The sequence below is a fragment of the Cucurbita pepo genome, chromosome 4, assembly GCF_057944985.1.
Source record: "Cucurbita pepo subsp. pepo isolate OVF chromosome 4, ASM5794498v1, whole genome shotgun sequence".
NCBI lineage: Eukaryota > Viridiplantae > Streptophyta > Magnoliopsida > Cucurbitales > Cucurbitaceae > Cucurbita > Cucurbita pepo.
In genome coordinates, this window is record NC_141801.1 from 13,838,812 (window position 1) to 13,948,648 (window position 109,837).

Here is a 109,837-nt window from a genome sequence, read left to right on the forward strand (position 1 = left end):
TTTTAACGTCTACCTCATTTTATGACGTTGAAAATAACCTATAACATGATTTATATAACAATTTATATAATCATCCATTCCATGCAATAATATAACAATTTATATCTATCACTCATGGAACCCTAAGACATGCATACTATACATTATAACACTTATAACATACTTGGAATGCATGAAACATGCTTAGCCTATGGTGGGATTTTAAATCTATATGACATACTTTATGCATATACATTTTCTATTTAATTAAAACATACATTCATAATGCATAATTAATTAAACACACTAAAGTGGGTTGGTTTTGGCATTTTAAAGCAAGCAATTAACTAAATTATTACATTAATAATTAAAAATAACTTGAGCCGCTCCCGAGGATCACGAACTGGACAAACCAACCCTTAAAAATGTTCAATCGGTCCCCAACGACAGAAAAAACACCCGAACCGCCTCTTCCATCTTCTTCGGTTCAGCTTGCTTATCTCTTCCATTTTCGATCAATTACAACCTAAAATGGACTCTAATGACTCCATAAAAATTACAGACCTTTCTTCATTCATTAAAGCCCATACACCTTAGGCTTATTACAATAATTGTATCAAATGGAAGCATAAAAAAAATGCCAAAACCAAAACCATCCACTTTAGCAACCACAAATTTCATGCATGAAATGGTACCCACCATGATCAAATTAATGTAAATAAAGTGCCTAAAACTTGCTCTGATACCAATTGTTGGTGTTAATATAACACATGCGGAAGCAATTTGGATCTTAGGCACTTTTAGAACATCAATTATTGTAAATAACTAGCATGTTCATAAGTATTAAAACTTAATGGGTTTAAATACTAACCTTTTGTAGTTCAAACTCCTTTTGCCTCACGAACCGGTTTCGAACCACCACTAGTGTCTTCTCCACTATCCTCCGGCCTTAGAACGGGATTGTGGAATCCGGTGAGTGACTAAACTTGGGAGGGATTTTGTATATGTGAAAGAGAGTGTTTGTTTCAAGGTTTTTTCATCAAGATGAAGAAGAATCCCTTCCAAGTATCATGATCACTCTATTTAAAGAGTCAAGTTTGCATGTTCATGCAAACTTGAGATCACCAAATTTTGACACTTAAAATTCCACTCAAATGTTTGGGATTATGTGGCAAGCATGCATGTTTGAGTTAACCAAATTTTGACACTCAAAATTCCACTCAAACTTGTGGGGTTTATTTGGCAAACATGCAAGTTTGGTTAAACCAAATTTTGACACCTCAAAATTCCACTAACATGGATTTTTCCATTAGATGAAAGTCAACATTTTGACTTTCTTCATTTTAATTCAACAATTAATTTGAATAATGAATTTCAAATTAAAGTAACATTAAATGATTAATTAAACTATTTAATTAATATTTAATATTAATTCAAATGTCAATCCCAATCAATTCCGACACATAATTGATTTAAGATATTTAAATCTTATTTAAATATCTCAGATTCTCTCTTTTCGTTTAATTCGTAAATAAAACAAAATTGCGGTTAAATATATAGTATATATGTAACGCATATTCCCTAATTTGAATTCGAACACTTCGAACTCACTCGTCACACTGTTCTATGGTTTAGTCCGATATGAGCTAGCAGAGGGACCTAATGGACCTATAGATCATGGGCTCCAACGATCCAAGATTAACCGATTAAACTCATTAACCTGGTTAACCAACATTCGTTAACTACTAGGACACTCCACTATAGCCTAGTAGTTGCACTCCCCTCACTATAGATATATTTCTGTCCATCTGATATAACCATGATTAGTAAGTCGATCCTTCACAGGTTGTTCGTAACTAGAGCTGGGTCAATTTACCGTTTTACCCCTGAAGTTATTTCTTGTTCCTTATGTCTCACTGATCCTCTAATGAACAATTGGTTTGTGGTCCAACCAGTAAACCGAATCCCTCTCAGGCCAATGAGAGGGTGGGGCCCCTTGTTCAAGACATGGAGTCAGTGCTTAAGGGAACTACCTTTCTTCTATCCCTAAAAGTGGGTAGGAGTGAATTCCGTCTTGCACCCCATGTCCCCAGCCATTCACCCAGTCTTACCCCTGAAATGGGAGGCCTGTTGAGTCGGCGAACTAGAGCCACTCTCACCCATGCAAATCTAAGGATAATTCCGAATAAACAGGAGTTCATGGTTAGCTCAGGATTAAAACCGAGTTACCTAGGTTATCGAATGAAAAGAAAATCAGTCTCAACAGTAAACGACTTTATAAAGTGAGAGTGGTTTTCTTCATGGTCCGATCTTATGCAATACTCATTGCATAGGACGCCCCCACTCACATGTCTCCACATGCACAATTTAGTGATCACATTGTTTATATCATATACAAAAGTGGGCCGCATCCATAGTGTCCCCAGAATAAGGTACTCAGCCTTATCCTTATACTATAGATCATTTTGACTATATACTTGAACTTGATCCACTCTTATGTCTCTACATATAGTTCAAGTAATCATACTATAGCCAGAGTGTTCTTAGTTTATTGGATTTAGATTAATGATCGTAAAGTTCACTTTATTCAATAACAATTTATTACTGAATAAACATCAATAATAACTTTATTGAAAATAGAATATATCTTTGTTTACAAACTATGAGTTTTAGGACATAATAAAACCCAACAGTGAGCCGATCATATCAATGGGACATCCCGAACATTCATCCAAATGGGTTACGTTGAGGCATGAACCCTTCCATGTCCATGTTGAGTCGTTTATGGATACAGTATTAGATATCGAGTGCATACATCAACCTTCGACACATACGCTGGAGTACAATGTTGATGTACTTGTGTCGTCCGACACTGTTTTTTAAAAACTCGTTTCAAAAGAAGATGTACACAAGATAGCTCGCTTAGGCCATGGAGCCTAGGGGCGGTGGAGAGCTGACTTCATACCTCCCCCTACAGTAGATTCATGAGGCACATTTGGTAGATGAGTTATTGACATGATATTGGCGAAGGGTCATATGATCCCGTGGAGTGTCCATTGAGGGTATGATCAACACAAAATTTGGCTAGCAATTATATTTCATATAGACCGGCTTAATTCATACCAAAACTCCAACTTTCGAGTTTAAGATTTTGGGCCTTATTCGACCTTTATCAAGGTTGTCTTTGATATTAACATCATTATCTCTATCTTATTTATTCCTCAATTTAGCTTCAAGGCACACTTTCTATGGGGTGTTGGATAATTTATCGTCCTCCTCAGTCGCGTCACGATACTTGTCTTGTCTCGAGCCTCGCGTGGCCAGTTGGGCGCGACTTTCGTGTCACCACTTTGTATTGTCTGCATGTGAAGTCATAACCTCCTATCTTCACAATACGATTGTGACATTCTCCTCCACTTAAATTAGTTATCGTTTTCAGTAACATTTTTTAGGGTACAATTGCATTGTAGATCGTGACACATTGCTATCCTAGTTTCACAATCTATCATTAGTGGTGGTAATTTAAAAAAAAAAAAAAGGAAAAAAAATGATGTGTTAGTTAAGTTTTAGTGTATGTAATATTCATAATTACACTTGGAATGACATGCATTTAAGTTAAAATTTATTAAACAAGATACATGTGTGAGTGTGTGTACAACCAAAATTATAAATTATTGTAAGCGCGAGCGATTGACGTTAAAGAATAGAAGAACACTGATTGTGATGCAGTGACATTAAAGAGAGCGCTAAAATTTTGAGTTTTGGGTTGTAAATTTCTAAAACCCCGCTTCTTCTCCCCGCCCTACTCACATTTCATTTGCCACTCCGAACAACTAACTCAATTCCCCCGACCCGATCCCATCTCCGTCTCTCTCTTTCTTTCTACGCCTTCTCACTCCAAAATCCCTCTCTCTCCTTCTAGGGTTTCTCCCCAGTTCCCAATCCCAACTCTTTCCCCACTTTCTGCTTCTCTACTTCTCTACTTCTCTCTTCCACTAATTCTCAGGTTTTCTCTTCTTTCCAACTTCCATGGCGTCTCAACACCTACAACATAACAAACCAGAGGATGAAGCTCCTCCTGTCCAGGGGAAACAGCATCACACTAACCAACCCGAAGACCCGGAAAAAGAAGACACTGACGTGGCTGTCATAGAAGAAGCTTCTACTGTGGAGGGCCCTCCTGAAGAGCTAAATGGTGATGCTAAGCCCGAGGAGATTAACGAGCAGAAGGGCGACCCCGAAATTCTTGAATCAGCTGTGGAACAGGGCACTGCTGCTAATGACAATTCCGAAGATAAGACTGTCGACAAGAAAGGCGAAGTCAGCGCAGAGGAGGAAGGAAGTGAGGAACCCAAGACCGATACGAAGAAGGATAAAAGAACGTCTGCCAAATCCAGGAAGAAATCTGCCGAGAAGATAGAGTTAAAAGACCCGGTCACGCCGACAATTGAGAGGCCAACCAGGGAGAGAAAGACAGTAGTGCGGTATTCCGCGCCATCCCCAGGCAGACTGGGGAGGTCTTCTGCAAGCAAAGTTCTCTCAATTGAGAAGGTATGTTGGTGTTCGTTGTATGTTTTCTTGACGTCTGGGGAGCCTTTTTTTTTTCTTCCTTAAATTGCGCTTCTTGTGTCTCAGGGCCGCGGCTCTACCCTCAAGGATATTCCAAATGGTATGTCTTGATTGTCATGTAATACTTTCCATCTCAATTCAGATAAATGCTTGCTGTTCTTTAGTAGTTGACGTGGGCTAGTCTTGTCTCCTGCCACTCTTATATTTATCATTGTTTCAACTATGGCGTCTTCTTCTAGTCCTTGTCGTGGCCGTTGTTTTTACAGAATTCTTATTTTTTTACCTTTAACTCACGTGATCTGTTAATCTGCTCGATCAGTCGAGTGCAGACTGTTCTATTATATTTAACACCATCTCTTACTTTTACTTTATTTTTGGTACTGATATATTTCTTCTTCATCTCACCACTGGATTGTCGTTCTATCTGTTGTTTAACTTTTCCAGTGCAGCTTCTTTTAACGGTCTTCACTGCATTATTGCCCTATGTCTCCATTTTTTTTTATCTGACATCGCTTGTGTTTGGTTTTCAAGTGCAATACAACTCAATCTGGGCAGTTATATCATAGACTCTAGGAATCCTTGAATGATTATGCTTGTTAAGGGGGAAATTGTCTGTAGATGTGAAAGGACTTAGAAATTTGAAACTGTTACGATAAGCCACCCTAGGTTGGTCAAATGTTCTAATTCAATTGGTTTGGAGACCATTAGTAAACGTCTTAGAAGTATTCATGCATGTGTTGACTGAGTGTTTGCGTGTTTTTATATAGTTCAAAAATTTTTTTTAGCTTGTATGCTTAAGTCGTGTAGTGGTTCATCAGTCTTATCGTGTCCGAGTCTGATCTTGTGAGAATCTGCCTTACCTCGAGCAAATTGCATAGTTCTGGACTTCAAAACTAATGCTGTCTGGAATTTCTCTTGTAAACCTACTGTGGTCTTTTGAATGTACTTATCCTTTGTAGCTAACAATGAAAACTATTTTAGTGGCTTTCAAACTGTCAAAGAGGAAAGCTGATGACAATCTGCAGCTACTACATACAATTCTGTTTGGAAAGAAAGCAAAGGTGATGAAAATATATATCTTTTTTTCTTTGCAGCTATTTTGTTGTTGTAATGTTTCATTTTTAATTATCCATTCTATCTTTACTTTGTTAGTGTTTTGTAGTAAATTTTTTATGCATATTGGAATGCCTATTTTATGCAGGCTCAAACCTTGAAGAGGAATATAAGCCAGTTTTCAGGTTATGTTTGGATTGATAATGAGGTATTTCATTATCTACCTTTTACTGTCTTTCTTATAAGGAGACTTGAATGATTGCATAATGTGTTTCAACTATGTGTTGTAATATGACCTCAATTGAAAATGTAGTATTAATTTCTCATTTTGCAGCTGTATACGTATGTTTGGTTCATGTGTTCATGTGTTGTTGACAGGAAAAACATAGGTCAAGGGTAAAGGAGAAGCTTGAGAAGTGCGTCAAAGAAAAATTGGTGGATTTTTGTGATGTGCTAAATATCCCAATAAACAAAACCACTGTAAAGAAGGCAAGAATTAGAGCCAATATCTTTACTATAGCATGTGTTGAAACTTTTTGTTCTGTCTCAAATTTTTCTGGTCTTATGTCTTCAGGAGGAACTCTCAGCAAAGTTATTAGAATTTTTGGAGTCCCCACATGCTACAACTGATGTTTTGCTGGCTGACAAGGAGCAGGTTCTATTTAATCATTGTTTTTTGTGCAACGTCAATTGTTAGACTGTTAAAAGCTTGATGTCTGTCTGTATTTCAGAAAGGCAGAAAGCGACGGAGGGCCAGTTCAGGAAATGTCGTTGGTTCTGGAGATTCTGCAGAAGTACCTGCTAAGGTATTCATTCTTTAGTATTTAATGGTTTTATTTGTACTCTTTTATGGCATTAAAATTTTCCATTTCTTTGGGTTTGATGCCTTGAAATTTCCAAATCGTTCAATTGTTACATTGAACTTTTGAATACCTGGCATGTGTTGGGGGTTCAGCATACAAATGTCCAAAAGTGATTAGTTGGTTCTGTAATGTTCTGATTCAAATTCCCAACTTTGTTGACATTGTTTTCTTTTGTGAGATCTGCTATTGAACATGCGATTATATATTACTACATGTAAGAGAAGAAGAAACTCTAGCAGATTTGCAATTAGTTAACGGGCAACGGCTGGTAACCCATTTGTGAATAAAAAGATGTAAAATTTTCCAGAGGAACATGTAAATTGTACAATGAAATGAAGGTAAAACTTCGCTGGTATAGAACATTGAAATATCAACTGCACACGTACGGGAATAATGGGATTAACATCAATTAACTCTCCAATGGGATTGTTTGCTAAAATAGATGTCTGCATTATTTAGTATAGAGGGTTAAGGCTCTTTACCATTTTTATGTTTTTGGGAATTTACCAGTTTGTGTCTAACCTTTGTCTTGCTGTTAGTTGACAAATTATTACTTATTTTCCCACTAGAAACAAAAATCACAGCCTGCAAAGAAGAGAAAACAGTCGCCTGTTGCTGAGGAGGAAGAGGATGATAGAGTTGAAACTTCAAATGAGAAGGATGATTCTCACGATAAGGATGGCAATAATGATGACGATGTGACTGCATGGAAAGAAGAGAATATTGAACAAGATAGATCAGACGAGGATGACAAGACACCAGAGCCAATGCCTAGTCCGAAGAATTTATCCAAGAAGGCTGGCAAAGATGATTCTGGGTCTAAACTTGTCGAAAAATCTTCTACAAAGAAAACTGCTGCAAAATCTGCCAAAGGTGCTGCAAAATCCACAAAAAAGTCATCTAATTCAGCTTCAAACAAAATTGATGCTGGAAAATCTGCTGGCTCACCATCAAAACCAAAGGGCACGTCAAGAAAGCAAAAAGTTGAGGAAAAGAAGCCTGTAAAGGAAAAATCTTCGGGCAAGAAACGAACAAGCAAAGCCCCTGCAAAGGTTTTGGTTGAAGAACAAGGTAAAATGCTTAGCTCCTAATCATTTCTCTTTTAACTATTGTGATCATTCAGTTTCTAATCTCTTCTTTTTTATTTCCCGGGGGGAGGGGGTAACGTCATAATTTTTTAGTTTCTTATTTGAAGTTTGTGGTTTAAGATCAGGGGTATTAGCATTTTTCAATGATTTTGAAAGTATAAGCACTTGAACTTTATTGGGTATCCTTGTTTTTTTGGGAAGAAAACTCATGGCTATCCTTCTCTCTGATATCAGGCAAGGGAAGAAACAGCAAGAAAGTTAAGAAAGAACCCAGCAGAGAGGAGATGCATGATGTTGTAGTTAATATTCTGAAGCAAGTGGATTTCAATACTGTAAGTTCAAATTTCGGTTAGGTTGGTTTGTTGTATGGATAGTTATAAATTATGCGATTGTCAGTTCTTACTTTCTTATATTTTTCATGTGCAGGCAACTTTGTCAGACATTCTGAGTCAACTTGGTAAGTTTTGTGTTGTTACAACATATTGATGAAAGAGATTGGGTGTTGATTTTGCTGACATAGCAAGTGTTGTATTAGGTACCCACTTTGGTGTGGATTTGATGCATAGGAAAGCAGAGGTGAAGGATATTATCACAGATGTGATAAATAACATGAGTGATGAGGATGAGGAAGAGGAAGAGGAAGAGGAAGAGGAAGAGGAAGCCGATGATGATGGTGATGGTGATGGTGATGGTGATGATGAGACAGACAAAGACAAAGACAAAGACAAAGACGAGGATAAGGATGCTTAGAGATTGTTTAATGGAATATGCTTACTTTTCAGTTGAGAAAGCATCATAGAACGGATTCCTGAACGATGATCATCCAGCCCCGTTTGTTTGTATGATTGTTACAGTTAATGTCTACATATCTCTGCCACCGTCTGTATAATGTATAATGTATCATGCATCATGTATCATTATCATGTAGATTATTTAGCATTTTTGTATGTTACCTTAGCTTAGCTTAGTCTAGTCCCATTTTTTTCCCCTTCCCCCACAAACTAATTGTATTTTAGCCCTCTCCATAGATTACTAATTTACATTATTATAATGCAAAGCTGTTCACGGTGAGTTCCTATAGCGAAGTTGATGTATATGTTTCTCATAACAAGGCTTGAAGGAGATGGGATTTTATCCTAAATTATCTTTAGTTTTGCGTCTAATGGGATTTTATCCTAAATTATCTTTAGTTTTGCGTCTATGGAATAAATTAATGATATATTAAGCATATAATTACACAGCCCATGTCTAGAATAAGCTGATTTAGCGCGGGAAAGTGGGTGAACAGCCCACGCTGAATAGTCAATACAATGAGCTGATTTGGCAGGGGAAAGTGGGTGATCAACAAGTTTTCTTTTTCTGTTTTCTCTTGAAGAAAAAAGAAAAAAAAAAGGCGGCGATGGGCTTGGGACCTTGGGGGCATGTGGAGAGAGTTGGGCCGCCAACCCTCACCAACCAAACCAAGTCCGGCTCAACCCGACCCGGCTCGCTCCACTCTCAGAACAGGACAAACACAAAACAGAGTGGTGGACTGAAATTAGGCACAACCTCCACCCATCTCGCTTCCTACTTCTGCTTTATATATAATAATATCAACTCCACTCTTTCCTACTAACCCCCACCTCCTACAATCTTCCTCTTTGAATTTTGGGTCAGATGGCGGACTCCGGCACAAAGGCTTCTCAACTCAACGTCAAGCAGCAGCAGCCCACTCTGATCACTCCTGCAGAGGAGACCCCAAATGGTCTCTACTTCCTCTCCAACCTCGACCAGAACATTGCCGTCATCGTCCGCACCATTTACTGCTTTACCTCACAGTCCAGAGGCAACCAAGATGCTGCCCAAGTCATTCAAGATGCTCTTTCCAAGGTGCTTGTTCATTACTATCCCCTCGCTGGGCGGCTCACCATCAGCCCCGACAGGAAGCTTATTGTGGACTGTTCGGCGGAGGGCGCTGTGTTTGTGGAGGCTGAAGCGGACTGTTCCATTGAAGACATTGGAGATACAACCAAGCCTGATCCCCACACTCTTGGCAAGCTTGTTTATGACATCCCTGGCGCTACCAACATACTTCAGATGCCTCCTCTTGTTGCACAGGTTTCACAACTACCTCTTTATTTATTGCCTCCTTATATACAAACTTTGGTGACTAAGTTCAAATGGTTTCGTCAATGTTACAATGTGGCAGGTGACTAAGTTCAAATGTGGAGGATTCGTTGTGGGGTTGTGTCTGAATCATTGTATGTTTGATGGGATTGCGGCAATGGAATTTGTGAATTCGTGGGGTGAAACTGCGAGGGGTTTGCCTTTAGCCGTCCCACCGTTTGTAGATAGAAGCATTCTCAAAGCACGAGAGCCTCCTCTGGTCCAATTTCCCCACCACGAATTCGCTGAGATAGAAGACATATCAAACACCTCCGAGCTTTATGGAGATCAAGAGATGCATTATAGGTCCTTCTGTTTTGAGCCGGAGAAGCTGAATAAGCTCAAACAGAAAGCGTTGGAAGATGGGGTTTTGAAGAGGTGCACCACATTTGAAGCGCTGTCGGGGTTTGTGTGGAGGGCAAGAACAGAGGCTCTCAGAATGCAGCCCCATCAACAAACAAAGCTCCTCTTCGCCGTCGACGGAAGGTCTAAATTTCAGCCCCCAATACCAAAAGGGTACGCTGGAAACGCCATCGTTTTAACCAACTCACTATGCAGCGCCGGCGAGCTTCTGGAAAACCCACTGTCGTTTGGGGTGGGGGTGGTTCAGAAGGCGGTGGAGATGATCACAGATAGCTACATGAGATCGGCCATCGACTACTTCGAAACCACGAGAGCGAGGCCATCTCTGGCGGCGACTTTGTTGATCACAACTTGGTCAAGGCTGGGTTTTCAAACGACGGACTTCGGGTGGGGGGAGCCGGTGTTTTCAGGGCCGGTGGCGTTGCCGGAAAAAGAGGTAATTCTGTTCCTGTCACATGGGAAAGAAAGAAAGAGTATAAATATTCTTTTGGGGCTTCCGGCTTCCGCCATGGAAATCTTCCAAAAGGCGATGCAAATTTGAATGGAGAAATTATGTGGAAGGATGATTTTATTTTTATTTTTATTTTATATTTATATTTATAATTCTTGTGATTAGCCACATTTTTCCATGAATGTTCCTGTGTTTGGTTTATTAATCTTCTATCCAATAAAGTTGCTCCTTTAAAAAAAAAAGTTTTGAGTTTATTTACCCCTCTCTATTCATAATCATACTCAAATAAATAAATTTAATAAAACCAATTTTAAATAATTAATTATACGTGTTATATTTACAAAAATTAAATGCAATCCTATCATACAAAAATTAATAATTATATTATGCCAATATTTTTTTTCATAATTTCAAGTTCGGGATAGATATACCCATACAAATATGAAAAAATGAAAAAAATCTAAAGCTAGTGAATTAAATGAATATATAATATTTCATTTACTACAATAAAACATATCGTTTTAATTAAATATAGTTAAGTTTTAGTAATTATAAATTTAATTTTTACTAAACAATACAAAGAAATGTATGCTAGTAGGAAATATTGATGAAACAATGGTTAAGAGCCAAATCACATTTTACTTATATATATATATATATATATATATATATATATATATATATAATATAAAACATGCAAAAAAAAAAAAAAAAAAGAAAGTATTACAAGGAAATTCCACGTGTTCGCTGACGTGGGCTACGCGACTAAATGAGAATCCGAAGCCAATGCGGTTTTGGGCTTTGGCTCCAATTATTCTTATTGATTCGGAAAATTAACTAACCCGTCCTCCGAATTCTCCTTTTCCTTTTTTCCTCTTCTCCTTTTGGCAACAGTTCCTCGCCACCGTCGTTTTCCTCCGTCGTAACCTCTGTTTAGAACTGGTACCTCCGATTCTGCGAAGGCATTGCCTTTTTGTCTTATTCTGAACGCTCATATGGAAGACTGTGTTAAGCAGGAACTCGCTGAACCTTTACGTGCGCAAGAAACAAGCAACAATCACGAGGTATCAAATGTGTTTCCCGCGTTTATTGAGCTTAGCAGTGACAGCGAGTCGGATTCCGAAGATTCCGAGCAGGAAGTAGTTGACGGGATTTTAGGAGGAGTTACGAGAAGCATCGGACTCCCGAACGGCGTAGATGGAGGATTTTTGAAGAAGAGGAGGCTGAACGAGTTGGGAGTTATTTTGCCTCTAGGTTTTCTTCCGCCCGCGGCTCTCGCTGGAACAGATGTCGTGGCGGTTCCTTTGCCCCCGTCAGAAGAGGCGGCTACGGGACAAGTGGCGAGGACTTCGAACGCTAATGCTTCTGCTTGTAAACAGTTTTGGAAGGCAGGAGATTTTGAAGGAGCTCCTTGTAGTAACTGGGAGTCATCGTCGGGTATGTCTTATTACCATGCGTTCCCATATTGAGTCCCATCATTCCGAAAGATAAGTTTAAAATTTAGCCAAGTTTAATGAATTCGGAATGCTATTTCCAATATCTGGAATTGAGAGTTCATCTTTTATGGAATCATCTTCGTTCTCATATGTCAATACTTAGGATGAAGGTTCTCGTATACATAGCAATTTTATTTTTCTTATTTTCCAAAGAGGGGGAAAAGCATAAAAAAGAGTGACAGCGCGATAATGAAGCCAAAGATGAGAGAAACTTCCATTGAAAGAGAACTCAAATATTCATATTGGTATGAGTTACCTGGAAAGCCATCCCAAAAAACTGAAGTTTCTGTTGTTATCTTTCTAGATTGATGGATGTTGTCCTTTTGGATTGATGACTTGGCGGTGTTATCTTCCTGAATTGATACACAATGATATTGTTATCACTTTGTAGCTTATCGAAGCATCTAGATTATCTTTTGTGGGGCTACCAATGCTTATTCCCCCGATGGAGTTGATGCTTTGGATTGTTTGGGTTGCACTGATGTGTGTCATAGATTGTCTCTCTAGCTCAAATTTCATTGCACAGCTTCGTGGCAAGTTGCCTTGGAGTGTGCTACTGATTTGCTGATAAATCTTTGAATTTAAGCTTAACTCTTTCAAGGATTTTATTTATAGGAATCTAGTCTTTCATGTGTTTCTCCTAAATTTAAGTTCCATCTCAGATTTTGTTGGTCACGTATCTCCTTCACGTTGATGCTTGGATTCTCAAATCCATAAAGGCTCGAAAACCAGTTTTGAAAATTAAGCTTACTCACCAAACAATCATCCCAAAATTTTATAATGTTTCCTTCCCCCAACTTTTTTTTTATAAAAAAACTACACATTTCAAACCATTATTTCTGCTAAGCTTCAATCCTAGAGAATAAGAGATAATGGAAGGGATAATCACTTACTCTTTGGTTACAGAATCTAAAAAGAATTATTGAATCTGCCAAGGTCTGCACCTCCATCTTTTTAAGTATTCGCCCTTCTATTATTTCTATCAAATAGATTTGCTTAAACTTCTGCAAATCTGATTTTTTTTTTTTTTTCACATTCTTTATTGTTAATCCTGCCTTAAGTTTTATGGCCCCTCACCATTATATTTATAGAATTTACTGATAAAGATATCAATTAAAAAGAAAATAAAATTCCTTCCTTTATCCAAATAGAATAAAAGGATGTTAATTTAATTTGGCACTGGGAATTTGCTGTTGCAAATGTTCTTTGAAAACTTAATCGATCTTCTTCCCATTCTTCTGTTGGTATTTAACTTTGATTGTATTTATGTCTCACGCTTAACTCTAATTCTGCTGTAGGTGGCATGGACCACGTTAGGGTTCACCCCAAGTTTCTGCATTCTAATGCGACCAGTCATAAGTGGGCCCTCGGAGGTAAGAATGCTTGACACAAAAATGGTTTCTGAAAGTCTCATGAAGTTATATTTTGATCGAGCAATGATTTACATTGGATGTTATACATGGATTTTAAGATATTTGATTCATGCATGCAGCTTTTGCTGAGTTATTAGACAACTCATTAGATGAGGTACCTCACTTTTCCTTCTCATTGTTTTTGACAAAAATCATTTCCACTAATATTTTTCCCATCCCTTAACTGAAGGTTTGCAATGGAGCTACTCATGTTAATATAGACGTGCTTGTGAATAAGAAAGATACAACCAGAATGTTACTGATTGAAGGTATTAAGTTTGATTGGTAGATTTTAGTTTTATTTGAATTTTTAATCAGAAACAGAACTAAAATGCTTTTCCATAGAGAGTAACGATTCCTCACTAAAAATATATAAAGTAATGATTCCATAGTCTCAACCTCGTGGGTGGTATCCTCCTCCCTCCTCTCTGTACTTTTTCCCCTCCATTTGTTTGGCAGAGTGGGAGATAAGCACTTGAAATGTGTGTATGGGTGGGTGATAAAAAATCAACACTCCTAGCAAGATAGGTAGAAAAGTGGGAGAAAAGGTGTCTCCTGGTGTTTGTTTCATCCCCCCTTTCTTGATTGGGATTATTTTGGCATTAAATATTTCTACCTTGACTTTCTCGTTGGTGGGATCAACAATCAATTTCTCATTTGGAACCTATTGTTGATAAGTAAATCCGAGTTGGATATATAGAGAAGTCTTTTTTAGACAAAAGGAGTCTTTTGTAGACCTGCTCTTGCTCTATCAATCAAACCTTGATATCCTAGCAAGGGTGCTAATTCCTTGAAAAAGTTGGTAAGGGAGTTCATTAGATGAAGGCAACTATTGTCATGGTACCATTTAGTTAAATGGAGTTAGACCTCCCTTCTAACATCTCAAAGAGGGCTGGGACTAAGGCGTTTGAGTTAAAGAAATGGACAAGGCTTCTCAAATGAAAAGTTGATGTGGACTCCTTCATCAACTTGAACAATTCTTCTGACTTTCTTTGAGGCTATGTCAGAGCTGAAGATTAATGGACGAACTTGCCAACTTTTGGGTCTAAAATGTGATATTGATAAGTTGAATAGATGGGCTTCTTTGGTTGGGTGTGATGTTGGGTCGATTCCTTCATCTTATTTTGACTTCCTTTGGTTCATAGCCTTAGAAACAGTTTGTTATGGGTTCTTATTGTAAGATTCAAGGGTTTCATCTTGGAAGAAAAGATTCTTTTTGAAAGGGGCCAGACTCACTCTCATTCCGTCTATGTGGAGTGATATCTCGAGCAAGTTACCTATTTCTTTTTAGTATTCTTGTGTTTGTGAGTACGCCCCTAGAGAAGCTTATGCGGGATTTCCTTTGGGGAGGGATTGGATAAGGGAAAGGGTTGCATTTAGTTAGGTGGAGGGTGGTGACATAACTTGTTCATGAAGGGGGTTGGATATAGGAAATTTAAGGGCCTTAATAGTGCGTTCCTAGCTAAATGGCTTTGGTGTTTGTATCTCTAGTCTAATTCCCTATGACAAAAAGTTATTGTGAGCAAATATGAGTTGAGGGGCTTCCTTTTTTTCTTAGTTTGTTTCGTGGGTGATGGGGGAGATATTTATTTCCAGGAGGGGGGATAACCCCTTAGCTCCATCACTTGTCCCTTTAGATCCTTCTTCTGTATCATTTATCCTCGATGAACTTTTCGATGGTGAATGTGTATCCAGGCTCTATGATCTTTCTTTCTCTCATTTAGGGGTCCCATCATTCTTGTTTGATGGAGACACGTTGGTTGTTGTTGCCCTCCTCACATTGACAGGGGCGTTCAGGGGAAGGGATATTTGTGTTTGGAGTCCTTATCCTTCCAAAGGCTTTTCTTGTAAATCCTTATTTCCTTGCTTGGTTAATCACTCTCCCTTGAGTGTTTTTGGAAGGTGAAAATTTTGAAGAAATTGGATGCCTGCACTATTGCAGACTTTCATCCCATAAGTCTCACGGCTGGCCTATATAAAATCATAGCAAGGGTATTATTAAAAAGGTTCTCCCCTTCACAATAACTGGGCAACAAACAACTTTTGTAGAGGGGCGAAAAATTCTCGATGCATCCCTCATGGCAAACGAACTCATAGATGAGAATGGGAAAGAAAAATTAAAAAGGTGGTCATCAAACTTGATATGGAAAAGACCTTCGACAAGGTTGATTGGACTTTCCTCAAAAACATTCTTGTGGCAAAAGGCTTTGGCTCAAAATGGCGAAGGTGGATAAAAAGGATGCATCTCATCCACAAACTTCTCCATCATCATCAATGGAAGACCGAGAGGGAAGCTTTATGCCACATGAGGTCTCCGACAAGGAGATCCACTATCCCCTTTCATCATAGTAATGGATTGCCTCAGTCGCGTACTGAAAAAAAGCAGAATACGAAGGGAAGATAAAAGGTTTTCAGATTGGTAATGAAGGCTTAAGCATCAACCACCTTCAGCCTGCGGATGACATACTCCTCTTTTTTGACTTGGCAGATGCCTCTTCCATAAAAAAAAACATGATCGAGACGGTAAAAACCTTCGAAGGATTCTCTGGACAAAATATCAATCTCTAAAAAACAGAGAGCAAGGGCATTAATATTAGCACGGAGATTATTGAAGAATTTGCTAGCATACATAGTTATAAAAAGGGAGAATGATCGAATATGTACCAAGGACTACCTCTAAAAGGAAACCATAAATGAAGATTATTATTGATAAAATAGAAAGAAGGTAGAAGACTCACCCTAATACAAGCCATGTTATCCAACCTACCCACCTACTACATGTCTCTATTTGAAATGCCACAAAAAGTGGCCGTGGATATAGCAAGATTATTCAGAAACTACTTGTGGAAAGATGGCTTACACCTTGATCGATGGAATATTATAAACCTCCCAACAGAAAAGGGAGGCCTTAGTCTTTTCTCGATAAAGAAGAAGAACAAAGCCTTCCTCGCCAAATGGATATGGAGATATAATCACGAAGAAAAGACCTTGTGGAGAAATCTTAAAAAGGCCAAATGTACACCTACATGAAACAAAAATCAACCCATGCCATCTTCTACAAAAGGGCCTTGGAAGTACATAAAGAAACAACAAAACCTCATCACAAACTGAACTTTCCATAGGGTGGGTGTGGAGGAAGCACATCATTTTGGGCCGACCCATGGATTGAAAATACCATGCTAGCCATGAGGTCCACTTTTGACAGGCTCTCTCATAGCAAAAAAGTCACGATCAAAGAAACGTGGAAGTTTTCGACAAATTCTAGGACCTGAAGCTTCGTAGGAATTTAAAGGAAAATGAAGCAATGAAATGGGCCGAATCAAGCCTCGATCTTGTCCTTGTGGTATTGTCAAACGAAACTACAAAATCCTTGATGATGGACATGGGGAAAAAGTAGAAGCAATAAATCACACACTAACAAAGGCGATGGAAAGGATATCATCCTATGAATGCGAAGTTATTCCTCTGGGAAATAGCGCATAAAGCCATTAGCACAAGTGAAAATCTAAAAAAAAAAAAAGAAAAAAGAAAAAAGGAAAAAAGGTCTTACATCACTCTTTCTCCAAATTGGTGTCCATTTTGCAAGAAAAAAATGAATCACAAAGCCACTTATTTATGCAATGTACATATGCTCAGAATTTCTGGACAACGATTCTCAATATATTCAAATGACATCTCACATTTCCTAGGACAACGATTCTCAATATATTCAAATGACATCTCACATTTCCTAGGGAGGGAAAGGATCTATTGGACATGGCTTTAACGTACCACCCTTTCAAAAGCCCTACTATGAAAAAATCTCATCATGGCTTTCTTTTGGAATTTGTGGAAAGAAAGAATTAGAGAATATTAGCAGAAAAGACACAGACTTATACAATACTTTTTGTCAGTGTTGTTTACCACTGTCTAATATTTTTACTATATATACCACTGTCTAATTTTTACTATATAGGAAAATTAGAAATTGGATATACGCCTTTGAAAAAGATAGACTGATTAACTTGGGTGAAGGGCAAGACAGGATGTTGCGGTCACTTGATTCTGCTGCTATGTTCTCTTCCAATCTGCTATCCTCCATCTAACCAAATCTAAGAACAAGTGAAACCCCCCCTTGCCGAAAATTATTTGGAAGTTCAAGGTCCCTAAAGAAGTAAAAATCTTTTTTGGTTACTTTGCTATGGAAGCCTGCCGATAAACTCCAAAAGAAGTTCTCTAAATGTCCCTCAGTATTGCATCTGTAATAAGAAAGGCGAATCCTTAAATTATATATTTTTTTATCACGGCCCCACTTGCTCTCAAGAGGTGGGTGACTTTTGCTGAAGGAGTTTGGTCTATTTTTTTTTTGTCCCCTTAGCATATAAATGATTGGGTTTTGGAATGTCTTGTGGGTTTTTGTGACAAAGCTAGCTTTCATCACCAATGTGCAATAAAAAAGCGAGAGCCCATCATAAGGGAAGCTTATAGAAGCCTATAAAAGGGGAACTGATTACAAAAAAATAGGAATTATGAAAATGTTGTCCATCTTTGAAGAATAACTGAAATGATTATAATAGAATTCCTTGGTCTCATACATCCAAAGAGAGACGTTGATCCTCGTTGTTGACCACATTTCTCTCAAGGACTCCCAACTTATATTTCTCTCAAGCCAAAGTTCCAAAATGTGCCATACTTTTAGGGCTTCCCTGTCTTGACGGCAGGTGGAACCTTCATCGTCAGACAATAACAACAAATTTTGTTCCCAGCCAAAAGACAACAAGTTGGTGTTATTCTTCTCGTATCTACATAATATATAAAGACAACAAGTTGCAGTGTGCTTTCAGACCTGTCTTCTATAGAGGTGTAGACCCCTGAAGATGTTGTTCTTTCTCAAAAAAGAGGAAAAAAGAAAGAATGATGAAAAGAAACAAAGGAAAGAATGTTTCAAGGGGATGAAACTAATAGTAAATAGGATTTTTTTGGGACCCAGTTAGAGTTTTCTTCTTCTTGGTCTTATGCAAATCTTTTCCATGGGGAGTCTTATACTTCGGATGTGTATGAATATCACATCTCCCCTTCTTGTACTTTCTTCGGTAATGAAATTTTCATTTTTGTCGTGTTGGAAAGTTGTGGATTGCTTGTAGAAAAATGTCAATTTTTCTGTAAATTTTTATTGCTACATCACTTGTATTTGACTGTGTTGCAGATAATGGTGGTGGGATGAGCCCCGACAAAATGCGTCACTGCATGTCATTGGGCTATTCAGAAAAAAGCAAATTAGCAAACACTATTGGACAGTGTAATTTGCCACCATAAATCAAAAGTTTCATCTTGTAGTTTTTAATCTCTTTTGAAAGCATTTTTATTTCATATCTTCACAGATGGTAATGGTTTTAAGACTAGTACTATGAGACTTGGAGCAGATGTAATTGTGTTCTCGCGTTGTGGAAAAAATGGAAAAAGGTCTGTTTTGTTTGTTTGTTTATTATTTTATAATTTTTTACTCTCCATTTTCTACAACTTTATCCTTAGGGCAGATAGTTATGGTAAAACATAATCAGAGTTAGAAAACAAATCGACAATTTAATTTTTTTTTGCTTTAATTTCTGTTTTCATTCACTCCCTCGAGGGGTTTGTATTTTTATGCATTAGTTTCTTTTCATTTGAAGCCTTCAATGTAAAGTTTTGTCTTTTGTTCAATTATTTTCCTTTAGTTTATCTTCTACAGTGTACTGATTGAACTCTCTTGGCAGTGGCACACAGAGCATTGGATTACTGTCCTATACATTTTTGAGAAGCACTGGAAAGGAAGATATCATAGTTCCAATGGTAATGACATTTACTTGTTTATTTAATCCTATTTACTAACCTTCATTTCAATTAATTATTTCATATATGTATATAAATATATATAGGTATGTCTGAATGTGTGTATTTATATTTTTATAAATTATGAGGGAGAAAAGGATGGAGAATCCACTATTTCTGTTTCAAGTGATCTTGGATCAATAGGATGCTATGGATTATTTGTCTATGCATCTAATATGTGCTGTACAACTTGATATGCAAATGCCTCAAGTTTTTCCATGGTTGGCTTTTTATGTTCATAGCCTACCTTCTTATTTCTCTGAAGTTAAATGAGTAGTTAAGAACTTAAAACTTAATAGTTATTGTTGTTGTTGTTGTCATAATTATTTTTATTGTAATTTTTTTATATCTATGGATTGGTTATATGTTTAAGATGTATGTTATAGAATTAGCCGAAGAAATAATTGCGTTTCATTGATTTTGGGTAATGGTTGCAGGAAACTAGACCTTTTGATTCGAAAGACTCTTTCTTTCTTCTCTCCTACACCACGTTACTAATTTCTTTTCTAATAAGCTAGCAGAATACTAATTTGTTTACTCTAATAATATTTTTAAATTTTTTTTTCTAGAGGTGTCCTGCTCTATTGAAATGATCACTGTTTCTCCATCTCTTGCTTATCATGAAGTCGTTGCTTCATATTGTGCACTGTGCTTTTAAGCACTAGGTCTGTGTGGCTTGAATTATAGTTTTGGATTATTGGGCACCGTCTGTTTAGTCGTTAAATTACCTCTGTTATATTTTGATCATGTAAGATAGAAGTAATGTATTTCGAAACTTGTACTCCCACTGATAGTTGATGTACTTGAATTGTAATAAAAGCTTGACTATGAAAGGAAGGGAGGTGAATGGACCAAGATAGTGCGATCTTCTCTTAGTGATTGGAACAAGAATGTAGAAACAATTGTTCAGTGGTCTCCATTTGCCAGTGAAACTGAACTTCTTCGTCAGGTGATGCTTTATTGTTCATTTGGGATACGTTCGTCATATTCATTTTTATATTTTTTTAACTTCTTACAAATTTCTTCATTAGGTTTAGGGTTCCTTTTTGTAGGTTTGGTTTTTTGGATGCCCTTGTATTCTTTCATTCTTTTTCTCTCAATGAAATCTCGATTTTTTATTAAAAAACAATTCTTCATTAGGTGAACTGAGTTCTTGCATGGAGTGGTATTGGTTTGAAGATTTTTCCTGTTCACTGTGGTCATTTTCTTTCATTAGAAAACTAAGCTTTCTTCAGGAAGAATAAAAGATATTTACAGTTTTTCTTTGGATGGTATGAGAAGTTGCAGAATCTTAGAGGATTTTTTTTGTGTTGATGGATTTAAAAGGTTTCCCCACAAACGAAGGGATTACACAAAAATCTTCTAATGGGAGATAATTAGAGAAATAGTAGCTTGGCTTAGACGGCTATAATGGAAATTAGTAAGTATTTATCTTCGCATTGTTCTTCTTGGTTAACTGATTATGTTGCTTGGCATGTTTTTCAGTTCTATTTGATGAAAGATCATGGAACTCGCATTATTATATATAACCTCTGGGAAGACGACCAAGGACAGTTGGAACTGGATTTTGATACTGACCAACATGTATACTACATATATATTTTACTTTTTTTTTACCGCATACTAATTTTGTCAGTATCTTTAAATTAATAGTTAACCAATATTTTGTTAGTATCTTTAAATTTAATACTTAACCAATATTTTGTTAGGACATCCAAATAAGAGGCGTCAACAGAGATGAGAAGAATATACAAATGGCAAAAAAATTTCCCAACTCCCGGCACTTCTTGACTTATCGACATTCTTTGAGGGTAATGCTTCATGTGACTAATGAGCAGATGTTCCGTTAATTTGGCTTGAATAATTGCCTACGTGGTTTTAACTTCTATTTTTCTGCAACTGCTTGGAATAGTCTTCACTAATTTGAAATTTGGAAACTCAAAATAATGCATTTGGAGTTCATCTTTTAAAGGCGACCAGAAGATGCTGACGATGCTCTGTGAATGGAAGAAAGCAATTATTTTTTTCATTCACTGAGATTAATTAATTCTGTTTATATACAATATAGGTTTTTTTAGAGAGGTTAGAGGTGTTATGATGAGGTTTGGGAGATGGTGAGGTTCTATGCGTCTTTGTGGACCTCGGTATCTAGTCCCTTTTGTAATTATGATCTTGGTTTGATTTTGCTGGATTGAGGTCTATTTATATAGTTAGCTCTTGGACTCCTTTTTGTTTTTTAGCTTGTTTTTTTCATGTACCCTTATTTTCTTTTATTTTTCTCAATGAAAGCTTGGTTCCTTACGAAAAAAGTATTAAATCTCTAGGGTTATGCTTCAATTCTTTATTTGAGGCTTCCTCCTGGTTTTCGTATTATTCTTCGTGGGAGAGATGTCGAACACCATAACATAGTGAATGATATGATGATGTCCCAAGAGGTCACGTACAGACCTCAGCCAGTTGCTGATGGGGTTGTCAAAGATACAAACGTAATGCTCTTGATTTTCTTTTCTTTCTTGAATGTTCATATTTGCTATGCTCTGCGGTGCTAACTGCTTGCAGATGTTGTTCTCAGATGGTTGCAGTTGTAACCATTGGGTTTGTGAAGGATGCAAAGCATCACATAGATGTTCAAGGATTCAATGTTTATCACAAGAATCGACTGATTAAGGTATGCATCTCTTCTATGAGAGCTTGATGATTATGGATATATATATATATATATATATATATATATATATTATTTTTTTTTTTTTTTACCAGAAATGAGCCTTTTCATTGAAGAAATGATAAGAGACTAATGTTAAAAAAATACAAAAATTAGAATAGAGAAAGGAAAAATTGAATACATAACAAGACAACATAAAATAAAGATTTAGAGAATAAAAAAGCTTCCCAATTAAGGTAAAAGTCCTGCAAAGAAAATGGAATGATTTGGAAAGTGAGCACCAAAAGCTATAGTTGTATTTCTTTGGAAGTGCTTAGTTCAAGTTTTTCTTCTCATACGTGGTCTCTTTTTTTTTTCTTTTTGAGTTCAACATTTGGACGTGATTACCATGGCCATTCCTTTCATGTGTTTTTATTATAACTATGATAATTTTTATGATTAATGTGAACTAGAGAAACTGTTGATGTTGTTAAGGTTTTCTTTTCTTCCTCATTTTTAGTTTTAAAATATTTTGACAATGAACTTGAAGTTTTCGCTGACATTTGAAACAACCTTTAGGGACAACGAACTAATTAACCTCCAGAGACAAAACAAGGCAACCTAACTTGCCAGAAAGCTTTCCATTTAGATCTCATCTCATTAGTTGAATTATTTTGCAACGATATGGAAAGAACAAGAATATGCCATGAAGCCACATAAGATCCTTTTGTCTCTTTCGTGCCAAATTTCAGAACCTAATAGTTTCGACAATGTTGACCCAAAGGATTCTAGATCTTCCTTTAAAGCTATGGCTGGAAAGGAGCATAAAAATTATAATATGCTTGTTGAAGATTTCAGGCGCAACATGTAAACCATTAGTTTTTTCATATTTTTTGCTTTTTTAATTGATTTTCAGGGCTTTCTGAGAAGTACACTTTTGATTATGCAATTATGCTTTTCCCCACATGTTAAATATGAATTGAGTCATTAATGTTTCTGATTAAATTTTTTTATTTGCCAGCCATTTTGGAGGCTTTGGAATGCTTCGGGAAGTGATGGTCGTGGAGTTATAGGTACTGTTTTGGCATATTTATTTACTGATTAATTCACTTATCAATAGAAGATCAATAAAAAAATGGAAAAAATGGAAATCTGATGTGGTCCATGTTCTGATAGCTCAATTATGCTGCAGGTGTTCTAGAAGCAAATTTTGTTGAACCTGCCCACGACAAGCAGGGTTTTGAGCGAACAACTGTACTTGCAAGACTTGAGGCACGGTTGATACAGATGCAGAAGACTTACTGGTTTGTTACTATGGTTAATCACTAGGTGGCATAATTTCAGCTGTTATCCATTCCTGAACCTATTATTTTGTCCTTTAGGGCTTCCTATTGTCATAAGATCGGCTATGCTCCAAGAAGAATTAATAAATTTACCAATCAGTCTCCGGATAGAGGTACATTGGTGTTTTTCGTTAGCTTTTCTTCTAAAACAGTCACAAACTTTTCTTTGGTTAGGGATCAATTTGTTGCAAAACCAATTGTTTATCCATTTCTTTTTCAGTGATGTGAGTGATGATGTGTGCTAAATGTTATCATGGAGTGTCATCTGTCACCAAGTCAATTCCATTGGCCCTCTGACATGTTTACCTTACTTTTGTAGAAAGTTCCCCCGATGATTATTCTTTGCAATCTTCACCTCAATCAAGAAAGAAAAGTGGAAAGACACCTGATAAAGTCTATTCAGGAAAAGATTCAGAAAAGTTTCAGAAAACAAAAGACTGTAGATATGTGAATGGGGATTCAAGTAAAGACAACAACAGCAGTATGGCCCCTGAGCAATCCAGGACACGACCATCTTCTAAGCCACCTTCACCTTCTCCACGAGAAGTTTGGGTGGATAGCCTGCATGGAGGACAGGCAAACAGTATTGGCAATGGGACGTTTCATGAGAAGGAACCTCATGGAAATGATGTTTCAGTGACGATGGAAGTTTCTTCAAATGGAGGAGTCAATCAAGCTCAGGAAGTTGGATCGGGCTCAAGAGGACCCCAACTGAAGGTATATTATATTTTTATTTTTGTTTCTCATATCCAAGTGGAAGCAAAACCTTAATTGGCTGGCATAAAATAGATGGAACAGTAGATACTTCTTCCAAATTCTATGCATTCTCCATGGCCCCAAGGTTTAGGTACCTTAAATTTACATTTTTATTTCACACTTTTTTCAATTCCTTGAACTAAATAACTCGTCAAATTGGATTTATGAAAATACACCACATTCAATCTTCATGTTTTTATGCTTGCTGCTTGTGCCCATGCTTTCAGTAATGTGAATGGTAATCAAATGCACCTGGAGATATTATTTATGTTTTTCTATATAAACTTGGAACAGTATTGATTTAAGTTTGCATTCCACTCTGGCAGGGAGGAGATGTAAACACTAATGAGCGTTCCCTTTCAAGTTCTGAGTTCCACATGCTACAGCAGGTGAAGGAAGAAAATGCAGAATTGAAGGAGAGGTCTGCGTTCTTTCTTCTGCTTATATAGTAATTGGCATTGTCTGGATGCCACTAAATGTTGGCGCTTCATGTCTATCCCCTTCGCAGATTACAGAGAAAGGAAGCCGATCTCAACGAATTGCAGCATGCAAGAGATAGGTGTAAATCACTTGAGGCTCAGGTGCGCATTCTATTTATGTTCTTCTATCTAGTATGTACTGCTGAATCAAATGGTGAATGCTTCTGTGATGGATCTATCAATTAAATTGCATTCCTCTCGTCGTGGGTAGGATGAATTTATTGTGAGAACTCAATTTGATAGTGCTAGCATTACATGGTGTTTGCCCCATTTGGTCATTTGTTGGGGAAAACGCGTTGGTGGATTGCCAGATTATACGCCAGTAGAGATTTTGAACTTGGGGAATAAGAAACTGAGGGTCTTCTGTTTTCGCTGTCGTAGAATGATGCAAACTTATCTTAGTTTCCAATAGGATTTTCACGAATTATAAGGCTTAAACGATGTAACATTCTTGAAATTTAATTTGTTCCCTAATGTGATCCAGCTTAAAGCAGCAGAGCTTAAAATTGAGGAATTGAATAAAGAACAAGAAAGCCTAATAGATATTTTCTCAGAGGAGAGAGATCGAAGAGAAACTGAGGAGAGAAATCTGCGAAAGAAGCTCCAGGTGAGGTTACCACCGATCTAGTTGTCTCTCTCTGCTTGCTTTTGTCTTGCAATAAAATTGTTCTTGCTCTGGGCGTCTACAGGAAGCATCCAACACCATTCAAGAGCTGCTAGATAAGATAAGAATACTGGAAAAACGTTAGCTCCTTGTAGAAACTTGGAGCTCTGGAGTTACCATTAACATTCTTTTGGCGGCACCTTCCTCATCACCGAATTCTCTCACGCCTATCGTGGCAATTGCCAAGCTAGGCCCTTGTAAACGAATACCGTCGATGCTGTTCCTGCAAAATTACTGTAAATTCCGTGTAGAGGAGAGGTATCAAACTGAAGAAAGTCTTGTAAATTGAAACCGAATGCAATCAATCGAATCATTATTCCTGCAAGAAGTTTCCAGTGGACACATTTACTGACCAATTTTGTAGATATATCTTTATATTACAATGTGGTTTGGTTTCTTCTATGTATCATTCAAATCCACACCCTTAGGTGTGATGGTAGTAACAGACGAATTGAGAAATGGTAGAAAGAACGCAATGATTGTATAACAATGAAGGTCTTCCATTGCATCTACAGCATCCAGAGCAAGAGCCTAAAGAAACAATTCTTTACCCAATTCCATTTATACACGAGAATGAGGCTGAATCGCAGAGATTGTGTTTCAAAGTATGGAACAGGAGCAGACAACCTTCTGGGGTGATGTATCATCGATCTTTTTCTCTGTTCAGAGGGATCATCATTCACATATTTAAGTAATGAGGATTTAGTACATAAGTGCACCCATCAAGAAATTTAATAGATGACAGAATTAGGACTCGATTGATTTTAAATTGAAATATTGTGATGAGTTCCGTTCATGTTTTTATTTTATAGCGCATTTGTTCAAGGCTAGAAATTAGGTACATTTTGAGCAATATGATTTTTTAAAATCACCAACAAACAAATTCTAGAAAGCAGCCTACAAGACGATTAAGTAATATGATTTAATGGCATTGAATTTACAAATATAATAAGCAAATCCTAATTGCTTAACTTAACAAACAAATAATTTACAGTAAAATGATTTAGGATAGATGAATATGTTTCTAAGAAAAGTAATTTTAAAGATGGCCTTCTAGTAAAACTGTGTTCCAGCTCCAAAAGGCAACTTCTAGCCTCCACACATTGGCTTAATGGTAAAAAAGGTCAATGAATGCAAGTTAGCCACCAAGTTGAAATTTCGTATTCTACAATTTAAATTGACAACTGAATGTTGGTTAAATAGATGGCCTGTTAGTCGCAAATTAGCTCTAAAAAAACGCAAAATTTTGCATTGTTCCATCTTATCCATTATTCCTCTATTTTACGTAACTGTTTTGAATACGAAAAAAAAGTCTACAGCGAAACTGAAAGATAACTTCTGAAAGCACATGCGAGTGTTTGATCAGAAAAGTAGTGGGATAAAAACAGTCTGAGGGTGGAGCTGTGTATGGGCAACTTAAAAAATGATAAATTGAGGCTCTCTGAGCTAAATGGGCCTAAATGGTGTTGGAGGTTTACAGTAGCCTGGAAGATGTGAAATCAATTGGTTTCTAGCACTTATGTGAAGGGGGGGATTGAACTGGTATGCAAAACCAAAACAAAGGGGAATTATAGAAGTCCTAGGTGTTATGTCTCCAGATGGATTTCAACAATCAGTAACGAGAATGGAACAAATTTTCAGTAAAGGCAAACTTCCCAAGAAAAAAATCAAGAATCAAGGGTGGAAAAAGGCAGTGAGGAAACCAAGAGGACCAGGAAAAGTTAATGTTGAGTGGAAAAAGGCGTTCTTTTCTAAGGGTGATAGTAGTTTGGAAAAGTTTGGACCAGTCACTGTTGAGTGGCTTCTTATTTGTGTTTTGGGGTCCCAGTGGCTATTAGTAAAAGTTTGTGCGAAGTTTATAAGAGATTATCTTCGAGGGGTTATTAAGTTGGATGAGTGTTGACATTTGATTGGGTATCTTCGAGGGGTTATTAAGTTGGATGAGTGTTGACATTTGATTGGGTATCTTCGAGGGGTTATTAAGTTGGATGAGTATTGACATTTGATTGGGTGGGAGGTGGTTTCTAAGCTGACCCGGACTTGGGTATGGAAACCTCTCCCTAGCTGATACGTTTTAAAACCGTGAGGCTGACGACGATATGTAACGTGCTAAACCATACAATATTTGCTAGCGGTGGGCTTAGGCTGTTACAAATGGTATTAGAAGCAGACACCCGGCGGTGTGCCAACGAGGATACTAGCCCCTAAGGGGGTGGATTGCGAGATCCCATATCAGTTGGAGAAGGGAACGAAACATTCCTTATAAAGGTATGGAAACCTCTCCTTAGTAAACGCGTTTTAAAATAATGAGGCTGACGGCGATTTGTAACGGGCTAAAGCGGACAATATCTGCTAGTGGTGGGCTTGGGATGTTATATGGGCATTTAGAATGAAGCTTTGCAACGAGGCTTTGAAGGCCAAACACTTATGGTGTCTCCCTTTGGAATTGATGGCTAGAATTATTGAGAGCAAGTAGTCTCCATTCTAAAAATGGGCCCCGAGTGATTCCGTGTAGAGATTTGTAGAAGGAGTCAGAGGGCTTGGATCACATTCTCAGAGATAATGGTTGCTATTGCAATTTGGAACAAGTTTTTGGAGTCTTAGGGTTGTACTCTTTAGAGATCTTTGTTTTTTTTCTACCTTATGAGGGGGTTTGGCTTGAGGAGAGACATAGGATAATTTTTAGTGGGTAGAGAGGTCTTGGAAAAAAGTCCGGTACTCTGTAAGATTTGTTACTTTCCTCCAATGCCTATTTCTAAGATTTTTTGTAATTATCCTTTGGATCTGATTTTCTTGGATTGGAGCCCTTTGTTATTCAACCAGTTAGTTTTTTGACAGCTCCTTCTGATGAGCTTTATAGTAATGATTTTTAATGCCTTTTTAACATCAATGGAATGTTTATGTTTCCTATAAAAAGAAAAGAAAAAAAAGATCCCCTAATTTACTCTTTAATTTTTTTCAATCAAAGTTCGTTTTTCATTATAAAAAAAGAGGTGAATTTAGCTGAAAGCCATTCTCCTTTCCAGAGTTTGATCTCAAATTGATTTAGTAATTACTCCTTTAATGAAGTTTCTTCTAAGGCTTCCTTGGGCTTCTTCATGTACTTACATAACATGAAGCAGTTTTCTTATGTCCCACAGGAATTTCTTAGTTGGGAGGCTTTCTTTCTTTATTTTCCAATGATCAATGGAAAGTTCTTTATCTGGTTGAGCATATGTGTGTTTGTAGCTGGAGGCATACAGGATCCTAAGGAAAGCTTCGTTTGTATGTCACCTAAATAAATGTTGGTAAAACATAGACAAAGAATTACCGGAATCAAGATGGCAATTCCAACTCTCAAGACCACGACCATACAAGTTGGCAAACTATAGAATAATGCAGAAAAGGTAAACGAAAACATATAAAAGTAAAATGTAAAGAGGAACGATCTATGGACAAGAAATTATATATATAACTAAAATCACAACGAAAATCACCTGTCTTGGCTTTTGCTAGGGATGGTTGTACAACAACATGCATTATAATAACTCCTCCCGTGAACTCACCAAAAGGTAATTTACACTGACCAACAGTCTTATTATTTTCCAAAATTTTGCCCGAACTGATCAGTTTTACTTCACTGGCTGCCTTTGGAGTGACTGTTTTGCCTAACAAAAATAATAATAATAATAATAATAATAAGTAATAAATAAATAAACCGAAAGGTAAAAAGAAAGAAGGAATTAATATATTGACCAATTCATAGAGCGTGTTCGGGAGAAATCTAGAGAATGAAGTATGTTAATAAGAGACTCCAAACGTGTAAGAGTTGGATTTCAACAGCTTCTAATAGAACCGATAGATATTAACAATTCCACATACGTCCAGAAGCACACAAGTAAAGGAAGGGACTTAAAAGAAAAAAGATCAAGAGATCTGCTACATAGAATAGAGAACACCCTAATCACATATGCATTTTTGTGAAAGAATGATGAAAGATATCCAAATGTCAGAAATCACGCTAATAAAGTAACTACAAGGGAGAATAATGAAGAGTAAGGTCCCAACCTTTGGGCCAATCAGACACTATTCTCTGCTTAAGCACATCAACCGTCGAGGCGGAGGAGTATCGAAATGGTCCAACATCAGAACCATCGTACAGCCTGAACTTGATGTCAATCAAATCGTCCTCCGGCATCTGATTAGAGTATTCCTCGGAAATTGTTCGAGTGTGTGATCCCGACGTCGGATTGATAAGGAAACGCGCTCAAGTAATCCGGTGCCCTAGGAGGCGCACAGCAATTCCAATAGCAAAGAAGCTAAAAGGATTATGGATGTGAATACCAAAAACGATCCGGAAAGGAAATAAACTCTTTAGAAAGTCAAAAGAGGAGACTACCAGAGGGAAGAGGTTGGGAGGCGGTTCTTTCAAAACCAGCCAGAAGATTATTATTATTATTATCATTATTTTTAAATTGATGTATCTATTAATATTATTGAGGTGGAGAAAGGACGCGGTCTTCAGCACTCTCTCTGGCATTTGGTCCGACGTCGCTGCGCTTTGGAACCATACGATGTCGTTTTAAGTGTTTGCGGTTGAATTTCTTCTGAATCAGCAGGTCGAGCATCAATGGGCGTGGAATCGGGAATACCTTGCGACGCTTATTGTCCTGTTTTGTTTTTATGATGTGAATTATGAGTTGGTTCTCAAACCTCTAATTCCATTTAAAATTTAATTGGCACTCATAATATTGCGACTCTTCAATGGCTATAAGCCTCCTTTGGGTATTTCAATGCAGCAGCTTGGTCGCAATGGCATGCCAAATTAAATATATTTAAGGTCCGCTGTGCTGTTTAGATGTGATAATTTGACGGTAACATACCAGAACACAAACACCTCTCCAAAAGCATGTTTCAAATTGAAAAAAGAAAAGAAATTACATCAAATTTTCAAGCAATGAGGCCTCGCAGAATTTTTGTATAAGATAGAAAATTTCCCTTTTTTCAAATTGGAAGAAGTATATATATTCTTTTGATGGGGAAAAAAGTATAGGGATAGAAATACTCTTGCAACTTTCCAAAATTACCCTAATTGCCTTAGTACTCGAGCAGTATCCCTAAGGAGTATTCTAGACCTTTGAACTCATCTCAAAATCTATAAACAGCCCTCTTCTTCTATCTGCAAACCCTCTAAGAGAGATGACCTAGCTTCTCCTGTACCAAAAGAGAAACGCACATGGGAAAAACAGAATACAGCATGACCTTAGTAACCAAAGAATTTGAAATATCATATGAAAACTTCACAATCACATAAAAGAGAAACATGTCCTTCATGTCAATGTTCCTAAACACATCATTACCAATTTACCAGAAACCATTTATACACAAGAATATGGCCGATAGCAACCACGTTTTGAAAGATGATTTACCAAACGAATCATATCATTCGTGTTGTGTTTCAAAGTATGGAACAGGAGCACACGATCTTCTGTTGCGAATTGTCAGTCTTTTTCTCTGTATCATCAACATATCTCAGTAAATATTTGATATCACAGCAAAGAATTACCAAACTCATCGGAAAAAACAAATTTGGATAGTGACCACATGATTTAATCTAGTTTTACAATGATCATTTTCAAGAATTGACTAGAAACCCATAGCAGTCACATAAACTTATTTATACAGGTAACTTTCTATTTTTCATTCTTCTTGCTCGTCAAGGGGTACATACGTAGCTGTGGATATTGTTTGGATATGCATTCAATGGAATCAAGAAAGAAGAATTGATAATCAAACAGAAGAAAACAAATCCACAGATGAGATCCTAGACTGCCACATAGGCAAACTTAGTTTAAATTTGATTGACTATACCCTCTTTATTTTGGAATCAGAAGTATGTTTTAGCTTTCATAACAACTTTGTCAACCTTCATGGAAATAAACGATGTTTTCATAGAATCCCAAGTAATCATATGTGAAGGTGAAACATAAAGAAATTCTAAGCAATTATAGAAACTTATAGTCATGTTTCATGGAAATAAGAGAGGTTCTTATAGAATCAAAAGCAAGCATATGTAATCGTGAGATATTAGTTAATGTATTAATCAAAATTAAATATTTGCAATATGGAAATTAGAGCAAGTCAATTACATAAGGCTAGTTAATACATAATTTGTATATTGTATAATAAAAATAATATAACAGATTTTAATAGTAATTAACAGTTAATTAACTGTAGACTTAACAAAATAAAATAAATAAATCTGGAAGATTTTTTTGATTTTCCTCGGCCCTCACAACAATCCAAGTTCTTTCTTCTCTAGTTTATTCTAGTTTTTCCAATGATAAAAGAATATGAAAAGGAGAAAAAAGATAAAAAGGAAAAAATATTGAAGAGAGAAGAAGCAAGAGTAGAGAAAAGGGCCAAATCAGGAAAAGAATAAGAATGGGTAGGAGTGGATATTTTGAATCTTTAGTTAAATCTGCAAGGCTGACAAGAATTTTTATCATTACTAGTATATCCGAATAATAAACCAGCCTAAGCCCTTAGAAAATATCTATCTTAAATAACAAGTTTAGTCTCTCAACTTGTGTTTATTTGGTCCTTCAGCTTTCAAAAGTATCTAATAAGTCTTTAAATTTTCAACTTTGTGTTTAGGTCACCGAAAAATTTGAAAATTTTTAAAACTAATTGATCTAATAGGTATAAATTGAAATTTGTAATTCTAAAAGTTTATGAACCAAATGGACACAAAATTTAAGGACCATACACACACTTCAACTCTTCTCATTTGGCCTTCTTAACCACTAGGCCAACCCATGGACTACTTTCACTTTTCGCTGCATACTTTGTAGAGGAGTAATAGTCAATGAGATGATCCTATGACTTTGGGTTAAATGAAATGGTTTAGCTACAACCTGAAACAGTTATTGTCTTAACCATTCAAAGAAAGCACTCAAAAACACTTCTTCATTTAAAAGCCACAGGCAGTAGTTCAGGACAAGCTTAGAAAAAAGGGATAACATCTGCGGCAGAATAAATGAAGAAAGAAGGTTCTCTGAAAGGCTCATGATAGCTAACTCATGGGACCACTTGCTAAGATTCGGCATTCTAGTTAGCAAAGTCAGACTTCTAACTCAAAAGCACTAGTCAAAGCTGATTGAATGCTCTAAGAATGATTTTGAAATTGTTATATCTCATTAACTTCAGAAAGAGCAACAAAAACAGTTGTTAGTGATTAGCATCAGAAGAGTATTGACCTAAGTTCAAGCCAAAAAAGACCAACAAATGGAGAACTGTATCAGTTCAGAATAAGGTTCCAACTCCTAAGACCTCATTTATATAGACTTGTCGAACTACATCCAGAGTATTTGAAAAACCATCGGGTATAGGACAAAATGGAAAATATACCGTATTACTGTAAAATTTTAAAAGGAACAATCTATGAACAAGAAATTTATATTTATAGCTAAAATCTCAAATGTAATCACCTGTTTTAGCTTTTGCTAGGGATGGCTGTACAACAACGTGCATTATAGTAACTCCTCCAGTGAACTCACCAAAAGGTAATTTACACTGACCAACAGTCTTGTTATTTTCCAAAATTTTTCCAGAACTTATCAGTTTTACTTCACTTGCTGCCTTTGGAGTGATTGTTTTGCCTAAAAGGTAAAGAAAAATCGTCCCAAAAGGGAAAAGGAGAATCAATATGAAAACAAATGCAGAGGAAAAAAGAAGAAGATTAGAAGCCCAGTGAAAGGAAGACACTTCTTCAGAGAAACCTCAAACACAGGCATGAGTTCCTAATGGTAAACGACACACATCAAAGAATTGAACATGCGTCCTCTGAACGAGCGCGTAAATCAAGAATAAAATATCGACGCAGAGCTGTCTGCCAAGAATAAAATATTAGTCCTAAAAATAGATTTCTTAAGCTAGCAGCCTATAGTACTAAAAAAAGGAGGATCAACAGACTCTAGAACATGCAATTAGGAAAGCCGGAAGTCTACTTAGCGTTTGCATTCAAAGGACATACAGAAACCTAAATGTGAGAAATGATTACAAATTGAGTACTTATAATTGAAAAGAATAAGGAGAAGATGAAGAGCTAAGCTGGAACCTTTGGGCCAATCGGACACTATTCTCTGCTTAAGCACATCTATTGTCGATGCGGACGAGTATCGAAATGGTCCAATATCAGAACCATCGTAGAGCCTGAACTTAATGTCAATCAAATCGTCCTCCGGCATCTGAGTTGAGTATTTCACAATCAGGTATAAGTGTTGGATCCCGACCTTGAATTGATCAGAGACGCGGCCCAATATCCGGTGCCCTAGAACAAATTCACAGGAATTCCAACAGCAACGAAGCTGAAGCAATTGCAGGAGTGAACACCATGAAAGATCCGAAAAGGGAAGTAATTTTGAATAAAGTGAAAAGAAAACGACAATCAAGAGAAGAGAGAAGAGACCTTGTGAAGCCGTCGATCAGGCAAGGCCAAGGCAGAGTTTCCTCTCAGCTGCAGGCTTCTCAGAAAGAAGAATATTATTCAATAAGAAATTCGATATATATTTCTTTTTTCCCAAATTATGAATCTATAAATATTATTTTAAGTTGTTGAACTGAGGAAGAAGACAAAGTAAGCGCTCGCTAAGGCAGACCGATTCGAAATCGATGCGGTCTTCTTGACTTTATGTCACGTCACGACGCCACACCACACCGCACCACTGGCGCTTTCTCCGGTTCGGTTCGGTTCGGTTGGCTTATGGAATTAAACGGTGACGTTTTAGTCGGTCATCCACACTGTTGACTATTTGGCGGGCTCATCCAAAAGCCAATACCGTCATACCGTCGATATGACCTCCGTAAAGCCGCCTAAAGCAGCAAAATGACGAGCAAAAGGAAAAGGGGAGAAGAGGGCATGGGAGAAGGAGAGATCGTATGGCAAACCCCAGCCAATGCCCCTCAACGATGCGATTACATATTTCACAATGGTACAAACTAAAAGCCCTCTTTTGGGGATTTTCTTTTCGTTTTAGTTTCCAGATTGGATTAAACAGAGTTCTTTGCTTAGGGAGGCGGCACGTTAGACCTTACTACTTCGAGTTCATTGCCCATGTAAGTGCCTTATGGGTTTCCTTTCTTGTTTTTCAGTTTAAACTGTCACAAATGTGCGACTATTCAATCTAATTTCAAACTCGTAATTGGAACTTTATATCTACAATTTGCAGGTTAAGAATCGATGGGCCGGCAAATCCATTGTCGACTTGTTTACTGAAGAGTTTAAAGGCCGACCATACGAGTACTATGTATGGTCTTTTTCTTGTTTAATGTGATCATTTGGTCTCAGCTTTTGTCAGTTATTGTATTGTTTGAATCAAAATATAGATTTTTCCTTGTTTTCATGCCTTACTGTGTGGAACTTTGTTTCTCAGATTGATGCAGTCAAATGTGGTCGCATACAAGTCGATGGGGAGATGGTGCCTACATCATATATAGTTAAAACATCTCAAAAGATAAGCCATTTCCTGCACAGGTATATGTTCTCCACGTTGTAGTTTCTGGTAGTATTTTAAAGGCTTATGGTTCACGGTTGGTATAAACTACGTGGCTATGATTCTCTTTAATTTACATTTTTCTGTCTTAATTTTCTTTACTCAAAGCTGCATTATAGAGTTTTCAAGCTTGTAATTGATTTCACAAGGGCTATAGGCATGAACCGCCTGTAATGGCTTTGGAGGTGAAAATTCTCAAAGAAGAAGCAGATGTGCTGACGGTTTACAAGCCTGCGTCTGTTCCAGTGAGTCAGATTGGTAGTATGAATTTCATATGATGTCATTAGTATTGCAAGCTCTGCAATACATGCCCTGTAAACTTTTGAGTTTTAGTGTACACATTCCTCTTGTCTGCCACTGTTTGTTTTTCTTTTAAGTAGATTTCCCGTCACTTATGTTTATATTTAATTAGCAATATCTAATGTAATATAGGTTCATCCATGTGGTCAATATAGGAAGAACACCGTTGTTGGCATACTTCAGGCAGAGCATGGTTTGGCACCTCTATTTCGTATCCAACTTCCATTTCCTTCTTGTAGCTATTATGCTCTTGGCTTAGTTCTGTTAAATTGATAACGAATAAACTCGGTTAGCATACTTTATCCACCGGTTTGAAGGGTAACCCTCTTCTTCCCTTGACATAATCATGTCAGCTATACATCGACTAGACCGTCTTGTCTCAGGACTTCTTATCATTGCTAGAAATGCATCGAAAGCTGATCTTTTCAGACAACAGGTATACCTTATTCTTAAGAATTTCTTCTTTAACAATATGTAGTTAATGAAAAGGGAATTCATTTTCATGGAATTTTTATGTCGTGCAGTCTTCTAAAATTTTTTAATCAAACTTGTACAGTGGCTTTTCTTCGGTAGACAACTTCTAACTGTCACATAATGGTTTTCAATGTGTGGACATGTGTCCAGAGCATGTTCCGACTACCATGTCCAACACAGATATTCTGCCTAAGACAAAGTTCTTGAGATTTCTAGATTATGACTTACAAGATATACAAATAATTAATGTTTAGTTTATAAAAAATATTTAAAATATGAATAATTAGGGGATAATTTGGTATTTTAATAAGACAAATGTAAGGAAAACAAAAAAAGTGTAACTCATAAAAATTTGGAAACTGAAGACAATATAAACTGAAGAAGCAATTTTGAAGGGAAAAAAAAAAAAAATCCACTTGCACTGCGAGTGTTTCTCGTTAATAGTCTTGTCCTGTACACTGTAAATAGTTAAATTCAAATTTTCATTGATTTCTCGTTCTTTTCTGCACATGTACAAACTAGGAACTGATGAAACTCACTTAATAGGAATGCTTGCTTTCTGCAGATTGAGTCTGGGCTGGTGAAGAAACAGTATATTGCAAGGGTAGTGGGTATGTTTCCAGAAGAAGAGGTATTTCTTCTTTATTTTAGTCAAGTCATGTTTTTCTCTTCTGTCTTCAATTATTTATCAAACTGTTCCTTCAATTATGACTAGATTAAAGGGTTATTTTTAGATTCTTCTTGTAACAATCTAGAAGAAATCCTTTTGATAAAGGGCAATTCATATACTCCCTCCGAAATGGAGCTCTGATTGTCTTGTCCTGGTTTGCTGTGGACATGTGCGTGAGTTTTGGCTTGTCGTCTGTGCTCATTATAGGCATGTGGTGTTGTTAGAAGAGTATGAGATCGAACACTCAGTTCTTTTGACACTAAAGGAGTATAAATGTGTATCAAATTCTTTGTTCAGTCTCAAGCATAATACCCAGTTATCTGGAGAACTGTGGTGTGTTTTTATATTTGGTGAAATCACCTCATAATATTGATATTCTATTTCTATTAGGCATCTATCTGATTATCTGCTTCACTTTATCCTGGATTTGATTTCAGCAAGTGGTCGATGTTCACATAAACTACAATGCTCGAGAGGGAAGGAGCACAGCGGAGGTGAGGCTTCATTTTCTACACTTGTCCATATGGACTACAGTTACTTAAAAAGAGGAAGTGGATCATAAGGGAATGTACCTTGTTGACAGTCAAATGTGGTAGGGTCAAACGGTTGTCCTATAAGAACAGTCAAAATGCACACAAGTTAACGGTTGTCTTATAGTTGAATTGGTTTGAACTCCCTACGTATAATAAAGAAATTAAAAAGATGGAGTTTAATTAGCATTGTATTGTTCTGTTTTCCTAAAACAGAACAGTACGGCTATTGTTATAGGTCTAAAACAGGTTTATTCCATAACCATTATATTATCATTGATAAAGTTTGTGAGAGATCTGTTACTCCTTTGGCTCCTAGTGTCGTCCTCTTGAGTGGAAGCGTATTTGTCTGACTTTAGTATTGACACAACAGATGGTTGATTCTTGCAAGGATACTATGGCAAAGGGGAAGGCCGCTCAAACAAAGTTTACTTGCATCAGTTCCGATGGAGTCCATAGCATTGTTTTATGTGAACCGGTCACTGGACGAACTCATCAAGTAAGTGTAATGTTTGGAATATTGTCCACCCTCTTTTGCATGAGACCTCCCCTTAATGATATTTCGTACGTTTGAATGATCCATGTATGTTTGCTTCCTCTCCTTTCTTATGTTAAATCGGTGTGTTGTGGTATACCTGCAATGCAGATCCGTGTGCATTTGCAGTACACAGGGTATCCTATTGCCAACGATGCACTGTACCTTACAAAAGTAGCTTCTGGTCGCTCCGTGGAAAAAACAACTGCAGATAGAGCTGCTGCGATATCTGCGTGTTCTACAGCACATGATATTGAAGAAGATTGTGTTAGTGCACGCAAAGAAAACTCAAGTGAAGATTTTAGCATTGACCCCATGTGCACAAACTGTCCAAATTTGGCTCCAAAAGGGTGAGAAACTTTTATTCCACGGGAAGATTTTCTGGTTTGATTCCACTGAAAATGCAACGATGTCCATGAGTGTCGCTTTGAACGTGCTTCGTTATGTGCAGATATGACGGAGAAGAAGAGGGATTGTGGCTGCATTGCGTTCGGTACTCCGGACCAGGATGGATCTACGAATGCCCATATCCAGAATGGGCTTCACTTAAATAGACTTCGTATGAAAAGTGTATTTTTGGATTCAAGTTTGAGAAGGCTGGATGTGGGTATGAATATTATTCTTCGTAGAGGACCCAGTTTTTGGGATATTTGTGTTTATTATGAAAATGATGAAAATGAAGTGGGAGAAATTATGTGGAATTTGGAGGGATAAGTGAGTGTGAGCTGCTACAACTGGGCATGCCACGCCATGCGATTCCAAAAATGATTCCAAGTACACCGACGCATGTACGTTTACAGTACCACCAACCCCTTGTAACATAATAACTTCAACAAGCTCTCCTACCACTTGCCCCACATTGCCTCCATCCGAGTCACCCCACTACTTTTGTATTATTATACGCAATGCTCCATTGGCCATGTTTGTTGCATCTTTTCGAAGTGGGTGTTATATTTTGGAATGAAAGAATTAATTATGGTGAAAGATTCGGAGGAGTGCGTGGTCAAAGAGAAATATATATAAGTTAGAGATATGATTACAAACAACATCATCGGGCTTAATCAAAGCTCGCTCTTGTGGCTTACTGCCACCGACGCGACGATATTGTTTACTACACTAATTATACTGATTAAGCAAAAACTAACTCACTACTTAGCCTTCCAAAACCACAAACAATTCAGAGTACACACTAGTAGCTAGTTATTTAATTAGCTGTTGCTTGTTTTGGATATTGTCGATGACGGCTTCCACCACCACCTCCATGTTTGGCTGAAGAACGGCGACGGGGCTTCTTAGTTCAGTGCAAACCATAGTCCCAAGTTTTACGACGTCCATTACTTGTTCTGACAGTTGGTGAAGCTGTGGCTTTGGCTCTTCTTTTATTGGGATGCTTTTCTTCGCATTCTTGAATATCATGAACAGGATCATCTGAATTATACCGAACACGAACCCGACCACGTTCGGTAGCTGCTTCATCCAAATCAATATTATTATTACTAACCTTCTTTAATTTTTTGTGTTCCATAAAATTGTGATTCTTACCGCTATGTAATAGTCTTTGAGAAGAAGGCCATAAAAGAACCACATCACTGCATTCAGAGTGAGAAAGAATGATAGCGCGAACGGCATGTACTCCACGCTCTTGGTCTTTATCACTTTCCCCTGCATGCATACTCATTTTAATCAATGCATCAACTTTGTATAATATATGTATATATATACAAATTTATGTGTATTAATTACCATGATGAAAAGGGGTGCAGCAAAGACGGTGAGATTAAACACCAAACATATCCACCCAAGAACTTTAAGACGCCTCTCTCCTTTGGCTAACACAAGAGTCAAAGCCAGCATCACCCCGAACCCCAACACATTCAACAGCACTAGCAGCCTCGCCGTTTGGAACTGAACGCAAGAATTCATATCTGATAACTCCAATTATAAATGAAAATGTGTTTTATATATATATATATATATATATATATATATATACACACTTACCCTTAACTTTGTTGGAGCGTAAAATATAAAGAGGAAGATGTAAAGGGTCTCAATGAGACAGCCAAAGGAGTTGATGGTAATAAGAAAGGTGGCGTTGGTTTTGAGAAGAGCATAGTAAATCCAAAGCATGGCACTGACCAGTGCAACCACGTAAGGCAAGGACTGGTACCCTTCCGCCGACTTCTTCTTGTATATCTTGTAAAATGTTGGCCTGCAAAGTGCATAATATTATTATAATTGAACAATTGTAAACCCTCCACTCCGGCGGAGCAATAATGAACTCAGTAAGTGGTGTGCTTACAGTGGAGCTAGGAAGACCATAAAGGAGATGACATTGCCTGAAACACACAAGAATATGAAGAATGAGCGTATGATAAGAACATAAAATGAATGTAAATAGGGATTGTACCTAAAAGGCCAAAGACAAAAACCAGAGCTTGGGAACTAATGGGCATTGCTGTGTTGGTGCGCTGAAGGGTATGAGAGTGCACTGAGAATAATGGGCGGAAGAGAGGGCTTTATTTATAGTGCAAAAAAGGTTATTTGTTTCTGATGTGTCACCCACGAAGTGGTTTTAAGGCCTCCAACTCATACTTGGTTTGGGGAACTAAGTCCATATCATAATATCCCACACGGCAGTGTGTTGTGTTTCTAAACTCGCCACTCTTTCCTTTTAGTCCAAAGGATATAAGAACAAGTTGGGCGGGATCGAATCTTTGGTTCCACACAGAATCTTGTCCCACGCACATTCTGATGTGTAATACCACATAATGCCTAACCCCATCATACACACCATGATCTCTACCATCGTCGTCGTCTTTCACTTTCACTTTCACTTTCCCTTCTACTAATTTATGTTTTTTTTTTTTTTTTTTAATTTTATTTAGCTTCATGAAAGCGAGGATTACCGGACATTAGGTGCCCAAATAATGGGTGTTTGCAGTAACCATTCCAGAACAAAGATTATTGCCAAATTCTTTACACACGATGTTTGGAAGATCATTTAACCCCAAATGCGTCTTCTTTATTAATTGGTTCAAGGAATACGGCCATTTCTTTCAATTAAAACAACAAAAATTAATTAAATGTATGTTTGATACTAAATTTCCCTTTTTTCGCTAATTATTTTGGAAAAAGGATTGCTTCGGTACCCCATTCTATATGTCGCCTCAGTCCATTATTAATTAGAGTATTTGTGATTATTAATTATAGTATTTGTGATGTCCCACTTTGGTATGTTGGGGAGTAGAACAAAACAATATAAGGAAACCTTCTCCTAACTCCCTCCTATAGAAAGTTCAAAGAGGACAACAATATCTACTAGCTAGTGGTGTGGGCCGTTATGATTATATATTTATAATATACCCACAAAATTGTATCACGTACAACATTAGTGTAACCTTTAATTATGAAATGGATTTGATTACATCACGTACAACATTAGTGCAACATTTAATTCTGAAATGGATTTGATTACATTACATATAGAAGGAGAGAAAGATTAGGGAAAAGCAATTAAGCATAAGAGAAAAGGTTTGGACGAAATTTGTGAATTAAAATAAGATAGTGTCAAGCCGCAGAATTGAGCATGGGTGCCGCTGGGGCTGCTTGTGTCTCCAAGTCCATGCAATATTTCTCATGATGGCGCTGTTCAGGAGTATCCAAACTAGCTTCCGCTTCCACTTCCACCGTGGTGGCTTTGTGCTGTGGGAGTTCGAGCTCAGCAGCTGGCTTTGCGTTCCTGTAGATGGCGTACAGAATCATCTGAGCCATCCCGAACGTGAATCCCAGTGTGTTTGGAAGCTGCATCATCACCGTTCATTAATTACTTCAACCACAACATAATATCAATATCAATTATTATTATTACCGCAACAAACAGATCCTTGAGGAGTAACCCATAGAAGAGCCACATAACGGCGCTGAGTGTGAGGAAAAGTGATAGCGAAAACGGCATGAACTCCACGCTCTTTGTACGTATCACCGTCCGCTACAGACAAACAAACATATCATCATTAACGTAATATTATTTATTTAAAGACGATGACGATGCAGCAGAGCATAGGCATACCATGATGCTGAGAGGAGCTGCAAAAACACTGACAGAGAGGCCTCCACAAACGAACCCAATCACGCGGGCTCTGTAAGGCCGCTTCACCACAAATTGGGTCACCAACAGAATCAAGCAAAACCCAACCACGTCCAACAGAAGAAAGAACCTCACAGTGAATATCTGCCATTATTTGATTGGAATCAATACAAATCAAAATTGAATGAATTAATTAAGCACACACATACCCGAGCCTTCTTGGGAGCATACGCAATGTACAAAGCGATGTAAATGGTCTCAATGAAACAGCCCACGGAATTGATAGTCATCAGAAACAACTCGTCCGCATTCAGCGTGGAGTAATAGATAAGTAGCATTGCGCTGAACAAAGCAACCACGTACGGAACTGACTGAAATCCTTCCGTTGATTTCTTTCTACACACCCTTATGAATGTAGGCCTGTAACACCACCACAGTACTCTTCTCAATACGCAAAAATATTCATATACATATGCAGATATAGGCTGCTACTTACACTGGGGCCAGAAACACGATGAACGAGAAAATGTTACCCAGAAGACCAAACGCAAAGATCCAAGGGTTGTGGTTGATAAAATTAAGAGCCATTATGCTATTTCTATTGCTTTAAATTGGTGCAGATGAAGATGGGGGGGGGGGGGGGGGGGGAGGGCTCATATTTATAGTGCTAATTAACTACAATGGATTACTTTATTAACTTGAGAAATGGGAATCAAAGGCTACATTTTTATGATATCCTTGGCGTTAAAGCCTTCCAACCCAAACCCCACTTCGGGCTTCGGCTTCCCCAACCTTTTATGTGTGTGTATAATTCCACAACTACAAAAGAAGAAGGTCCCTTGACCTGAAAGACACACAAGAGGGGTGAAGAGCCGTACGATATTGTTATTAATAAATGCAGTTATTGCGCTTTAGGAACTCATATGCGTGACACAGGGAATTCAAAGGCTGCTGTGTGTGCAAGGTGTCGCCATGTACACTGATGAGAGCTTATATGTATTGAACCCGCACCAAGCTTATATGTATTGCCCCAAAATATTTCTTTAAGAGATATTATAAAGTTGTGGAGGTTTTGATTAGTCTGCTCTGGCAGGTGTATGGTTCAGGAACCATTACGCTCAACAGATAAGGTTTACTATTTCTTTTGTCTCCGGATTCGAATCTATAAAGATGAACTTCATTCACTTGACACCAATCAAATAATCACTTCCTCTTTCACTTAACACCAATCAAATAATCACTTGGTTGAAATCTAACTTTTAAGGTTAGGTTGGACTTGACCCGAATTTACAATCCAACACAACCCAACTTTCCATTTTCGTCTATTTTCGAATTGAATTGTGTGGAATCAATGAATAGGATATTCATTTTTTTTAGTTATTTAAAAAAAATCATATTTACCAACCATACATGTTAAAGTAATAGCTAAAATATCATAAAATTTAAATATTAAATATACACAAGTCTAACATCTATTACAACAAATATTCTTAATATGAGTTGGTTTGGAGTGTGAACCCTATATTTAGGGTCGGTCAGTTCAACCAAAAAAGTTCCTACTTACCAATCGAATTAAATTTTTCGAGTTTTAAAATATTCAACCCAACTCATCTCTTATAATTTGGGTTGGGTAGTATAGTCTAGGATGTTCGGATCATTAAGTTCCATACCACTAACCTTTATGTATATATACTGATAATAAAAGGTTATTAATTGTTGGTGTATGAACACAAAAATGGATATAATCGAGTTGCGTGTGTGATTAGATAAAAGACGAACCATTTAGCATGTTAGACACAAGAGCCTCAAAATGGCAGATATTCTCTTGCAAGGAACTCCACCATTCGCAATTCCTTTAAGCTCTGCAAATCTAAGCGCTATCTCTTTATTACTTGATATTCACCGCTGCCCTTTTCTAGCCCTTTCCCCTTTTTATTGTTAAGCCCCCGTCGTGGTTGGTCTCCTACTAATCAAAATCCAGTCTGTTATCATCAGATCAATTGGAAGCTGATATAGTGGGGCATTGGGTAAATAGGAAACAAAGTGAAAGGCCTACAAGGATGACCTTTAAGGCAAAGAAAATTAACGACGTAATGTTCTAAATACATAAATAACTACACTGATAGAATTTGCATAAAAACGTGCATTAATTAAAACATGCTCCACCGACGGACCTTCCTTCAATAAGCATAAGTCAACATTTACGAGAGCTAAAGATGGTTGAAACTTAAAAGAGGATAGAGCCAGGCTGGAAGCAGAAGCAGAAGCAGAATCTAGGTGTTAAAATGATTCACATTGTGCAACTATGACATTACATCCAATTATTCAAAGTTCGGTACTTGCAACCAATTACATGGAATGCCTACCTTTTCGTTTCATCCAAACTTAGAGGCAGTGCTCCACATCGAGCACTTCCTCTTGGAATTTCAGGGACGCAGCTAGTTGACATCGAAAGCATAAACTCAACAACACCTACATATCAAAAACTACAATGGGCTACACAATTTTTAATTCGGTAATTTTCTTATCAAGATGTAAGATAATCTGATTTGGGCAATGCATCAACTCTAAAAAAGGAACAATATTTCCACAAGTCTAGACCCTTTTTCTTTTGGTTTAAATTGAACAATAGATCCAAGAAAATATGTTTGTCTTGTAACCGGAACATCTTCCTCCCGTTGAGATCCATTAACTGTTTTGGAATCGTTTCATAATGATGATGCTCATATCCATATAGCGTTGTGCACAGTTAGATAGACAGTTAGATTCACTGGAGCTGAACTTACTCCCAGGCGTACCAGTGATACACTTGTCCCAACACACATTGGTAAGCTTAGCCACCATCTCCGCAACCATGGCTCTTTGCTTCTCTTCCTGTTAATCAAAATGACCAAATACTTTACCAATAGCATTAAATTTTGACAAATAGAAGTCAACAACAAAGCATCCTGCTATCTACACTCTCGAAGGGAGGGGTCAAATCCAGAAATGAAAACGCTGGAGGTTGTGCAGTTTAAGGGCAGGCAACACAGATTTCGGAGTCAACAAATTGCCCCCATGGAATGTTAAACCAATAAAAACACAATGTCAATGGCATTCAATTATGAAAATTATCAAATTGAAGATATTATGCAAACTTAAATCATACTTTAAAAAGAAACATGACTGTAACCTCAAATTCAGACAAACTCAGATCTTTTAAGTGATATGAACCCAAGGAACTCTATAGCCTATTATAACTTGCATGGTGGTTGTACATATTGAATATATTTGTACGGAAAATGTTTCTTTCTGTTTCCTAGAAAACCCATATTAACAACTCAGCGCCATGTATCGTTCCAAGATTAGGATACATTCATATTCCACAAAGTAGTACAATCATCAAGTGGGCATCTCTGAAGTCTTCAGACCAAATTACACCCCCAAAGCTCGTCTTGAAGGAAATTAAGAAGTTGCTTCTACAACCTAGAGAGTTCAAACTCTTTGATATAAAATATAATCAAAATATGTTTCTCCTAGGCTCAGTGAATCTAACTAAAATCTGAAAATATAACAGGCTACTTTCAAGAGGTTAATGCTTGTCATTTAACCGGGTCAATATGAACCTCTGTTTCAAGCACTCTGTTCATTGCAGTTACGTAACAGTTTCTTGCAAAAGTATTACAATCAATTTGACACTAAATGGATCATGAATACATATCAGAGCTGTCACTCCCCTATAAATTAGAAAGCAAAGAAACAGTCTTAACTGATATCATTTTCACCACCCTCGCACATTCTACAAAGTAAACAGGGGATGTATATAGAGACAATAAAAAAAGCAACCAAATAGCATATTCATGTCAAAAGAAAATCAGAAATTCTCTATGCTCGGATTTCATATCATAGATATGTATATGATATTGAGTTCAAAGACGAGAAACAATTAGAGATCAAGAGTTGCAGTCTTTTTTATGGTTCGATCCCACACGAATCAGAACGTAGAAGTGACAATTAAAAGAAGGCGATAAGGAACTCACATTGATAAAATTCATCAACTCTGGGGAGTTAAGAGACGAGGAATCCATGGCAACTTAGGAAGGTTGAAGGCCGCCAAACGATTCAGTCTGTGAAGCCCGCGAATGCTCCCAGCCGTGCTGACTGCAAAACCCTAACGCCCAGGAAAGGAGAAAGTGGGAGGAAAACGGCGAGTCTGCCTTCGTGATGGGCGACAAAAGCCAGGCCTAACAAACCTCAATTGGGCTGTAGTCCGTTTCAAAGACAGGCCTAATGGGCCTACGTCGGCTTTCTTGATTGGTTTCAGTCAGCCTTGATTGAGCTCCTAAATTGTTAAAAATATGATACTTTTTTTGTTACCTTTGACTGAGTTCATTGTTACCTTTGACTGAGTTCATACTTTTCCTGTTGAAGATTTCATATTTTCGTTCTCCTTAATAAAAGTTTATAAATAACAGAATGTCAACTCATTATTTGCCCCCTTCCATCTCATAAAAAATCATGAAAATAGTGTTAGAAGATTGTTGAGATGAAGTCCCGCATTGACTAATTAAAAGAATGACACATTAGACTAGTTAAGAACTTATGCTCAAAGTGAATAACATCATACCATTGTGGAGGATGGTGATTCTTAACGTGGTATCAAAACCATGTCGAGGGGAGAATCATGGGTTTATAAGTATAAGGGAGTACACACATTAGCCATGAGAACTTATGCTCAAAGTAGACAATAACATGATTAGTTCAAGTACTCGGAAGTCCTCTAACAAAAATGAAACATTTGTCTTTGAGCAGTTCGTATAAAATGAATGTAGGGCAACAAGATCAATAAATTACATGTATCCCACTAAGCTACCTGAGTCGCAACCAGCAACTTGTTCAGGTCTTCAAGGTTTGTCTTCAGATTTTAATGTCATCACAACCAGATGACTATGCACTGCATGCCTGCAGACAACTAACTCATGTACATTTTCTTGCTTCTGTCCTTAGTTGACTGCATCCAAGATTCCAAATTAGCTCTTAATAAGTTGTTTTGAGAACGTGCAAAAGATGTCCAGCGACCTAGAGATGGGCTCTTACGGCAGACAGCATGTAGCATTAGTAACTTGGACATGGAATATCTAGGCCAGTTTGTGCAGTCCAATGTTCAGGTCAGATGAAATGGAAATAAGAAGTGGAAGAGAATGGGGCCAAACAGCTTTGAAGACACGTTTCTGATGAGCTTTAATTGATCGAGATGGCATGTGAGAATTATATCTGATATCAAAAACATGAATTACAGGATCTGCCGAACCAGATGTTAGGTGTAAACCATCAGGAGACCATGCCTGACTTATCAGAGCTGATTGAGATTCACTGCTTTCTTGTTTCCACCCAAAACCGTGGACTTCTTTCTTTTCCAATCTAATGTCAAATAACCGAAGTTGCTTCTCTGGACTCCTGCATAATAAAACCACCATTGAACATATTTATTAATTTAGGATTGAGTCCCATTCAGGAGAAGTATTTCACTATGGCATCTAATAAAAGTGTTTTTTTTTTTTTTTAAAGGAAAAAAATTCAATTGGTAACATATTTACATTTTAATAAGCAAGAAAAAACCATTGAGAAAGAAGCTATGCGTGTGTTCATAAACATTGAAGATAGTTGCAAAGAATGATAACTAAGAATTTTAGCAATAAATAGGCACTTCTCACCCTGTTTGGACCATGAACAAGTTAAAGTCACATGGATTTGGCAAGACACTCATACATTTAGTCTCTAGTTGATGCTTGAAGAGTACACTTCCTGCTTGAACATCAAAACCAAGGATTCTCTTGTCTGCACCAGCAGATAGTACGATCTGCTTCATCTGCATCCCAGAGACACCCATGACAGCTGAAGAGTGCATGTTTCGGTGCAAAAGCTCTGGTTTCCATGTGTTCTCTTTATCTTTCATATTCCATAGAGTGACAGCATGGTCACTGCCACCAGTAATGAACGGGACAGATTCCCAAGGCAAGAAACTAATGCTGTTGATAGTGCCTTTAACATGAGGCTTGTCCTCTAAGAAAGTCACACAGCCACTCTGTCAATAGATGTAAACACAGAAAAAACTGCCTCAAACTCTAATGTTATAAAATAATATTCTTTTGAGGAAACAGCATAGTTTTCAGCACCAATATATTGTATCACATGGAACCAAGGATGCTTAAAATAGAATGAGAAGCAACTTACCTCTTTAGTCCTATTGAAATTCAAGATTGATATTTGAGAGTCTCCACCATCAGCATTGTACACGGAAAATAGGCTGTTTCCCTCTGGATGCCATGCCATATCTTCCGGCCATCTCCTCTGCTTTTGAGACATACAATCAGTAGTACAAAGAAGAGAGGCAAATGACCTGGAAAAGGAAATGAGTGATGTGGGATGCAATAAACGAACTTTAGAATCCAATGTAGGACTTCATATCTAAGACCACTAAAAGGAGCACCACGGTACTAATATGCTTAGGTAATCAAAATAATATTTTCATTGACATCTAAGAGAAGTTGTCGGCTAGAGAAACTTTCTTTCAGGACAAAATAGACCAAAGAATGTTTTTGACAATAACCACAGTAAACTGTAAGCAATGAGATTAAAACCCATCATATTAAATTTATTGACTATATCATTGTAGAAAAGAATTGGCATTAAGCATTTTGGATAGGTAAGAAAGATTGAACTATAGCATATTTCCATCCGCCTTGTTCTTTCAACTACTAATATCATAATTAAAATTAGCCATAGTACGTAGAGAACCAAACAAGTACGTTCAACAATATAATAGTTTCCCGGATTTAACCAATTCTTTAGAACTCAAGGACATAGTCAACGGTTTAACCTTTTATCTAATATAAAATTAGTCAATAGTTTTTAGCCTATATTTTGAAAACAAAGATTCAGTTTTGCCATTACTTTCTGCCGAATCTTAAAACCTCAATAACCACAACTAACTAACAAATGCAGTTAAATAAAGTGAGTTTACATATTTAAAGATTGAAACAAAGGTTTTATTAGTCCCATCAATGGCATTTATTGAAATGTTTAAAGATTGAAACAAAGGTTTTATTAGTCCCAATATTCAGTTTGGATTTGTTTAAGCAGGTAGGAAAATAGGGGAGCAAGACGTACCCCTTGGACTGAACTTGCCACAAGTTGATCACTCCATCCAAAGCACTACAGAAGTCCCAACATCAAGCAGTTGTTAGATTCTTTGGTAATCCCAACGCTTACCATCTTGTACATTATGCATATGGCATTTGAAGCAGAGGTTTCATAACATGAAAAAATAATTCCTCCCAAATAAAACCATATTTTTCATTCATTTATCGTTTGTATCTCGTTAAAAAACAAGAAAAAAAATTCAATTAATATGTTGATAGGAATGCCATTAGGATGGAATTAGGAATATTATTCAAGTACTAAGAGTATATTGGTAATTATTTAGAGAAGTCATTATGGTGATTTGTCATAGATAAAGTGGGTTGGAAAGGAGGGTAAGCATTCATTTAGTTGGTTTAGGCTTGAGTGAGAGTGTTCGAGAGAGAGCGTCTGCATACCTCGAATTACTTTAACTATCTTGTAATTCAGTTATCTTTAATATTTCAATATATTTGGGTTCTATCAAATCTTATATATGTGCATTTGCACTCTTTCAGATACATCTACATTTATATTCATTCTAATATAACAATACCTGGTAACAAAAAGCTGGTCATTAATTGGACATGGAGCAAGGCTTCTCAGTTTTCTCTTGTGCTGACTAGAAAAATAATAACTAGCATTGCATTGGGCGGTCAACGGAGAAGAGCTGCTACGTACTAATGCAATCAATTCTTTGTGAACTTTTTGCTCTAACATAGACAAAACAAACGTCATGAGCCCAAAAAAGGGAGGGAGAGGATCTGTGTTGTTGCATACTACTTCCTCAGAAACCAATGGAGTAGCCTGTAAAAGGATAGCACTTAAACAGAGGGTTGAAGCATTACCAAACTTTCTTTTTCTTCTATTACTTTGATCTTCAAGAACTCTCCCGGTAGAAGAAGGGATACAAGGTTTGTCTTGTTCAGCCACAATGGCAAGATTAGAGTGATTGAGAACTGAAGGGCTGTGACTGGAACTAATAAATCGTTTTGCTTCGGAACCTAACAGCATTCAAGTAAGAACATCGGAGATAGTTGGAATTATAGCAATAGCAAAATGCTGTGTAAATTAACTAGGAAGATTATATAACAACCCCCATTTGCATGAATAGGACTGGGTGATCTCGGCTCAACCTTCACACATTTGAATCCACAATCCTGAGAAGTTATTGATGGCAAAGTATGACGTGGACCTCGAAAGCGGGCCAACATAGATTCAGATTCCTGTAACCGCTTCTCTGCTTCCTCTAGCTGTAGAAGTTTTCCGAATGCATATGAACTAATAATCTCTTTTTCAAATATATTTCACAAGACCTAATAAGAAAGCTTGTCCAATGTGCACTAAAATTAAATGAATATAGCATTTCAGCGTTCATTTCTGATATATAGTAGATAGAAAAGAACCTGTCCAGAATTTCAAACTAAAGTTGGATAGTGTTTAGCGTTCTTGACATTGTTGCGGATCGGGTGTAATTACTACGAAGATGGAATGTGATATGAAAATTAATAGTGAAAGGTAGAGAAAAGGAAAAGTAAAAACCTGACGAGTGTAGTAGGAAATACGCTGCTGGAGATGGTGGACTTCACGAGTACGATGATCGACTAGAGCCACCAGTGCCGCCTCTTGCTCGTCAGCGGTGTAGTTGCATTCATCTGCTTCTGCCGCATCCATTTCAGGCGAGTGGGCACACCAGAGCTCCTCCAATCTGGGTTTCTTCACAGGCTGGGTCATTCCTATTTCCTCTTCTGTTCGCCCTACGCTTTTCCCGCCACCGCCTAGAGAACCAAATTTTATCTTTATAACACCGCGGCTACCCTTTTATTTTAGTTCTAAAACATTGGGGGTTGGGATTTGTTAAAAAGATTATTGAACTTATCAAGATTATATATATTTAATTAAAATGGTAAATTACAAATTCGGCCTCCGAAAAATAAAACATTAAATAATTCCCTTTAGTTTCATAAAATCACATAAAAGAGAGCTCCGGCCTTAAAATATGCAATTGAAAATAGAGGCAAAAATCTAAATTTGAAAATAATATTAACTAAAGTGTAACTTTTTTTTCCAAACTATTAGACCAAATTTATATGAGATCTCTCCTGAAGGCTTAATTCACAAGCATGCAAGTAAATCAGGTGAAGATATCATCAAGAAGCAAACAAATTCAAATTCATAATGCTATAAACATGATATTGGTTGATCGGCTGAGGAAAGCACCAAGTCTGCTTATTCCGCTAAAACAGTGCATTCTAGTAAGCAAAACACGAGTATGGTTAATAACAAATTTAGAATGTAGATTACATATTAATTTGTCTCAATATTTACACGTTTCAATATTGACGGGACAAAAACAAAGTTACACATCTCACTAAAGTACATGGTCCTGAGCGAGTCGTGTAGTCCTGGGAACTACATACATAGAATGTCTCGCACGGGTTCTCAAACATGAAATCACCAGCCAACTAGAGTAACCAATACCAAGCTACAACCAAACCACCCGATATCCATACGAAGTCGATGCAGTTCAACCATCAAATCGGGTCTCCAACTCCACACGTTGGCCATTCAATGCCTTTCTAAATGTGAGGCAACGAATAAGAGCAATGTCAAGCAACGAGATCCACTTCATCAGGGTGTGGGGGAACCACATCTAGCCTCAGCATGCTCCTATATTGATCTGGAATAGCTGCTCCTGCTTGCAGGCACAGCTCTACAACAGCAGGAACTTTGCCGTAAAATCTTTTCAACTTGTTATCCAAAGGAGGCCCCTTCAAATCTCTGACATGCCATACATGATTTGGACCCACAATATCGTCTATCGTTGCCTCCTGCCATGCATGCAACCCGTTGCGAGACTGATGCTTTGAAGCTCGACATATTCTCACCTTATGCCCCTTAGGACCAACCTGGACCTCGGGGCAGTATCCACATGTCTGCACCCTATACTTTTCCATTATTTTCTTTGCTCCGGATACCATTTCAACCCACGAGTTTAGTGTCATGATGCTTAACTTCCTTAACTCCTTGTTCTCTTCATGTTGTTGGTCCAATGTGTTACTAATTTTCCATGAGAATGAACACCTGCTGCCTCCTTCATGTTCTATCCCATGATCAGGCTTTTCAGAAACGCCTGTTTTCACCTCGTTCGTTTCCTTCACCGACTCGAAATCTACAATTCTCCCTTCAATACTGTACACAGGTTTTGTTCGTCTTTTAGAAGGGTATTTCTCAAGATCAACACCAGCTTGGATGCAAAGCTCCAATAGAGCAGGTATCCTTGGTATCACATACCTCTCCTCGTGCCCAACTCTTGGTTTCCCTACACGATCATAAAGATGGTAACACTTGGGGAAAAAGACCACGTCTTGAGCTCCTCCCTTTCTCCAAACGTGAGTAGCACTTCGAAGTCCACTCTTTGGACCAGTGCAAGTTCTAATTTCATGACCTACATGTCCAATATGAACCTCGAAGCAAAACCTAAGGGGAACAAGCATCAGCAAGTTAATTAGCCAACAACGATGGGGGAGATTGTATAAGTTACAACACTGCACTTAAAACATGGTACACACTTTAATAAATTTATGTAACGGCACAAGCCCGCCGCTAGTAGATATTGTCCTTTTTGGGCTTTCCCTTTCAGGCTTCCCCTCAAGGCTTTAAAACGCGCCTTTTAGAGTTACACAGCGGAACCAGTGCTCATCCAGATACTGTCCTCTTTCAGCTTTCCCTTCCGGGCTTCCCCTCAAGGTTTTTTTTTGGACTTTCCCTTATAGGCTTCCCCATGACACGTATGCTAGAGAAAGGTTTCCACACTCTTCTTATAAATAAAGGGTGTTTCGTTCTCCTTCCTAACCAACATGGGATACCACAATTTATGAGTTTGCTTCAACAGCTCAAATGGTGGGTGTGGTGAAGGGTTAAGTTCCCAATGGATAATATGCATCCTAGTAAAATACAGACCCTAGAGAATAGCTGAACTTAGCACAAACAAAGTTGTTTAGCCTTCCTTTCCAACCAAACATGGTACCTCAAATTAAAACTCACTGTCCTCTAAACCAAATTAACCAGACAACCATATTAACTCACTGTCCTCTAAACAAAGTTCTCTAGGCAAGGGGTCCTTTCAACTCCTATTAACCACTAGTTACCCAATAGTCCTTGCAAATATAATTATAGTTCAGGGTAGGCAAGGGATAAGAAGGATCACTCAGACATAGTGGAGAATACGTAAAGGATAGAAATTATACAACAGGCACCTGCATCTTTGAATGGGAATGACCTCCAAGAGTTTTGATATGCCGAAGCGGAGGGAGTTCCAAGCTAGGTACACATTTTGAGCTACATCGACAAGATCAGGCACCAGCAATCCATTGTCGGGGGGGTCTTCGAGCATCCTACAAGGCTGCGCATTTCTGGCTTCTCTCTCCTCTTTTGCTCTTCGAATCAAAAGCTTCATAGGAGTGGGAAACGGTTTTCTGTCGGACTTCCGCTCACGGGGTCTGGGCAAATCTACATATGAGGGATCAGGAGCGTCAGGAAGTTCAAATTTCTCTGCCGTCTGGGTGAACTCGAAGGATCGGTGAAATTGATTCAGAGGAATAAGTGGACCCCTTTGGACGAACGCGCTGGTCTGTCGCAGCATTCGAGAGTTTGGGACGAATTCGTGACTCACTGCAAGTGCGAACCCCAAGCGGACCGGAAACGAGGTAGTGAAGGAGAAATTCGTAGGATGGGGCGACAAAAGGAGGAAGGCCCAACCAATAAACTCGTAAATGGGGCACTAGTCTGTTTGGGAGCTTAGGAAAGGCCCAACCAATAAACTCTTCGTCTGTTTGGGAGCTTAGGAAAGGCCCAACCAATAAACTCTTCGTCTGTTTGGGAGCTTAGGAAGGCCCAACCAATAAACTCTTCGTCTGTTTGGGAGCTTAGGAAGGCCCAACCAATAAACTCTTCGTCTGTTTGGGAGCTTAGAAAAGGCCTAACCAATAAACTCTTCGTCTGTTTGGGAGCTTAGGAAAGGCCCAACCAATAAACTCTGTTTGGGAGCTTAGGAAAGGCCCAACCAATAAAGTCTGTTTCGGAGCTTAGGAAAGGCCCAACCAATAAACTCTTCGTCTATTTGTGAGCTTAGGAAAGACCCAAATGATACTAAACGGGCCTAATGTAACCGGTAACAACCGTAAGAGAAAGACGGCGGTCGGAATGGGGTGAAAGGAAAAGGCAGCATCTTCAACGCGAAGAAAAGTACAATTGGAAATCGACTTTTGTAGCAACCTTTCCTTTTTCTGCTTTTGCTTTCTGGAAAATTTAAAATAGAACAGAAAATAAAGAATCCAGAGCTTTGATGATCAATCTTTCTTTCCCACCCAACTTTTGAAAACCCATAAACGAAGTTTGCGAAAGAAGGCCGCTCTTTCATTTCCTGCACGGAGCTTTATGTGTCATCTTTCCACTCATCGGTCCATACAAAATGGAGGCAAATTCAACTGAGAGGGCAGGATTGATGCAATGGGGTTATAAATGTGGTGGGATTTGGGTGATGAGTTGAGTACTGATGGATAAGTTGAAGTTTGGGAGAGATGGATTGAGGGGATTGCCTCCTGGGTTCCGATTTCAGCCGACGGAAGAAGAGCTTGTGTTTGAGTATCTAAAATGCAAGGTATTCTCCTGCGCCTTGCCTGCTTCCATCATTCCAGAGGTCAATGTTTGCCACTTCGATCCTTGGGAGGTTCCAGGTGAGATTTGTTTCACTGCATTTAGGGCGTTGTGTTGACTTAAAAGTGATGATGGATAAATAATGCATGCAGGTGGGGATTGGGAGGTGGAACAGAGGTGCACATACTTGTTCACCAACAAGGAAGAAACAGGAAAGAAGAATGGAAGATGGGTGTGGACTCCGAGTGGGTACTGGAAGGCCAAACCCAAAGGGCGTGAAAGGAGAATAGTAAGCTCCAGTAGTAGCAGTCAGAGCGTGAGTGTGGGGATGAAGAAGACTCTGGTTTTCTACGCCAATAATAGGAACAGAGGTGGGAGTAGGACGGGGTGGGTTATGCATCAGTATCGCCTCATCGCCACTCACCCTCAAACTCATACTCCAACTGTATTGAATAACATGAACAAGTGGGCTATTTGCCGCATCTTTCGGAGGAAACTCCAATCCAATAGATATAATCATCATCTGCAACTCCAATATTATTCTATGTCTACGAACCATTCCGACGGCAACGCCTCCGCCTCCCCCGCCCCCTCCACCACCTCATCCTCTTCCAGTACTTCCACCACTTTCTTCGCCAGCTCTGTCCAACAAAACTCTGACGATGATTTTTCTGCTTCTTAATTATATTTATTTATATATATTTCATACTTCTTTTTTGTTTCCAATCTGTATTAAGATATTACCTATTTAAATGAACTATTTTCAACAAAAGTTAACTACCCTATTTATTCATTAGATTAGGTATGGATCCGCCCATAAACCATATTTACATTCCCTTTAATCAACTTATCATTAACATTAAGCCAACTTTAATTATTCATGTATTATATATTAAAAATAATAACTAATTTAAATAAACCTATATCAACTAGCAAGTATTAATATCATTTTTATTAAACCAACTTATTATGATATTTAATAGCAAATAACTTTATTTGAATATTTAATTTATATCAACAAATAACACCCAACTAAAATAAATTTGTAAACATATTTTTTTTTTTGTCAAATAAAAATATTTTATCTTCAAGAAGTTAAATAACATCTAATTAAAATTTGAATTTTAACAAGATATACACTGTAATAAAAGAATAAATTAATATGATATATATAAGAGTTGTAAAGTAATTGAGATGATGATATAATGAGCAAGAGTTGTAAAGTAGCAAAACAAAAAAAGTTGGGGAAGATGAGGAATAAAATTGGTAAACGTTTTGTAAAACGAATAAAATTAGTCTCTTTAAAAAAATTGGTAAACGTTTTGATTTTCTTTTTCCCCAATTCTCCTAAACGTTTATACATATACTGCGCTTCCGGGGTTATTTCGTCTTTTCGGCAGTTAAACGTCTTTGTTGAACTCTAAAAAAAAAAAAGTAAAAAAAATGCCAAAAGACGAAATAGCCCCTGAAGCACAAGGAAGAAATGGTCCCCAGCGGGAGTTGTCCACGTGATTGTAAAAAGAATTATAAATTAGCTATTCATGTTTTGTTTTTGGAAATTAAAATGAGAAAATGAATGTTCGGTGAGGAGGAGGAATCCCAAGTTTGAAGAGCAGCCCTGTGTGAGGTTGGAGATCGAGGCGCTGTCGAAAGCAAAGGAAGAGCTTCACAATTCCCGGCAAATCGTAGGTCCAGATGATTACCATCCCGTACTTGACCGCCTTGACCACCTATTTTAGCTATGGTCTCCTCTTCGTCTTTGGTCAATTCCGCGATTTTTTCAGAAAGATTTTTGATTGGTGGAACTCTAGCAATCTTCAGGTCCGCGCCGGCGCCAATCTCCCATCCCTGATTTCTCTTTTTCCTATTCTCAATGCGCATCCCTTCCCTAATTCTTCCTCTTCCTTCCGCAGGGCTACGCTCCGATCTGCTTAGGACTCGAGGATTTTTACATCCGTCGCCTTTATCTTCGCATTCAAGTATGCATTTCAGTTTTTAATTCACCTTCTGGAATAACATTTCTTGCTGTTTCTTTGTTTTTTAAGTTTCAAATTGTCCATTTTGCCTGCTTCGCTTTCCCTCTCGCACATTCTTTCTATTAACAATCTTGTTAAGCCGCACTGCAGTGCATGAAATCTTGATTACTCTACTTACTGCTCATCATCTTGAGTTCAAATATTTTATTATAAAAACTGGACCTCCTTCATCATGATTCCAACTACAATCCAATAGCTCGATATATTTCCAGTTAACGTTCAAGAATTCTTACGTATTTCGCTTCCATCAATTACGAGGAGCCTCATTTTATCCATATTCTTGTACTTTTTTTTTTCGAGCAGGACTGTTTTGGAAGACCTATAGCAAGCGCGCCAGATGCTTGGATTGATGTGGTTGAGCGTTACTCCAATGACTATAACAAGACGCTGAAGTTTGTCTCTGATGAACCCCCTACGGGCTGCTACATTGCCTCTTTTCATTTTGTTAGATTGGATTCGAGCTATGCTTTGGAATTTTGACAATAACTCTTCAATACATTTACCATACAGGCGAACCACAAATGTCTCAAGGTGTCTGAACCTGGGATCGTACAATTACCTAGGTTTTGCCGCTGCGGATGAATATTGCACACCTCGTGTGATTGAATCATTAAAAAGGTTCTCTCCAAGCACCTGTAGTGCTCGTGCTGATGGAGGTAACTGGAAATAATAAAATTTTGCATCATGTTTCTACGCTGGCGTCTAGAATGTACTAATTCTCTATTTTGATCTTAGGAACCACTTCATTGCATGAAGAGTTGGAGGTATGTGTGGCTAACTTTGTTGGAAAGCCGGCTGCTCTAGTGTTTGGTATGGGCTATGCAACAAACTCTGCCATTCTCCCAGTCCTAATAGGGAAGGTAAACGGACAGATACAAATTGAAATTTTCCTCTTGAATGTTAAATTAGACGTGTTTGAAACTATGACCATTTGTTCAACTGCAGGGGGGGCTAATTATTAGCGATTCATTGAATCATAATTCAATAGTTAATGGTGCTCGGGGTTCAGGAGCTACAGTTCGTGTTTTTCAACATAATAGTAAGTGGTATAGAACCTCCATTGTTTCTTCCGATAATTGTAATTTCTGGTCAATGTAACAACTCTAATTTTTTGACTCACCTTTCCCCCACTTTTAGCTCCATCACATTTGGATAAAGTTCTGAGGGAGCAAATTGCGGATGGACAACCTAGGTCACACAGGCCATGGAAGAAGATAATTGTCGTAGTGGAAGGCATATACAGCATGGAAGGGGAAATATGCAAACTCCCAGAAATTGTTGCCATTTGCAAAAAATATAAAGTAATCTTCCAAGAATTATTCAATCAGACCATGAATGCTGTCCTCTGGACTAAGATTTCCCTAATCCAAGAACATATTCTTAATTGCCGTATGACTTCTTGAGATGAAAAAAAAAAAAACAAAAAACAAAAAACAAAAAGATAGCGAAGCATTGACGATATTCATTATCTGCTTTTAGCTTTTCATTTTGCTTTTTATTTTTAGGCCTATGTCTATTTGGATGAGGCTCACAGCATTGGAGCAGTTGGAAAAACAGGCAGAGGTGTCTGTGAACTTTTAGGAGTGGACACAGCTGATGTAGATATCATGATGGGAACTTTTACAAAATCATTTGGATCATGTGGAGGCTACATTGCAGGATCTAAGGTTCAATTTTTTTCTATTAAATACATACTTTTAACACTAAACAAGCGGAATCTATAATATTGTTAAATAAAATTAGTTGACAAAGTAGTTCTTGAAGACTCCAGCAGTATTTGTTTCATATTTTTAATTCTTACTGTTTATCACAACTGAATTGGTCTTTTATCCCTCTATATTTTTGTGCCACCCAGAGTTTACAGTTAACTAATTGGCATTTGTACTATGTTATTCCTCAGTAGGCCAGTTTGTCTAGTAGACCTCTTATTGGAAATATCAGGTTGTTGAACTTTTTTCTCTTCGGGCAATCTTTTCCAGTTTGCTTATCTCATGTATACAAGCAGTCAGATAGGAACCAATCCTTTTTTAACATATCAGTTTGTTTAGTTCTTGGCTTTTTCTTCCAACTATTTTTTGCATTAACTTCTTAAAGTTTTATTTTGCAGCATAAAGCATTCAATTGATGAATTCATCAAATATAGTATTTGCCTTGTCATTTCAGGAACTTATAAAATATCTCAAGTACACTTGTCCTGCTCACCTTTATGCTACATCTATATCACCACCGAGTGCTCAGCAAATCATTTCTTCAATTAAAGTTATTCTTGGAGAGGATGGTTCTAGTAGAGGTTATTATAGTTTTTGTCCATAGCTTCATAATATTAAAGTGTGTTCATGTTGTCCTTAAACTAAAGGTTTCTGGTTTATAAACAAATTATTCATTTTCCTGACTAAACAGGTGCTCAGAAACTTGCTAGGATACGTGAAAACAGTAACTTTTTTAGGTCTGAGCTACAGAAAATGGGATTTGAAGTTCTAGGAGATGATGATTCTCCTGTAATGCCTATAATGCTTTACAACCCTGCAAAAATTCCTGCCTTCTCTAGGGAATGCCTCAAGCAGAATGTAAGTACATGATGTGGCTAGCAGCCTGATCGTTTTATCCATTGTAGAAGTTCTCCATGTTTTCTAAAGGTGAGTATGATGTTACTTTGCTTGTGGTTGGACAGGTTGCGGTTGTCACTGTTGCTTTTCCAGCTACACCTCTTCTTCTGGCAAGGGCTCGCATTTGCATATCTGCATCGCATACGAAGGATGACCTCCTTGAAGCCTTAGAGGTCAGCCTTTATTTTGGTTATTGTAATTTTTTACTTTACCATTTTTACCATGGTTAATTCTTCTTCCGTTTTTTCATATTCAAATTGTATGTCTCAGTTGAACAAAATGCTGAACTTTACAATATTTGTGCCTACCTGATTTAAAAGTGTCATCATAATAAAGAATAATTGAAGCAGCAAAATAAAGGCATTTACTTGATTTAAAAGTGTCGTCATAATAAAGAGTAAATGAAGCATCAAAATAAAGCGTTTTTTAGTTATTTAAGACAACTATCTTGTGGAAGGAAATTAGTGAGAAAAAAATGACCTAGTGACAAAAAAGAGCCTATCCTATTATTTAATACAGTTTGCTGCTGCCTCATCGGATATTTCGTTAAATCATAGTTCCAAATTGTAGATGAAAGCTACAGTTGATGAATTGCTTGTTCATTATGATTATCATTGTTTCTTGGTTGAGAACATTGTTCTTTCGATTCCATTTGATAAATTTCACCCTTTCGGTTACTGTATGAGAGGTATTAGTTTTTGTTACACGCGCACTCAACACCAACACCCCCCACCCCCCCCCCCCCCCCCCCCCCCCCCCCCCCACTTTTCTTTTTGGAAGTATATGACCTTAAGGTTGAATTGTAAGGTGAAAAGCTAGAAAATTTTAAATCATGTTGATGTAGTCATCATGCTTCTTAGATCTTTTACTATCCTGAGGCGGCAAATTTTTTGTTCAAGAGTTGAGTGATTCTTCAGAATTTTGTTGACTTTTTGGATTTGATGTGTTGTCAGTTGAATTAAATGATAACCGCAGTTTCTTTCTTTCTTTCTTTCATTATGATTATTTTTTCTTTTTTCAATGTTTGACAGGTTATCAGTCGAGTTGGTGATTTGATTGGTATAAAGTACTTCCCCGCGGAGGCCCAGAAGCAGGAGCACGAAAAAGATCCTCATAAGGTAGATTAGAAAGAAAGGAAAAAGAAAGGAAAAAGAAAGGAAACGGAGTCGAGAAGAAATTGTTTTTATGTGTTTGATTAATGTTAGTAGCAGGAGGTTGTTGTGAAGGCAGCTCCTCACATACTTGTCCAAGCAGGGGAGGGGAAGGTAGAGACCACTTGGTTGTGAATAGTGGAATTTTTTCGAATCTGTCTCTCTTGAAGTTTGTCCCCATATGTGACATGCCATCTTCATGAATTTTGGTATATCAATGCTACGAGATTACCTGATTGCAAATGATTTAGATTTCTGACTTTTGTTTCTTGTGATTATTTTTCCTGAATGTTCTCTCATGTACGGTTACTATCATTGATTTTCCTTTTTCCCTTTTTGTAGTTATTTCCAAGAAAATAAGATTGAAACCTTATTATTAATAAACATCGACGGAATTTGATTGGTTCCCAATAAAATGGAGACTAAGAGGATCGGTTAATCTGGGAGTAACGAGAATGGTGTGGCATTCTATTTCGAGTGAACTCTGCTAATATATTTAGAATACATAATGCAGAGCAGAGCAGAGAAGAGCAGGGGGAAGGCTCCCAAAGGTTGTTCTGTTATGTCCTCCTCGGTGAGCATATCGTTTAGCCGGGAAAATGTACTCAACCAAACATCTACTGACTCCAACTAGTTGAATTCGGGAAATGAAACTCATCCCCTTGCACCAAGGGGATTGGCTTAAGATCTTCAGCAAACCAAAAACTGGCCTGAATCTACTGCTGGTCTTCAAAGTGTAACTAATATAGATTGTAGCTCGACCTCTTCATCTCTCTGGGAGATGGAGACTAGCAGCATTGTTTGGTATGCAGGCAAGCCCATGAGCCACCACACTCGGCGAAATAACTAATGCAGTTGTTGTACTACTTTGAGACGAAGAATCTTCCGAAAGGTCATAGACTATAGTATACTAAGACGAGAGGCAGGGGAAGGAGTTCAGTGACATCACAGAATGGGGCAAGAAATGGTTGTTTATTTTGGGTTGTTTTGTATCCTGTAGCAACCACAGCGGTCCTCTTATTTCAATCAGAAATAAAAAGATTTATGGGGAAAATTGCAGTAGAGGAGAAGATGTAAGCACTAAAATCAGAAATATGAAAGAGTAACAAAAGAAGGTTCAGTGTCCAATACGAGAAAATGCAGCAAAATGGGTGAGAGAAACACAAGTTTGAGTGAGATACATTGCATTTTTTGGGATACATTTGAGACCAAAACTCTATGAAAATCCCTTCCCTAACTTCTGGATTGCGCAGTACATTTTTCTCCGGGACCCAACTGCAGTTATTCCCATATCCTTGAGATCCTCGAGTGTCAACATTGGCAAAACCTCATCGTCCACCTCGTGAATTTCAAAAACTGGAGCATACCGACCTAACCCTAAGCCGTTGAGCCAAACTCTAACCCCGTCTTCCCCACATACTCCTCTCCCACCATTCCCATTCCTATCACCGCTAGTCCCGCATTTCCAATTCCTCGCGTCCGTATCCGAAGGCCCTGAAAATTCCAGCCCTTCTTGCTGCTCCCTGCCCTCCGAAACCCTAGACCGGATACATCTTCTATTCCCCTGATAAAGCATCTCCCTTTCGTTCCCCTGACCTTCTATCCCCAAATTCTCAAGCGAATGCATTGAGCTCTGCTCTTTCAACGGACTTTCCGAGTTCTCAATCTCGTAATCCCGATACCCCTCATCCACATCCTCCCCCCCGCTGTACTTTTCATCGCCTTCCCGTTCCCCACCTCCTCCGCCTTCGTCGTGCTTCGAGGATACCCAATTAGTCCTCACCCTCTTGGTGCCCGCGGAGGCTCTCCGCTTCGAATCCTTTAACCTCCAGCTCCCAATTGCAACACTATCCAAATTGTTCTCTTTGTCTTCGCCATCTATGGTCTCCTGAAATTCCCCGGCCGAGCTCAAGTTGGTCAAGGGACGAGTTTTAGAGTTCTTGGCAGAGACAGCGGCGTCCTTGCGATTTTCCAAACCAAACTTCCAGGGCTTATTCGTGCGGCGAGCATGGGAATCGTAGGGCTGGTCGCCGCCGATATCCCCCAATCGGACGCTAGGCCTTCGCTGGCGTTTGGATCCAACGGTTTCGGAGGAGACGACGAGAGGGGCAGGACCGCCGTTCATCTGGGCGTCGGGGGGTTGAACATCTGCCATTAGCTAGAAGGAGGAGGGATGATTCGAAATAGGAAGGAATGCAGTGAGAAAAAAGAAGAAAAGGGGGAAAAGAGGTTGGTGGTTAGTTTTTGTGGGTTGAGACTTGAGAGACGAAAGAAAGGGAAGGAGGAATGAAGAAATAGAAGAAGAGAGTGGAGGACGGAAGGAAGAAGCGAGGGAGTGGTGGAATAAGGCCGAAGGGCGAAGGGCGAAGGGCGAAGGGCGATGGGGGAAACATGCCCTGTAAATCGCCGCGTGTCTTCACCATCGGATTTGGCCCCTTAGATTTGGGCCTCCCTTTCAGGATATTTGCTTACCTCTTCGTATTCTTAATTTGGGTAACTCAGGAACCCTAGTTTTGGGCATTTTTCTTTATATGTTCTTTCCCATTTCTATGCACAACCATATTGACATTGATGAACACAAAACAATGACATATAAGGAGGCCATCTATGATCCTTTCAAATGATACTTGATAGAATTACATCAATCATGATCGATTGTATCAATCATGTTCAATTGTCTATTACTTTTGTAGGTAGAGCAACACTTATAAATTGTCACCCATCATTTCATATACCAACAAATCATTTCATATACCAACAAATACTTCTTTTGTAGGCATAGTTGAACCTATTATTATCTTTCTTATCTCTTTGGATCTTGCTAGTATAGTCAAATGAGTGTTTGACGTGTGCACCTAATCAATTTGATGATTTCTCCAAGATGACTAGCCGCGCTTAGAAGAATATTTAACTTGGATTGTTAGAAATGGTATTAGAGCTAGTTACTGGACGGTGTGAGACACTAGTCGAAGTAAAACTAGACCCTCTACATAGTAGAGGCATTTTAAAACCTTGAGGGAAAGCCAAGAAGGAAAAGCCCAAGACAATATCGGCTAGCGGTTGGTTTGGGCTGTTATAAATGGTATCAGAGCCAGACACCGTGCGGTATGCCAGCAAGGACGTTGGCCCTCAAGGGAGTGGATTGTGAGATCCCACGTTAATTTGAGAGGGGAATTGGATTGTAAGATCCCACATTAGTTTGAGAGGAGAACGAACCATTTCTTATATGGGTAAGAGAATTTCTCTCTAACATATGCATTTTGGAACCTCAAACTTGAAAGAAAACTCCAATTTTATGCAAGAAGAATCAGAAGCATTTCCATTTCCCAATGCTTGGAGCTACAACCATCCGCGTTTGATGGCAGTTAGGGTGCACAAACAGGCTCCCCCCTTGACTTGTTGGCGGCAGGAGCAGTGGTAGCGCCACCAGTTGTTGGCCTACAAGATCAAGCAAATCACATCTAGTGAGTACTAACAAGTTAAATGCAACTGTGGAGATATGAAAGATCAAGCTAAAAAGACGTACAGCAATCTCACTCCAAGCTGCAGGGATTTGCTACACTGCTCTTTAGGCCTTGTGATGGCATAAGTGTACAGCCTCTCGACAATTGTTTGGAAAGAGGCAAATTTCATCATGGTATCTGCAAAACCCGCCCCAAGTTTATGGTCCAACATTATCCTCTTGTTATTCATGGAGGATCGTTGAGGAGGAAGGGGCAGTGGTTAAGGGATTTTGATGCTCAAACTTAAATGGAATCTGTCAGACGCCCCCAAAGAGGAACCAGGCCTTTGTAGAGCCTGCAAAAGAAGACAGACAAGCAGAGAGAGATTTTGAAGTTATTAGGAGGAGCAATGCATATTTTCATTATTGAGTTTAATTATTAGTGTCGTAAATCATACCCAAGAGCACCCTCAGAATTGACCTCAGAGTTTGGACGCCAACTTTGACGGCCTCCATGGGGCAAAGAGCAACATCGGCAATGACTTCTGCAGACGCTGAAGCAGCAACGTATATGAAAGTTTTGTAGTTGGCTGCATTCTCTGTTCCAACCATGTAAGAATAGTAGTTCTTGAAGAACTCGTAGGATCCAAACTTGCAGGCACCCTGAGCACTGTAACCGGGCAAGGTATTCTTGTACTTTGTTGGGTCGATCTAAAATTTGGAATGTATATTAAAAGAACATGGAGCTAGAATACATTTTAACTATTTTTTGAGTGGATTATGGGATAAGTATTAGGAGTCCATCACGTTCTTATTACTTCTGAGAAGACCTCGCTAACCATCCTATCCTTGTGAAGCACATTTCCTGGATTATCCCAAAGTCTCACATTGTCCCAAAAAGGAAAGTGTAGGTGAGCCTGAATTATCCCAAAGTCTCACATTGTCGAAGGCGGTGTCTTAACCCTTTCTTCTGCCCTAATAAGCGAATCTAAATGCACACACACACACCAGGGTCCAGTTCATAAAAGAACTGACTAAGATAAAATTATATCCCAAAGAAGCCACATCCACAGGTTCATAATATTAGGCAAGGCACATGGTTATGCCAGAACTTGCCAGGGTTTTTGGGTAGGGGATGGAAAAAATACATATACCATTTAAATCAATATAACATTAGGCAGCGAAACAAATGATGTTATGCCCCCGTCATTGAGCATCCCTCTCCATCTAAAAGGCGTTATTCAGGTACAAGTACAACCCTACAAGTGCCACGATTCCCACTGCAGCAGCTATGGGCAGCACCTTCCTATACCATTTTACGTGATATCAATCAGATACACAATAAATAGTCATTCAAATCACTATGATCACTCGCGAAGATTGTAATTTGAGTTTCCATCTTACCCAATAGCTTCATCTTTCTGGATCTGTGCCTTTCTCGCCTTCCTCGTATCAAATTCGTTAGCATTTTTAGTCACAGATTGCTCATAAGGCCTAAAACGTCGCTTAGGAGCACCACAAACTGTCAAGGCATGATCATCGATATTAGAATTCAGTTTCTTTATTGAACTGGAGCTGAATGTAAATGATTCGAAGTTGGTTTCAAAGACAAGAAGATACTTTGTGTTCTATAAGTTATGTTTCTTTGGTTCTTGTAGATTTATTTTTCAACTTTTCTGTTTACAATTATAGCAGGAACTTCTTCTGTTTTTTTTTTTTTTTTTGTTTTTTTTTTTTTGTTTTAAAGGCGACTCAGCGTCAACAATAAACTAACTGGTCCTATTGAACAGAGAACTTTTGGAATCGATTTGAAGTGGTAGACTCGAGAACTACATGAAATTAAGTTTGGGAAGATGCAGTTGCAAACAAGAAATAACAAAACGCAGGTCAATATCATCCATGCCTGAGAAAGGAAGAGGAGGGAGCAAATTACCAGGACAGAAATACTTATCAGGCAATTTATCAAAAGGCGTTCTGTCGTTGTAAATGTACCTGCATATTCATATTCATGGAAAAGAGAGCGTGAAGAGGGAAACAAAGATGTAAATAAATTAGGTTGAAACGCAGAAAGGAAGGAGAGATACCCGCAATCACGACAGATATAGGCTTGTTTGGATGCGACGCGCATGGAGACCTTGGGGGCAGCTGCAACAGCAGAGTTTTGCTTCCTTAAAGAAGGAATGTTACGTAAAGGAGAGAAGAAGGAGGATTTCAAAGATAAGAAGCTGGAGTGCCTATCAGCGCCGCCGTCTTCCTTAAATAAATCATAATCAATTATGACAGATAACAGAAATGAATTAGATTGAAAAGATGGAGCAATGCAAGTGTAAATGAAGGAGCAGATTAAGAGAGAAAACCTGGTAGATCTTGGAATGTTGGTTGGGCGGTAGCTGGAACCTAAGAGAGGTAGCTGAAACAGAGGCCATTGGAGGTAATAAGAGAGCAGAGCAGAGCAGAGCAGAGAAATTTGAAAAGGGGAAATGTGAAGCAGAAGGAAGGGGAGGAGGAGATATCGATAGGGGGATCGTGGGTGTGGGTTGGGCGTCGTAGGCGAGAGAAACTCAGAAAGAGTGGGTGAAGTGGTGAATGTATGAGTGGCGGACAATCAACAATCTCAATCTTCCCAACCATTTTTATCCTATCCTATCTCCCCCTCCAAACTTACAGACTCGCCAATTCAACCTTTTTTTCTCTTTTCTTTTTTTCCTTATCTTTTAAATAATACTATAACTAAGTTTCTTTTTTTTTTTTTTTCTTTTTTTTCTTTTTTTTCTTTTCATTTAAATATACTTCCTCCTTGAGCAGAGCGCCTTATTTATCAGGATCCCCTCCCTCTCTTTCACATTTTAATGCTACTCTCTATCTACTTCTTCAGCATGCCCCTACAATTGGGGTTGCCTTAGTCCTAATGTTGGCCTGCGTTCAATTATCTTTAGAAACAACATGACAGCAGTAAGTAGCTCATTGAAGCTTCATCGGCAAAAATCACACAAAAAGCTCTCATCTGGGACCGTACACACAGCAATGACCATGTAAATACAGAAAGCTCTCTGGAAATCGTCGTGGTGGAAACGTGAGCCCCACCAAGAGTCGATCTCTTCTGATCTTGGATGAATAGGCATATGGAATCGAATTACTAATGTAAGTGCAAACAGTGTCGTGTCGGCCCAACATGGGGTCTCTTTTAGTGCAAACAGGTGACCACGCCATGAATCACTTGTTTTCGTTTCTACTGCATGAGCAAGTACAGTTACAATGTTTGGCCAATTCTTCTCACTTGGAAACCTAGAAAAAGTCGTAAAATATAGGTTTCTAGGGACTTCTTATCTAGGAAGGTTCTTCTGTTTTCCTTTAAATACTCCAACTTGAAGAAGAGAAAAAACACAAGTAACAAATCAGCTATACTACCAGATCCACAACCAGCTGCATCCAGTAAGAAGCAGACTACAAGCCATTAAATTAAATAAGAGGAAGTGCATAATACATTTTGTAAACTGGTAAGATTGCTATTATCTCTATGAACTAAAATCGTCTACCTTTACACGGTGATAGCATCGGGCAAGGACTCGGGGGCACCACTGCTGCCGTTGAGCACTGTCACGTTTCCATCTGAATCAACATCCACTATTACTGAGTCGCCCTCCTTGATCTCCCTCGCCAGCATCTTCTCAGCCATGCTGTCTTCCAAAAGTCTCATGATTGCCCTTCTTAATGGCCTCGCACCATAGCTTGGGTTATATCCTTCCTCAACCACCCTATCTCTAAATCTCTCTGTCACTTGAAGTTCAACTTCTTTTGCTTTTAATCTATCAAATACCTCCTTCAGCATTATATCCGCAATCTCCTTCACCTCCAGCTTAGTGAGCTGACGGAAGACAATCATCTCATCCAACCTATTCAGAAACTCAGGCCTGAAGTACTGTTTCAGTTCCTCTGTCACCAAGCTCTTGATTCGGTTATAACTACTATCCTTCTCATCATAATCAAGGTCAAACCCTATTCTGCGACCTCCCTTCTCTATAACACTGCTTCCCACGTTTGATGTCATTATCAGAAGTGTATTCTTGAAGTCTACAGTTCTGCCCTTGCTATCCGTCAACCTTCCATCCTCCAAAATTTGAAGCATCATATTGAACACATCAGGATGAGCCTTCTCAATCTCATCAAAGAGCACCACTGTGTATGGACGACGACGAACAGCCTCAGTTAATTGACCACCCTCTGTGTAACCAACATAACCAGGAGGGGAACCAATGAGCTTGGAGACGGTATGCCTTTCCATGAATTCACTCATGTCAAGGCGAATCATTGCTTCTTCAGAGCCAAAATAGTACGCAGCCAATGCTTTTGCCAACTCAGATTTACCAACACCTGTTGGACCAGAAAATATAAAGCTTGCAATTGGACGATTGGGATTCTTGAGACCAACACGAGCTCGACGTATGGCACGGCTGATGGCTTTAACTGCTTCATCTTGACCAATGACCCTCTTATGGAGGGTCTCTTCCATTTTGAGGAGGCGGTCAGATTCGTCAGTAGATACTTTCTCGACAGGAATGCCTGTCCAGGAGGAAACAATATGCTGAATATCAACTTCGGTCACAACAGGGCCAACATCTCCTGCCTCACTTTCAGCCTTGCTCATCTCCTTGCCCTTATCAACTAGAGCAGAGATCTTAGTTTTAAATTCCATTTCTCTATCACGTAATTCTCCAGCCTGTTTAAAGTTCACTAAGTTTCATTAGCTAGAGTTGAATCAACTATTAAAATGGCATGGCAAGCTTAAAAATATAAAATTCTGCATCAGGGAAGAAAAATTAAAGAGAACAAATTTACCTTCTCAAAGTCCTGACTTCTAACAGCCTCATTCTTCTCCTTTGTGATCTGCCTCAGCTCTTTCTCAAGCTCTCTAGCTTCCTCAGGTAGCTGCAAATAACATTAAAATTGTAGCATAATCACATAGGAGAGCAAGAGGAATGGAGAAGTTGCACAGATGATGAGAATGTACTTGCGCATGACGAAGGCGAACCCGAGAACCAGCTTCATCAACCAAGTCAATTGCCTTATCAGGCAAGAATCGATCACTGAAATTTACAGTTATACATCAAAACACACCTTCCACAAATGATTAGGAAAAGTAACTTGGATCTTAGGTAATCATATCAGCCAATAGAGACGTGACAAGGTAGATTTGAACCAAGATGGGTGCATGCAGTCAAAATGTTTTTCCCTCTTTATGTTCCAAGTCCTATAGATGGATGTTTAAGAGAGAGAAGATAAAAGAGAGAAGGAAAAAAAAACTGAATCAGGTGCCTCAGCACCATGCTGAAATCATCAGGCACACCTCGCTTTGAAGACAATGTTTCAAGGTCCCCTAGTGCTTCCAAAAAGCTTCCTCAGAAAACATAAACGGGAAGGCATAGCTCCATGAGCAACCTATAAATTACTAAGGTCCCACAGTACTTCCAAAAAGCTTTCCCCACAAAAAAAAAAAAACATAAACATAAACAGAAGGCGTAGCTCCATGAGCACCCTATAAATTACTGATCTCAATCATCAACCACACACCTGCACACCCGTACAGGTTGTAGAAAAAAGAATTCGTACAAAGTTTGCTCCACGGATCCAGAATAGATATTCAAACAGGATGTGTGGTCTCTTCTTTTCACATGCATAAAAAATGATAACCTGTACTAGTCCAAGCCCACCTCTAGTAGATATTGTCCGCTTTGACCCATTATGTATCGCCGTCAACCTCACGATTTTAACATGTGTCTGTTAAGAAGAGGTTTCCACACCCTTATATGGAATGTTTCGTTCCCCTCTCCAACCGATGTGGGATCTCACAGTCCACCCCCTTGAGAGTCCAACATTCTCGTTGGCACACCGTTTGATGTTTGGCTTTGATACCATTTGTAACAGTTCAAGCCCACCACTAGCATATATTGTCCGCTTTGGCCCATTACGTATCACTGTCAACCTCACAATTTTAAACGTGTCTATTAAGGAGAGGTTTCTACGTCCTTATAAGAAATGCTTCGTTCTCTTCTCCAATCGATGTGGGATCTCACACAACCCATTACTGAAGTTGTTGAGCATGAAGATAAGAAGTATGGCAGACACAATCAAGAACATTTTCATCTTGATACTTCATCAACACTATAAGCTTTTTGCAACAGACGTTGTCAGAATCACTCAATAGTAACATACCTGATGTACTGGTATGACAGTTGTGCAGCAGCTACTAATGCTTCATCCGTGTATCGAAGTTTGTGGTGGATTTCATAGCGCTCTCTGAGGCCTTTCAAAATCTGTATGGTTTCATCCACAGACGGTTCCGGCACTTTGACGGGCTGAAATCTCCTTTCTAAGGCCGGATCCTTCTCAATGTGCTTCCTGTATTCATCCAATGTTGTGGCTCCAATGCACTGTAAAAATAGAGAACCAGCTAATTAGATAATACTGGGAGTCAAGAAATATAAGGTCCAACTCCAAAAGACACATTTTAACAAATGATTGAAAACTACTAGCCGGTAAGGTGAAAAAAAAAAAAAAAAAATCTCAAATACATAAGTATGTATAATCCTATATTTTGCAACTATATTACATTTTGTCGTAATGGATATCTTTTTGTTAAACGAAATCCTAGAATCTGCCCAAAATAAAATTTAGCATATAAAAGTAGAGACAAGATCAAGGACGCTAGTCTTGGTTCTAACAAAGAAACGGTGACATATACACTTGACAGGTCCAGTTCTTAGATTCTTAAATAGGCACTTTTGAAGCTCCCTACTGATTCCTTAGAAACTGATCTCCTCCTTGTGCATCTAGTTTGCAGCAGTTGAGGGCCAAATAAAGTTAGTCTCCCAAAGAAAAATCGAAGTCACGCTCTTCACCAAAGGAAAATCAGAGCTTTTCTTGTGGCTCACATATGGTTGGTAAAAAACCAGAAAATTTTCACCGTGAAAGAGAGATCCTTCATCTTTGTGATATTGTTCATTACACAACCTCATTTTGGAGTGCCCTTCAAAGATAATGGTTTGGTAATTATACAGTTCTAATATTAACCTAGAATGGAAAGTCTTCAGGCAATAGCTTAGTTTCCCAGCCTCTAAGATGTTTTGGCCTTTTTTACTTGGGTCACTTATCACAATTTTTTTAATATTAAAAAAAAAAAGGATCAAAATCATACTATCCTAATGAGATGCCCAAGATTACCACCTGCAGTTCACCTCTTGCAAGGGCAGGTTTCAATATATTTGCCGCGTCGATAGCTCCTTCTGCAGCCCCTGCTCCAATTAATGTGTGCACCTCATCAATGAAAAGGATAATCTCATCACTTTGTTTAATTTCCTCCATAAGTTTCTTTAATCTTTCCTCAAACTCTCCACGATATTTTGTGCCAGCTACGAGAAGTCCCATATCCAGGGTTATGACCTACATCACAGAAAGAATTTAATACATACTTCAATAACAAGTTATTTTCAAAATAATGAAGGAAAATAGCTAGTTCAAATAAATGTTCAGACCAGGTTTAACAAACACAATTCAATACGTCCAGCAATCTCTTGATTTATCTCAAGGAACATTTGTCAGAGCTTGCTAACTTATAGAACTAAAGACAATTTTAATTTAAGTGAAGCCATAAAAATGGCCTACAGAGCCTCCGGTACTAGTAAAATAACAAAAAGAAGTGTAAAGCTTAATTACCGTTATAATATGATGAATATAATTGCACAATACTTAAATAAATCTGGCATAATTTCTTAAAAGGTTGAAAGCTAATGCAATTCAGAAGAAACCACATGCTGAAAATGTGAAACCCAGAGTAAGGACGGACTAATAATAAACACATAAAAAATATATATTATATTAAAAGAAAAAAAAAATCATTTTTTTCATTCCAGAAGTTAATTATTATATTTAAAAGAAAAAATATATATATATATATATATAAATTTTCCTCTTCCATGTTTTCATTTTAAAGGAAAAGAAAAGATACATTCAGTTAAAAACGTGAAAAGTACAAAAGGATAGGGAAACTGAAGGGGCTCATTAAAGGTGCTCCAGTTAGGTTCAACTTTAAAAAATACACTACAGGAGAAGAGGCAACAATACGCCAAGGGGAGCTCACAGAATGAATCAAATACCGCACTTCACCCGTTCTCTGGCCGTAATATCAAAATTTTAAAGTTCCTTCTTTCCAAATTTCCAAGAGAAGCAGACCCGGTTGCAAACCACAAAATTCACTGCTTTAGTGATGAAGACACAAGCAATTGATTCTTTAATACACAACAAGAAGGTATTTTCTTAAACTCTTTAGAAAGGAACTAGTTGTTGTGGGAAATATTCTAACCTTCTTTCCTTCGATTGTTTCAGGAACATCCCCATTAGCAATCCTTTGTGCCAGGCCTTCTGCAATAGCAGTTTTCCCAACACCAGGCTCACCAATGAGGCAAGGATTATTTTTTGTTCGCCGGCCCAAAATTTGTGTTACACGTTCAATTTGCTGCTGCCTTCCAACAACAGGATCTAGTTTACCCTGGAGAGGCAAGAAACTGACATTAGAATCTAGAACCCATGTTTCTACACAACAAACAACTCCTTATCATATCATAAGTCACCGGAAATATATTTCAAGAGCACCTCTTCAGCCAGCTTAGTTAAGTTTGTGCCGTACTCTTCCAGAGTTGGCATCTTGTTCCCACTGCTCCCTCCTCCAACACCAGCACCAACAGCCTCTGTGCTCTCACCAACCATTCGAATTACCTGTTCACTCAATTTATAAAATATTAAGTTAAAAATAAAATAAAATAAATGTATAGTGTCGGGATGAAATTCTTGCCTGAGTGCGAATGTTACTAGGATCAGCACCCAAGTTTTCAAGAACACGAGCTGCAACGCCCTCACCTTCACGAAGTAGACCCAGAAGCAAGTGCTCTGATCCAATATAATTGTGACCTGAAAATGCAGCAAAATAAGGTTCATGCAGGTTTAGTAGTCAATACAACGTTAAGAAGTCAAACAACATATAGAACGCAGGACCCATCTAATGGAACATGGATCTATATATCTATAGGCATACATATCCATACACACAAGCACACATGGACATCCCTTCTAGCTATTGGCTACGATCCAATGAAAAATCTTCCAGTTCAAAACAAAAATAGAAAAGAGTAGAATTTGTAAATTTTTCACGTTGAAAGAAAAACTGAATACTTCTATCAATAACATGCTTCCAATGAAGCTTATATAAACACGAGCTACATCCTACTACTCCATGGAGAGACTGTGTGCACCAATATTAGTTCCAGCAGACAACAACGACTCTGACTTGAACCCATGATCTTGACTCAAATTCCCACGAAAGCCTCAAGTTCTTCCTTACCACAAAGCTGCCCTTGAGGGTGAAGTTCAAGTTGAATGAAAAAAGAACATACAAACATGCATAATAAAAGAAAAAAATACTAAGAAAATTGAAATTGATAACTATACAGAGAGAATTAATTTGATTTTACTGTTCTGTTTTGTTCCCTTTTTTTTTAATTCTTTTTTTTTTTTTTTTTTTTTTTTTTTTTTGTCCCAAGTGGGGGATGGGAAAGAGATGTTACCAAGTTGGCGAGCTTCCTCGAGAGAAAGTTCCAAAACACGCTTTGCACGAGGAGTGAAGGGAATTTCTACAGCAACAAACCCGCTGCCCCGACCAATTATCTTCTCCACCTCCACGCGCGCGTCTTTAAGATTAATTCCCATGGATTTAAGAACCTTGGCAGCGATACCAGTACCTTCGCCAATAAGACCTAAAAGTATCTGCTCTGTGCCAACAAAATTGTGACCAAGCCGCCTCGCTTCCTCCTGGGCAAGCATGATAACTTTAATTGCCTTTTCTGTGAATCGCTCAAACATGGCTCTTGGGACACATCTGGTAGCCTTTCGTCGCCTAGAAGAGATTGTAATGGCCACCTTGGAATGAAAATCCTGTCTAGTTCTCAACATGTTATCCAAAGAATTAAATCCTCTAAGTCCAGAGAAACTTCTTATTCTCGAACCAGATGCATGAACGCTGGCCATCATTCTAACAGCCCGTTTTACATTTACTGATCCTCTTGATAGGCCATTCTTCCTTCCACCAACCAGACCAGGAATATTTGTGGACTGAACAAGAACTCTAGCCATGATGTCCACCGACTGTTAGCGTTTAAAGAGGAAGATGTTAATGGAGGGTCTCCTCAAAGAAGTGCTGCTAGCCAGATAGTGGTAGCACGAAAATAAGGTATTAACGAAAAAACGCTTAAGGAAAGTCTGTCAAAACGCAATATTAAACAAAGTGGAGAAAATCTTAACAAGTATTTAAAGAAAAAAAAAAAAGAAACAGTATAGTTTTATCAATTAGGGCTTCTGAATCTTGTTGTCATAGGTTGTAGGGGCGGGCATATCCTGGCGGGGAATCTAAGTCCGGTTTCGAAGAACAGTGAATTGAGTCGAGTAGAAACGAAGAAGAACATAATTGAGATGAAGGAAGAGATAGATAGATAGATAGTGAGGGATAAGGTAAAAGAAGAAAAGAAAAGAATCAGAAGTAAAATGAAAGATAGGGTGGAGAGAGAGACCTTGAAGAACTTGAAGCTGAAGCTGATAGATAGGGTGTTCGGTGGGAAGGCAAGACGGAGGAGAAGATGAGAGGAGGAGCCTCTCTATTATTATTTATTATGGTGAGTTTGATAACTCAAACAAATATAAAATATAAAATACAAACATGCGGTGTGCCTCCGTCGTGTCCACAAAATTATGGATTTTATTCACCTCCCAATCCTACAAATCATATTTCCAATTTTTCTAAATATCTCTTTTGTATTTTTATACCTATTACTTTCATTTTTATATATTTTTTTTATTTTTCTCTCTCTCTAATATAGCATGCATTTTAGCGGTAAATTGGCAATATTTTTAGTGCATCACACGTCCATTTTAGTAGTAAATCATATGATCATTTGTACATTAAAATTCATTTAATATGTGTTTTACTTTCTGTACGGCTGGGTGTATGTCTCCAAAGCAAAGGAATGGCCTGAAGATATAGCGTGGCGCCCCGAGGGAAGTGTATCGATGTTGAACGTCAATAGGACTGAATAGTTTGGCGTGTCTGCTGCTCCCTTTCCTTGCAATTGCATGAGTTGAAAGAAATTTCAGGAAGAAGGGGAGGAGTTTGGAGTTTGGAGTTCATCTTTTGGTCATCTGTCAACTCCACGTCGTCGTTGACCTGAATCTGCAACCTGAAGAGTGGAGTTGAAGGCTTGAACCCAACAAAACATTCCATCTTCCTCCATTCTATTTTCCTTTCCTTTTTCTTACATTTTCTGCTCATGGGTAACTGCTTCTCCGATCACGCCGCTGCCCGCTCTGCCGTTGGTGCCACTGTCTTCTCCCAAAATAATACTTCCAACGTCGCCGTAGATTGTTTCTTGTTGTCTCGGGGCTATCGTGGCCTCTATTCCCAGATCGAGGTCCTCTTCCCCCCCCCACCCCTTTTTTTTTTGGAGCCCCTAACCTTTTCTACTTTGTTGCTGATCCCAATTGGGTTCTGTTCTCTCTACTGTGGTATACACATTAAGTTTTGCTCTACAATGATTCCGCCTATTCTTCTTCTGCGTCGACCTCGGTTTTAGATTTTTTCTGTTCCGACTTGTAGTCATGGTTGCTTCAGCTGTTGTTGCTTATTCTTAATTTCATAAAGTTTGTAACCATCTAACTCATTCCATCCTCCTATTTCTTCTCCTTTATCTAATAATTGCAGATATCATTCTCTGCATCTAACTTGCGCGACCGTGATGTATGCTCAAAGGTCGGTATCTCTTTTATTGACGTCGAAAGACTGTACATCTTGATAACCATTTTCATGTAAGATATAGCCTTTTATTTCCTTCCAAAGAATAACACTCATAAATTAGGCATTTTATGCCTAAGTTTACAAGGATGCCGTAGTAGTTGCATCGCTAGACTGAGTGAAAAGATATCATCAATTCGCTGAAGTACTTCCATTCCTGAAGCTCTTTTTAAGTGATCGAGGATATCTAATGGATATTTACTCACTTGGAAGTCCCATTTTTTGCAAGTTTGGTTTAGACCCCAACTTTGGATTTATTAATGTTAGTTCAATACCTGTCCGTCTGCTGATGCCATTGTTTCTTCAAAAAATTCTTATCGGAAGTTTTATTTTCCTCAGAGTGATCCAATGCTGGTTGTCTACGCAAAAAGACGGGACGGATCTCTAGAAGAGCTCGACCGCACTGAAGTAGTTCAAAATTCATTAAATCCAAAATGGATCCATAAGCTTAATATTAACTATCAATTTGAGGTTGTGCAAACTTTGGTGTAAGTTTAAATGTTTGTTTTTCTATCTCTAGTTCACCAGATTAACATCTTGCTGGTGCTACGATAATCAAGGCATTGATATCTTATCGCAGGTTCTTTGTGTATGACGTTGATACTCAATATCACAGCCTAGGAGTAAAGGTAGACAGCCACGAGAACTTTTATTGCTTAACATATCCTTTGTGCCGAATATAGTTTAATTTTGACTAGAGATCTGTTATTAAACACATAATAGTAGATCTAGTATAACCAATACTCTCTAGCTTGAAGGGTGATATGTCATACTTGGTTGAGTTCCTATTTTTTCCTCATCTTCTTTTCCCTACACCAGCTAGTATATTAATCTCTTGGAAAACTAGACATATCAGACTTTAACCATTTACCAGAAATCATTACTTGATTCATTAATTATTTATATTTTTATGAGAAGAAGAAGGGTGCAAATAATGTTGACGTTCTGTTCTAAAGCATTATACTTACTACATTGTAATTATATGCTTGAGATTCAGTTGATGATGGAGACTCTTAATTGTGCAGATGCTGAAGCTAGATGAACAGCAATATCTTGGTGAAGCAACCTGTGTACTATCTGAGGTATTGCATGTAGTTTAAATTGTATATTCTATCATGCTGAGCATTTACTTGCATATGATTTGAGTGCTATATGCTGAATGTGGCTATTGAATACTTAGTATGCTTTCCGTTACAATCATGTAGAGGGATATTATTTGCAGTCTAAGACAAATTATTTAGTTCGTGAATTTAGATTAATTTCACCACTGGCCTTTTCTATCTTGCAGATAGTTACCCAATCAGACAGGTCACTTACATTGAATCTAGTATATAGAGAAGAGTCAACCAGCTCTACTCATCCACACCACTGTGGAAAACTTACTGTTCATGCTGAGGAGTGTTTTAGCTCAAAGACCACAACAGAGATGATATGTGTTCAAACTTGGGACACAAGGATCTCTTCTCAAGAATTGTATGCAGTGTTGAGATGTTAATTCATTTCCATTTGTTATCTGTACAAGGAATGTGAATTATGTTTGTTGCATTTTCTGATTCATGGTATAGGACCCTTTTCTGGTTATTTCAATAACTGTGGAGAGTAAGAGCTCCATTCCAGTTTGCAAAACTGAAGTAATAAAGAATGATTTAAATCCCACATGGAAGCCTGTTGTAACGCCCCTAATTTTCTTTAACCTAATTAGTGACGTCACCCATGCATACTTATCTTATTAGGGGGAATACTTATCTTATTAGGGGGAAGCTCATCATAAATAACCTTGAAATAGTCTTTCATAAAGATTCATGAATCCAAAACAAAACCTAAACTCCGAAAATAAACCTTCAATACTGAATTCAAAATAAATCGAAATAAAACGATACTCAATCCTATAACTTAAAACAGTCTAATAAAAGTAAACTCCTAAAAATATCCCGTCTCCAACTTCCATGGTGGCCTCAGCTCCGCCGTCAATCGTACATTGGCGCCTTGCCTTTACCTGAAAAATGTAGGTAGCACGTGGCTTGAGTATTTTATGAAATACTCAGTAAGTCACCCCACTGTTGGGGTTAGGAATGCAAACACATGCAACATATGAGCGGGACCTAACTTTTCATAAACTTTCATAGCCTTGGGCGCTTTTCTATTCCGGGTAGGGTTGGATGTGTGGTACTCCTTCACACATGGCCCATGTACGTGTACATGAACCCACCAGGCGAGCTCTTATACGTACCCCCTGGGCCTGACTTGGTCGGGCACAACGTGTTACACGTAGCCGGACACCACAGAACAGAAAAGGGCCCGCATGATATCATGGCGAACATAAATATCGTATTTCATTCTTTCGTATCATAAAGGGGAAGAATCCCGATGCACGTGACATACATATATGCATGAGGTCCCTTAACATATTTAACATGGCATATTACATATACATTCCAGTTGCATAAACATCTCATGACATGACTCGATAATTCTACGTGTATCTATGGCATCAACCAACATATTCATGGCATACAATACTAACATCTCATTCATGACATAACATAAACAGTCAACAGTCAACACAAGTTCATACATCACATAACATACACAATCTACGGTCAACACAATCTATACATCACATAATCATATCACATAAAATATGGTGCATGCAGGGGCCACAGGGCACGCACCATCATACAACACGTAGTAAGCTAACTCCAACAGTAAGGTCACTTACCTCGATGGTCTTGGTTGAAGTCACTCACAACGAGCTAATCCCAGCGGTTAAATATGTCCTATGATAACCACATAAAAATTTATAACCTTTCATAAGGTACCCTAGCCAAACCTCATGCTATTTATCAAAATAAACCCTCGACCTAATCTGTCTGTAATGTTTAGGAGCCATACTGATCTCGGATGGTAAAACTAAGGGCAGAAACGGCTTCAGAAGGGCCAAAAACCTTGGAATCGATATATTATAGTGATACCGATTCACCAAGCCGAGCTGCCGAGCCGACCAATTAAGCCGCCAAGCTGAGCTGCGGGATTTGACGGAGCCGAGCTGCGGGTTTTGACGGAGCCGAGCTGCCGTACACGTCAAGCTGGGCCGAGAGCACGCGTGCGGAGCCGAGACCAAGGCTGCAGCGCGCGTCCGCGTTGGGCTGAAACGCACAAGGCCCGCGTTCGTTCCGTGGGCTGGTCCAGAGGCCGAACGTGAACCCAACCCGTTTTCCTTCGTCTTCCTTACCCGAAATCTCGCAAAAACCCTAATCGTCGCTGCGCCGCCAACGACGTCGTCACAACCCCGATCGACGCGACGACACCCTTTGCCTATTCCGACCGACGCGCAACGATATTCAACACCGATAGCCTCGGTCGCTTCTCCCTCCGGCCACTCACCGAAGAAAATCCAGCGAACCACCTCACACGTTTTTCCTGGCTAACCCTCTCGATTTTTCCGTACTCTCAGACACACTCGAAAACCCTAAACGTTTAGAGAGCAAAAGTTGTTTTCAATGAAGGAGGAGAGTTGTATATGGGAATATAAAAGGTCTAGTAATTTCCTTGCTAGAAATCATACCTTTTCCAGCGACAATAAATGAAGCATAATATCTTTTCGTTTTTTGGCAGCAAAAATAAAATCTTAGCATAAAATGTAAAATAAATAAAACAAAAATTTGAATCCTTACACCCTGAATATGCAACAAGCTGCAAGCAAGGTACAATGTACTCCTTAGGACAATTTAAAACAAATGACCCCCCAATTAAGCATGGGCCATCACGCTAATCACTGTTGTGAATTTAATTAGCATACAACATTGTGAATCCTATTAAATGTTTTGGTCCTTTCGTATTTAATCTACCTTTGCAGCTCATTTTTCTGTAAGTTGTCTAGAAGTATGAGAATTGGTGCATCATGTGCTTTACAACCCAAGAATCATATTGATAGTTTAATATTTAATTTATGTCATTCTGAGTGCAGATTATGTATTTCTACAGGGAAATAAAATAGGTATTATCCGTAGAGAGCATCTGATTTTCTGCTTTCTTATTGATTTTTGTATTTAATTGCAGGACAGCGCCTTAATAATAGAGTGTTTTAACTTCAATAGCAATGGAAGGCACGAGTTGATTGGGTAAATAGAGAGATTATGCTTCCTGAGTTTTTTTTTTTTTTTTTTTTTTTCCTTATTTTTAAATGAGTTCTTGAGTGCATGTGTTTCATTGTGACTTTGTGTGTTTTCTTTCTAATCAGAAAAGTTCAAAAGTCACTTGTGGAGTTGGAGAAGCTTTTTTTAAGTGGGGAGGGAGATAACTTATTCTCACTTCCTGCCGCTGGACATGATTACCATAACAAAGTCTCGAATAGAACTCCCAATGATATCCTTTGAGTTGTTTTTGTTCTTGGTTTCTACAATCGATTTTATTTATGAGTTCTGATTCCATTTCAGGTACTAAAAAGCCAACTATTTGTGGACAAATTCACTGAGAGCGTCCAACAAACATTCCTTGATTACTTGGCTGGTGGCTATGAAATGAACTTCATGGTGGCTGTTGATTTCACGGGTAACTATTATTCTTGTACAATAAAATTATAGTTCTAAACCATAAATTCTCATACTCCGAATTATTTGTTACTGAGTTTGTCCGATGGCTCACTGAAGGTAGTGTTTTTCTAAAGCATACTTTCTCAACATGTATGTCAAGCAGTCATATTGGTTTTTTGCTGTTTGCATTAGAATTTAACTCACGACCTACCCCCTCAGCTGGCTGAACCGAACTAGCTGTTGGCTGTGGCTGTACAACACATTCTCACCATCTAGTTTCCGTGGTTTTCTTTTAGCTTCAAATGGAAACCCTCGCCTTCCTGATTCCTTGCATTTCATTGATCCTTCAGGACGGCCAAATTCATACCAGCAAGTGAGAAATGGATCCCTGATTTGAGCTCTACAAGTTTTTATTTTTTCCTAATTGATTGAGACCTACCTCTTGACTATTTCAGGCAATCATAGAAGTTGGAGAGGTATTGCAATTTTATGACTCAGATAAACGCTTTCCTGCCTGGGGGTTTGGAGCACGACCTATTGATGGTCCAGTCTCTCACTGTTTCAACCTAAATGGAAGTAGTCACCACTGTGAGGTGGAACGGTTGCATAATACAAATTCACTTTCTGTTCCCCTAGATATTAATATTGCCAAATTCAACGTGCTTCTGTGTTAAACAATTGTAAGTTATCATTTAGGTTGAAGGAACTCAAGGAATTTTGATGGCATATACAAGTGCGCTCCATAATGTGTCTCTTGCAGGACCAACACTTTTTGGGCCTGTGATTAACAATGCTGCATTAATTGCCAGTCAGTCTCTTGCAAATGGTGGGCGGAAGTACTTTGTTTTGCTAATAATCACTGTAAGAGCAAACAACCACTGAGTTATTTTTTACGATAATTTTGTAGTAGTCCACAATATGTCCTTCTGTGTGCACGCTCTGTGCATCACGAACTACATCTTATCCCAGTTTGTCCATTATTCCTCATCATCAGGGCATGTTACTTACATTTATTTTTCTGGGGGACACTGAAAGATCCCCCTGTTTAAGCTTCAAGGTTTTGTCTCTGATGATGGCCGATTATCTGTAGGATGGAGTGGTAACAGATCTCCAAGAAACTAAAGATGCTCTTGTGAAGGCATCTGATCTGCCACTGTCTATTCTCATTGTTGGAGTGGGTGGAGCTGACTTTAAAGAAATGGAGGTATTTACTTTACTTATATGTTCCTTCACAACTGATATCTATACGGCATTCAGGTGGCGTGAAGAAGCCACAGGGGAACTAATTTTAACTAGCTGGGAGTTTTTTTTTTTTTTTTCCCCCTTTTAATTTTGGTTGTTTTTGGAGATCACGGTTGTTTTGTCCACCTTACCTGTTTTCATTTCTTAACCAAGAAAATGTTTATGTTTAACAGCGCAAGTAAGATCAGTTTTGTTTTGTTATACATTATTTAATTATATTTCCAAATGCTCAAAGGCCTTAAATCAGAGTTACAACCTTATAATTTTACTGGAATGTTAGGTCTCTTCTCTAATTTCCCATTGTATCGGAGTTGATTCTATTTAAGCTCTACACAGGTTTTAGATGCGGATAAGGGAGAGAGACTTGAAAGCGCAACTGGACGTGTTGCTTCACGAGATATAGTCCAGTTCGTTCCATTCCGTGATGTACAAGGTGAGTAATTCTCTACAATGAAATTTGGATTCAACCATGATACGAAATGTGGAAAACTCCTGTCATGCTTATAGCTAACGTTATACTTATAGGTGGAGAGATTTCTGTTGTTCAAGCATTGCTAGCAGAAGTACCTCATCAATTTCTGACCCATGTTCGAAGTAGAGATGTTCAACCAAATTCTTGATCAAGCTGATCGTACGGAACACGTGCCTGAGAAATTGAACATTTATTTGTGCAGTCATCGCAAGATGGGCAGTTGTGAGATGTTGGACTGAGCTTAAAATCTTTCGTTTGCAGCTCAGTGTTCATACCAATGCTATGGATATATCAATTCGATGGTTGGCGTTTTTCCACGGGGGATACAAGTTTACTCGAGAGTGATTGTCGGCTTAGTTTTGCCAGGAACCCTTTTCCATTCGTATCAGAGAGATTTCTTGTATTCATATCTTCTGCTTTGCAACTTTATTTGCTGATTCAATGAATAGAGAAAAATCATCACATGCAACAACATAACCATGCACAAACATGCGCCGTGATAAAAGCCACCACATTCATCGTACTTCAGAACTCATTTACGTCCAGAAAACACTAATACAATAAAAATTGGTACTTCAGAACTCATTTACGTCCAGAAAACACTAATACAATAAAATTTGATACATGTCATGAGAAAACACTAATACAATAAAATTTGATACATGTCATGAGACGAGAACTCTTTTATTTCAGCATAACTTAATACATGCTTGATAAATACATACTACATATGTCGCTTAAATTTTTGCACACATTGATTTATTTACCATACAAAGCCAACCAAGCATGTTTTAGGGTATTAAATCACACACATATTTGTTCCTCACGTCCAAAGTAATTTTCAGGTCCAATAGCATTGGCGCATAACAGTTCATGGAAAGGACAGAAAACATACTTAGACTATGTGCATAGTGTAAGATGAAATCAAGGTTACTAAAGAGAACTTAGATGACAATATTTTAGGGCATGGGTATTTATTTCGGCTCCTGGATCACGACTTTCCGCATCTTCCACCGTATGTTCAAACCAAGAGAATTTATACACGAAATGAATGAGGTTGAAATGGGAATGGAATTTACATTCCAACCGACTCCCATCATGCCATCGCTGTGTATTGATGCCATTGCTGTGTATTACAAGTACAACTGAACCATTTACACAAGTTCTTTAAAAAAAAAAAAAAAAAAAAAATACAGTAATCCTGTGTCTGTCTAGCGTCTCCAATAACTAAACATAGCTGCTCAATATTGTCTTCAAATCAAATGACAGAGGCGCCCATCTACCCAACATTATACCACTACCCAAGCCCATCGTCACATCATCCAACATCACTTGTGTTCATTCCAAATCATCCACGTGGACGGGGCTTGACGGCGAATCATTTTCCTCCCCACCATTAACCACCACCTTTGCTCGCTTTCTTGTTTCCACAGGGCGGCTGCTTTCATTTCCGTTGCTTCCATCTTTTCCCTCCTCTTCCTGTTCCTGTTCCTCTTCCCCTTCCCCTTCCCCTTCTATCTCGTCTTCACAGGGCTTCTCAGATGCATCCGCTTCTTCAATCTTACTTTTCAACGACTCGATCACATCCAACAATTCTCTATTTACCTATTGATACCACCAACTAGCCATGTGAGAAAGAGGAACAATTTTCTTTATGTTAAAACGAAAAGAATATTTGTCTGGCATTCACCACACACAGATTTATTACCTGAAGATTCTGTAGAAAATCAGAAATATCCGTCGGGCAACAAGGGCAAGCCATGACATTCTTCCGGGATCTAAGAGCCCGTCCACCACTGTTTCTCTCTCTCAAGAATGACTTGCCCGCAAAAGCACCTTCCAAACATGACTTACAAAAGTTATGGGCACAAGGCGTAGTAATGGGCAGATTCATCACCTCCCGGCAAATAAGGCAGCTAAATTCTGCATATACAATTACATGCAGCAAGTGGAAAATGTTAAAAATGGTGGTTCAGCACCAAACAGCCTTCATTTTTAAGCGACTTTACTATATAATTAGACAACCTTTCAGTAACCTTTCTCGAACATTCATATTATGCGACTGCCTCATTCTCCTCCTTGACTTCTTCCCAGAAGTAGAATCTTCAGTTTCAACTGACTTCTTGCTCGTTGGTGGAGGTTTGCTCCACTTCCACCGACTATCTTTCTCCTGAAAGAAACTTGCAGATGCTCAAATTTACCACACCACGCTTCATTTATTAGCTTGGATAATTGTAGTAAAATTGTTCCTTAACCAAAAACAGTGAGTTTATGAAGTCCTCAAAACAGAATATGCATACAAATTTGCAACAGCTAATTTACTTAGCTTAAAGTGATTATATAATCAAACATTATAAATATCTAGAAGAGTACTCTAGATTAGCTAAATAGCATATCAAAGAGTCTACCTATCCTTGGTTACCAATCATCCCGAATTCATAGAGAGCTCTTCATTTCTTCAAGGAATTTGTACAAGTTTACAAAAAAAAAAAAAAAAAAAAAAAAAAAAAAAAAAAAAAAAAAAAAACTGATATTTACACAGAAAGAAACGGGTTGGTTTTAATTCTAATTTAATAAAGGTCAAATATTGGGAGGAAAAAGGGGATCTCATAAGTGAAATATAACTGGAGAGTACTCACATCAAAGTCCCATGAAGGATCTTTCTTCCTCTCCGTAATGTCTGTTGCTTTTTTTAACTCTGGAATTGCAGGTAAGGGTCTAGGTCGATCTCCATGTTCGTCACTGCAATTAAGAAACTTGTTGAGAGTGTTTGTTTAATGAAGGAAAAGACCTCGGAGGCAAAGCCAGAGACGGCAAAGCCAACTAGCACTTGATAACATAAAAGCAATTACATATTCTGAATGAACTGAAAAAAAGATACATAGTTTAGGAAACACAAACCTTGTCCATGGTGCAGGATCATTATCGCATCTAACAAACAAATACCGACATACCTTAAAGCCCTAATTTCAGGATACATAATTAATCAATAATCTGTTAAACAGATGCCAGTTTAGGGAAGGATAAAAAGCTTCAATACCTGAATTCCCACTTTACGCCAACACTTCTCAATCCTATAAATTCCATCATACCGCAACCCCTTTTCTGGAGCATATGAGGAACGCTTTTCTTTGTGAGATCTGTTATCAAGAGGGTTAACATACCACGTCAGTAAACTTCACATCCCTACATGGAATAAAGATCTAACCGAACATACAACATCAAGAAGCAACGGGTACTACTAGTTTCCCAAGGTATTTCACCAATTGTAATGCAACACAACCAAAGAGGTCCACCAAGAAACTTCAATTCTTGCATGAAAAACCAATGCACTTTTGACAAGCGATAAATAAAATAGTGAAAGTTGTCTGCCTTTCCCATATCTCTACCTTACATGGAAAAACAATTTGAACATGTTCAACCAAAACAGTAGTAGTTTAATTGCATTCTTTAGTTTCAAAATCAGAAGTTTACTCACGTCATACACTGGAGATAAAATAAATGAGACTAATTTAAACCAAGAGCTTTTCCAGTTCTAAGTAAATAGAAATCCAATAATTCTTCGCCCACTCTGGAATTAAGTCATAAACTCTCCTAACTTTTATGTAGAAAATGAAAAATGAAGAGACCCAAGGCACTGTAAACCAGGTTTTGGTACTGTCTTCAGAAAGATATATTTTGTATAACTGAAGGTTCAAAACAAATAAATGGACGTACAACAACACATCAAATGAAATAGAAACCCCAAAATCATGAATATCAAGCATTAATTTGCAGCCACCTACCTAACAACTCTAACAGGATAACCATTCAAGCAACTAACTTGTAGCGCTTTGTTTGATTTCTCAAATTTCTGGTCAAAAGACTGATCCTTGCTTGTACGCTTGTTCCCACTAAGGTCTCGACCTCCACTGCAATTAAATTACAGGCAGAATCATCAAATGCAATGGTTTATTTTGCATAGTGATCGAATAATATGAAAGAGAAATAAAAAAATGTTCAGGTAAGTAAATAAATATACCATCAAATTTACCCTGTACCAAACAGCTCAAAATCTTCAAAAGCTAAAAACAAAAAGGAAAATGGAAGAGACAAGATGGGGAATGGTACAAGACAATTTATCAAAAGATTATTCAAATCAAGAGCAGGCCGCCAGAATACCTGGCTTGTTATAAGTTTGCAGGACGGGAAAAAAACATATAAAGATATAATAACTAACAAAGGACAGGTTGCATAAAGTATAGAAACCAAACCTTCCAGTGTAGAGGAACCACTCCCCATGATCTTCATCATCTTGGTAACCACCAGAAAGTACCACTGATTGTGCACCGTTATTTGACTGCCCTGCTATGCCTGCAACATGTGGAAAGTGAGCACCCCACTGACGACATTCTAACCTATCCTCCCAGCATTCCCCAACCAGAACACCCTGGTTTCTCTCCGGATCATTTTCAGCAAGAATAGGACCAAAATGATCAGATGGAATTGTAACAAATATTTTTCCACTTGCAGCATTAGCTTTCCCTTTTTTTTGTGCCCGGTCAGTGGTATAGGCTTTATCTGGCCTATTTAGATTGTGGACAACATGATAAACCTTCTGAGATCCTCCAGAAATAATTGATTTTGACATTTTTGCCATACGTATGGCCACTACAAGTGTGGAATTAATACGGGGGTGGCTAGCCATTTTGGAGGGAATCACGCAGCGGCACTTTGCACAAGTGTTTTTTCCTTGTCCAATCCACTTCTGGAAACATTTTAAGCAGAAATTGTGGCCACATGGAGTCTGGATAATGATACAGCCACATTCTTATTAGTATGTAGTACAAAGTCCATTTATCAAACTTTTATTGGCACATGAACGAGATGCCTAAAGTAATCAACAGTAATACTAAAATTTCAAATATACAAGCCAATAGGAATCATCAAGTTTTGGCACTTGACGGGCACCAAGATGTTAATATTGATCAAAATAAAGATATTTGAAAAGTCAATTACATATCTTAAAGTTCTTGAATAATGAATTATACGATTATAGAATATATAACAAATATATACACCAAAATAACATGAGTAAATTAAAAATCACGCCCCACAAAATTAAGTCAATAATTGCAAATAAGAAATTTTATGAAAGATTGGTTCCAATTACATTCCAAAATGAAAAAGTGCCAGCTGAAAAGGTCAAAATTTTACAAAAACAGCACAAATTCACAGAAAATTATAACTTCAAACATACAATGAAAGAAATATTCAATGGTTCAATGAACATGTTTCCTAATAAAGAAAAGCGCGTCTGATGGTGAAACATGACATTCTATGAAAACTATCTTGAATTAAGACCAAACTCTGGTAAAACATCTATTTGAGCCTTATAAACAACAACTAACATACTACTATGACTAACAAAAAGATTACAAGAAAAGATCTGACTACTTATCCATTGAGTATACCTGATTCATGAACAGGGAATCGTACATTAAAACACTCACACACCATCATCTTTAATTAGCTCCACTATATTTGTCACGGTCAATATGGCATTAATAACTCTACAAATAACAGTTGTACAATACTTAACAACAAGAATCCCCATTTCCAAATCCACACAATATACAGTTGGAGACACCATAATAAATGAACAACTAAACACGGAACTTTAGTTAATATAAAAAATGAAGATAACAGTTACAGCCTACAAACCTCTATAATATTATTTCCCTTTTTATAATAACTACTTGACATTCAAGTGCAAAATCTATTATTTCATCCCAAGATAAGCACGCAATAATATTCTAAAACAACAATTAATAATTGTGTTGAGTGCAACTCATAATACAAGACTGGTGCATAATGACTTACGATACAATCTTCTAAGACAAATTTTCTCATTTCAGACAAACTAGGGTTTATCAGGAAATAAACATTAAACAACAAAAGTTGATTAAGAGGATTTTACTCATGAAATAATATTTATTGTACTATCAAAACCGATGGCCCAGCACCAATCAATCAGACGTCCATAATTTTAGAACACCCGTGTGGTTATTAGTTATCAAATTATTTTTATTTGTACGGCCATGCGTCTACTTGGCCACCACTAAGATGCAAATTTATAGACACTGAAAATAAGATAAGCATATCTAAAAAAAGTCCATAAAATAATCTGAAACAGATATTCAAAAAAAAAATATTACATTTATATTTCAAATTGAGCATAGCTCATTAAGACAAAATATCGATTGCCTTCCCTTAAAGTTGAAGGTTCTATCTTCCAACCACACATCTTTTTATAAACCATACAACATTTTTCAGTTCCACAGCATGTGAAGGCGGGGATTCAAACCTCTAACCTTTTGATTAGGGATATGTCATAACCAATCAAACTATGTTTAGATTGACAATAAGTTCTACAACATTTGTTCAGCAGTAATCATTAGAACATAAAATTTGAAAGAACTTCTCATTATTATCTGTGATGAGCACATCCAATACAGGTATCAACAAATGATCTGTCTAGGACTTGTAAGCATCATCAAAACTGTCCAACGTATTTGGAAAGAATAGTAAAATTTTAAGAAAACATGATAGACAACGAGTACCATATAGCATAATTCTATGTTTACAACTTTCAAGGACAACCCGTTCTTTTATATCCACATTTCCATAACAAAGAATCAAAGTTATATTCATCAGCACTGTGTTTCCACATGATGGCCAAGCCCCCTTTTTTTTCTCTTTTGAGTTCGCAATGGCCAAGCTTATTGATGAAGGTTTGAGGGTGTTATACAACAACGATACAATTTTTTTTATATGATACAAGAGTATACGTTTCTACCTCGTATGCTTCTGAATTTTAATATTAATGATAATTCTAATAACAACCTAAAACGCCTATGGACATTAATTGACATAATCATACGCTATCTGACCAGGTTAAAAACCATAAATTGCAATTGATTAGGAATACTATTTGCTTAAATATAAGTCTCTGGCCTTTGAAACTAAGAATTTACTTCGATTAATACAAATGATAGGGAAACCACATTTTATACACTGAAATTCTCAAGACAGAAAAATAAATGAACGTCAATAGGCAATAAACAGCCGTGTTTCATTTCGTCTATACTATTGTACAGAAGACGAGTTGAAGTGAGACTGTAAAAATGAATTATACAGATTACAGCCAAAACATTTATTAGTTATAGTAAGTGAATCGGAACAAAAAAAAAATCAATAAGTTGGAAGATAACGAACAGTTTAAAACACGGTGAAAGATTGTTGCAAGCAAAGCAAGGGCAAGAAAAAAGGAGCAGGTGGCCCGGCATGTTAAGGAAAGCAAAGAAAGATGCGATGGGGAACTTACAGTGACGGGCCTTTCTGGTAACTGCATGCAAAAGGAGCACTTCAATCTCTCGTCGAATAAATCCAAAACATCGTCCCCTCTTTTTTCGTTGGCATCATGATCGTCCTTCTCAGACTGAGACTTTCCACTGAGGAGCTCCTGGCGCTTCTTTGCCTTCTCGCGGTCAGTAAGGGAGGCATCGGCCTCAATGGCTCGAATCGCAGCAACCAGGTCATTGGAAGGCGTAACGGGAAGTGGACAGCTGGCGGGTGGAGGCAGGGAAGCATCTTCGGGTGGGGGGGAACAGTCGGGACAGTCCCATTGAAGGGTAGATGCCAGGATTTGAGGGGGATTTGAGAGACAGCCGACGTGCCAAGGGGCGACGCAAGTTTTGCAAGTGATCGTCTCCAAGTCGGAAGGCTTGGCCTGGCAGCGCATGCAAATGCCATCGCCGTCGCAAGGCAACTGAGAAACCTGCGCCATGGGAAGGAGGGTGCTAATGAGAGGCAGAGAGAGGGAGGGGAGACGGAGACCCAAAGCCCAGACCCGTTGTGAATAGACGATTGAAACGATTGGGATTGGATGATCGCATCGTGCCGGCTAGTCGCTGCAACAGTGGATTTTATAGGAGAATGTGCAAAGGAAGGGACGGCGGGTTTTTGAAACTTTCGGTTCTTGTTTTGAAATTCGGGAGTGCGGGTGTTAATTACATTTTTTCCTCTACAGATTTTAATTTTGAATCAACCCCAGGAGTGAAAAATTAGTAGTTACTTTTACTTCATCAAAATTGGATGCTGTTATTTTTAATATGCATTTGATTTATGACACTTTCAAGGGATTTCTCTTTCACTAATTTATATGAACACGGGGTTTAATTATTTAGAACCAATCAAATAAAATGATCAGCTTTAATAAATATAATTTAATGATTTTAATAGATATATGTAGTGGAAAGATACGATTTGTCCGATAGTATTGATATTTAAAACTTGGTCGTTCGTAATAAATGAAACGGATAAAAAATTTGCTATGAAAACACAATCTTTTATTATCAAAACGTATGTTGCATCCGATCATTTGTCGTATTACATAGATCGTATCGGTTACTTAAAACTCAGTTGTTCGCAATAAATAAAACGGATAAAAAGTCCGATATGGAAACACAATCTTACATTATCGAAAGCGTGTCTTGCATCAGGCAACCATTTCGAGGATAGAATTGCATGATTAGAAAATAATAAGAATAATAGTAATATAGTTCGGTGGGTTGTTAGTGAATTGCATAAAACTCAAATATAAGATTGCATTTAGAAGGCTAGTTAAGGTGTGGCGCTTAAAAAATATATAATCGTAGGATGATAGGGTGATTTAAAAAATAGGGAGGGTGATGTTGGTGCAGAAGTTATTGCAATTCAAAAAGTGGAAGGTTAATTACCTCTTCCCTTCTGGCAGTGCTTTATTGGTTAGTAGTGGAAATGTTGCTGTCAATGTCGAGGGTGAATATATGGTAGGCCATTCAATATTTTATAATTTTAATTTAATGTCAACAAAAAAATTTATATTTACTTGTAACTCGTTCCCAAATATATATATATATTAAATTGTAACGTCCTTTTCTGCCGTCCACGGTTTTCCCTTTATTTTATTATTTTATTAAATATATTTTAAACTTACTTACAAAACTTTTTAATTAACAAATTTGCCTTCATCAATGAGATATTAATTTAAAATTTTAATATTTTTGAAGATTTATTTGACACTAAATTGATAATTTAGAGAATTGTTTAAATTTATGAGATTTATTGGGCATTTTGAAAATCTGTGGACAAAAAAGACATACAAATCAAAGTTTAGAGGACTAAATGTAATGTTTTTGATAAAATAATAATAATTAATTATAATTAATATATATATATATATATATATAGCAAGCGCTGCTGTCATAGGGAAAAAGAAGGGAAACCCACGTGGAAGGGAGGCTTGCTCATGCAATGGGGAAAAGAAGGGAAAACCACGTGAAAGGGAGGCTTGCTCATGCAATGGTGGAAGCTTTGGATGAGGAACTGGGAGCGTTACAAGGATATTGAGACGGTTTTAGCAGGGAGTTTGACCAAGGAAAGTCGAGAGTAAATGCAGTAACAAAATCCATTCAAAATTAAATTGAAGATGTACTGAGTACTAAGCTGCCAACATTAGTATTTTTTATCATCAACTTGAGTGCTATTTCAAAATGTTAGAGCATTTAGTAGATGGGTCGTATTAGATCGAGAGCGAGTCTTACATGCGAATATAAAATTCATGATAAACGAGTCTATTAAACCCTTTGAAACCCCTGACTGATGCACCAAGTGTTAAGTTCGGAACCAAGTTGCATGGGTAGTTTTATTGGAAATTATAAACTAAGCTTGTGAAATGAGAGATCGGTTGGATCAAGACTCCAATCTATACCAAAAATTTTAAGAGGAAAGGTTAATTATAAAACTTAAATTGTTACTTGGTTACTTATTAATATTAAGTAAATTAATTATTCAACAAAATTATATTTAATTTTAGATAGACAATGTATATTGAAATTGTTACATAGTTTTGTATTGTTCATAATTTTATTGTAAATATGTGTTTTCTTTTGTTGTTGTACTTTTAACTAGTTTTATATTAGTAAAAAATAGTAATACCTAGCTTATTAGCTAATGTTACACTAAACTTGTAATTTAACCTATTTTTATTACAAAAATTACTCAAACTTATTTATTTACATGATATTATTGAAAAAATAAATTACTTACTAGCTTAAAAAAAAAACAATTAAAAAAAAGTCACATAATTTTTTTTAACTTAAATAATATTATTAATAATAAACAAATAATTTTTATTTTTTTAAATTTTTATCTCCATTTTGGTCCACACAACAACAATAGATTGAGATGACGTTATTTACAAAAACATATAATATATATAGTTGGCACTATTTTATGACTTTTGTTCGAGATCTGGTTTCATGAAACATATAATATATATAGCTGACACTATTTTGTGAGTTTTGTTGGATATATCATTTCATGTTCTTTACATACAAAACAAATGAATTTTACTTTTTTTGATTTGGTGGCTTAAATTGGAATTAATTATAAAAATGTTCACACACAATCAGAAAATTGAGAAGATTTGAATATGCTTTTGTGAATATTCTAAATTGCAGACTTCATGTTAAAGATGAACATTTATATCTTTTAATAGCGAACCATTTTTTATAAGACAAGTTCAATTTAATTTTTATGTAGTAGACTCACTTTATTAACATATGTATTTATTGTTTCAAACTCCTCTCGCTAACACAATGAACCATTTTAAGGTAGGCTTAGGCCCATTTTCACCTTGAGCACTATTTTGAATATGGTTCGCTGTATGGTTTTGGCATTTTCATCCCATGTTGTTAGCCACACACGAGGAGAGACAAAATTAAAGTTTAATTTTATGGAGGCGGGGGTGGGGTCTACACATTATTATATTATAATTTGATATGGAACGAAAAGGTAGCATCCATTTCATATCCAACAATAATGTCCTCCTACTTTTGCTTCCTAGCGGATGATAGAAGCTGAAGGCAGCGATAAGAGAGTATGAAGTTAAAATGGCAAGTGATTTACGGCGGCGGAGGTGGAGGCTTTGGCACTGTTGCGCTCGGCGTGGCAGAGTTGGCGGAGTTTAGTGGGCACATACCAGATGGCGAGGCGTGGATGTGCGTTGAAAATGGCATCGATGTCCCAACCTTGGGCAGCTGCTGTGGCTACCAAAGGCTTATAGCATGCCTGTCGCCAAGCTCCCACATTTTCACCCCTCTCTTTGAAAACCCTCCTCAACGCGTTGGACGCTTCCTCGTCCAGACAATGCAACGCATAGCAGTGCACGTAGTGTCTCATTTTTGGCTTGTTTATGTAACTTGCTCCCACCTTCTTCGCATATCTAAACACCTGGTTTGTCACCTGCTGGGTCGCATACATGCCACTTGCATTACATATAATATATATAACGTGGAAGATTTTCAAAACAAATTATTATTATTATTATTATTTCCTTTTATCTCTATACTTATCCTTTAACCTCTATTCTATCGCCATCTTTGACTGCCCGCCCCTCTCAGTCTCATACAGTACGAAATCATCACAAAAAGTTAATTTGACACGGACAACGCACCCACCTCTCCCTTCACTGCGCTTCACTTGTCACGCTTTCTACTTTTCATTTAGGCCCTACGGACCCTCTGTTGAGATATGATTCAAAGTATTCAAAATCAAGATATGATTTAGAGTAGTTAGATATGATTCAAATATTCAAACTAACAAGATTTTAGGAGATTGTTATTAGATTTGAGTTTATCTAGATTTCTATGATTTACTATTTCTGGTCCACTGTATTAGCTATAAATACGGGAATTGTGTAACCCTCTAAGCATCAAGTCAGTAGACATTAATAAAGCACTGCAGCTTCTATCTATTCTCATCTATTCCTATCTCTTTCACTATCCCTCTTTCCAACAATTTTGGTATCAGAGCCAGGTTCGTTCGACACGAGGGCGAGTGATTATTTTCTTTCACAAAACAAAAATGGCAGTAGCTGGTTTTTCTTCCTCTGCACCGTTGTTACCAATATTTAATGGTGAGAAATACGAGTGGTGGAGCATCAAGATGAAGACCTTGCTCAGATCGCAGGAGCTATGGGACTTGGTGGAGCACGGGTTTGCTGATGTATTAGAACCCACAATAGAAGAAAAGGAGAGACTAAGAGAAACCAAGAAAAACGATGCCAAGGCTCTATTCATTATTCAGCAAGCAGTTCATGAGACTATTTTTTCACGAATTGCAGCAGCAACCACATCAAAGCAGGCATGGTCAATTCTACAGAAGGAGTTTCTAGGAGACTCAAAGGTCATGACAGTGAAATTGCAATCTCTAAGACGTGATTTTGAAACTCTACTCATGACGAATGGCGAATCAATTGCTGATTTTTTGTCAAGATCAATGGCAATAGTCAGTCAGATGCGTACCTATGGAGAGAAAATTTCAAACGAAACAATTGTTGCAAAGGTGTTGAGAAGCTTGACTCCAAAGTTTGACCATGTGGTGGCCGCCATAGAAGAAGCTAAGGATCTATCCATACTCTCCGTTGATGAACTGATGGGCTCGCTTCAGGCTCATGAGGCAAGAATCAATAGAGCATCAGAAAGAAACGAAGAAAAGGCACTACAAGTGAAGGAGACAACCAATAACGAAAGAGAAAATATTCATTTAGCAGGTAGAAGTCGTGGAAGAGGAGGATTTCGCAACTTCCATGGTGGTCGTGATAACAGGTGGAGAAGTGATGGACAGAGACAATTTAATGAACAAAGGAATGTCATACAATGTTACCATTGTAGAAGGTATGGTCACACAAAATCTGATTGTTGGTATAAAAATCAACGAATGAATTTTGCAGCAGAGAATGAAGAAGAAGAAGAAAAGTTGTTTGTGGCGTGCATGGATACTAATCCAGAAAAAGGTAACTTATGGTTTGTTGATAGCGGATGCTCGAACCATATGACAGGCACCAAATCCTTATTCAAAGAGCTTGATGAGACGCAAAAGATTAAGGTGCAACTTGGAAATACAAAAGAGATGCAAGTTGAAGGAAAAGGTACAGTGAAAGTCGAAACCAGTCACGGTAAGATAAAACAATTAGATAATGTTCAATTTGTACCTGATTTAGGGTACAATTTATTGAGTGTTGGACAATTGATGACCAGAGGACACTCAGTTCTATTTGATGATAACACATGTGTCATCACAGATAAGAAATCAGGCCATAAAGTTGAAATTGCCATGACTTCAAATAAGATGTTTCCACTTGATGTTTCTAACATGGAGGATTTTGCTCTTACTGCTAGCATGAAAGATGATTCAACATTATGGCATCTCAGATATGGACATCTTCATATGAACGGCCTGAAAATACTCAGGGATAAAGGTATGGTTTTCGGATTACCAAGAATTGACTCAACTAATTTATGTGAAGGATGCATTTATGGCAAGCAGACTAGGAAGTTCTTTCCTGTTGGAAAAGCTAAAAGAGCTTCACATTATCTAGAACTAATTCATGCTGATTTATGTGGGCCAATGCAAACGAAGTCCTTGGGTGGAAGTATATACTTTTTACTATTCGTTGATGACTATAGTCGCATGAGCTGGGTTTACTTCCTACAACATAAGTCAGAAACTTTTCAGAAGTTCCAGATTTTTAAAGCTATGGTAGAGAACCAAAGTGGCTGTCACATTAAAGTTCTTCGCACAGACAGAGGTGGCGAGTTCGTATCTAAAGATTTCAATCTCTTTTGTGAAGAAGAGGGCATCCAAAGGGAATTAACAGCTCCCTACACTCCAGAACAGAATGGAATCGCTGAACGAAAAAATCGAACTATTGTGGAGATGGCAAGAAGTATGTTACAAGCAAGGAGACTTCCAAACCAATTTTGGGCCGAAGCCGTAGCAACATCTGTTTATCTATTAAACATCTCACCAACAAAGGCGGTTATGAATCGAACTCCTTATGAAGCATGGCATGGAAGGAAACCATCTGTAAGTCATTTACGAATCTTTGGTTGTGTTGCTTATGCTTTGAAACATCCTCAAACTCGTCAAAAGCTTGATGAAAAATCTGAAAAATGCATTTTCATTGGCTATTGTACTCAATCAAAGGCATATAAACTATACAACCCCGTTAGTGAAAAGATTTTAGTTAGAAGGGATGTAATATTTAATGAAAACGTGAGTTGGGATTGGAGTAAAGAACAGGAGCAGCAAAAGATTACAGTTGAAGTTTCCCCAAATGAAGAGACAAGGGTCAACTCCAGTGCATCTCCCAGTGCATCCACTGCAACACAAAGTGTGTCAAATTCATCATCTTCAGAATCACTTAACAGCAATTCCTCTCTTGAAGAACTTTCAGATGAGACACCTCCAAGGAAGTATAAATCTTTAGCTGACATATATGCATCATGTCAATTTGCTCTTACTGTTTCAGACCCTATGAATTATGAAGAAGCAACTGAAGACGGGAAGAAAGCCATGACAGTAGAGATGCAGTCCTTTAAGAAAGATGAAACATGGGATATGGTTTACCTACCAAACGAAAAGTTTTATGGAGATTTACAAGAAGAGGTTTATGTAAGACCGCCAGAGGGATTCATAAAGGAAGACAAAGAAACAAAGGTATACAAGCTGAGACAGACAATGTACGGGTTAAAGCAGACATACTTACGAAGGTCTTGTCAGAAGAAAAGCTCTGTACTTACATCTGCAACTTTGAATCATGGGGGAGTGTTGAGATATGATTCAAAGTATTCAAAATCAAGATATGATTTAGAGTAGTTAGATATGATTCAAATATTCAAACTAACAAGATTTTAGGAGATTGTTATTAGATTTGAGTTTATCTAGATTTCTATGATTTACTATTTCTGGTCCACTGTATTAGCTATAAATACGGGAATTGTGTAACCCTCTAAGCATCAAGTCAGTAGACATTAATAAAGCACTGCAGCTTCTATCTATTCTCATCTATTCCTATCTCTTTCACTATCCCTCTTTCCAACACCCTCTCCTTTAGTTTCCCTTCATACCTCCATTGTCCAAAATTTTATTTTCTAAATTATATGATATTTAGAGTGATCATCATGTTTTGAACAGCGGATAGAGGAGGGTAGTTAAGTTAAGTTAATTTTTGGTGGTGGAATTTGAAGAAGTAAAGAGAGAGAAAGAATACCTTAGTGGGACATTTTTCTCCTCGTTCCTTGGCAATGTTTTGGACTTGGATCAAAAACTCACGACACTGCTCATATAGGTGGAAGAGATAGTCAAGGCCGTTCTTTTTCCCCCGTGCAACCTCCCCTGGCTCGGTTACGATGAATGGATGCTCCCGCTGTCTCTCGCTGACTTCCATATTATCCTCCTCCTCCCCACCTCCCTCCTCAGTTTCATCGTGATGATCCTCCTCCATCACCATCACCTGCTTCTTCTTTGATCCGTTTCTCTTCCGCTGCTTCTTCCTCATCTCACCCGCTGCAACTGCCTCCCAAGTTCCTCCTCCTCCGCTCCCCACCACCTCTTTTTCCTGCTGCACCGGCTCTTCCGATAGCCCTGTAATGTTATTATAACCACGCCTCGTCATGCCTTATTCTCTACTTACTATCACAACCCTCACTGCTTCCATGTATAAAACACCAATATTTGACTATTTACACAAATAAATGTATGAGCAGGAAAAGTAAGGGAAAGAAAAATAGAGATATCTGACCTTCCTGGGAAAGGGCATCCAGGACCACGTTGTTATGGGTGTCATTGGAGAAGAGGTGCCGGCGCCTGGAGGAATCCATCTCGTCATCTACACGTCTGCGCTCGGCTCTTACAGCAGCCTTAATTCCGTATCTCTCACCTACCAGAAGCTCCCACCGGAAAATATGAGAGAGGCTGTTTATCATATCCTCCAACTCTTCGTCTTTCATGTCCAGGAGGGTGCTGACGGTGAATCCCAGTTCCGCAATTTTAGCGGCGGTGTAGTACCTGATCCCGTAAGCCTGGAACAACTCCTCCAGGCCTCCCAGTCCCAATTCCCTGGGCCGCAGCGAGTAGGGCGGCAGTGGTGCTGGGAGGGATGCGCCGCCGCCTCCCCCCACCATTCCTCGAGGATCCCATTTGAACAAAGTGGCGGAGAGGGCTTCTGGATCCATTAGCGGAATTGGATATGTATGTGTTTGTGTATGTGTATGTGATTGTGGTTGGAGCACAACTACAAACAATGCAACCTGTTTGTGCACTTTTTGCACACTTCTTTTGCACACTTCTTTTGCTTGGTCCAAGGGTCTCAAATCTCAACTCAACAGAACTCAGGCGGCAAGAGGCCACAGAGAGAAAGAAAACAATAGGAAGGGGTATGGGAGGGAAGGAAGCTGCTGGTGCACCCTATAAAGGCAACCCTTTACAAAATGACCGAAAATGCCCTCCCCTCACGTCCCACAACTAACCACACCCACAGAAACTCAGCAACTCCTGCAACGGCGTTTGCGTAACTAACTAGGTGGCTCTGGCACAGCGGATGTAAATATAAAATATGGGCAGGGCAGGGCAGGGGTGCCTGCTGTGCTTTGCTGTGCAGTGCAGTGCAGGGAGGTGGTTGTTTTGTTTGTATTATCTACTAAGCCTAACCCTATCTGTAGCTGTTTAGTTAATGCATGTTTGGAATCCAGTTGAGACCACCAGTTCTTATTTAATCACTAATTCTACCTTTTAACTCTTAATTCGGCATGCCCTCAGCCGACAGCCGGAGCCATCTCCATCTCCATCTGCTTAGTGCTGAGAAGGGAAGGGCCATCTTGGTAATTTGAATCAATGGAGTTGGAATTTTAAGCCAAAAAGAAAAGAAAAGAAAAGAAAGACTTTTGAGAAAGTAGAGAGCAGAGAGAGGAGAGGAGAGGGTTCAGCGAAGTCAGTATTTTTGCCTTTAGCCAAGCAGCTGCACTTGCTCCAGTCCGACCTCACTGAAAAGGCTGATCCTTTTGTACTTTGTCACAGACTAATTTAATTCCCTCACCCTCAAACACTCCCTACCCACAACCTCAACAGCTGGTCCCTTTCCAATTCTTTTCACTAACCTAACAATTCAGTCAACAAACAATTCACCACAAGACCTCATGCCACTCACATGGTCAACAAACAATTCACCACAATGGTCAACAAACAATTCACCACAAGACCTCATGCCACTCACATGGTCAACAAACAATTCACCACTAGACCTCATGCCACTCACATGGTCAACAAACAATTCACCACAATGGTCAACAAACAATTCACCACAAGACCTCATGCCACTCACATGGTCAACAAACAATTCACCACTAGACCTCATGCCACTCACATGGTCAACAAACAATTCACCACAATGGTCAACAAACAATTCACCACAATGGTCAACAAACAATTCACCACAATGGTCAACAAACTTAGCCCCTCCCACAAACTCCACCACCACCCCACGTTTAACAGCGTCTGAACAGGCTGGATCATCGGACATTCATTTCAGACTAGATCTTGACCACCAAAAACAACGTCTCACTTCAACTCCCGCGCAAACACATGCTCTTCAATTTCTGCTTTCCCTTTGATTATGTTTGATCTATCGTATGGTTTACTTATATGAAGGCTTTAGGCTTCAAAGTTTTGGTTTGAAAATCCATGTATATATTTCTTATGTTATGAACAAGATATGTAGTATGTCCATATTTGTATGCGATTTAGATTAAAGAAATAAAAACAAGTTAGTTGGGATTATTTAAAACAAAATTGACCCAAGCTCATACATTTTCCGATTGGTATGCCAGGATTTCTTGTTTAAATCCCAACTGGAATTTCCCTTTTTTTTTTTTTTTTTTTTTTTTTTTTTTTTTTTTGCATAAACAAAAAACGAGGAAAAAATTAATTTTATTTTTTTATTTTGCAGAAAAGAAAAGAAATAAAAAATTAGAATTCATATTTTTCTCAATGCAAGCCGTCTCTTCCTAAGCGAATACACCCTTCTACTAAAATTGTTACTTCAGTCTCCATTTATCCATGTTCGCCTTCTAGACTATACTGTGTCTCTCTGCAAAAATGAATAGTCTGGTCTGGGCCATCTTCGTTCCTCTCTTTGCTGCTTTCTTGATCACAACTGATGCAGTCGTGCGGGGAAGGAGTCAACATACAGAACGAATTTCGGGTAGGATTTTGTGGCTTTGCTCCTTTACTAAATTTGTACATGGGTTTGTTAGATTCTGTTTCTTTTCTTTATTTCTTTTGTTTTTCTATCTGATCTTCGGTTCGGATTCTTTCTCTTGTGGTTTATTCTTGTGTTTTTGCGGTATTAAGCTTTGATTCGTTAATCTGCTATTACACGATCAGCCAATTTCTCCGCGATATGATTGACACCTATTTCCCTTGTTTTATCACCGATTTATATGTTTCTGGGTATTTTGACTTGTTCTTGTCCTTCTCTGGTTAGATATTCAGAGATCCTTGTTTAAAAGGATAGATTTGCACAGTTATGCACAAGTTCTTGATCTTGATTAAATCTTCGTTGCGGAGTTAAGAGTGGTAAGGATGGGAACAGCTCCATAAATTTGAGTAGACAATCAAGAAAATGCGAGAATTTCACCTGATGGCCTGCTAACTTTGGCGCAAAATGTCCTTGATATCCAAGCCTCTATCTCTTCGTAATTTTCTGCTAATTTGTCAAGGCATACGCCATATTCACTGGTCCGTTCTATAAGTATGATGGCGACATGCTTAACATAAATGGTGTTCCGATCAGAAAGTGGGAAAAATATGCTTTATGTGGAGTTAATGTGGATGCTTCTAAGTTTCTCCAAGTGGCCTCTCTGTTGAATTGCAAAGTGGAATCCTTGCCCTTTTTGTATTTTGGTCTTCCCCTTCGTGGTCACGATAAGTATTCTTTTCGGTAGCCTGTGATTGAAAGGATCCAAAACATACTTGATCGTTGGACGTGTTGGATGATGGAAGTCCCACATCGACTAATTTAGGGAATGATCATGGGTTTATAAGTGAGGAATACTAACTCCATTGGTATGAGGCCTTTTGGGGAAACCCAAAGCAAAGCCATGAGAGCTTATGCTCAAAGTGGACAATATCATACCATTGTGGAGAGTCGTGTTCGTCTAACATGGTATCAGAGCCATGCCCTAAACTTAGTCGTGCCAATAGATTGATAAATCCTCAAATCCTCAAATATCGAACAAAGAACTCCTAAAGAAAAGGAGCCAAGCCCCTCCTCGAAGGCAGTAAAAAATGACTAAGACTCCAAAGGAGTCGAGCCTCGATTAAGGGGAGGCGCACTTTGTTCGAGGGGAGGTGTTGGATGATGGAAGTCCCACATCGACTAATTTAGGGAATGATCATGGGTTTATAAGTGAGGAATACTAACTCCATTGGTATGAGGCCTTTTGGGGAAACCCAAAGCAAAGCCATGAGAGCTTATGCTCAAAGTGGACAATATCATACCATTGTGGAGAGTCGTGTTCGTCTAACAGGACGAGATTCAATTTATCAAGTGGAGGGAGATTGACTCTTTGTAACTAGGTGCTATCATGTATTCCTCTTTCTCATATGTCAATCTTTTTAATGCCTCCCAAGTCTAAAGTCTTTTGGGAAGGAAACTATGGGGTTAAGATTAATCACCTTGTAAGATGGAATTTAGCCATTAAAGCTCAATTAGAAGGAAGTCTCCGCATTGGAGGGTTGAAATATAAACATCTGCCCCTAATTTCTAAATGGGGTTGGAGATTCATTCATGAACCAGATTATTTTTGTCCAGCCCACGTTGATGGCCCACTTCTGGAAGGTTTTTGTTGAGTCTTCATAGCCCCTGGATTAATATCTTAAAGATCTGGAAGCAGGTGGATTCTTTGGTTACTTTCAAATTGGGGAATGACAGAAGATTTTATTTTATTTTTTTTGGCAAAATCCTTGGCTCAGCAACTCTCCCTTAAAGTCATGCTTCCCATGGCTGTCTGTGATTTCATCTTCCCCCAATGGTTCTGTTTTTGACCGTTGGGATGTACTCACTTACTCGGGGTATTTTGTTTCTTCTGTCGGGTGCTTAAGGAAGAAGAGACTATTTTGGATTTTGCAAATGCTTTTGGGTTGTGTCTCACCAGTATGTGTTGACCATTCTCTTGTTTATCGCCGTTGGTTGATTGAGCCTTTTTCTTCCTCTTCCTTTATGTATAAAGATGTATATATATCAGCTCCATGGAAATCCCAAAGCCCTAAGAGAGTAAATATCCTTATTTGGAATATGATCAATAGCTGGTTGAATTGTTATGAGGTCCCGAAAGAAGCTCCCCTAGCACTATATTTCTCCACCAGTTTGTTCTCTATGTCTTTCAGATGTGGATTCTCTTCAGCATATCTTCTTTTATTGCGTTTACTCCAGGCAATGTTGGTTTAAGTTATTCTTGGCTCTTAACCTATCGTGGGCCCTCTCCATGTTGTTCAAGGACAACATTCTCCCTTTGCTAATTGGCCCTTCTTGGCCCTTAAATCCAGGATTTTCTTGGTCCAAGACTGTAGAAGCCCTTCTTTCTGAACTATTGTATAAAAGAAACGAAAGGACCTTCCACAACAAGTGCCTTCCTTGGCTTGATTGTTTCAACAACTCGTCTCAAGGCCTCCTCCAAGCGTTCTCTCTCTAAACATTTAAGATTTATATTTTGGCATTTTTTTTCTCTTTTGTGGAGTTTGTACTTTTTGAGACCCAATCCCTTTTCATTACATCAAGGAAAAGTCTCGTTCTTGTAAAAAAGAAATGTACAATTACGAGTAGAAGAATCAACAACCGAAGGAGAAGAAGGGAAAAAGAAGGAATATCCAACATGAAGAATGTTCAGACCTGCTCCATTCCCAATATAGATTTGCTTCCCTTCAGAATAACTTGTCCCAATACGATTCTTGAAATCATCAGTAACATTGTTGGTCGCACCAGAGTTAGATACTAGCCATTTTCAATAATAGGACTTGTTGTAGCCATCAAAGCACTCATAGGAGCAGAAGACCATGTTCATAAGATGGTTGTTGATAAATTTGAATTTTAAAGAATTGACCAGAGGGGAAATGACAATTATTGACGATACGTATAAATGTACCAGAAAGTTGGCATTGAAGACAATTATTGGTTTAAAGAGTTTGATTGTCCATTAGAGGATTTATTCTTAGTACTAACATTGTTTGCTTGTTCTTGAAAAGTAAGATGAATGGAAGGTAACGTATCATTTGAATCCAAGGTTGTATTTTTTTCAATTTTATTGTCTTATGTCATTGGGAGCATAAGTGTGATATGACAGTAGAGGCAGAATAAAAGAATAAATGAATGAATTGAGACCACAAATAAGAGAAATTCCAAGGATATATAATTATGTTTAAGAAAGGGTTAGAAAATTGATAGTAACCACTTTTGGTGGCTCAATCATAGGAACTACAAATTTGAACATGTTTTGCTTGGACCAGTCCTATGTTTGGTTGATGTTCTAGAACTTTTCTTAGGAAAATGTGAGTGAGAACAAAATATGCTCAAAGGTTCTGTGTAGGTCTCTTAGGGAAGTCTTCACTCTCACAAATTGTTTGAGACAAGTAAGGTAATGTGGCAAGGTTGCAAGGGATGCACGAAAATGTAAGGTTGTGTGTTGAAGTTGGATTTCAAATCTTGGGCTTGGGGCGTTCTTGCAAAGGTTTAGGTTTGGTTTTAGCTGAGACTGCAGAAACAATGGAATCAATGGAATTACATACTAAGATGGGATGAATGCTATATGTTCTTGAATTGAAATCCTATGCCCGATTACATTCTATATATCCACTCGATTCTTAATTTTTTTGCAAATGTCTTTTAATTGACATACTTCCATTAGTAGGATTTTGGAGTTGTCATTTTAATTGCATAATCTTGACTGTGTTAGACGTAGACGTAGGATTAGTTGCCTCATGGAAATACCAAATTTCTCTTTCTGGTTTATATTCAACTGTTTGCAAGAGACTTTGCTCACTCATCAAACCCAGCAACCAAGAAGAAAAAAAATTCCAGCAACCAAGAAGAAAAAAAATTTATCTTGCTTCTTCCAAGTAAGAAAGACAGGTTTATCTCAAGCATGGGAATTGCATCATGTTGTCTCTGTTAGGGTAGGAACGGTTATTTACCACTTCCAAACTTTGTACTTCCAAACTAGATAATTGTCAATATTTGATCGCTGTCAATATTTGTACTTCCAAACTAGATAATTGTCATTCAGTCAATTTGATTACAGAGAAGTCTGATGTTCAGGATTCACAACTAGTGAATTTTGTGAAGAAATCAATGCTGTTAAGCTAAAAAACTAGTAAGGAACTTAGAGAAATGATCGTAAAGAGAGTTTAATGAAGTGATCAATCAACACTTTCCTCATTAATATTGCTGGGATGAAAATTAAAAAGGATGGGATTTGGGCCTTTGTAGAGGCCTCTTTGAGAGGGAGTTACAAAGCTGGATTGGGTTGGTTACCAAAATTGACGTGGAGTAGTTGGGCTTGGATGAGGACAAGCTACTGCGGTTAGAGCCCCCTTAATTTCTTCTATGTGGAAATTCAAAGTTCTTAAACCCCTTTGATCGTTAGCTAACAGAAGTTTGGATACTCATGGAAAATTTCAGAGGGAATGCAAAGGGTGAGCCATTTCCCCTCGGTGTGTAGTTTTTGCCGTAGTGAAGAGGAGTGCATGGTTCCCGTTTTTCATTCATTGCAGTTTCGCTGAGTAGGTTGGGACTTTGTGTGCAACACTCTTGGGGTGTCCATTTGCCATCTACTGCTTGAGGTTAAATAAGAACATGAAGACTCTTTGGGCTATGTGGGGGGTTGGCTGGAAAGAAGTCAGACTTTGTGAAGATAAGTCTTCTAAGGTATCTTTTTACCTTATAGTAATGTACAGTTTTTAGTCTCTAGGTGGTACCATAGCAACAACAATTTTTTTTTGTAACTTCTCCATTTCTTTGATTTTCTTGATTGGAAATTCTTATGTACTTGGTTTCTTATCAATTTCTCCATAGTTTCTTGGGAGGGGTAATCTTTTTCCTCACCCTTAGGTTGTTGCCCTTTTCTCTTTGCAACACACTCAGGTTTCTTATCAACTAACAACTCAACTAACGTTGTTACATTGAGTATAATTGAAAATAATCAACACTGGCAAAGATACAACCGAATATAACTGATAAGAAAACTAAACAACTCACTATTATGTCGCTAATAAGAACTGAGGAAATTATAAATATTACTCGACTGTTGGTCTTATTAGCTGCATAGATCTCAAAACATCAATGTACATTTTCAATTATCAATTATACTCAACTATTTATTTTGAAAGTTTTAAAGTGACTCTGGTTATACCAATGTAGGCAGTGCTGGTGATGTTTTGGAGGATAATCCTGTGGGAAGGTTGAAGGTGTTTGTCTATGAGCTCCCTAGCAAATACAACAAGAAAATTCTCCAGAAAGACCCTAGATGCCTTAATCATATGTTCGCAGCTGAGATCTTCATGCATCGCTTCCTTTTAACTAGTCCTGTTCGAACCCTTAATCCTGAAGAAGCTGACTGGTTTTATACTCCAGTTTATACAACTTGCGATCTGACTCCAAATGGTCTCCCTTTGCCATTTAAGTCCCCTCGAATGATGAGAAGTGCAATACAACTTATTTCTTCAAACTGGCCTTACTGGAACCGGACTGAAGGGGCTGATCACTTTTTTGTTGTACCCCATGATTTTGGAGCTTGCTTCCACTATCAAGTAAGCCATAATTGTTCACATTTACCTTTGAAGCAGCTTTCCTGCTTGTATGGGTCCTTAAGATCCAAATGTTTATCAAAATTTCCAATTTCTTTCCTCTTTTTATTCTTTTCCACCTTTGCTATGTACTGTTTCCCATTGAATTGTCTTTGGTGTTTGTTTTGTTTTGTTTTGTTTTGTTTGAAATTTAAGACTCTTGCAGGAAGAGAAAGCAATTGAAAGAGGAATCCTTCCTTTGCTACAACGTGCTACCTTGGTTCAGACTTTTGGACAACGAAATCATGTTTGCTTGAAGGAGGGATCAATTACAATTCCTCCATACGCTCCTCCTCAGAAAATGCACTCCCACCTCATTCCTGAAAAAACTCCTAGGTCCATCTTTGTTTACTTCCGTGGACTATTCTATGATGTGGGAAATGATCCAGAAGGTGGTTATTACGCAAGGTATTTCTAGGAAGCTTACTTTCAAAATGCATGTACGAAAATTTTCTCAAATAGTATCACTTTTACTTGGATGAAATAGAAGCAGGTTCTTGGCATATTTCTATTATTTTTTTACTAATCCGATTCTCAACTTTATTTGAACAGAGGTGCAAGAGCAGCAGTATGGGAGAACTTCAAGGATAATCCTCTTTTTGATGTATCAACAGAGCATCCAACTACATACTATGAGGACATGCAGCGAGCTGTGTTTTGTCTCTGTCCGCTTGGATGGGCTCCTTGGAGCCCTAGATTGGTTGAGGCTGTGATATTTGGTTGCATCCCTGTTATCATAGCAGATGACATTGTTCTGCCCTTTGCCGATGCAATTCCTTGGGAAGAAATTGGGATGTTTGTAGATGAGAAAGATGTTGCTAACTTGGACACAATATTAACGTCCATCCCACTTGAAATGATATTAAGAAAGCAGAGACTATTAGCAAATCCTTCCATGAAACAGGCAATGTTATTTCCCCAGCCTGCTCAACCTGGAGATGCTTTTCACCAGGTTCTGAATGGACTTGCCCGTAAGTTGCCTCATGACAGGAGTGTCTACCTTAAGTCCGGTGAGAAGATTCTAAATTGGACTGCAGGTCCTGTGGGTGATCTGAAACCCTGGTAATTCTTTCTTTTGTTAAATTGTAAATTTCGTCTACATGGTTTAAAGAAAGTTAGAATTTAGTTCATTATAATTTTGTCCTATGGTTTGATAAAACTTCATAAACAGTTCTTATGGTTTGATTGCAACACTTCAGTTATGTGGATTATGATTTGATATTATCGATGAGATACAACTTAAAGGTATGTTCGAGAGTTATTTTGGCACTTCCATTTCAATTTAGTAATACATCAATCTAAGTTCCTTCTAAAGCATAGTCCCAAATCTCCATAGAGAAGAAATACATCAATCTACCTAAATTAAACCATGGACGCCTAATAAACAAGCCCACCCCTATTATTGTTGCAAATATAAGGGCTAGGGTCCATCGGTTATACACTTGTACCTGCTTTGATGAATTTTTACCTTGTGTAAGAAAACATATCCCAAACAAGAGATCGCTGCAGAAGAATCAAGTAATCTCATAGCATTCTTTGATACCATTGCAATTAATTTAAGCAACTAGAACTCATTCTACATGATTTGAAATGAAGTTCCTAGCCAAGCGTATCTCTTGACCCCACTTTTTCTCGTGGGAAATTAAAGCTAAAATTAACAGCATACCAATTGAGGAATGAGAATCGATAATGGAAGTGCTTGACAAGTCTCTTCCTATAATCAAAATCTAAGGTTGTTTATAACTTATCCGTCTCCACCTCCGCGACACAGTTTCTGGCTCCCAAAGCACAATCGATTTCACAAATTCTTGGATTGCTTGCTGCGTAATTTGATCTTCAACCCTGTTTTCATCTTCAGACTAATTCTCTCAGAAGCTTATCTCCCGTCGCTCTGCAAAAAATTTACCTACCACTGCCACTGCCTGATCTGGAAGTAAGGCAAGCCATACACCAGTGTCAGCCCCTACCTCAGCAGAAACATTCCCAGCAAATCCTGTCATAGCAGTTTTCACCCAACCAGGACAGTAGCAGTTCACATAAATTTTATGACCCTCAGGTTGGTCAGTGAATTTTTTTGCCATTAACCTGGTGTATGCATTGACTGCAAGCTTTGACACGGAGTAGTCAGTTGACAACTGAGGCCACCCGCCAGTTTCCCAACTTCCATCTTCTACTTGTTGCAAAAAAGTAGACAACATCCTATCAATTGCTTCTTCTGTGAGTGTATCCAAATTGCTTAGTAGTCCTCTAAATGCTACATTTTCCACTCTCTGTAATGAAACCACAAAATATTACGGAGGTAAAGGAGCGAAATTAGCAAGATAAAAATTAACTTGCCAGAATGCACTAGCACCAACACCCCCACAAGTAAACACTACTCGAAATAGTATTAGAAAATAAACATCTCTAACCCCCGACCCTCCTCTCATCAGTCCATATAAAGGAGAATATATATAATTTGAATGCATAATTCCATCAGCGCCTCGAGTCCCCTTTCTTTATTTTTTTTATAAACAAATTTATAAAGGAAGTTGAACTTCAACTTACATTCCGCCTGCCATTCAGCTTGCCCAATCTTGAGCTGACATTAACAATGCGAGCACCAGCAGACGAAGGTTTCATCAAGGGGATCATTGCTTGAGTCATATTTTTGGTGCCATAATAGTTAGTTGCAATAACCATCTGAGCAAACTCTACCGAATTACTAGACCCAAGATTGAAATTGACTCCAGCATTATTTATCTGCAAACATAATTGCACGTAGATGGGGCATTTGGAAGTTATGTCATCTAAATCTACTGCAACAGTAGTTCTTAAGTTTGTAGATATTTCAAGCACTATTTCCTCTGAAGTCAATATTTAGTTAGTATTCTACACGATGCTTATGAGAGTTGGACCACACTTGGCAAAATATAAGTGCTCTTCGTTCTAGCCTTTTCAGAAAACTAATGTAAAGAAAAGTTCCGAGTAAGATTAACTTGCCAGAATATCCAAACCACCATAGTTTTGTAGCAGCCAATCAGCAAACTGTTTGATGGATAAAGCATCCAAGACATCCAGTTGATGAAAGGCAACATTCAAGCCACCCTCCTGTAAGACCTTAGCTGCTTCAAGGCCAACAGAAACGTCTCTTGAAGTCAAGATGACGGTCATTCCATGCGTTGCAAGTTGTCTTGAAATCTCAAATCCAATTCCTCTATTACCACCAGTAACCACAGCAATGGTTTCTGTAGACCACCATCTATAAGAAGTCGAGGAAATATAAAATGTGAGCGTCGGTTATTCTCGAGGAAAAAAAAAAAAAGAAATCCAACATGCAAATAAAGGAAACAATGGGACAGATGAAAAGTCATACAAGTGCAACATCGTCTAGTAATGAAACAATTTGTAGGAAATTTATAATGTCCCAACAACAAAGCACCTTGTTTCGATTACGTCTAAGGTCAACTGAAGGTTTGACTAACGAAAGACAATGAAAGAAGAAAACCAGAAAAGATTGAATTTAGTTGTGTATAATATAAGGAACGGAATGAAGGTAGTCGATTGTACTTCAGCGTCAGTAATACTTCTAAGCATAAATTATGGTTCAGTTGTGAAGAAAGAAGAAAAATGGTAGATGCTAATCCAGACCTCTGGTGATCGGAGTAAGGAATGGTCCTGAGAAGGGATATTTCTTGCATTCTCTTTTCCCTTCGTTCCTTGGCTCTTTCCTTCTTGCCCATCTACGCCTGCCCCTCTCTGACTCTGAAGTTTCCGATTAAAAACAAAAGAAAGAAGGAATCTACGGTTAGCCGGTTAGGGTTTTCCGGAGAGAAGATCTTTCTCCTTTTTTTTCCTTAAAAGAGAATGGCACTATTAGGGTTAGAGGCCGGCGGAGGAGGACTAATATCGAGATGACCCCTTCATCTCTCCCTATTTGGTCTTCACTCTACAAGCAAGGCGGGTCCGAGGAATGCCATCTTTCGTGAAACAATTAGCATCCAGAAACAGGGAAAGTACAAACCACAAACGACCATCACAGGTTTGTTCAGAATTCGGGTCAAATCCCATGATTATCGGTAACTAGCCAACTGATTCCATTTCCCAACTTCCTAATGAATTTATTATACATTTATAATTTTTATATGTCTAAGATATGTAAGATAGTATAAGATGAGGTCTAAGATGTCTTTGATGTCCGAGATGTTTTGGCTTTTATGACTTACTCCTTTTGGAAAGAGATCGATTAGTGTAGTTATAAGGCTTAGCCATTTATCTGAATGATAGTTTTTCTTAGAGCGAGATTCCACGTCTGAGATGAACTACCCAATTAAGAGGTCTGCGATGTTTGAAAGGTCAGAGATGTCTGAGAGGTCTGAGTGTAAAATGGCAAGGAAGCAAAAGTGCATAAGTTTCGTATTTTAACCAAACATATGTGTAACATTCATCAAACTTGAGAGTTCCTTACAGATTCGTTGAAAAAGATCGAAACAAATAAAGGTTTTTCACATAATGATTTAAGTGCCTCCATGAGGGTCTTCTCGACAGAGTTGAGGTTGTGAGGACTTATCGACATGATCAAATGTTTTTTTTCCCCAATATTTTAAGCTTAGGACAATCTTTAGTG

General features: G+C 38.1%; 21 protein-coding genes across 33 annotated transcripts; 8 read left to right on the top strand and 13 right to left on the bottom strand.

The window, feature by feature from the left end:
• Nucleotides 1-3,745: 3,745 nt before the first annotated feature.
• LOC111793476 (DEK domain-containing chromatin-associated protein 1) lies at nt 3,746-8,632 on the top strand. Its single transcript, XM_023675379.2, has 11 exons — nt 3,746-4,530; nt 4,615-4,648; nt 5,530-5,609; nt 5,750-5,809; nt 5,980-6,090; nt 6,176-6,256; nt 6,333-6,407; nt 7,034-7,535; nt 7,787-7,884; nt 7,979-8,009; nt 8,088-8,632. The coding sequence occupies exons 1-11, from the start codon at nt 4,009-4,011 to the stop codon at nt 8,300-8,302; spliced, it is 1,809 nt and encodes a 602-aa protein (XP_023531147.2). The 5' UTR covers nt 3,746-4,008; the 3' UTR covers nt 8,303-8,632.
• Nucleotides 8,633-9,056: 424 nt separating this feature from the next.
• LOC111793477 (omega-hydroxypalmitate O-feruloyl transferase-like) lies at nt 9,057-10,649 on the top strand. Its single transcript, XM_023675381.2, has 2 exons — nt 9,057-9,649; nt 9,741-10,649. Exons 1-2 carry the CDS (start codon nt 9,209-9,211, stop codon nt 10,599-10,601), a joined length of 1,302 nt encoding a protein of 433 aa, XP_023531149.2. The 5' UTR covers nt 9,057-9,208; the 3' UTR covers nt 10,602-10,649.
• Nucleotides 10,650-11,319: 670 nt separating this feature from the next.
• LOC111794019 (protein MICRORCHIDIA 7) lies at nt 11,320-25,504 on the top strand. The gene is made up of 20 exons (XM_023676121.2): nt 11,320-11,948; nt 13,306-13,380; nt 13,500-13,534; nt 13,610-13,688; nt 18,605-18,697; nt 18,780-18,861; nt 19,152-19,227; nt 20,087-20,215; nt 20,752-20,850; nt 20,976-21,077; nt 21,591-21,752; nt 21,839-21,934; nt 22,932-22,983; nt 23,103-23,214; nt 23,293-23,366; nt 23,573-23,970; nt 24,336-24,430; nt 24,518-24,590; nt 24,973-25,095; nt 25,178-25,504. Exons 1-20 carry the CDS (start codon nt 11,507-11,509, stop codon nt 25,235-25,237), a joined length of 2,457 nt encoding a protein of 818 aa, XP_023531889.2. The 5' UTR covers nt 11,320-11,506; the 3' UTR covers nt 25,238-25,504.
• LOC111794020 (membrane-anchored ubiquitin-fold protein 3) lies at nt 24,879-29,587 on the bottom strand. Of its 6 annotated transcripts, none has more exons than XM_087122927.1 (4): nt 29,200-29,584; nt 28,629-28,799; nt 25,704-25,811; nt 24,879-25,375 (listed from the first exon to the last, which is right to left on the bottom strand). In XM_087122927.1, exons 1-3 carry the CDS (start codon nt 29,327-29,329, stop codon nt 25,753-25,755), a joined length of 360 nt encoding a protein of 119 aa, XP_086979053.1. In that variant the 5' UTR covers nt 29,330-29,584; the 3' UTR covers nt 24,879-25,375; nt 25,704-25,752. The 6 variants fall into 6 exon arrangements, with proteins under 6 accessions (XP_086979053.1, XP_086979054.1, XP_086979052.1 ...); XM_087122926.1 differs by lacking the exon at nt 24,879-25,375 and adding an exon at nt 25,420-25,471; XM_087122928.1 differs by lacking the exon at nt 25,704-25,811 and having other exon boundaries at nt 29,200-29,585.
• A 444-nt stretch (nt 29,588-30,031) lies between these two features.
• Nucleotides 30,032-33,763, bottom strand: LOC111794023 (membrane-anchored ubiquitin-fold protein 3). Of its 2 annotated transcripts, XM_023676128.2 has the most exons (5): nt 33,602-33,763; nt 33,251-33,500; nt 32,622-32,792; nt 30,561-30,645; nt 30,032-30,345 (listed from the first exon to the last, which is right to left on the bottom strand). In XM_023676128.2, the coding sequence occupies exons 2-4, from the start codon at nt 33,378-33,380 to the stop codon at nt 30,590-30,592; spliced, it is 357 nt and encodes a 118-aa protein (XP_023531896.1). In that variant the 5' UTR covers nt 33,381-33,500; nt 33,602-33,763; the 3' UTR covers nt 30,032-30,345; nt 30,561-30,589. The 2 variants fall into 2 exon arrangements, with proteins under 2 accessions (XP_023531896.1, XP_023531895.1); XM_023676127.2 differs by lacking the exon at nt 30,032-30,345 and having other exon boundaries at nt 30,395-30,645.
• Nucleotides 33,764-33,966: 203 nt separating this feature from the next.
• Nucleotides 33,967-37,895, top strand: LOC111794021 (RNA pseudouridine synthase 7). 3 transcript variants are annotated; one of them, XM_023676124.2, is made up of 12 exons: nt 33,968-34,124; nt 34,205-34,248; nt 34,362-34,439; nt 34,566-34,666; nt 34,843-34,930; nt 35,118-35,196; nt 35,339-35,421; nt 36,025-36,090; nt 36,567-36,623; nt 37,033-37,158; nt 37,306-37,544; nt 37,646-37,895. In XM_023676124.2, exons 1-12 carry the CDS (start codon nt 34,019-34,021, stop codon nt 37,746-37,748), a joined length of 1,170 nt encoding a protein of 389 aa, XP_023531892.2. In that variant the 5' UTR covers nt 33,968-34,018; the 3' UTR covers nt 37,749-37,895. The 3 variants fall into 3 exon arrangements, with proteins under 3 accessions (XP_086979050.1, XP_023531892.2, XP_023531893.1); XM_023676125.2 differs by having other exon boundaries at nt 37,051-37,158; XM_087122924.1 differs by lacking the exon at nt 37,646-37,895 and having other exon boundaries at nt 33,967-34,124; nt 37,051-37,158; nt 37,306-37,548.
• Nucleotides 37,896-38,190: 295 nt separating this feature from the next.
• Nucleotides 38,191-41,919, bottom strand: LOC111794022 (uncharacterized). The gene is made up of 12 exons (XM_087123343.1): nt 41,781-41,919; nt 41,494-41,704; nt 41,267-41,428; nt 41,066-41,185; nt 40,771-40,998; nt 40,104-40,171; nt 39,605-39,711; nt 39,497-39,533; nt 39,196-39,406; nt 38,938-39,099; nt 38,737-38,856; nt 38,191-38,661 (listed from the first exon to the last, which is right to left on the bottom strand). The coding sequence occupies exons 1-12, from the start codon at nt 41,870-41,872 to the stop codon at nt 38,395-38,397; spliced, it is 1,785 nt and encodes a 594-aa protein (XP_086979469.1). The 5' UTR covers nt 41,873-41,919; the 3' UTR covers nt 38,191-38,394.
• Nucleotides 41,920-43,558: 1,639 nt separating this feature from the next.
• On the bottom strand, nt 43,559-45,481 carry LOC111792208 (mitochondrial import inner membrane translocase subunit TIM8). Its single transcript, XM_023673551.2, has 2 exons — nt 45,304-45,481; nt 43,559-44,158 (listed from the first exon to the last, which is right to left on the bottom strand). The coding sequence occupies exons 1-2, from the start codon at nt 45,349-45,351 to the stop codon at nt 43,973-43,975; spliced, it is 234 nt and encodes a 77-aa protein (XP_023529319.2). The 5' UTR covers nt 45,352-45,481; the 3' UTR covers nt 43,559-43,972.
• A 479-nt stretch (nt 45,482-45,960) lies between these two features.
• Nucleotides 45,961-50,261, bottom strand: LOC111792354 (uncharacterized). The gene is made up of 8 exons (XM_023673757.2): nt 49,985-50,261; nt 49,539-49,695; nt 49,291-49,446; nt 48,999-49,155; nt 48,434-48,478; nt 47,498-47,663; nt 46,978-47,348; nt 45,961-46,720 (listed from the first exon to the last, which is right to left on the bottom strand). The coding sequence occupies exons 1-8, from the start codon at nt 50,174-50,176 to the stop codon at nt 46,402-46,404; spliced, it is 1,563 nt and encodes a 520-aa protein (XP_023529525.2). The 5' UTR covers nt 50,177-50,261; the 3' UTR covers nt 45,961-46,401.
• Nucleotides 50,262-50,718: 457 nt separating this feature from the next.
• On the bottom strand, nt 50,719-53,190 carry APO3 (APO RNA-binding protein (DUF794)). 2 transcript variants are annotated; one of them, XM_023675888.2, is made up of 2 exons: nt 52,693-53,190; nt 50,719-51,922 (listed from the first exon to the last, which is right to left on the bottom strand). In XM_023675888.2, the coding sequence occupies exons 1-2, from the start codon at nt 53,085-53,087 to the stop codon at nt 51,052-51,054; spliced, it is 1,266 nt and encodes a 421-aa protein (XP_023531656.2). In that variant the 5' UTR covers nt 53,088-53,190; the 3' UTR covers nt 50,719-51,051. The 2 variants fall into 2 exon arrangements, with proteins under 2 accessions (XP_023531656.2, XP_023531657.2); XM_023675889.2 differs by having other exon boundaries at nt 52,702-53,188.
• Nucleotides 53,191-53,550: 360 nt separating this feature from the next.
• Nucleotides 53,551-54,872, top strand: LOC111793832 (NAC domain-containing protein 83). Its single transcript, XM_023675890.2, has 2 exons — nt 53,551-54,180; nt 54,253-54,872. Exons 1-2 carry the CDS (start codon nt 54,000-54,002, stop codon nt 54,780-54,782), a joined length of 711 nt encoding a protein of 236 aa, XP_023531658.2. The 5' UTR covers nt 53,551-53,999; the 3' UTR covers nt 54,783-54,872.
• A 778-nt stretch (nt 54,873-55,650) lies between these two features.
• Nucleotides 55,651-60,143, top strand: LOC111793311 (long chain base biosynthesis protein 2a). The gene is made up of 12 exons (XM_023675146.2): nt 55,651-55,921; nt 56,014-56,079; nt 56,440-56,528; nt 56,647-56,792; nt 56,872-56,996; nt 57,082-57,175; nt 57,274-57,437; nt 57,642-57,803; nt 58,300-58,426; nt 58,537-58,703; nt 58,808-58,915; nt 59,774-60,143. The coding sequence occupies exons 1-12, from the start codon at nt 55,796-55,798 to the stop codon at nt 59,867-59,869; spliced, it is 1,470 nt and encodes a 489-aa protein (XP_023530914.1). The 5' UTR covers nt 55,651-55,795; the 3' UTR covers nt 59,870-60,143.
• An 810-nt stretch (nt 60,144-60,953) lies between these two features.
• Nucleotides 60,954-62,518, bottom strand: LOC111793312 (uncharacterized). The gene has a single exon (XM_023675147.2). It carries the CDS (start codon nt 62,046-62,048, stop codon nt 61,110-61,112), a length of 939 nt encoding a protein of 312 aa, XP_023530915.2. The 5' UTR covers nt 62,049-62,518; the 3' UTR covers nt 60,954-61,109.
• A 740-nt stretch (nt 62,519-63,258) lies between these two features.
• Nucleotides 63,259-64,177, bottom strand: LOC111793380 (mitochondrial phosphate carrier protein 3, mitochondrial-like). The gene is made up of 5 exons (XM_023675222.2): nt 64,154-64,177; nt 63,804-64,046; nt 63,640-63,691; nt 63,420-63,534; nt 63,259-63,331 (listed from the first exon to the last, which is right to left on the bottom strand). Exons 1-5 carry the CDS (start codon nt 64,175-64,177, stop codon nt 63,259-63,261), a joined length of 507 nt encoding a protein of 168 aa, XP_023530990.2.
• A 180-nt stretch (nt 64,178-64,357) lies between these two features.
• Nucleotides 64,358-67,013, bottom strand: LOC111793604 (uncharacterized). Of its 2 annotated transcripts, XM_087123245.1 has the most exons (6): nt 66,872-67,013; nt 65,693-65,745; nt 65,420-65,589; nt 65,269-65,327; nt 64,740-64,857; nt 64,358-64,641 (listed from the first exon to the last, which is right to left on the bottom strand). In XM_087123245.1, exons 1-6 carry the CDS (start codon nt 66,888-66,890, stop codon nt 64,563-64,565), a joined length of 498 nt encoding a protein of 165 aa, XP_086979371.1. In that variant the 5' UTR covers nt 66,891-67,013; the 3' UTR covers nt 64,358-64,562. The 2 variants fall into 2 exon arrangements, with proteins under 2 accessions (XP_086979371.1, XP_023531329.1); XM_023675561.2 differs by lacking the exon at nt 66,872-67,013 and having other exon boundaries at nt 65,693-66,004.
• Nucleotides 66,764-74,087, bottom strand: LOC111793601 (chaperone protein ClpC, chloroplastic). Its single transcript, XM_023675558.2, has 10 exons — nt 73,949-74,087; nt 72,950-73,526; nt 72,181-72,296; nt 71,982-72,104; nt 71,692-71,877; nt 70,557-70,772; nt 69,546-69,763; nt 68,344-68,419; nt 68,172-68,261; nt 66,764-68,052 (listed from the first exon to the last, which is right to left on the bottom strand). Exons 2-10 carry the CDS (start codon nt 73,512-73,514, stop codon nt 66,874-66,876), a joined length of 2,769 nt encoding a protein of 922 aa, XP_023531326.1. The 5' UTR covers nt 73,515-73,526; nt 73,949-74,087; the 3' UTR covers nt 66,764-66,873.
• On the top strand, nt 74,046-81,875 carry LOC111793603 (protein BONZAI 1). Its single transcript, XM_087123246.1, is given in 18 exon segments — nt 74,046-74,842; nt 75,133-75,180; nt 75,562-75,710; nt 75,803-75,851; nt 76,248-76,304; nt 76,511-76,652; nt 76,655-76,695; nt 76,788-76,894; nt 78,899-78,926; nt 79,282-79,343; nt 79,463-79,565; nt 79,659-79,773; nt 80,051-80,127; nt 80,210-80,347; nt 80,451-80,615; nt 80,845-80,958; nt 81,333-81,429; nt 81,522-81,875. Coding segments are annotated over 18 exon segments (1,737 nt in total). The 5' UTR covers nt 74,046-74,701; the 3' UTR covers nt 81,626-81,875.
• A 645-nt stretch (nt 81,876-82,520) lies between these two features.
• On the bottom strand, nt 82,521-89,492 carry LOC111793602 (E3 ubiquitin-protein ligase ORTHRUS 2). The gene is made up of 9 exons (XM_023675559.2): nt 88,835-89,492; nt 85,722-86,254; nt 85,254-85,379; nt 84,509-84,608; nt 84,370-84,431; nt 84,108-84,210; nt 83,494-83,638; nt 83,177-83,391; nt 82,521-83,073 (listed from the first exon to the last, which is right to left on the bottom strand). The coding sequence occupies exons 1-9, from the start codon at nt 89,294-89,296 to the stop codon at nt 82,807-82,809; spliced, it is 2,013 nt and encodes a 670-aa protein (XP_023531327.2). The 5' UTR covers nt 89,297-89,492; the 3' UTR covers nt 82,521-82,806.
• A 2,770-nt stretch (nt 89,493-92,262) lies between these two features.
• On the bottom strand, nt 92,263-98,292 carry LOC111793766 (floricaula/leafy homolog). Its single transcript, XM_023675801.2, has 3 exons — nt 97,139-98,292; nt 96,608-96,981; nt 92,263-92,796 (listed from the first exon to the last, which is right to left on the bottom strand). Exons 1-3 carry the CDS (start codon nt 97,569-97,571, stop codon nt 92,440-92,442), a joined length of 1,164 nt encoding a protein of 387 aa, XP_023531569.2. The 5' UTR covers nt 97,572-98,292; the 3' UTR covers nt 92,263-92,439.
• Nucleotides 98,293-99,387: 1,095 nt separating this feature from the next.
• On the top strand, nt 99,388-106,479 carry GUT1 (Exostosin family protein). 3 transcript variants are annotated; one of them, XM_087122873.1, is made up of 5 exons: nt 99,460-99,595; nt 104,069-104,314; nt 104,807-105,195; nt 105,398-105,639; nt 105,784-106,479. In XM_087122873.1, the coding sequence occupies exons 3-5, from the start codon at nt 104,926-104,928 to the stop codon at nt 106,295-106,297; spliced, it is 1,026 nt and encodes a 341-aa protein (XP_086978999.1). In that variant the 5' UTR covers nt 99,460-99,595; nt 104,069-104,314; nt 104,807-104,925; the 3' UTR covers nt 106,298-106,479. The 3 variants fall into 3 exon arrangements, with proteins under 3 accessions (XP_023529992.2, XP_086979000.1, XP_086978999.1); XM_023674224.2 differs by lacking the exon at nt 104,069-104,314 and having other exon boundaries at nt 99,388-99,595; XM_087122874.1 differs by lacking the exon at nt 104,069-104,314 and having other exon boundaries at nt 99,450-99,595; nt 104,811-105,195.
• A 256-nt stretch (nt 106,480-106,735) lies between these two features.
• LOC111792674 (short-chain dehydrogenase/reductase 2) lies at nt 106,736-109,287 on the bottom strand. The gene is made up of 4 exons (XM_023674226.2): nt 108,862-109,287; nt 108,214-108,472; nt 107,779-107,973; nt 106,736-107,501 (listed from the first exon to the last, which is right to left on the bottom strand). The coding sequence occupies exons 1-4, from the start codon at nt 108,951-108,953 to the stop codon at nt 107,100-107,102; spliced, it is 948 nt and encodes a 315-aa protein (XP_023529994.2). The 5' UTR covers nt 108,954-109,287; the 3' UTR covers nt 106,736-107,099.
• Nucleotides 109,288-109,837: the final 550 nt, after the last annotated feature.

Coding starts and splice junctions, on each gene's coding strand:
- LOC111793476 (XM_023675379.2), top strand. CDS start 4,009: ATGGCGTCTCAACACCTACAACATAACAAACCAGAGGATGAAGCTCCT. Junction 4,649..5,529: donor CCTCAAGGATATTCCAAATG/GTATGTCTTGAT, acceptor AAACTATTTTAG/TGGCTTTCAAACTGTCAAAG. Junction 6,091..6,175: donor ACAAAACCACTGTAAAGAAG/GCAAGAATTAGA, acceptor TTATGTCTTCAG/GAGGAACTCTCAGCAAAGTT.
- LOC111793477 (XM_023675381.2), top strand. CDS start 9,209: ATGGCGGACTCCGGCACAAAGGCTTCTCAACTCAACGTCAAGCAGCAG. Junction 9,650..9,740: donor TGCCTCCTCTTGTTGCACAG/GTTTCACAACTA, acceptor ACAATGTGGCAG/GTGACTAAGTTCAAATGTGG.
- LOC111794019 (XM_023676121.2), top strand. CDS start 11,507: ATGGAAGACTGTGTTAAGCAGGAACTCGCTGAACCTTTACGTGCGCAA. Junction 21,935..22,931: donor ACAAGAATCGACTGATTAAG/GTATGCATCTCT, acceptor TTTATTTGCCAG/CCATTTTGGAGGCTTTGGAA. Junction 23,215..23,292: donor CAGATGCAGAAGACTTACTG/GTTTGTTACTAT, acceptor TTTGTCCTTTAG/GGCTTCCTATTGTCATAAGA.
- LOC111794020 (XM_087122925.1), bottom strand. CDS start 29,329: ATGCCGGAGGACGATTTGATTGACATCAAGTTCAGGCTGTACGATGGT. Junction 28,800..29,199: donor AGTGTCTGATTGGCCCAAAG/GTTGGGACCTTA, acceptor TATTTTTGTTAG/GCAAAACAGTCACTCCAAAG. Junction 28,426..28,628: donor CCTAGCAAAAGCCAAGACAG/GTGATTTTCGTT, acceptor ACATTTATTTAG/GTGACATACAAACGAAGCTT.
- LOC111794023 (XM_023676128.2), bottom strand. CDS start 33,380: ATGCCGGAGGACGATTTGATTGACATTAAGTTCAGGCTCTACGATGGT. Junction 32,793..33,250: donor AGTGTCCGATTGGCCCAAAG/GTTCCAGCTTAG, acceptor TTTACCTTTTAG/GCAAAACAATCACTCCAAAG. Junction 30,646..32,621: donor CCTAGCAAAAGCTAAAACAG/GTGATTACATTT, acceptor TTGATGATACAG/AGAAAAAGACTGACAATTCG.
- LOC111794021 (XM_023676124.2), top strand. CDS start 34,019: ATGACGAGCAAAAGGAAAAGGGGAGAAGAGGGCATGGGAGAAGGAGAG. Junction 34,931..35,117: donor ACAAGCCTGCGTCTGTTCCA/GTGAGTCAGATT, acceptor AATGTAATATAG/GTTCATCCATGTGGTCAATA. Junction 36,091..36,566: donor GTATGTTTCCAGAAGAAGAG/GTATTTCTTCTT, acceptor ATTTGATTTCAG/CAAGTGGTCGATGTTCACAT.
- LOC111794022 (XM_087123343.1), bottom strand. CDS start 41,872: ATGGCTCTTAATTTTATCAACCACAACCCTTGGATCTTTGCGTTTGGT. Junction 40,999..41,065: donor TCAAGGATCTGTTTGTTGCG/GTAATAATAATA, acceptor GTGATGATGCAG/CTTCCAAACACACTGGGATT. Junction 38,662..38,736: donor TCAAAGACTATTACATAGCG/GTAAGAATCACA, acceptor TGGATGAAGCAG/CTACCGAACGTGGTCGGGTT.
- LOC111792208 (XM_023673551.2), bottom strand. CDS start 45,351: ATGGATTCCTCGTCTCTTAACTCCCCAGAGTTGATGAATTTTATCAAT. Junction 44,159..45,303: donor AGTTGATGAATTTTATCAAT/GTGAGTTCCTTA, acceptor TTTGATTAACAG/GAAGAGAAGCAAAGAGCCAT.
- LOC111792354 (XM_023673757.2), bottom strand. CDS start 50,176: ATGACCCAGCCTGTGAAGAAACCCAGATTGGAGGAGCTCTGGTGTGCC. Junction 49,447..49,538: donor TCCTATTCATGCAAATGGGG/GTTGTTATATAA, acceptor GAATGCTGTTAG/GTTCCGAAGCAAAACGATTT. Junction 46,721..46,977: donor TTGTTCATGGTCCAAACAGG/GTGAGAAGTGCC, acceptor TTTATTATGCAG/GAGTCCAGAGAAGCAACTTC.
- APO3 (XM_023675888.2), bottom strand. CDS start 53,087: ATGCTGCGACAGACCAGCGCGTTCGTCCAAAGGGGTCCACTTATTCCT. Junction 51,923..52,692: donor CAAAGATGCAGGTGCCTGTT/GTATAATTTCTA, acceptor TGTTCCCCTTAG/GTTTTGCTTCGAGGTTCATA.
- LOC111793832 (XM_023675890.2), top strand. CDS start 54,000: ATGGATAAGTTGAAGTTTGGGAGAGATGGATTGAGGGGATTGCCTCCT. Junction 54,181..54,252: donor CGATCCTTGGGAGGTTCCAG/GTGAGATTTGTT, acceptor TAATGCATGCAG/GTGGGGATTGGGAGGTGGAA.
- LOC111793311 (XM_023675146.2), top strand. CDS start 55,796: ATGATTACCATCCCGTACTTGACCGCCTTGACCACCTATTTTAGCTAT. Junction 56,793..56,871: donor TAGTGCTCGTGCTGATGGAG/GTAACTGGAAAT, acceptor TTTTGATCTTAG/GAACCACTTCATTGCATGAA. Junction 57,438..57,641: donor CCATTTGCAAAAAATATAAA/GTAATCTTCCAA, acceptor TTTTATTTTTAG/GCCTATGTCTATTTGGATGA.
- LOC111793312 (XM_023675147.2), bottom strand. CDS start 62,048: ATGGCAGATGTTCAACCCCCCGACGCCCAGATGAACGGCGGTCCTGCC.
- LOC111793380 (XM_023675222.2), bottom strand. CDS start 64,177: ATGGTTAGCGAGGTCTTCTCAGAA. Junction 63,692..63,803: donor CTCTGAGGTCAATTCTGAGG/GTGCTCTTGGGT, acceptor CTTCTTTTGCAG/GCTCTACAAAGGCCTGGTTC. Junction 63,332..63,419: donor CAGCTTGGAGTGAGATTGCT/GTACGTCTTTTT, acceptor TTGATCTTGTAG/GCCAACAACTGGTGGCGCTA.
- LOC111793604 (XM_087123245.1), bottom strand. Junction 65,590..65,692: donor AACATTCCAAGATCTACCAG/GTTTTCTCTCTT, acceptor GATTTATTTAAG/GAAGACGGCGGCGCTGATAG. Junction 64,642..64,739: donor CAGAAAGATGAAGCTATTGG/GTAAGATGGAAA, acceptor AAAATGGTATAG/GAAGGTGCTGCCCATAGCTG.
- LOC111793601 (XM_023675558.2), bottom strand. CDS start 73,514: ATGGCTAGAGTTCTTGTTCAGTCCACAAATATTCCTGGTCTGGTTGGT. Junction 72,105..72,180: donor CTAGTAACATTCGCACTCAG/GCAAGAATTTCA, acceptor TTGAGTGAACAG/GTAATTCGAATGGTTGGTGA. Junction 71,878..71,981: donor TAACTAAGCTGGCTGAAGAG/GTGCTCTTGAAA, acceptor TTGCCTCTCCAG/GGTAAACTAGATCCTGTTGT.
- LOC111793602 (XM_023675559.2), bottom strand. CDS start 89,296: ATGGCGCAGGTTTCTCAGTTGCCTTGCGACGGCGATGGCATTTGCATG. Junction 83,639..84,107: donor ATCCTTCATGGGACTTTGAT/GTGAGTACTCTC, acceptor AGTTTCTTTCAG/GAGAAAGATAGTCGGTGGAA. Junction 83,074..83,176: donor ATTTTCTACAGAATCTTCAG/GTAATAAATCTG, acceptor TGGTATCAATAG/GTAAATAGAGAATTGTTGGA.
- LOC111793766 (XM_023675801.2), bottom strand. CDS start 97,571: ATGGATCCAGAAGCCCTCTCCGCCACTTTGTTCAAATGGGATCCTCGA. Junction 96,982..97,138: donor GGATGCCCTTTCCCAGGAAG/GTCAGATATCTC, acceptor ATAACATTACAG/GGCTATCGGAAGAGCCGGTG. Junction 92,797..96,607: donor GAGAAAAATGTCCCACTAAG/GTATTCTTTCTC, acceptor GCGACCCAGCAG/GTGACAAACCAGGTGTTTAG.
- GUT1 (XM_023674224.2), top strand. CDS start 99,490: ATGAATAGTCTGGTCTGGGCCATCTTCGTTCCTCTCTTTGCTGCTTTC. Junction 99,596..104,806: donor ACATACAGAACGAATTTCGG/GTAGGATTTTGT, acceptor ATACCAATGTAG/GCAGTGCTGGTGATGTTTTG. Junction 105,196..105,397: donor GAGCTTGCTTCCACTATCAA/GTAAGCCATAAT, acceptor AGACTCTTGCAG/GAAGAGAAAGCAATTGAAAG.
- LOC111792674 (XM_023674226.2), bottom strand. CDS start 108,953: ATGGGCAAGAAGGAAAGAGCCAAGGAACGAAGGGAAAAGAGAATGCAA. Junction 108,473..108,861: donor CCTTACTCCGATCACCAGAG/GTCTGGATTAGC, acceptor GACTTCTTATAG/ATGGTGGTCTACAGAAACCA. Junction 107,502..107,778: donor AGCTGAATGGCAGGCGGAAT/GTAAGTTGAAGT, acceptor GTTTCATTACAG/AGAGTGGAAAATGTAGCATT.